The sequence below is a fragment of the Girardinichthys multiradiatus genome, chromosome 11 (assembly GCF_021462225.1).
Source record: "Girardinichthys multiradiatus isolate DD_20200921_A chromosome 11, DD_fGirMul_XY1, whole genome shotgun sequence".
Lineage (NCBI taxonomy): Eukaryota > Metazoa > Chordata > Actinopteri > Cyprinodontiformes > Goodeidae > Girardinichthys > Girardinichthys multiradiatus.
Window position 1 is genome coordinate 39732097 of NC_061804.1, and position 144179 is coordinate 39876275.

Consider the following 144179-nt stretch of genomic DNA (forward strand, 5'->3'; position numbering starts at 1 on the left):
TCCCTCCCCGCCACACTACCTGACGGTAGTTGGTGTCTCTGCCCGCCGGTGTACTTGTGGTTCTCGGTATCCGGGGCTGGGTGCTTTGATGTGTGCTGGGGAGTGATATGTCCCGGGGTCTCGGGTCTCTGGGTCCATAGCTGGATCTGCTCAGGCTTAGACAGTTGCCAGCGGGGCCTTTAGGCTCGTTGCTGCAGCTCCCTAGGGCTTCTGCACGGTGGTTACTGGGCGGTTCCCCTGGGACTCTCCCCTGCTCTTTGGGGGTATCGCGGTACTCCCGGTGGTGGTTCTCCTGGGGTTCCTGTGCTCTGGGGGGCCTTTGGATGTCTGTGGCGTGGATCTCCTCCATATCTGTCTCGGGTCCAGGGAGGCAGGTCTGTTGCTCCTCACACTCACAATTGAATTGAATTGAACTGAATTCAAATTATTTATATAGCGCCAATTCACAACACATGTCTCAAGGCACTTCACAAAAGTCAGGTACATACAGGTCCTTCTCAAAAAATTAGCATATTGTGATAAAGTTCATTATTTTCTATAATGTAATGATGAAAATTTAATATTCATATATTTTAGATTCATTGCACATTAACTGAAATATTTCAGGTCTTTTATTGTCTTAATACGGATGATTTTGGCATACAGCTCATGAAAACCCAAAATTACTATCTCACAAAATTAGCATATTTCATCCGACCAATAAAAGAAAAGTGTTTTTAATACAAAAAACGTCAACCTTCAAATAATCATGTACAGTTATGCACTCAATACTTGGTTGGGAATCCTTTTGCAGAAATGACTGCTTCAATGCAGCGTGGCATGGAGGCAATCAGCCTGTGGCACTGCTGAGGTCTTATGGAGGCCCAGGATGCTTCGATAGCGGCCTTTAGCTCATCCAGAGTGTTGGGTCTTGAGTCTCTCAACGTTCTCTTCACAATATCCCACAGATTCTCTATGGGGTTCAGGTCAGGAGAGTTGGCAGGCCAATTGAGCACAGTGATACCATGGTCAGTAAACCATTTACCAGTGGTTTTGGCACTGTGAGCAGGTGCTGAAAAATGAAATCTTCATCTCCATAAAGCTTTTCAGCAGATGGAAGCATGAAGTGCTCCAAAATCTCCTGATAGCTAGCTGCATTGACCCTGCCCTTGATAAAACACAGTGGACCAACACCAGCAGCTGACACGGCACCCCAGACCATCACTGACTGTAGGTACTTGACACTGGACTTCTGGCATTTTGGCATTTCCTTCTCCCCAGTCTTCCTCCAGACTCTGGCACCTTGATTTCCGAATGACATGCAGAATTTGCTTTCATCCGAAAAAAGTACTTAGGACCACTGAGCAACAGTCCAGTGCTGCTTCTCTGTAGCCCAGGTCTGGGGAATGCGGCACCTGTAGCCCATTTCCTGCACACGCCTGTGCACGGTGGCTCTGGATGTTTCTACTCCAGACTCAGTCCACTGCTTCCGCAGGTCCCCCAAGGTCTGGAATCGGCCCTTCTCCACAATCTTCCTCAGGGTCCGGTCACCTCTTCTCGTTGTGCAGCGTTTTCTGCCACACTTTTTCCTTCCCACAGACTTCCCACTGAGGTGCCTTGATACAGCACTCTGGGAACAGCCTATTCGTTCAGAAATTTCTTTCTGTGTCTTACCCTCTTGCTTGAGGGTGTCAATAGTGGCCTTCTGGACAGCAGTCAGGTCGGCAGTCTTACCCATGATTGGGGTTTTGAGTGATGAACCAGGCTGGGAGTTTTAAAGGCCTCAGGAATCTTTTGCAGGTGTTTAGAGTTAACTTGTTGATTCAGATGATTAGGTTCATAGCTCATTTAGAGACCCTTTTAATGATATGCTAATTTTGTGAGATAGGAATTTTGGGTTTTCGTGAGCTGTATGCCAAAATCATCCGTATTAAGACAATAAAAGACCTGAAATATTTCAGTTAGTGTGCAATGAATCTAAAATATATGAATGTTAAATTTTCATCATGACATTATGGAAAATAATGAACTTTATCACAATATGCAAATTTTTTTAGAAGGACCTGTACATTCCAATTAATCCTAATCATTGAACAGTGTAGTCAGATTCAGTTATTGCATATTTTTATGGAGAAACCTTGTATACACAAGCGTGCTCACACTCAGACCCACAGGTGTTCAGATTCAGGTGTAAACAGATACACAAATGTTCTATATTGAGCCGCATTTACCACTAAATACATCTTGCATTGATAGGTATCGTGCACTTTTCGGTAAAAAAGCTGGTAATATGAATGTTTCTGGAGGTGTAGAAGCAAGCAGGGTGTTATCGTGTATTCTCTTCATTCTTCTTTATTTCCTTCATTCTATTCTCCTTCTTTCCCCTTTTCCTTTTTGCCCCCATTTGGCTCTTTCGTGCTTCTTTTTTCCGTTTCATTTCTGTCTCCGTGTCTGTAACAATTGAAATAATCCCAAAGCAGTTTCTAATAAAGTTTCTTCTTCTAAGTATCAAGCAGAGCTTTAAAGCGTTAGCTGTAATGCTCCACTTGTGAAAGTAAATCTGTTGGGCTTTTTCTTGTCGCACAGGACAGGGTAAAAAAAAAAAAAAATTTACATGTTCCACGGAGGATCCAGTTTTGGTTTCATGACCGGAGCAGTCTCTGATCCTTCCCATAGAGCTTTGGTCTCCAGCTATGGTGGGTAAGCTCTGGCATAAACAAAACAGCCTAACCCTTTCATGCAAATCTGCTCTGATTTTACTTGAATGGATAAACACTGAGTCTAAAATCTGGAGGATACAGTGTTGAGGGTATAAGAGCCAGCAGGTGGCGGTAGAGGACAGTTAACGTATCCTCTGATGCGTTTCATATTATGATGCTCCATCATCTGAAGCTGTTGAATACACTGCAAATGTGACACACCTTATTGTGTCGTCACATTGTTGGTATTTTCTTTTTCTTTTCCTTTTTTTTGATAAGAGATATAGCTGAGCTATTTGGATATTTCACAAATCAGCATGGGTATACCAGTGGTGCAGTACCAATTAATGCCACTGTGAGGGAGCATCAAGCCTGTGCTCTTTGGTGTGTTTGAGAGCGTTGGTTACGTATTGTAACCCCAGATTCTATGAGTATAGGCGCAGCCCTTTAAGGCTATCGTAGTGGTTTTATCCCTTCGCGCGCAGCGCAGCACTGAAAACTTTAGTCCACGCCCACCTGCTGTGTGGGCCCCACCCCGGTCCGTATAAATTACGGTGAGACCGGACAACGGCTCCCAAATAGCTTTTTTCTTCAGCCATTCAGGGACCAGTGAGGCCCAGAGCTTAAAGGGCTGCGCCTATACTCATAGAATCTGGGGTTACAGTACAGAACCAACGTTCTGTTTCGTATAGGCGTCGCCCTTTAAGGCTATCGCTAGTGGGTTAAAGGCGAAGCAGGATGTAGTCTATGCCTCACTGGGTCCATCCAGACCACAATCTGCTTGCCTAATGACACAAAAAATCAGCCTTCTGAATGCGTAATTACGCACTCCAAGCGTCTTGCGCATCACAATGAACAGAGAAGAATATCTGGTCAGGGAAAGGCTGAGATAACAGATCTGCTGCTGTAATAGGAAAATGAAGGTTACGAACTGTAACAGTGTAACGATGAGCAGAGCAGGTCAAAAATCTCCATGAGGGAACGTGGAGACAGATCAGCAGCTGGATCATGCGTAATGATGCGGCAGAACAACCTCGTGTGCCACAGACAACACAACAGAGGAGAAAAACCTCTGTTCACACGGAGGCTTAATGAAATATAGCCGCAGTGACAATAACAGCAGAAGTTACGAACAGTGGCTGATAATAATATTACGGCACCCTGCGTCTGCCTGCAGGAAGGGTGACGAAATAACAGTCATTCTGTCAGAACCCTGAGAACAGAATGAGTCATGGAGAAACCTGACACATCTCGCAGGTAGAAACGAATAAATGAGCATGGAAATGACAATGAGGCTGCTGTGCAGATGTCCTCCACTGTCATTCCTCCATGCAGAGCTGTGGAGGAGGAAATCCCCCTGATTGAATGAGCACTGAGATTCTCTGGAGGATCCAATCCAGAGGAAATATAAACCTGTGAGATAGCCTCACACAGCCAATGTGAGAGGCGCTGGACAGATAGAGGACGTCCTGCAGAGTTTTCTCTGTAATGCACGAACAGACGCTGGGAGCGGCGCAGTGCAGCCGTGCGCGCCACGTAACATGAAAGCCCGCGCATGGGACAGAGGAGATGAGAGGTAGCTGCGTGAAGCTGACACCCCACCCACTTGAAAAATTCCAGCAAATAGACAGAATGGTTAGTGCTTCGTTTGTGCAGGTTTGTGCCGTTAAAATGTTTGTTTGTGCTGTTTTGGTTTCTGAGATATTAAAGATTATTTTTTAGGTCATCCAGAGGTCACCATCCCCCCATTTTACTCCGAATTCAACCAGAGTGGGCTCATTTTTTAGTGCTTCGTTTGTACAGGTTTGTGCCGTTAAAATTTTCATTTGTGCTGTTTTATTTTCTGAGATATTATAAGGTTTAATTTCGGCCGATGACGTCACCATCCCCCCATTTTACTCCGAATTCAACCGGAGTGGGCTCATTTTTTAGTGCTTCGTTTGTGCAGGTTTGTGCCGTTAAAATTTTCGTTTGTGCTGTTTTAATATCTGAGATATTATAAGTTTTAATTTCTGCCGATGACGTCACCATCCCCCCATTTTACTCCGAATTCAACCGGAGTGGGCTCATTTTTTAGTGCTTCGTTTGTGCAGGTTTGTGCCGTTAAAATTTTTGTTTGTGCTGTTTTGGTTTATGAGATATTAAAGAATATATTTTTTTAGGTCATCCAGAGGTCACCATCCCCCCATTTTGCTCCAAATTGAACCGGAGTGGTCTACCTTTTTAATGCTGTTTGTGCTGCTTTTATGTACAAGCTATATAATTTTCTTTCAGGTGATCACTGACGACTTAAATCGATGACGTCTATGGCCTGCGCTGAACATCATCACCACCAAGCAAGCAGTTATTAATTTCGTGTTTTTCTTTCATCATGCAAGTTAAATTGTGTTTTTATCCGATGTTGTAAAATGTATGCCTTGTTATAGTGTTTTGCACTTTATTCTTTAATAAAGATTATGAAACTTTTTTGGTCTCAAAGAAATTTGCTTTAAATATGTCTACTAAGTCACCAATACATTTATCTTTCTACACAGTAATTCAATATTATCCTCTCACAAATGGGGAAAAATCCACCAGCTGCAGCTACACATTCCTTGCCCAAAACCTGACATGGTCTGCGACCACTATGATGTAATGTTTATAATTTCAATAACTGTTCTGTGTTACTGTTGTGGTTTTAATAATCTAATTCAGCTCGTGTACGCTGGACAAAAGCGGAAGTGCGAGTAGGTCATTGGCTCAAAGTTCATAACCAAGTAATTTACTTTTTGTTCAAATAAAATTTTAAAATGCATCAAGCATTAATTTCTAATTTCTGACATTAAATGTAAGAATTTTTAAAAGCGCTTGGCAACTTTGATATACTAAGTTCTCACGCAATGTCATAGGGATTGGCTCCACCCACGTACTGACCCCCACCACTGACCTTGTTTTGGCCGGTAATTTAAACGTTTTACTACTTGTACAAGGTAAGTAAGCTAATAATGTTTAGGTTTTAGATAAAACACTGTTTTTTAAAAGTCCAGACTTTTAAAAAATGTTGAAACAAAGATTCGGCAAGGTTTCATTTTGCAGCTATTCCATTCATTTTTAGTCATCGATGTTTAGGCACATCAGTAGACTCCACAGAACTAAGACACATTTTTAAAGTTGAACAGATACTTCAATTGAAAATTCACAAGACAAGTAGTAGTAAAAAATTCAACATTTAAAATAAAATAAAAACATACTATAATTACAACACAGCATAAATGGCATACAGATTTGAGAGAACAATTTAAACTGAGTTTTTGAGTTGTGATAGAATGCTGAAATATCAATGTTTTGTGGCTTTGGGAGATTATATAGGCCAGAATAATATTTTGATTAATGCTAATCAAAGCCTTTTCGTTCTTTAACTAGATGCCTCGACAGCCATCAATAGACAGGGATTCCCTTATTGCAGTTCTCTGCAGTTCAAAAGAGGATATCCTTCTTAATGGCAAAATAGCCACTCCAGCTGCCACTATTTGGACAGTATTAAGTCAGCAGCTGGAAAACAAGATGTCTCCAAAAGCCCTGTACACTTTTGTAAAATCTAACAGACACAACATCTGGTCATGTTTGGAGATCAGTGAGCAGGAAAGTGATCGTGAGAGCAGTGTGGACACAGAGTTTGACTCTGGCTCCATTTCTCCTGGACAAGACGACTGCTCAGGTTTTCAGCTTGAAGTTCCTTTTGAGGAATGGATCAAATTTGTACCAGAGAAAGTGGAATATAATGACAAGTTTTCATCATCTGGCAAAAGGGAATACATGATTTTGAAGCCTGGCACTTGGAGTCATGTAATTAACCATCTGATTTGGAAAAAGATCAAAAGCACATGTACATTTGTGTTCCAGAGAGCAAAAGTTTATCCAACTGTCACAAACAAATATATAGATATCAAAGGCTTCTGTAAAGAGTGTCAAGGCCATATTAAAATGACTTGTGCTAGAGAGCCAACGGTAAACAGCCAAATGCTGCTTCAGTGCTCCATCGAAGACATTGATATCTCCCTGCACACTGGGCAATCCAAGAGGTTCATGTCTGGAAACCTTCGTGCACAGATTTCAAAAGAGCTGTGTGAGGGCAGGATGGAGCCGGCTGTATGGAGGTCAGCGAAGGCATCAGATTTGATGGATATTGGAGATGCTGAGCCAAGTCACCTTCCAAATTTGGCCACCCTACGAAAAGCTAAGCAGGAGAGAAGAGATTTGGAATTAGGTGACAAAGATCCCATTTTGTCTTTGCAGTTATTAAAATATAGCACACCTCACAGTGGTAGTATAAGAGACATTGGTCTAGACAAGTTCTTCTGCCACTATTGGAGTCAAACACAGCTACATGTGTATAAGGCATTGTCCAAAAAATGCCCCTCAGTAGTTTGCTTTGACGCAACTGGCTCAGTTGTGAGAAGACTGGTGAGACCAAATGGTACATCTGGCCACATCTTCTTATATCAAGGTGTTCTGACAGGGGACAACTGCTCAGTCCCAGTTGTGCAAATGCTGTCAGAGAGACACGACATTAATGCAATTGCAACATGGCTGACAGAATGGCTTCGTACAGGTGCTGCTATACCAAAGGAAGCCGTGAGTGACTTTTCTCTGGCTATTCTTGGTGCTCTGGTGAAGGCCTTCGCTCCTTACCCCGATCTGAAGACATACATTAACGAATGCTTCCGTTTGCTACTTGGGAACCAGTCTGCAAAACTTCCTCCTTGTTTTATCAGGGTTGATGTGGCACACTGCATAAAGATGATCTGTCAGTGGGACTGCCTGAAAAACAAGTCACACCGTGTCAAAGATTTCTTTGTCAGGGCAATAGCAAAGCTTCTTCAATCACAGTGCTTGGACCATGCAAAACAGCTAATACATGCCATCACTGTTGTGGCCCTCAGTGAGGCAGAGGGTGATGATAGTTCTGGAGTCCCTCTCGAATCAGAGATGTGCAAAAAATATCTAAAAACCCAGATCACAGAAGACTCCATCATCATTCCAGCTGAAGATCCAAATGAAATGCATCAAGTGGATTCTTTTGACGAGATCCAGACTGACCTACGCGGCTGGGTATCAAACATATGCGAGGAGAGCAGGTCACTCGCTGCAGCCAATGGGGATAGGGACAACATCCATTTCCTCCCTGATATTGTTCCACACATAATAAGACTAGCAAGTTACTTACCACTTTGGACAGGAGTAATGGTCCCCCTCTTCAAAAGCACCAACCTCACAGCAAGCTCAGCCACTGTTGAAGCAGAATTCAAAAATGTAAAGCATGGCCTTTTTAAACACGAGAACTTACCCATTCGAGTTGATCGCTTTATTTCTCGTCATCTTTCCTTTATAGAAGGGAAATCAACAATCTCTGTTCTGAACACATGTGCATTTGATGCGTTTTGTCAGTGCTTATGCTGTGCTTTCTGTGACAGCTCAGCATTTCAAAATGTTGTCAGGAACAACAGTGACAACCCCATCTTGCTGCTGGTAAAAGCCATTGCAACAGATGGTGTGACCCCAAAGATCTATTCACAGAGGGCAGAGCTGCTTAGTGCAATGTTTGAAAAAATCCAGTTGAGGTCTGGTGCCCATCAAATCGATGCCCAGTGCAATATCTCCACGGTCATTGGAAAAACAATGAGAAATATATCCAGCGTTTACATCTCAAAACACTGCTCTTCACAGTTCTGCCAGCTAAACAAAGGAACAACAAGGGAAGTACCATTTGTTTCTCCTGACATTTCTGTGCTGATGGACTGTGGCATGGCTCAGCTTGACATTTCAGTGGAAAATGGACTCTTCCTTCCGGAGTCTCCCTGCCTTCGCCCACTACCGAAGGAATCAGAATGTCCACTTGAATTCAAAACAGGAGCCAGCACCTCAGGAAAAATGTTCTGTGCTGGAACTGTTACTCACAGCTACAGCATTGGAGAACTAGCATGGATTGACACTGACCTTGCAAACACAACTCAGTTTCCTTTGAGTGAATTTCCCCCCACTGTTGCTCTCCAAGGAAAGACATTCTCTTTGAGAGGAGTCATCGCTTTCAAGGGAAGCTTGACTAAAGATGGTCTGGGACATTACATTGCATACTGCCGAAGAGCTCCATGTGTGTGGGAGCTTTATGATGACCTGGCAAATATAGTGAAGACTGTGTCTGAAAAGAAGACAATACAACCACATGCAGTGTTATACACAGCAGACTGAATGCTGTGAATCAACACATTTTGGGGGGAAATTTCTGAGAAGCCCAGATCAAAAGGCAAATACATTTTGCCATGGTTTGATATTCCTGACCAGAAATAGGTTCTATTTTAATGTTCTTTGTTACAAGTTCTTAGATGGTTAAGTATGCCATATGTTGCCTGTGGTGATTTATAACATAAAGTTAATTTTCCAAATCAGAAGTGTTTATTCTTCTTTGAAAGTATAATGTAGATTACATTTTCAAACAGTAACTTGGTTATGCGTGATCTCAGAAGTCATGGTTACCTCTCTCAATTAATTAGAATAGAAAACCTTTATTGTTCCACAATAGGAACATTTGAGTGTGTCAGCACCAAACCATAAGGCAATGAAAGTACACAGGTTCATATTTATCTAAAAAAGTAGAAAACGTACCCAAACTAAAAGCTATAAGAAACAAAGTGCAAAAAACAATCACAAAAAGGCTGAAAGGGATTTACAATAAAAGAGAGGAAAAATACAATACGCATAAGTTTTAATGGTGCTGAAAGATAAATATATGTTCATCAGCTGCTGGAGGAATGACAGCACGCAGCCTAATGGACATGAAAAAGGCTCCACGTCTTTCTCTGCGCACCAGCGCTGAAAAGCTGCCCACTTTGATGCGTATGACGCTGTGGTAGAGGGGGCTCGTGCACCCTGAATCGTGCGCACCACATCGTGCGGGAAACACAGCCTTTCTAAGGGCTCCCGTTCAGCGGTCAGACCCAGAGACGTTGACCTAACTCTGGGACGCTCCTGATCGCCCCTCCCGCCTGGAGGAGTGCATCCTCTCTCCACGGCAGCTGCCACGGGCGACTTGACACCAGCTGCTGCAGGCTCGGAAACCATGGCGCGCTTTAGCGCTCGGGGGCTACGAGAATCACTGAGAGCTGTTCCTCTCGGATTCGGTCCAGGAGCCGCGGGATCAGCGGAACTGGAGGAAAAGCATAAAGGAGCGTTTTCGGCCACAGGCTGTGAGCAAAGACATCCACTCCTAACGGTGGATCCTCCCGTGGGCTCAGTGAGAACCACAACTGGCATTGTGCGTTCTCCCATGTGGCGAAAAGATCCACTGCTGCTTTCCCAAACCTGCTCCAGATCTGAACAATCAGCTCGGGGTGGAGACTCCAGTCCCCGGGACGAGGACCACCTCTGGACATGATGTCCGCTCCTCTGTTCAGGACGCCGGGGATGTACACTGCTCTGATGGAGAGCAGGTTCATGCGCGCCCAGCGCAGCAGCCGCCTGGAAATGTTTAGCAGCTGAGCCCCCTGGCGATTTATGTACGCTGCTGCCACTCTGTTGTCTGTGTGTATCAGAACATGCTGATCCCGCAGCAGAGGAGCAAAATGCTGTGTCACCTTCCACACTGTGAGAAGCTCCAGCATGTTTATGTGGAGAGACATGTGGTCTGGCCACTGTGCTCCCACCGCCTGAGACTGACACGTTCCTCCCCATCCTGACAGGGATGCGTCTGTGAACACTGAGACGTGTGACGCCGGTCTGCTGAGGGGAACTCCCTCTGACAGGATGCGGGGATTGCCCCAGTGGGCCAGGTCGGGTCCCACTGAAGGAGGGACTGAGATCATCCGCCTCTTCTGACGCACAGGATCTATGCGCAGGCGGATGAACCATCTCTGAAGACGTCTCATATGAATCAGACCCAGCGGAACAACCACGTGAGCTGCTGACATCATTCCCAGTAATCGCATAAGTGACAGAGCTGTCACTACGCTGTGAGGTTTGACACGGAGGAGAAGCGCTGACAGCGCCTCTGTTCTTGGCTGTGAGAGCCGGGCTCTCATTGTGGCTGAGTTTAGCTCCACCCCCAGATAAACGATCATCCGGGATGGGAAAACAGAACTTTTTTGCCAGTTTATTGAAAACCCCAGAACTGTCAGATGTGCGGCCAGCTTCTTTGTCTGTACTGCTGCTTCCTCTCTGGACCGAGCCAGCAAAAGCAGGTCGTCCAGATAAAAGAGGATTCTCATCCCTGCCGAGCGCAGCGGCTGCAACGCCGTCTCCACACATCTGGAGAACGTGCGTGGGGCGAGAGAGTAACCGAACGGCAGGCGGTTGTATTGATATGAGATCCCCTGATAAGAGAAACGCAGATATTTGCAGTGTTTCGGGATGATGGGGATGTGAAAATAAGCATCCTTCAGATCTATGGAGGTGAACCAGTCGTTCTGGTGAACGTTTTCCATCATCTGTCTGACTGTCAGCATGTGGAAACGTCTCTCCATGATCGCTTTGTTGAACAGAGACAGATCGAGAATCGGTCTCATTCCTCCTGTTTTCTTGGGAACCAGAAAATATCGAGAATAAAACCCCGTGTTTTCCTCTCCGCGAGGAACCCTGGAAATGACGTTTTTTATCAGGAGTTCCTGCAGTTCTGACATGAGAATGGAGCTCTGCTCCGGGGAGGACAGGACTGTCTCCAAAATCCCTCTGAACGGTGGGGGCGGAGACAGGAACTGCAGCGTGTAACCTCTGCTGATCAGTCTGTCCATCCACCTGTCCAGGGAACATACGCGCTGCCACTCTGAGTAGTGCTCTGAGAGCGGGCGCGCATTCATCTGTGGTGCCATGGATACGAGCCAGGCTAGAGCCCCTACCGCTGTTACCCGACTCGGATTCTGATCTGAGGTAACCCATGGGGGGCTCGGATCGAAAGGGCTGTAAACCAGCCTCACCAGGGGAATATTCACCCAGGCTCGCAGCTTGGTGTTGAGCGGGGGCATCACTGGTGGGCCGCTTCGTGGGGAGCTGCTGTTGTGCATCCTCTGTGATCTCACCCACTGACAGCTGGGGAGGACAGGAGGGGGAAGGCAGCGAGCGGAGCTCTACCGGAGCAGCATAGGAAGCTCTCGTGGAGTCATGGTTTGAAACTGTGAGATCGTGGGGCCTCTTAAACGGCCGTTTAAAAGCGGCCGTCTCATTAGGAGTGGAGGATGTGTGTGAAGAAAGCACAGCAGTGGGGCCCACACAGCAGGTGGGCGTGGACTAAAGTTTTCAGTGCTGTGCTGCGCGCGAAGGGATAAACCCACTAGTGACAGCCTTAAAGGGCTGCGCCTATACGAAATAGAACTGGCTTCGTTCAGACTGGCTTGAGAGAAAGCAGGAAGAACCATTGTTGCCGATCTCATCTTTTCCTCTGTTCTTTACAGAACAAGTTTAATCTTGTAACAGGGTGGACTGTTGGGCCTGTAACACACAGTACCGTTTTATAAGAGATTTAGTTTCTCAATACAACAGTAAGTTAACCATGAGCATACAGTACAGGTACAGTGCTGTGTAAAAGTATTCACATACTTTGATCTGTTTCCCATTTTGTCACAGTACAACCACAATCTTCAGTTTATTTTATTGGGATTCTATGTAACAGACCAGAATAAAGTACAGCAAAATTGTGCAATGTAAGGAAAAATAACAAATGTGTAAAAATGATAAATCTAAACCACCTTTTATCATCATCTGCCTGTGTTTGGGGTTTTGAGTTTGTGTTCTGTTTACTTTCTCTACATCTTCATGTTTTCACTTGCTTTATTTATGTTATTTCAGGTCTATTTAGTTTCATTCTGGTGTTTAGATGTTTTATTTTGTATTTCCCGCTTGATCTGGTTCCTCCCTGTTTATGTTCTTTAGCTCCTTGTTTACTAATTATATTCCTGTATATTGAGTTATGTTTTATTTTCTGCTCATCTGTGTTAATCAGCCTCCCTCCATGAGTTGCTCTGCGTTCCTTGTCACCAGCTGCCCCATATTCCTCCTGATTAGGTCCCCTGGTTCATTGGTCCATTCTCCTACCTACCTCAATAGTTATACTCTTGGATTGTTATTGTTCTTCACTGTTTCCTCTTGTAAACTATACTGTTTTCCACCCACTCATGCCTGTTTTCCATGTCCTGCTGTTTTTGTAAGTTTTTGTTTATTATTATTATTAAAGAAGCTCAACTACTCACCATGCAGCTTCTGCACTCTGATCTACACTTTGGTCCTACCAAACTCCAGCATAGCATGACACCTTTCACTACAACTACAGTTGCAAATCTTTTGGGGATATCTCCAACAGTTTTGAATATCGGGAGACAGACATGTTTGAGCAATTTATTTTACTAAATACCTCAGGTACCATCAGATTGGACAGAAACCACCTGTTTTCAAGTTCTGTCAAATATTTTTAATTAGACTCAGGTTTACAGTTCTACTGGGCCATTGTAACTCATAAACATGCTTTGATCTAAACCCTTCTAATGTACCTCTGGCTGAACGGTTTTTCAAGGACCCCCCTTCCCTCATCCTCATTTATATACTTATAGCTACATCAATTTTCCCATCATCTCTTACCAACTCTGACCAGCTTCCCTGTCCCTACTAAGGAAAAGCATTCCCACAGCATGATGCTGCCAGCACCATGTTTTGTTGTGAGGTTTTATGCAATACATAGCATTTTGCATCTATGCCAAGTGTCTGACCAGACCACCTCCTTCCACATGTGAATGGATTGTGCCAACCTGCTTACAGAACTCCTTATAGTTTTGTGAGATGTTCAAAATTTGGGATATTGTTTTATAACTTCACCATACTTTAAAATTGTCCACAACCTTCTCCCTGACCTGTCTGTTATGTTTCTTGGTCTTCTTGATGCTGTTTGGTCTCTAGGTTTCTCTGGCAAACCTCTGTGGCCTTCACAGAACAGCTGGCTTTATACTGACATTCAATCACACATAGAAGGGACAAAATGTCTGAGAGGTCAAGAGACATAATAACATATGCAAGGTGCTATTACTGACGGACATTGTTGTTTGACCGTTTTTTTTTTGCGTTTTTCAGCAAGAGGAGACAGCCTCCCAGACATGCCAACCTCAGACTGGTCTGACACTGGAAACTCCTTGGTTGTTGTGTTACTTTTTACTTTTTAGTTGAATGATGGTCCTTACAGTCAAAAAACTGCTAAGTGAAAAACAATCTAATTGGGGCTACTTGGCTTTACCTAAATGTTGTGCCAACCACATAGTCAGGAGTCTTGTTAAAGCTTAGTTTGCTAATGAGCTCCTTTGATTAGGATTTCTTTATGTTTGCAGCAACAACTACATTATTATGATTACATCAGTGGTTTTGAAAATCGTCTGACATTGGACCGGTCTTTGATTTGGTCTCTCCCCCCTCAAAGTCTTTGTCTTGGTATGCTCGGATCTTAACTCATTTTTGGGATTGTAGGGTTTGACTACAACACAACAGATTGTTGTAACACAATGGCAGGTAATGGTTACTTGTAAAGAAAACGTTGCACAGATTACTTTGCTGCCATCTCAGAGCTTGCTCAACATTGGGAGCATGTAGATGTCTGTACATATGCATCCATGGGGAGATGAAGACTTTTGGACAAAGAACAGGTTCCTAACAACTCTGACAACACAGCAATAAAAAGAACATCCTCCAAGAGGAACATTTTCCAGTAAGTGAGCCAAAAATTGATGTTGATCTATATATTTCCTGCACAAAGAAGTAGTATATCACCAGGAAATAGAAGTTGATCATAACATTAGCACTTCAGAACCAGTGGCATGGAAACTCTCCCGAAACTGGAGTGGGAAGGTTGTTCTCTAAGCTCACAAATGAAGAAGTGACACACAGCAGGCACTGATGTCTGGAAGTTACTTTTACAAGATCAGCTAATTTGCCCTGCCTCTGGCTGTTGTTTGCAAAATAGATCATTGATTTTATTTATTTCATTTCCAAAATATCATATATTACTTTGCTCTGGATTAATTCTCTCAGTAGTTTCTTCATGGTTTTGGTTGTGATTTAACTTTTCAAGTTATCTATATTGCATGAATATCACCAAAAATGTGATGCAGTAATGAAGGGGAACCACTTTTCTTTTAAGGGAACTATAATATGTCTGTGTTTTAGAATTTAATTTAAAAAATCATATTTTTCCTGCCGGTGTTTGTAGACAGAAGATACAGGGCTTGGACAATGAAACTGAAACACCTGGTTTTAGACCACAATAATTTATTAGTATGGTGTAGGGCCTCCTTTTGCGGCCAATACAGCGTCAATTCGTCTTGGGAATGACATATACAAGTCCTGCACAGTGGTCAGAGGGATTTTAAGCCATTCTTCTTGCAGGATAGTGGCCAGGTCACTACGTGATACTGGTGGAGCAAAACGTTTCCTGACTCGCTCCTCCAAAACACCCCAAAGTGGCTCAATAATATTTAGATCTGGTGACTGTGCAGGCCATGGGAGATGTTCAACTTCACTTTCATGTTCATCAAACCAATCTTTCACCAGTCTTGCTGTGTGTATTGGTGCATTGTCATTCTGATACACGGCACCGCCTTCAGGATACAATGTTTGAACCATTGGATGCACATGGTCCTCAAGAATGGTTCGGTAGTCCTTGGCAGTGACATCTAGCACAAGTATTGGGCCAAGGGAATGCCATGATATGGCAGCCCAAACCATCACTGATCTACCCCCATGCTTCACTCTGGGCATGCAACAGTCTGGGTGGTACGCTTCTTTGGGGCTTCTCCACACCGTAACTCTCCTGGATGTGGGGAAAACAGTAAAGGTGGACTCATCAGAGAACAATACATGTTTCACATTGTCCACAGCCCAAGATTTGCGCTCCTTGCACCATTGAAACCGACGTTTGGCATTGGCATGAGGGACCAAAGGTTTGGCTATAGCAGCCCGGCCGTGTATATTGACCCTGTGGAGCTCCCGACGGACAGTTCTGGTGGAAACAGGAGAGATGAGGTGCACATTTAATTCTGCCGTGATTTGGGCAGCCGTGGTTTTATGTTTTTTGGATACAATCCGTGTTAGCACCCGAACATCCCTTTCAGACAGCTTCCTCTTGCGTCCACAGTTAATCCTGTTGGATGTGGTTCGTCCTTCTTGGTGGTATGCTGACATTACCCTGGATGTCGTGGCTCTTGATACATCACAAAGAATTGCTGTCTTGGTCACAGATGCGCCAGCAAGACGTGTCACTTTTACTGCAGTGACATAATCATACAAGTGAAAAATAAAACCATGTAACCTTTTACTGAAGTACATTTATTTAGTGGGAAAAGTATCGCAGGTTAAGAAATAAGGATATGTTTGCCACAACTAATGACACCCCTGCTACAGATAATTTGTACATCCCCTGTTGCCAACAGGACAGCATGTTTTCTTCACTCATAACATTGGCTATGGTTGGAGCAAACAGAGAGATCCTGAATCATTTAAAATCTCACAATATTTCAAAAGGTTTATGATGCCATGTAGTCTAAAACGGTTCTCAGAGCCTTTGGAAATAAAACAGGTCCACAGTATCACACATTCTCCACCGTATGCACAGTGGATATGAGATGTTTTTCCCTGTAATCATACCTATATTTCATGTAAAATTCATTTGTAGTTTTTGCTGCTGAAGAGATTAATGTTTGTGTCAGCTGACTAAAGCACACAATTCCAACAAACATCCTGTAGAAGAGCGAACATGTTGGCAGGTAGATATAATCTAAAGGTTGTTATGGAGATTTGGTGAACCCCATGATGCTACTCTATGCCACAGTTCTCTAAACATGAGCTTTCTAAACATGAACTACATTTTACCTAATCTGTTAGAGAGATAAGGTGGACTAATAAATATCGGTTCTTGGTCAGCGGTTAAAAAAAGTTACTTCTGCGTCACATAATATTTATGTCCCATGGAAACACAAAATTAATGAATTACAAATTGGAAGTTCCCAGAAACTCTGATCAATTGAAAAATGTAAAATATTAAAAAAATGGTTGCAGTTACAGTTCTTTTAACACAACTTCTACAGACATCAGCAATTGCATTGCTGTTTCCTCACTGTACTCAAATTATAGTCATTTTTATACTTGAACAGAATGCCCAAGCACAACCCAGAGGCCATGAATGTTAAGTAGCTCATCTTCTTGTCAGTGTAACTTGGAAGATTTGTAGATAATTAGAGCATAAACCATATTTAACACTTTTATTGTTACTTGGAACAAATGGTTTTAACAGCAATTCAAACCTCGATCTCATTTATTTTAGCACATACTGCTGCTCTAAAAAAAGTTTGTATGAAAGTTTGTATGATATTCTTTTTGTTGTTGTTGTTGTTCTTGTTGAAATGTGTGATATAGATAAAGCTGTCAGGTTTAGATCTTGGAAGTGGACCCCACAATGCAGACGAGCAGGAAGCAGCGTAGTGTGACGAGTAAAAGGTTTTAATTATAAAAGAAACAAACTTGCAGGCAGTTAGGTGGCTGCAGATGATTGCTTGGCATGATCAGTGGCAGAACAGGCATGGTATGAACAAAGGACTTGACAATATTTCCGCGATGAGTAGACAATAAGGCAGCGAATGAAAAGAGCATGGTGCAGGTGAAACCGGGAGACTGATTGCATGATGCAGGTGGACCGAATGAAGCTGATTGTAGGTTGACAGATGCAGGGAAAACAAAACATGACTAGGGTAAAACAGAAATCCAACTAACTAATCACGAAAACATAACATAAAGATCATGAACTAGAAAACAATAATAAGAAACTAAAGCACAGCCAGGAAAATAATAAACAGAAACAAGATCCAAAATGTAAACTGAAAATAAGAATAACTAAAAACCTAAACAAAACCCAAAAACACCCTCAAATCATGACAAAAGGAGCTGTTCATTCTTGTGTAAGTGGAAACTGTACAACCAAAGTGTTACACTGTGCACCTAAGTAGTGTTCAAATTGCTCAAACTGTCTAATCCACTAAAGTTCAATACTCAGTATAATTATTATATGCATTCTGGGTGATTTTGTTTCTTTTGGACATAAAATCATCAGATATAAATCAGAACTTATGTTTACGTGTCTCATTTTGCTCTTTAAATAAATTAGGTCATTGCATTTGAGGAGCAAAAGGGAGACTACAATGTCCACATTGAGGATTCACCTGATCTGGACATGGCAGCAGAAATCCAGTGACCATCATCAATATGTAAAAATGATGTTGTGCAAAACACCTATTTATTTATTTTATTTTTACAAAAATTGTTTTTACTGTTATTATATTCAAATAAAGGGCAACCATTGCTGTGAAAATATGCAGTTCAGTATTTGGCCACAACAGTGCTTTGCAAAAATATTAAGAGCCTTTAAACTATTTTATGCTATATTAAGTCAGGGAAGTACCCGGCCTCTCGCCCTACGATTGCTGGAGATAGACACTAGCACCCGGCAAGACCCTGCAGAGATAAACGGGTACAGTCAATGAATGGCTGGACATTAGTTGGCCGTTAGCTTTATGTATTATAATCCTGTAGTGCATAGTTGTGAAGTGGAAGGAAACTGATACACGGTTAAAATGTTTTTTTTATTATGCTAAATTTGAAAAGTGGGATGTCCCTTTTACAGGCTACGTAATTACTGAATAGATTTCAGCTGTATGTAATGTTACCTCAGTATAAATGGAGCTGTTCTGCAAAGGTTTCTGAAGTTTGTTAGAGAACATGAGCGAACAAACACCATCATGAAGACCAAGGAACACAGCATACAGGTCAGGTGGAAAATTGTGAAGAAGTTTAAAGGAGGGTTAGATTAACAAGCGGTGTCCTGAACGTCAGATATCTGATGGAGGAGTTAAAGAGTATGGCTAAAACCACAAACCTAGCAAGACAAGACCGTTGACATAACCTGATTGACCAGAAAGCGTCCAGAGGCTTCTTGTAACTTCTGGAGGAGCTGGAAAGATTCACAACTCAGGTGGGAGAAACTACAGGATAACTAGTAGTTGTGCAAGAAGAAAGCTATTGGTGAAAGAGAGCCATTTGAAGTTCTAGTTGCAGAACCTTTTTGCTTACATGCAAAATGTTATGCTTGGTGAAACAGCGCACATCAGTCTATGTACACCATCCTGATGTTGAAACATCTTGGTGGTAGCAATCATGCTATGGACTGCTTTTCTTCAGCAGGGACAGGGAAGCTATTCAGGATATGGCTGGAGCTAAATACAGGACAATCCAGGAAAAATAAACTATTAGAGGCGGCTAAACTATTATAGACGATTAGAGGAGGTTCACTTTCTAGAAGGACAACAACCCTAACCATGAAACCAGATTTACAATAAAATGATTTAGATCAGGTTATATTCACATGTTAGAATGGCCCAGTCAAAGTCCAGACCTAAATGTAATTGGGAGTGTGTGGGAAGGCTTGCTCACAGAAAACTCCCCATCCAATCTGACTTTCAGTCTGAGTTTCAACTATTTTATTCAGAGAAATAGGGTAACATTTCAGTTTCTAGTTGTACAAAGCTGGAGGAAACACACACCTTGGCAGTTGCAGCTGTAATCACAGTAAAGGACAGTTCTACAAGGTATTGATTCAAAGGACTGACTAGAAATCCATGCCACACGTTTTCAAAGTTTTTATTAAGATATGATGCTAACTATTTCTCATTGTCTTTTTATGTTTCTTCACTTCTTAAATTATGTGCTTTGAGTTGGCCTATCACATCAAATTTCAATAAAATACATCAAAGTTTGTGGTTTTATAGGGATAAAATATGAAAAGGCTAAAGGGATATAAACCTTTGAACAATGTTTTGTCATTTACAATATATTTGGATACAATGAATCTCCAGAGTAGAGTTATCACAGCCTGTCACCTGGGAGTTTCCAGTCAAATACTTACCGCCCTGTCCTTGATTGGCTGTTATAAATGTAACTATCGGGTGTGTGTTTCAGGCTGGAGAATTAAATGAAAACATGCACATTTGTGTAACAAAAATTAGTTTTATGGGACAGAAGTAAATGACTTTCTCATGAAACCCAGCCAACACTATAACATCATACATTATACTACCAGGTACACAGAGAACCCACCAAACTCTTCAAAGCCAGAACAGTACAGAGTTTTGACATGTTCAAGAGTGCTACTGCAACTCTGTCTTGGAAGAAATCACCATTTGCAAGCAGCACTGGGAATAATCAGTATGTGTAAGAAGAATATTGAATACTGTTTGGAGTCATGGCTCTGTGTTCCACAGTTTTCCATAATGTTCAAGCAGTTCCATAATCAACAAGCAGAAACTGCTTGCTGGTTTAACTAGCTAATAGCAAACCTGTGAAGTTCACAGATCATTAAAAAAACTGAATCTTCTCTTTAATAGGAGAACAGCTCAGTAGTTCTTGCAGCATATCAGGAAGTGCTGATAACACATGAATGTGAAAGGTTGCTTGTGTTTGACAATAACAAATCATTGCATTGGGTTGTGTGTGTCAGCTGATTAAGTGAATGTGTGCTGAGCAGAAATACAACTCCTATTTAGTGAAGGGTTCAGGGTGGTATCTAAATAGGCTAGTGTTGTACAGTACTAATAGAGGGGGGCTCAGATCCCGTCAGCTCTATCTGCCAGTCTGTGCTGCATTACTTCAAACAAGGATTTCTTTGATTCCTGTGTGCAACTCTGTGTCCAACAGCCCGATGGCCTCAGAACAAAGGAGCCCTATTAAATGCTTATTGGATGCTTAGCTGGTGGCGTCTGTGCTAAGAGGGATCTTTATTGGACAGTGGTCAACTCTCTGAACTTTAGGTTTGGTAACATCCATTGACTCAGCTCTCTGTGTTGACCGTACTAGGCAGGATCCATTTGGCAGCTCCTCCCACTGTCAGCCCAGTGCTCCGCAGCAGAACAGGCCACAAAGTTCCTCTGCAGTTGTGCTTTGATACGTTGAGTTCAGTACATGCACATGGCTCGGTGCTTCCATTTCTGTAGCCGAGGTTAAGTGCAGCTATTTTGCTGTTGTTATATTTTTGGCCACAGGAGCTCTTTGGTTGGTTTGAGTCCAGACAGATCCCAGTGAAGTTTTCTTTCCTGAAAGAGCAGGTATACTTAGAGAAAAAGAATGAAGAACAAGAAGAAAACCATATAGTGGGAGAATGTTGGAGGTCTACCTATTTTCTGACACACTACAGGTAAACTTGTCAGCCCACTATGTATTTTGTCCGACAGATTTTTCTGTTTAACCTTTTAAACAGAAAAATATATTAATGAATACCACGTTGTGATATCAATCTTCAAATAACATCTAAGGGTTAATTTTGCCATTAGGAGTCTTTCATTCTTACATACACAATGCCTTTTTCGCCCTACCTCCTCCTTCCATTTCATACCTATAAACAAACCATATCATAAACTTGTACTTAACCATTGCTTGTCAGTTTCTGTTTCCTTTTAAGAATATTGATGAAATATGCAGATAAGTAACCAAAATGCATAGATTTAATGTATTTTCATTTATCTGTATTTTTAAAAAGATTTTAAGCTACATCCTTTTTTTATTAGTTTTGGTTCAGTTCCCCATTTGGGCCAGTCTACTTTAATCCAATATGACAGATTACTACCCCTGATCAAACAAAAAAATTCTGAACGAACCCTTCTAGTTTTTATTGGAGTTACACAGCCATATTTCCCTACCCTTTAAGCCTGGTTATTAAAGTGGGTATTGGTGCCCAAAAGCAGGTCCAAACTGTCTCCAAAGTAGTAACTAAAAAATACCCAAAGTGAATATGAACTGTCCTCAAAGCAGATACTAATTATCCTCAAAGTTTGTTAACATGCCACATGGTTGGTACAAAACCTTCTTTGAAAAACTTTGTCTTGTCACTGAAAGAATCAGAGAAAAAACCAAAACTGCGCTGGTACTAAAGGTGAGAAGGTGAAATGACCAGTATCTCTTAAAAACACCACAAGAACTTAGTTGTTCTAGATTAACAACATTTCATTGTTTATCAATATTTCCTCAAAACCCTGTCCTGTCTGACCATTTTTTAATAAACTATGAATTTAATTTAACTGAGTTTTCCACACCTGACAGAAAATTTCATTATGGTAGATCATTATCAGACAATGCTGTAACAACCTTTAAAGAATGTGTTCCATTTTTTATTTCCCCATTATCATAGAGAAACACAGTGGAGGGCAATAGTTTTGTTTCTTTTCTTCCCCTCACCAATTGATTATCTTGTTCATAGTGTTACTTCATCATTGCGTGATGCATTAGACAATGCAGCCCCTTTGAAAAAGAAGGTAATCATTCATAGGAGGCAGGCTCCCCGGTTTAATTCAGAGCTGCGTACTTTAAAGCACAATGTCAAGAAATTGGAAAGAAAATGGCGCTCTACATACATAGAGGATTCCTACTTAATCTGGAAAAATAGTCTACTGTTCTATAAAAAGTAACTTCGCCAAGCTAGAACAGCTTATTTCTCATCATTAATAGAACAAGAATAATCCTAGGTTTTACTTTAGTACAGTTGCTAAACTTACAGTCATAGCTCTGTTGAGCCCTCCATTCCCTTAGCTCTCAGCAGTAATGACTTTATGGGATTCTTTTTAAATAAAATTGATTCTATTAAAAATAAAATCACTGGCATACTCATGTATGTACAGTATGTTAGGCCCATTCCCAACCAAATTATTTAAGGTAGTGTTCCTCTGATTACCAGTGGCTTTAGATATGATTAATCTATCCTTAGTAAATGGATATGTACCACAGGCTTTTAAGGTAGCTGTAATTAAACCTTTACTTAAGAAGCTTTCGCTTGATCAAGATGATTAAAAAAATAACAGAACTATATCCAATCTTCTGGTTTTATCTAAAATTCTAGAGAAAATTGTTAATCAAGCCAAAATAGCTAATCAAGTGTGTGAGCATTTACACAGTAATATCTCTTTGAAGAGAGCTCATCATAGCACAGAAACAGCCTTTAGGGAAAGTCACTAATTATGTTATCTTGGTTTTAGATATTGGACTTGTGTCTGTACTGGTTCTGTGAAACCTCAATGCTGCATTTGATACAGTCGATGACAATATTCACTTAGAAAGGCTGGAACAAGCTGTAGGGATCAGGGAAACAGCACTAGGCTGGTTTAAATCTTATTTGTCTGACAGATTCCTGTTTATTCATGTAAATGATAAATCATCTTCAAACTCCAGGGTTAATAGTGGAGTACCACAGGGTTCAGTACCTGGGCCAATTATCTTTATTATATATACGCTTCCAATAGGTAAAATTATCAGGCAGCATGGGATAAGTTTTCACTGTTATGCTGATGATACTGAGCTTTACGTATCCATCTATCCTGATGAGCCCAACCAGTTAGATAAACTACAAGCATGTCTTGAAGGCATAAAAACTTGGATGACTTTAAATTTTCTGCTTCTTAGACAAGATAGAAGTTGTCTAAACTGGAGTCTTTGAAAAATAAACTGCTTAGTCAATCACTTAACCTGTATGGCATTAAATTTACCTCTGGTAATAAAGTAAAAAACCTTGGTGTTATTTTTGACCTGGACATGTCATTTAAATCCTTTAGTTATCAGGCTCCTCTCCTGTGGAACCAGCTCCCAGTTTTAGTTCGTGAGGCAGACACCCTGTCTACTATTACGGCTAGGCTCAAAACTTTCCTTTTCGATAAAGCTTATAGTTAGAGTGGCTTAGGTTATCCTGAGCTATCTCTGTAGTTAGGCTGCTATAGGCTTAGGCTGCTGGAGAACATAATGACCACTTTCACTTTGTGCTACATTCTCATATTACTCTCCACTTTTGCGTTATTTGCTGTTATTTCAGCTTTTAACTCAATGTTCTCTGTCTGCCTTTTCTCTTTCTAGCAGCTACATCTGACCTGGCTCTGTGTTTAGCTGTGACACCTTCCTGGAGGGGGACATCGGCTGAGCTGTTGCTTCCAACCACTTAAAACTGGCTCAGAGTTCATCTGCTTAGTTGTCTTTCTCTCCTAGATGAAGCCACTAAAGGAGTTATAACCATTAATGTGTAACTTTTCCTTCCTATAGAAAGTACTATTGGATTAGTGCTTCTGTGTTCTTTTTCTGTCTCTGCTCTGTTCTCTCAAACTCCCTGTCGGCCGTGGCAGATGGCCGCTCACACTGGTTCTGGTTCTGCTGGAGGTTTCTTCCTGTTAAAAAGGAGTTTTTCCTCTCCACTGTCGCTACATGCATGCTCAGTATGAGGGATTGCTGCAAAGTCAATGTAAGCGACTGTCCACTATCTCTACATACTCATCTAGAAGGAGTGATGCTGCAAGTCACTGACTTGATGCAATCTGCTGTGTTTCCTTAGATAGAAAAAATTTAACCAATTTGAATAATAAATAATAATAATAAATTGAATCTGACTGCACTATTTGATAGTTAGGATTAATTGGAATGCATGTCCCCAACTTGAAATCTGGATGATTTGATTAAATTATCTTTGTGAAGTGCCTTGAGGCAACATATGCTGTGAATTGGCACTATATAAATAAAACTGAACTGAATTGAATTGAATATGTTCACCTGATATTTAAGAGTTGATTGTCCACAAACTCTGACAATGTTTCCAGGATCTTTGGAGACAAATCAGACTAACAGCATCATGGATCCTCCACCATACTTAACAGTGGGCAGGACCCAGGGGAATCCCTTCTTGATTGTTTGTCATAAAGGTGAATTAGTCTCATCTGATCAAAGGACACGGTTCAAGTTAAAACAGTAGAGTAAATAAAACTGAATTGAATTGGTCAGCTTAACAAGGTGGACCCATTGATACACTGATCCCTGATTTCATGGGATATAACAGCTGAGTAGAAAGACTGGCTCTGGATATGACAAGGTGACATATTGTAACTCTAAAAAGAAAGCACACACTTGTTCAGTAGTGTTGTTTGTTTAGGTTTAGCATCCTGGGTGCAAAACCCTCACCCCAGTCTTTTGAGAGTTCCTAAGAGAAGACCGTGTTCTTATCCTTAAACTCACAGCCGAGACTCTTGTGGCAGCGCCTTGAAATCCCAGAGAATCTGTTAGACAAGGGTATTGGCCACTTTTCTTGACATATTAGGTCATCCATTTAGGTTTAGTTTATTTCTTATTTTTGGTCTTTTGTTCCCTGTGTATTTAAGTTTATTTACCATATGTTAACTGTTTCCTTGTGTCTTATTTTAGATCATCTATGGTAATTAGTCTCCCTCCCCAAGTCTCCCTGCTTACCTTCTGCCTCAGCTCCTCCATATTGTCCGGCATCCAATGTCATTTTCCACACCTCTCTCAGCATATAAGGTCTCTGGTTTTTATTCTTCTCCGCTGGATCATATACTTCACTCCTAAACCAGTCTGCCTGTTTTTCTGCTTATGCTTAATTTCCTGTTTTCCATGGCCACACCCCCTTTAAGTTTGTTTATTTTATTTATTAAAGAGCTGTTGCCCGTATATCTGAATTGGGTCCTTCCCTAAACAAACATGACAACCTGGGATCAGAATCCTAATAAATGGAATTTGTGTCCGATATGTGTTCTGAAAATAAAATAAAAATAAAAGTGAGATTTAGGCATACTATGTTTTTCCAGTTTCCGTACATTGGTAAAATATGGAAGTGGAAAGGTGAAAATTCAATGCGTGAATACAAAATGAGGAAATGGATACTGGAGAGTTTTGTTGGGATGAGGGATGTCTGGGTTTCTCTCCTGGACCTGTTACCTCCATGACTCAATGTTAGATAAGTGGAAAACAATAGGGGGTGTGGAGGTTAAAAAAAACTTATCTTACCATGACTGTATGTAAATTGGTTGCTAAATACCCTTAAGGTAAACTGCTTTATGTTCTCAGAATAACAGTCATAAATAACAACTTCTTTTCTTAAACATTTACAGGACAGGGATGTTGTTAGTTACACCCATGGAGTGTCCTGTATGAACTACACTCTCCTAGCTTGGGCCGTTTCCCCAAAATAATTACTGTGCAGAACTGCATTAATTTGCATTTCTAAATCTCTGCTATTACCTGTGTAGAATCAAATAAGTCATATCTCCACGTTAGAGTCTGTAAATCCTTTCTTGCCCTCATTTACCAGCACAGGCCTCTCTGTTCGTGTGTGCCAAACTAATACCTGCAAGTAAGAAGACAGGCATGGATGAGCAGAAAGCCAGTCAAAATCATGAAATACTAATGCACAAAATTCACCAGGGAATAAAGTGCTGTGGCAATATGCTACATCACATCTTCCACAGAGTGCTTAGAGGGAGTACGTAAAAGTGACATCAGCTTAATGGTTTAGTAAAATCTGACAGTTTTCTGAATAATGGAAAAAAGATTCTAAAGTCAGTCACACATCCAGCTTGTTCATCATGTAATCAGTGGTGTTTTAGAGCAACAGACAGAGCCTGCAAAAGTATTCATACTGCTTAAAATTGTTCACATTTTGCCACATGTCAACCACAAACCTCACTATATTTTATTGGAACTGTGTTATAGACAAATACAAAGTAGTGAAATCTGTGATATAGAATACAAATGATACATGGTCCCTAATTTTTGTAAATAAAAATCTGAAAAGTGTGGGCTGCATTTGTATTCAAACCCCTAAGTTACTACTTTGTAGAACATCTAGACACTGAAAATGTTCTCCAGAAGTATATGTGACGAGCAATTTTCAAGTCTTGACACAGACTCTCAAACAGGACTTTGACTAGACCTTGCTAACTCAAGAACGTGCTTTGATCTTAAATATTTTATTGCTTCTCTGGCTGTTTGATTAGGGTCATTGTCTTCATTGAAGGTGAACATCCACATTCTCAAGTCCTCTGCAGCCTCTACCAGATTATTTAGCTCCATCCATCTTCCCCTTAAATTCTGAACAGCGTCTCTGTCCTGCTGAAGAAAAACCTCCCCACAGCATGGTGCTATCACCACCATGTTTTACTGTGGTTCCATGGTGATGAGCAAGTAGTCAGTTTTCCGCCACATGTTTTGCTGTTGGCCAAAACGTTCAGTATTGGACTTTTCTGACAAGAGCACCTTCTTCCACATGTTTGCCATGTCTCCTACATGATCTGGGCCAAACAACATACATTACAGGGCTATTTTGTTTGAGCTAACTTTAACAATTTAAAACATATTAATATTCATGTAAGTGGTATATAACTCTGTGTTAGCAGTTATTAACAACCTACAATTGAACAAGAGACTGGAGCTAACTTTGGTGTTGTTTAATTCATCAGTCTTCCTATGTGGATCTGCTTTGGTTGATCCTGCTGTCTGTATGAATCCTCTAGATCAGACTCGTCAGTCTGTTCCACATTCCTGATCAAAATAAGACTAGTTAAAAACTGCAACAATTTGCTTTTTGATCTGTTGGATCTTAAAAAGGTTCTAAGAAGAGTTTCATAATGTTAAAAGAAGTAATTGGAGCAAGAGCCAAAGAATTTTGAGCAGGCACTTTATTGAAAACAATAATGAATTTAAATAGATTGTTCATCAGCTGATCAAAAGCTCAACCCCCTCCAGCCTTAAAATAGAAATCAAAGTGACAACGAAGGACCCGTTAATGAGTAAGTCCACCATTCCTGTGTATCATTCTAAACGGTTGTTTAATCATGAAGCATTTCCAAGAGACTAGTGGGAATGTTGCTCCTATTCCAATGGAAGACCTAGTCATTACCACACAGATGACGGCCGTCATTCTTGAAGGATGGTAGCTGCTGTTTGATGCCATTGCTCAACCTGAAACTCAATTGTTCCATTCAAGGAAAAAGCATCCCAAATCATGATGGTGTCCGACTGTGCTGCGAAGAAAACATCTCTGGTCGGATCTCCTTGTCATACAGGTAATGTTGGAAGCAATCAGGAATGTCAAGGTTGCATTTTTGTCTCTTCAGAGAATAAAATGTTCTTCCATCTTTTAATGTCCCATTATATTCCCCTTCTCTTGCAGATGCCATCTGATGGTTATTTGGCTGTAGTCAGCACCAGTAATGGCCTTTAATTGGGTCAAAGATTGTCACGTGTCTTGACGGACAGCCAATTGTGGCTTAGCTCTGGTGAAATTCCTTTAGGTCTACTACTAGAAATTGTACCTTGTGAGAGGCCTTGCTTATGCAGCTTAACAATCCTACTACGTTCAAAGACAGTGAGCTTTGGTGCCATCAGAAAGTCCTGACATTGTAAATACTTGACAGAAAATGACATGGAATCCAAATGTTTGAACAGATTTTGTCTTTTCAAGGCCTTGGTCTTAAACATTTGATCCACTGACAAAGACATGTTTGCAGTTGTCAATACATTGTCTGCTCACAATATCTTATCTCTTGCTAATATGTCTTATTTTGGCATTGTGATGCTCTACTTAGAACATTCTTAAGATCCAATACTGCAAAATGCAAATTCTTGCAGTTTTTTTAACTGGTCTTAAGATTTTGTTGAGGAGTGTATATAGGTGTTATTTTCAGGTCTTGAGTTGTACGTTCTGCCACCATTTGGTGGTTACTTTCAGCAGAGAGAAACTTCTAAACATCAGACAGTCCTCTCTTGGCATTTTTTCACCATCATTAATTGACACCAGCTTCACAGAGATCCTGGCCAACAGAGCGGTGGCTCTCTATGGACTATACTGTCGGGAAGAGAGCAGGCGTGCTCGTAAACTCTGACAGCGGGGACTACGTCCACCTGACAAATGTGCATTCCCTGGCCAACAAGATGGACAAACTGATCCTCCTCATCTGTAAAAACTCGAACCTCTGAACTCTGGACCACTGCTACACAACGATGCATATTGTGCTGTCACCAGGGCTGCTTTGGGGTTTTCTGACCACTATCTTGTCCATCTCATCCCAACCTACAGGCAGAATTTAAAAGCTTACAACCCTGTGGTTTGGACAATAAAGAAGTTGACTGATGACTCAAAGCAGATGTTACAGACCTGCTTTGACTGCACAGATTGGACTGTTTTTGAAACTTCAGCCACTGATTCAAACCAACTTACTTAGGTGGTGACATCATACATCAGTTTCTGTGAGGACCTGTGTGTACAGACCAAGATGTTTTGCACACACAATAACAATAAACCTTCGTTCATTTCTCATCTGAGGCACATGTGCAGGGATAAGGAAGAGGCTCACAGCAGTGGGGACCAGGCCCTGTATAAGCAGGACAAGAACAAACTGACCAAAGAGATCAAAGCAGCAAAGAGAAGCTACAGTGAGAAGTTAAAGAAACGGTTCTCACTTGGAGACGCTTCTGCTGTTTGGAATGGTTTGAAAACCTCACTCCCTACAGGAGACCTTCCCCTTACCCTGAGGAGAATCCTCGCCTGGCAAATCAGTTGAATGGCTTCTACTGCAGCAGTTCACACCTCAACCCAACTCTTCTACCTCCCATTAAGACACAAGTTCTTTCCATACACCAACCACGTCACTACCTTCAGATCTCCTGCCTACACTAAGGATCTCAGAGGAAGATGTAAATAAGTTCTTTCAGCGCCTGAAAACAAGGAAGGCCTCAGGACCTGATACTGTCTCTCCATCATGCCTGAGAGTCTGCATCTACCAACTGGCACACATCTTCCCAGAGATCTTCAACAAGTCACTGGAGCTGTGTGAGGTTCCCTCCTGCTTCAAACGCTCCACCATCATCCCAGTACCCAAGAAACCCACCATCACAGGATTAAATGACTACAGGCCTGTCGCCCTGACGTCTGTGGTCATGAAATCCTTTGAGTGACTGGTGTTGAAGCACCTGAAGGACATCACAGGCCCCCTGCTGGACCCCCTGCAGTTTGCCTACCAGGCAAACAGGTCAGCAGATGGTGCAGTCAACTTGGAACTTCACTTCATCCTGCAACACCTCGACCACCCAGGGATGTATGCCAGGACCCTGTTTGTGGACTTCAACTCAGTCTTCCACACCATCAATCCAGACATCTTCCACCAGAAGCTAATCCAGCTCAAAGTCCCAGCCTCCAGCTGTCAGTGGATCACCAGCTTCCTGAAGGACCGGCAGTAGCAGGTGAGGCTGGGGAGCATTTTCTCCTGCACAAGAACCATCAGCACCGGAGCACCCCAGGGGGGTGTTCTCTCCCCACTCCTCTTCTCCCTCTACACAAATGACTACCTCAGCGGACCCATCTGTGAAACTCCTGAAGTTTGCAGATGACACCACTGTTATTGGTCTGATCCAGGACAGTGATGAATCTGTATACAGACAGGAGGTGGATCGGCTGGTACACTGGTGTGGTCAGAACCACCGAGAATTTAACCCACTCAAGACTGTGGACTTCACGACCTTCGGAGAACATCACCCCCACACCATCCTCAACAACACTGTATCTACTGTGGACCACTTCCAGTTCCTATGAACCACCATTTCTCGAAACCTTAGGTGGTCCTCACGCATAGACAATGTGCGGAAGAAGGCCCAGCAGAGACTGTACTTCTTGAGGCAACTCAAGAAGTTCAACCTTCCAGAGGATCTGCTTGTCATCTTCTACACTGCCATAATTCAGTCTGTGCTGTTTTCGTCCATCTCAGTGTGGTTAAGCTCCTCCACAAAACAGGACATGTCCAGACTGCAATGAACAATCAGGTCTGCAGAGAGAATCATCAGGGCTCACCTTCCATCTATCCAGGACTTCTACAGGTCCAGTGTCAGGAAAAGGGTGGCTAAAATCTCTGCAGACACCACACATCCTGCACACAAACTGTTTAGGCTTTTACCTACAGAGCGCTGTCTGCTAAAACTTGCTGCCACAAAGACAGTTTCTTCAAGCCACTCCAGTGTGCACTGGAGTGTCTCGATGCTGAGTGTGAAGCAGCCGGGATGAGAGTCAGCTCCTGTAAGTCTGAGGCAATGGTTCTTGACCAGAAAAAAGGTTGAATGCCCACTCTGGGTTGGGGGTCAGTCTCTGTTTCAAGTAAAGGAGGTTAAGTATCTTGGTGTCTTATTCACGAGTGATAGTAGGATGGAACAGGAGATGGACAGATGGATTGGGGCTTCATCTGCGGTAATGTGGTGCCACTCTGGTCTGTTGCGATGAAGAATGAGCTGAGCCACAAAGCCAGCTCTCAATTTACTGGTCTGTCTACGTTCTGACCCCCAACAATGGCCACGAAGTACCAATCATGACCAAAAGAACAAGATCAAGGATAGAGATAGAGATAGATTTAGAGCAGTTGCGGATGCTGGTCTTTCAAGGAGGGGAAGCTCAATTTCAAGATCGCTGATTCGCTCATTTCGCTGTCAATCAAAAAGGGATTCAGCCTCAGACAGATCATCCAATCATCATGCAGAAGCTGAGAGTTGGGCCGGCCGAGGCCAGCCCACTGCCCCATAGACCCCCAGAGACGCTGAGCGTCCGATGGGCAGGACAAAGTCCAGCATTAATCCAATGACTCGTCTTGTTTCGCTGCAGCCGAGGCTGCCCCATAAACCCTCAGAGACGCTGAGCGTCCGATGGGCGGGACAAAGCCCAGCATTTTTGCTTCGCTATTGAACTCACTGTTTAAAGCACTGTGAAGCTGCGGGAATGAGTGAGAGGAAAGCCGTGTCGTTACCAGTGATAAGAAGCTGATTCTGAACAAAAGTTGAGTGCGTTGTAGTGCATATTTAGTCAATGACATGTACACACAACAGTATATATTTGATCACTTATTTTTTTGAAATTTTAGGGGAAGCTCAGCTTCCCTTGCAGTCTTAAAGCAATCGCCACTGATTTAGAGGTAGGGGGGGAGCTCAATGTAGAGCCACTGCCACTGGGGAGAGGGATGTCTGGGGTTCCCTCCTAGACCTGTTGTCCCCGTGACCCGATCTCAGATAAGAGGAAGACAATGGATTGATGGAAAGCACCAAGAACTTTTTTCCGTGCCAAAATTATGTTCTACTTTGGTTAATCAGTCACCTGAAATCCCAATAAAATACATTGTAGTTTGTAGTTGGAACATTACAAAATGTGAAAAAGTCTTAGAAATATGTTCACAGGGCAGTGTAAGCGTTCAGGGAACATTTCTTACCTTAGTGCAGTTTGAAGCTTTAGGTTCCAACTCGCTCAGAGTCACCAATTCCCTCAGTAAACTACTCTCCTGGTATCCTCCCTTCACCCCTCGCAGCTTGAAATAAGCCTGAGGTTTGGACAGAATTAGGCTTAGGTTCACTGCAAACCCAGCCATGTCTATAGCAAAGGGCCGATGTGGGTCAAAGACAGTTTTCCAGCCATGCACCTTGCCTCTGGTATTTATTTTGGGTGACTCGTATCGTAGCCCACCCACAAATGCCACTGGCCACACAGACACCTTTTTAGTGGACCTCATCTGTTAGACGAAAGCACAGAGATGCAACTTACTCATGGGAGTTTACAGAAATCCTTACGTCTCTTTTCATGAACAAGCATTTAGCAAAGACATGTAATAGGAAGGTGAGAGAGCAAAAAGAGATCAGTTTTACTTTTAAAATGCATCACCTAACCTCTTCAAACAGTTGCAGACTGTATGTGTTGTCATCATCTGCAAAGTAAACAACTCCAGGCTGGCTGTAGTTCACGGTGAAGGTCTCTCGTAGCCATCGTAGGGCCAGGTTCCTCTGCAAGGTGCCACGGGGTACTCTGGGGTTCCTACCATCCCCTCTAGTTTTATAGTTCAAAGGTGTCTCCACATTGAGATGGGTGTAGTTAAGGTCTGTTTCCTGAAGGAAGCGACTGACCAGAGCGGTCCTCCTCTGGGAGTCCTCCACCACGATCCAGTGCAGGTTTGATATGTGAAGCAGCGTGTTGGCCAGTCGGGTCAGCTCAGCCTTCTGAACTGGGCGGCTGTAAGTAGGAGTGATGATGTGGAGAGTAGGAAGGATTTTGGACCAGGGCGGGGGCCGGCTGTATACATACTCAGTTCGGACCACGTGCACAATGTCATTGTTCTGAAGTGAGAAGGATTCCTTTAAGGCTCTTGAGTCCGAGCGACCTCTTAATTTGTCAGCTAGTGAGGAACAAAAAGAGAATAAGTCGTAGCTTCTGTATTTGCTCATTTATGGCTATATAAATGGTGAGTCATGGCACAATGTGCTTATTTTTTGGTTAGATGCAAACCATACAAGTGAGAAATAGAGATGCACCAAAAAATCCGCTTATTACTAAAATTAGGTGATTTTCAGCTTTTCTGTCCCTTACATATAACAAGCCAGTTGAAGCTTAAAAATGCTAACATTTTCCTCCCAGATATACACATCATACCTAAGAGCTAACAGGTTATGCTAGCAACAAACTCTTCAGTCTGGAGGTTGTTGTTGAGAGACTCAAAGTCAATTATTTCTAGCATCAGTGAGATACATTAAAGAGAATATAGAAAAAACACAAATGTTGAAAGAAGCTGTTGAAAAGGCAACAATTTTTTAGGGAAGCATGTTGGCTTTTTAGGCTGCTACTTCTAAACTGGGAGTGGGATATAAGCAGCTAACAAGAAGACTGATGGGATTACAGCACAGTTGCTCCTTTAGAGGTGTTTACTTCTGTCAACATGCTGAATTTGTAAATCTCACAGACTTCCAATTAAGGTACACATAAACTGCTGTTTACTATGGTTATGTCATGAAGTGTGGTTGTGGAATACGGCCCATGCGCAGAGTGCAGATTGAACATCATAATGAGTTATTAAAAAGAACAGGAAACCTACAAGGAGAAAAGTGGATCAGCTGAGACAGAAGGTAAACTGGAAAGGGAAACTAATTAAGGGTGGGGCGGAGCAGGAGGGACGCTGTGTAAATCCGGGGTAAGGATCATGACAGGTTATTGCTCACCACACTAATTGTTAATATAAGATGCTAAAGAGAATCTAAAATATCAACTGCAAAGTCCCTGTGTCTTTGTTTCAAAGTTTAATTGTTTTAAGTGATTCTCACACACATGGTGTGACATCGCCTCTGCTCCTTCTGTAAATATTTAATAACTACACGTAGTGTGAAGGCTGGAAAAAAAAACAACATAAAATTGCATTTTATCAAAGCACTTTCCTTTTTATCAGTTATCAGCAAGTCCGAGCTGTGCAAAACAGCTCAGACTTGCTGATTGGACATTGGTCTCTAATGGGTGCAACTCAATCAAAAAAAGCTAATATTTTCAAACTTATGTTAGATCTTACTGGTGCAAATATACCAGCATCTTGTAACATAGGACTGAAAATAATTAATTATTTCTGAAAGCACCAACCCAGCCTTGGATTTTTTACCTTTTTGAGCAGCTAGGACAGAGGCCTGTCTTTGGTGCCAAACACTGACGAGCAGCGTCCAAGGCAACACAATCAGTACAATGGCAACAATGTCTCGTCTCTTCGGCATCTCCAGGGTGGCCGCCAAGACATCTCACTGTCTGAAATAAATACAACACACAGTTTACTTACTCTACTTTTAAGTATTATTAATTTCTTTATTACTAAGCCAAACGGTAATTGTTTTCTTTCTAAAAAAGTCTTTGTTCCATTAGAATTCCTTTGTCAGTATTTTTTCTAGGTCTTGAAAAGCCAATTAAACATCTTGAATTAAATAATCTAATTAAGTTTAGGCCTTAATATTCTTGAACACACTGAGATTTTCCATACTAAGTCTTAAATTAAATTCAGTCATCTCTTAAGTCAGTTTTTTCATTCATTTTCCGATCAAGTATTTGTCTCTTTTTCTGGATATTTGCTGTCGTTCCATGATTTTTAGTTCTGGCTGAGAAATTTAGGTAGTATTAGATCATGAGAAAACTACAAACACAATAATGCAAGGAACCAATTAGCCCCATTGAAAGGCATGTATCCACATTCATCCTTCCTGTGAAAGAATTTTGCTTCAAAAAGTGAAAGATTGAATGTTTGGGTAAAGTCCGAATGTTCTTATCATGTACCAGATACTCTATTATTATAACAAGGTGTATTATATAACAAGGCTTGTTGGAATAACAGGCTCTTAAGGGTGGAGCTGTAACCTTCTGTCCTTCTACATAATTCATCCATTCATTACTTCTTTATACAGCTGTTTAGGGGTGGGGGCTGATGCTTATCTATTGGACTAAAAAGATTTTTATGTTCCTACACAGTTTCTTTGTAGATTAATGTACTCTTAAAATGCAATAGGCAGGTCCAGTATTTATTAAGTGAGGTTCTGTTGAAAGGTTATTAGCGGTTAATATCTTACCTTCAGCACACAACTCCCAGATCAGCAGGCAAATAGGGTTCACTTAAACTGCTTTAATACTTAGTGCGTTTTACTTCAGTTTAGTTTCTCTGACCAGATGATGTGTCATGGTGCACTGCCTCCAACCTTAATATTGTGTAAATAATAATCGGCCTCTGTGTAAATAGCCATCCAATGCAAACAGGACAGTAACGTTTTTGAGACTGGAGAAGGTAGAAGTCCATTTTAGTCTTAGGTTTTCTCAGGGAACCAGTTAGCTTCACCCCCTAGAACCAGCTTATCCGAATATATATACCGATAGAGGGTGTTATCAACTGCAGGTTCAACAGTAAATATTCGTAACTTTTAAACAGAACCTCAATGCCAAAATCCTGAACTACCACTTAAAGATAAACTGCTCAGGTTTTCTCATATTTGGAGTTTAGTTTCAGACTTGAATAAAGATGACAGAGACCAGTCCCCCACACTTCCTAATAAGTCAGTAGAAACAAAAAGGAAAGTATCCAGAGCTTTTAGAATGATCTGTGGTAGAACTTGAGAATTAGATAATAACAATAAGGCTCCTTTACAAAACCTTTCTGAAATAAACATGCGAAAAAAAAAGCCACATCTGAGCTCCTTCTGGCCATTCATAAATCACAAGTGGAGATGATATCCTGCATGGTATCCTGTATAACTGGGAAAGTTTATTTACAAATCAAGACACAAAGTTGCAAAGTGCTGCACATTTAAGTTACTGTATATATTGAACAAAACAATGAAATTATTACATAAAGTCCTGGTAGATCAAAACAGCTTTCAGATGGTTTTTAAAAGCATTCACAGAATCAGCATTGCCAAGTTTAAGGGGCAAATCGTTTATCATCATAAACATAATTTAATAATTTATAAAGTGCTTTACAAACCAAAGTGTTTACCAGGTAAATGACAGATACAATGAAAATAAAAACAGATATTTAATGAAAAGCCATTAAAGCAATTAAAGGCAAAGATGAAACAAGCACTGGCCTTCTACAGTTCAGGAGCCACCGACTAAAAGGCCATTTCTAGGTTGGGATTGAAGGCTATAGGAGGAGTAGTGTGTTTAGTTAGAGGCTGACACTAATGATCAGGAAGCTTGTTATTTAGAACCCTTTAGGGGAGAACAAGGAACCCAAATTGAACTCTGAAATCTACTGGGAGTCAGTGTAAAGAGTATAAGACAATACGGGATGGCAGGAAGTGTGGTGCAGCATTGAAGACAGCACACTGCATAAAATCTGTGACAGTAGTCTCCCCATACCTTCCTTTTTTCAACAGTAATGGCAGACAAACTCAGTGCAGCAATCCTGATCTTGGTTGAGCAAATGCTTTAAATTTAAATGATATATTTTGGCCTCTTTTCTTCTCTTTGGAAATCATTTCTGGATCTTGTTTATGCTTTTACATCTACAAACCATACATCATACATTACTACCTGTGACAACCTGGCTTGGCAAGTCAGTGGCGTATGAGAGGCGGGCGGATTTCAACCCTCCTGGTCAAATGGGTCCTTTCACGAAACACATGGACATGGCAAGAAGGTACCCTAATCATGCCTTAAAGTGTTTTGTTAAAGTACTTACTGAATTTGTCCAGATAATACAGTCATTCTAAACAATAATAAGAGGGAAAACCTAGCGCAACAATAATTGGATGATTACATTTGATTCAAAATTACTCCCCAATAATTACCTGTTATTTTTCATTTGTAATGATATAATTTAACATTATACATTCTTTATGTATCACCCTATGTTATTACTGAGATGTAATGTAAAGAGTCTCCTATAGCCCCATTACTGTGGATCACATTCTGAAGACCATCAACATTCTGTAGCTGCAAGGGATAAACTACAAGAAAATAAGCATTTTGTCAAGAAGCAAAGCAGAAATCTAGGTCAGACAGAGCTCCAAGCTTCCTGTTTTATCTCAAGTAAAAACAGACTGGTTGTAACAGAGAAAAGGAAAAATAACATCCTTTTGTTGTGCTTAACAGTAGACATTGATGTATGTCAGATAAATTACAAGAAAAAGCATATTCTTCTAAAGTATGGCTAAAAAGAAATCCTGAGACTAATCCAGAAGTTTAGGTCAAGCTTATTTTAACGAAGTAAAGCAATAACTACAAGTTTCTGTTTAGTTGGAATAAACAGCCAGTAGTACAAACTAGCTTGGTATAGAATGATAAATACGTTGTCCCTTCCTCCTTAATTCCAGATGATGCTTTCAGATCTCTTATTAGCATAATCCTCCACTTTGGCCAGCCACAGAATTTGGAACTCAGCTTTTACTCGCTGTGTTTTCAGATGTGAACTTAACTTAAACGCTAGAAGACTTTGAGTCCGGATACCATCAAGACTTTATTACCAACAAAATATTTTATAATACTACCTTTATTTTTGTGTTAAGCAAAGCAATTCCTACATACAGTTCATACAGGGAGCAGGAGCAAGTAAAACTAATTTGGTGATTATTAACCTTGTGTGTTTAAATATTTTTTGCCACACACAGATGTTTGTTCTGGCTCTATAACAATTTTACAACATTAAACATTGGGTAAACATAATAATAACTTCTGAAATCTGATGGTTTGGCTGATGTATTGCAGCTTTGAATGTGTGCAGATAACACAACAAGAATGTTGTGTTATCTGCATGTAGACCTTTGGCTACAGGAGCCACAGCCACACATTTAATACAGTAGAAAAATACAATTCCAGTAAGGTGTTCACATGCAGTGCCATGAAAACTATTTGTTTTTGCTCAACCTGACTCATGTGAAAATGTAATTTCCCCATTAACCTTATTATTGACTGTGCCACCCTTGGCCTCAACACCCCACCAAGCGTATGCAGTAATGAAAACATTTACATCGCTGTGGAGGAATTTTGGCCCTCCCTTCTTTGAAGGATGGTGTTAATTCAGCCACTCTGGAGGGTTTGAGCCTGTTTAAAGTGATGCCACAGCATCTCAGTTGGTTAGGTCAGACATTTACTAGGCCACTTCAAAAACCTTTATTTAGTTTATTTTGACTATTTAGATGTAGACTTGTTGGTTTGCTTTGTATGATTGTCCTCCTGCATAACCCAAATATGCTTGAGTTAAGGTCAGGAACTGATGTTCTCCTTCAGGATTCTCTGGTAGGAGCAGAATTCCCTTTTCCAACAATTACAGCAAGACATTGTCCATGTCTTGAGGCACCAAAGCAGCCTCAGACCATCACACTCATGTCATGTCTGACTGTTGGTATGATTTATTTTTCTCAAATCCTGTGTTAGTTTTATACCATGTGTACAACATGTAAGTCATGAAAAATAAGCAATTTCATACAAAACAAATATCGCTATTTAGTGTGAGTTACCACATGTTAAACTCTGTTTTTAGTCTACACCATAGGAGTTCTAAGAAATCCACCCAACTCCTCTTTTCAAGCTTGTACTACCTTTATCTTCAGGCTTCCCTGCATGAAATAGATTATTTGTTGATTAATAACAACTCAGTGAAATTACAGTAATTAATCCTTGATTAAAAACAATCCACCCCTAGTCTTAGTTCAGAGGTGGTGCCATCAAATTAAATCAGGTTATGTTTAACGAGGCCGTATATGACCAGCATGTCATTGACACAAATGAACAGAAGAGATGACTCCACCTCTTGACTACTGTTTATCCACTGAAATTACATTAGACTAAACTGCAGACATGGAATAATTTTACTTGAGGCTGAAAAAAGACAATTTCTCAATGTAAAATCCATCCATCCATCCATCCATCCATCCATCCATCCATCCATCCATCCATCCATCCATCCATTCATCCATCCATCCATCCATCCATCCATCCATCCATCCATCCATCCATCCATCCATCATCCATCCATCCATCCATCCATCCATCCATCCATCCATCCATCCATCCATCCATCTATCTATCCATCCATCCATCCATCCATCCATCCATCCATCCATCCATCCATCCATCCATCCATCCATCCATCCATCCATCCATCCATCCATCCATCCATGCATGCCTTCTGAAGGCAGTTACTTGCACTGGTTTGTGTTGGCCTGTCACATTAAATCATGCCAAGAAAGTACTGAAGGTCTTTGTTGTAATGTGACAAAATGTAAAAATGGGGTGTGAACATTATTCAGCCCACTTCATGTTGATTGCCCTGATGGCCCTGGAAGGAAGGTAATATTTCTAGGTTCTTATTGTTATTCTTTCTGTTATAGTCATCTCTGTTTAATATCCTCCATCATTCTAAAATCTGTTTAGGTATCAGGTGGACCGTTGTTACTGATGCAAAACATAACCTTTAGAGTCCACCACATCCTCCACCCACACAACCATTTGAATCATCTGTGAATGTAAAGTGCATACAGTGAATGGAGAGGTTAGTTCTGCTGGAGGAGGAATGTTTTAACCCACTTCATATCCCAAGGCAGAAGGGCACATGGTTGCAAACTGCTGCTCAGCTGCACACTTGTGCATATGCAGATACCTATATATGTACAGGGATTGGACAATGAAACTGAAACACCTGTCATTTTAGTGTGGGAGGTTTCATGGCTAAATTGGACCAGCCTGGTAGCCAGTCTTCATTGATTGCACATTGCACCAGTAAGAGCAGAGTGTGAAGGTTCAATTAGCAGGGTAAGAGCACAGTTTTGCCCAAAATATTGAAATGCACACAACATTATGGGTGACATACCAGAGTTCAAAAGAGGACAAATTGTTGGTGCACGTCTTGCTGGCGCATCTGTGACCAAGACAGCAAGTCTTTGTGATGTATCAAGAGCCACGGTATCCAGGGTAATGTCAGCATACCACCAAGAAGGATGAACCACATCCAACAGGATTAACTGTGGACGCAAGAGGAAGCTGTCTGAAAGGGATGTTTGGGTGCTAACCCGGATTGTATCCAAAAAACATAAAACCACGGCTGCCCAAATCACGGCAGAATTAAATGTGCACCTCAACTCTCCTGTTTCCAGCAGAACTGTCCGTCGGGATCTCCACAGGGTCAATATACATGGCCGGGCTGCTATAGCCAAACCTTTGGTCACTCGTGCCAATGCAAAACGTCGGTTTCAATGCTGCAAGGAGCACAAATCTTGGGCTGTGGACAATGTGAAACATGTATTGTTCTCTGATGAGTCCACCTTTACTGTTTTCCCCACATCCGGGAGAGTTACGGTGTGGAGAAGCCCCAAAGAAGCGTACCACCCAGACTGTTGCATGTCCAGAGTGAAGCATGGGGGTGGATCAGTGATGGTTTGGGCTGCCATATCATGGCATTCCCTTGGCCCAATACTTGTGCTAGATGGGCGCATCACTGCCAAGGACTACCGAACCATTCTTGAGGACCATGTGCATCCAATGGTTCAAACATTGTATCCTGAAGGCGGTGCCTTGTATCAGGATGACAATGCACCAATACACACAGCAAGACTGGTGAAAGATTGGTTTGATGGACATGAAAGTGAAGTTGAACATCTCCCATGGCCTGCACAGTCACCAGATCTAAATATTATTGAGCCACTTTGGGGTGTTTTGGAGGAGCGAGTCAGGAAACGTTTTCCTCCACCAGTATCACGTAGTGACCTGGCCACTATCCTGCAATAAGAATGGCTTAAAATCCCTCTGACCACTGTGCAGGACTTGTATATGTCATTCCCAAGACGAATTGATGCTGAATTGGCCGCAAAAGGAGGCCCTACACCATACTAATAAATTATTGTGGTCTAAAACCAGGTGTTTCAGTTTCATTGTCCAACCCCTGTATGTTAGCATTCATGCTTGCACATAAAACGAAGAAAAAACAAATCACCAATGAGAAAACGTTTGCTAACTAATGGGTAATATAACACCTTCCGTTCTTAAAAAAACTAACCACTTCCATAATGGTTTGTAAAGATCAGATTTCAGAATTTAGTAGGTCATACAGACTTGATCTTATTCTTGTTGTCTATGTGCTTCTGGGTATAATGGATTGTTTTCTCTGACTGAATCTGTCATGACCCACACCTGATTTGTGTTTCTGTTAATTGCTTCCACCTGTTTTCCATGTAGTTCTGTCCATCTCTGTTGTATTTAAGTCAGTGTGTTCTGTTCCCTCATTGTCGGGTATTCTGTTGTATCTTCATTGCAGTTGCTGTTGTCATTTGTGGTTCCTGAGTTTTCCTTCATGTCCTTTAAGTTCATTTTTGTTCAATAAACGTCTACCATGTCTACATGCACCTGCCGATGTCCTGCTGCCGCTTTGGTCCTTCAACACCGCAAACCGTGACAGTATGACCCGACCACTGTCACACGGAGCACACAGACGTAAATACAACAGAGATGAATAGAACTACATGGAAAACAGGTGGGTGCAATTACTGGAAACACAAAACAGCTGCGGATTATGACACAATCAGCCTGGAAGCTCCCAGTAGATGGGTCTTATATCTTTAGTACCATACTTCATTTTAGAAGCAGTCACTGTTTAAATTCAGCTACAAGACTTAATGTCCCTCCAAATCACACAGCATATTTGTTCTGAAAGATGCACTCAGGACATACAGGTCCTTCTCAAAATATTAGCATATTGTGATAAAGTTAATTATTTTCCATAATGTCATGATGAAAATTTAACATTCATATATTTTAGATTTATTGCACACTAACTGAAATATTTCAGGTCTTTTATTGTCTTAATACGGATGATTTTGGCATACAGCTCATGAAAACCCAAAATTCCTGTCTCACAAAATTAGCATATCATTAAAAGGGTCTCTAAACGAGCTATGAACCTAATCATCTGAATCAACGAGTTAACTCTAAACACCTGCAAAAGATTCCTGAGGCCTTTAAAACTCTCAGCCTGGTTCATCACTCAAAACCCCAATCATGGGTAAGACTGCCGACCTGACTGCTGTCCAGAAGGCCACTATTGACACCCTCAAGCAAGAGGGTAAGACACAGAAATAAATTTCAGAACGAATAGGCTGTTCCCAGAGTGCTGTATCAAGGCACCTCAGTGGGAAGTCTGTGGGAAGGAAAACGTGTGGCAGAAAACGCTGCACAACGAGAAGAGGTGACCGGACCCTGAGGAAGATTTTGGAGAAGGGCCGATTCCAGACCTTGGGGGACCTGCGGAAGCAGTGGACTGAGTCTGGAGTAGAAACATCCAGAGCCACCGTGCACAGGCGTGTGCAGGAAATGGGCTACAGGTGCCGCATTCCCCAGACCTGGGCTACAGAGAAGCAGCACTGGACTGTTGCTCAGTGGTCCAAAGTACTTTTTTCGGATGAAAGCAAATTCTGCATGTCATTCAGAAATCAAGGTGCCAGAGTCTGGAGGAAGACTGGGGAGAAGGAAATGCCAAAATGCCAGACGTCCAGTGTCAAGTACCCACAGTCAGTGATGGTCTGGGGTGCCGTGTCAGCTGCTGGTGTTGGTCCACTGTGTTTTATCAAGGGCAGGGTCAATGCAGCTAGCTATCAGGAGATTTTGGAGCACTTCATGCTTTCATCTGCTGAAAAGCTTTATGGAGATGAAGATTTCATTTTTCAGCACGACCTGGCACCTGCTCACAGTGCCAAAACCACTGGTAAATGGTTTACTGACCATGGTATCACTGTGCTCAATTGGCCTGCCAACTCTCCTGACCTGAACCCCATAGAGAATCTGTGGGATATTGTGAAGAGAACGTTGAGAGACTCAAGACCCAACACTCTGGATGAGCTAAAGGCCGCTATCGAAGCATCCTGGGCCTCCATAAGACCTCAGCAGTGCCACAGGCTGATTGTCTCCATGCCACACCGCATTGAAGCAGTAATTTCTGCCAAAGGATTCCCGACCAAGTATTGAGTGCATAACTGTACATGATTATTTGAAGGTTGACGTTTTTTGTATTAAAAACACTTTTCTTTTATTGGTCGGATGAAATATGCTAATTTTGTGAGATAGGAATTTTGGGTTTTCATGAGCTGTATGCCAAAATCATCTGTATTAAGACAATAAAAGACCTGAAATATTTCAGTTAGTGTGCAATGAATCTAAAATATATGAATGTTAAATTTTCATCATGACATTATGGAAAATAATTAACTTTATCACAATATGCTAATATTTTGAGAAGGACCTGTATTTTTCTAACTTTTAAATCCTGTTGGTCGGCATTGTTCGACTGAAAAGAATCCATTACACTGAGAATACTACAGTTAAAGCAGCTAGAAGTAAAAGATAGACACTTACATACATGAATAAGGATCCTGCACGTCTAATCCTGTTGGGCTGTGAGGAGTTTTTCTAGTATAGAGTCAGCATCTGATAAACACAGCGATCTGTTAATTCCTCTTTCAGGAAGAAAAGTAGAAAACGGTGAGCAGTAAGGTTGATCAGGTTGACAACTTGTGCACTTTGCTCACACCATCCAGTGGTGGCAATCTAAGCCTCAGGTCCCAGGGTTGCGTCCTCAGTGCCAGCCACTGTAGAAACAGAGGAGGTCATCCCAATGAAAGAATGCTGCTTCTCATGGCTAAAACAAAGGCAGGTATTGTCAAAGCTGGGCAAGGGGTTGGGTTGGTATGGGCAGTCATGGCAAGAGAACTCAGGACAATAGAATTAATCACATACAAAAACAGCAACACCAGTGCATTTTGTTTTAGGATGAAAACAGCTTTGAAAAAAATGAGAGAGAAAGAAAATCTTTAGTCATGGACCAATTGGTGAGACAGTAAGGATATTTCTAATGTATATATTTTAAAAGAGCAGAATGCTAGCTAAACCTTTTCTCTGAATATTTAGGAGTGTGATAAAAGGATTGTTATGATTTAAGGCATGAAAGGCAGTAAATATTTTCTGCTAAAACAATGACAATAAAAGAAAATTGACATGTCCTTCAAAATGATCCAGTTTTCATTATGCATTTTAATGAGTGATCATACTTTTTCCATGTAAGGTTAGGCTGTTTGGAAAAATCGCCTACTACATTACAAACAGGCATTTTTACTAGCAGTTTGAAATAGAACTCTAAAAGATGTTTCTTTAGGCTGAAACATGTCCTGAATACGGCTGTGTCTCTTCTGACACACATAAGTTTTTGCCATTAACAAAGATGGGTGGGATCATGTTGAAGAGTAGTGAGACAAAACAGCTAATTGGAATTCAATCAGGAATTGTTTGTTTCACAAGTGGGGACACTTGAAAATAGAACAGTAACAAAAATAAGTGCTCTCTCCATGTAGTGGGCATTGCAAACAAATGTGTATTTCCCATATGTGAATTTCTAACTCTTCTTTCAGTCAGCTGAAATAATCAGATCAAGAGCTTTGGGACAAATGGGTGGAAGAATGGAAAATTTAATTGTTTGTTAAGTCATTCGTTAAGGGGGATCTATGCATGTATTACAATATTATCATATTATTATTGTTATCAGTAGCCGTAGTAGTAGTAAGAGTAGTATTAACATACGTTATGCCTTAGTACACTGATCCCATCTGCATTTTTAATTTGTTGGTATCGGCATGCCTGATTTAATTGTACTCCTGATTTGTAATAGCGTAAGTTTTATTCAGGATCATTCAGCATGGACAGGCTGTATATCTGGCATATCCAGGCTCGTGAACCTCACCCAAATGCTGAATTGCACTCCAATCGTTTCTATTTAATTAAAATCAGGGTTTTAAGGTTTATGCAAATGTCATAAATTTTTTTATGTGTATTTATTTCTAAATCAGGGCATTGGTGAAATTAAATTCAGACTCAGAAGATTACCAGTGATTATACAATTTAACCCAGAGAGCCATCGTTTGCACAAATTTTAATCCATACATAATCATCACAACACTGTTTTGGCTAAAATATGCGGTCGTGCAAATATGGTGAAGTTCTGCCTCCCCACATGTTGTGGATTTTTAGGTTGAGAGGTTAAAGTAATGTTTGTCTCATTGTGTTGCTGAGAATCACACTAAACATTACAACATCAACCAGTTGGCAAACTTCAAGTGAAACTTTGTTGGACGGTTGGACTGCCCGTGTGGGAACAATAAAGTTATGGGAGCACAGTTTAGAAACATTTACATCATGTATCTTTAGCAAATGTTTGTAATGTTTGTTTTCAGTCAGATTGATGAATTAGCCTTGTTCATGTAAGTTGATCTCCTTCACATGAACAAACCCTGCACACATGCTGGACAAGATTTCCCTGCATTCACAACATGCATCAATTGACATAAGAAGAAATTCACCAGAAATTTGTTTCAGCTCTAAGTGGGTCATTTGCACAAACATGTAAACAATTACTAGTGATTAGGTTTCAATTCATGTGTATACAATGAAAATGAATGACAGAGAAACTAATCATTTTTGTAAGAACTCTCTCCATCAGATGTCTTTTTTGAAGAATAGCTGCTCTTAAGTAAGTTGTAAACACATTATTTTATTGTAATATTCAGCGAGAGTTTAAGAATTCAATGTGGGTGTCTGTGCTACAGTTACAGCTTTTTATAGGTAAGATTTTAAGAGATAGCCACAAAGCATGTGAAATCTTACATTTCAGGCAAAGTGTTAATTAGTTCCAGAGAGCCTTGTGCTAGCAGCACATTTCACAGACACAAATGGCAAAATGTTCCATTTACAGTAGTCTGTATCACAAAAGCATCTTTTCAATTAATTTAACAGTACTCCTTAGATTTGGATTTTGGGAGACTGCTAAAACTCATTAAGAAGCAACAAAATCTGAGAAAAGAATCAACACATTTCATTTAACGTTTTACAGAATTTCACAGAAGGCTAAGAATTTTCTCTAAATTAATTTTTGTTAAAACTAAAACCTTGGAGAAAAACTGGACTTTTGTATTTTTTGGAAATTTAACATATGCAGGGTCATAATTAAAAATGAAGTACACCCATCTTCAGAATGACAATCTTACATATGAAGACATAAAAAACAAACATCTGGTGGTTAGCAGGGCCTGATATTATAAAGCAGGTTCAGCTCCTCCAGGGGAAGCCCGAGGCATCCCTGGCCAGCCAAGAAACATAGTCCCTCCAGCGTGTCCTGGGCCTCCGCCCGGTGGGACGTGCCTGGCACCTCCCGAGGGAGGTGTCCATGAGGCATCCGGTATAGATGTCCCAGCCACCTCAACTGGCTTCTCTCGATGAGGAGGAGCAGCGGCTCTACTCCGAGCTCTCCCTGGATGGCCGAGCTCCTCACCCTATCTCCAAGGGAATGCCCGGCCATCCTATGGAGGAAGCTCATTTCAGTCGCTTGTATCAGGGATCTCGTCCTTTCGGTCATGACCCAAAGTTCATGGCAATAGGTGAGGGTAGGAACGTAGACAAACAGGTAAATCGGGAGCTTCGCTTTCTGTCCCCATTACTGCAGCAGCCACACCGATCCGTCTGTCGATCTCCCGCTCCATTCTCCCCTTACTCGTGAACAAGACCCCTAGATACTTGAACTCCTCGACTTGAGGACCAAGTCATCTGCAAAAAGAAGAGATGAAATCCACTGATCTCCAAACCAGACACCCTCCGGCCCTTGGCACCTAGAAATCCTGTACATAAAAGTTATGAACAGGACCGGTGACAAAGGACAGCCCTGCCGGAGTCCAACATGCACCGGGAACAGGTCAGACTTAGTGCCAGCAATGCGTACCAAACTCCTGCTCCACTTGAGACCGGATGGCCCCTAATAAAGGGCCCCCGACTCCGTACTCCTGGAGCACCCCCCACAGGGCACCACAAGGGACACAGTATAATGCCTTCTCCAGGTACACAAAATACATGTGGACTGGTTGGGCAAACTCCCATGAACCCTCGAGTACCCTGCAGAGGGTGTAGACATGGTTCAGTGTTCCACGGCTGGGACGAAAACCACACTGCTCCTCCTGAAGCCGAGGTTCGACTATCGGCTGGACTCTCCAATACCCTGGCATAGGCCTTACCAGGTAGACTGAGGAGTGTAACCCCCCAGTAGTTGGAACTCACCCTCCGGTCACCCTTCTTATGAAGGGGGACCACCACCCGGTCTGCCAATGTTGAAGAGGGGCGTGCCCCACAACATCCAGAGACTTGAGGTACTCAGGGTGGATCTCATCCACCCCTGAAGCCCGCCACCATGGAACTTTTTAACCACCTCGGTGACTTCAACCTGGGTGATGAAAGAGTCCAACCGTGTGTCCCCAGCCTCTACTTCCACTAGGGAATGCGTGACAGCAAGATTGAGGAGATCCTCAAAGTACTCCTTCCACCGCCCAATAATGTCCCCAGTTGAGGTCAGCAGCTCCCCACCCCCACTGTAAACAGTGTTGGCACAGAACTGCTTCCCACTCCTGAGGTCACCGGATGGTTTGCCAGAATGGCTTTGAGGCCAACTGGTAGTCCTTCTCCATGGCCTCACCAAACTCCTTCCAGGCCAGAGTTTTTGCCTCTGCCTCTGCCACAGCCCGGGCCGGGGCACGCTTGGCCTCACGATACCCGCCTCAGGAGTCCCACAAGCCAACCACAGTCGATAGGACTCCTTCTTCAGTTTGACAGCCTCCCTTACTACTGGTGTCCACCACTAGGTCCAGGGATTGCCGTCGCAACAGGAACCGCAGACCTTACGTCCACAGCTACGGGAGGCAGCATCGACTATAGATGTGGAGAACATGGCCCACTCTGACTGTATGTCTCCAACCTCCCCCAGAATCTGGTCAAAGCTCTCCTGGAGGTAGGAGTTGAATACATCCCTGCCCAAGGGATCCGCTAGATGTTCCCAGCAGACCCTCACCATATGCTTGGGCCTGCCAAGTCTGTCCGGCTTTCTTCTCTCTTCACCCGGGTGAACATGTGCCCGAAGGTCTGAAGACACAACAAAGTCGATCATCGACCTCTTGCCTGGTTCCAAGTGCACTGATGAACACCCTTGTGCTTGAACATGGTGTTCATTTTGGACAATCCGTGACTAGCACAGAAGTCCAATAATGAAACACCACTCGGATTTAGATCGGGGAGGCCATTCCTCCCAATCACACCTCTCCAGGTGTCACTGTCGTATCCCAAGTGGGCTTTGAAGTCTCCCAGCAGAATAACAGAGTCCCTGGGAAGGGCACTATGCAGCACCCCAGACAGGGACGCCAAGAAGGCCGGGTACTCCCCACTACCGCTCGGCCAGTAGGCCAAAACGACAGTCAGAGACCTGTCCCCGACCCAAAGGCGCAAGGACGCGACCCTCTCATCCACTGGGATACCCCTCAACATGGGATGGCTGAGATGGGGGGCAACAAGCAAGCCCACCCCAGCTCGCCGCCTCTCCCCGCAGACCACTCCAGAGTAGAAGAGAGCCCAGCCTCTCTTGAGGAACTGGGTTCCAGAGCCCACGCTGTGCATGGAGGTGAGCCCAGCTATTTTTAGTCAATATCTCTCGACCTCCCACACAAGCTCAGGCTCCTTCCCCCCCAGTGAGGTGACATTCAACGTCCCTAGAGCCAGCCTAAGCATCCGGAGATCATGCCGTCGAGGTCTCCACCTCCGTCTGCTGCCCGATCCTCTGTGCACCGGTCCCTCATGGTTCCCCCTTCAGGTGGTGGGCCCACTGGTGTATGGCCTTGTGTCTCTCATTTGGGCTTGGCCTGGCTGGGTCCCGCGAGGAGCAACCCGGCCACCAGGCGCTATCCAATGAGACCCGACCTCAGTCTCCAGGGTAGGACCCTGGCTCCGCTGTACCGGGTCATCATGTGCCTTGATTTTCTGGTCCTCATGAAGGTGTTTTTGAACCGCTCTTTGTGTGACCTGTCACCCAGAGCCTGTTTGCCATGGGAGAGCCTACCAAGGCCCATTTAAGCCCCAGACAACGTAGCCTCTAGGATCATTTGAGCACTCAAACCACTCCACCATGTTAAGGTGGCGGTTCCAGGCGGGGTCTTTCAAGGTGTAGAATTTAAAAAAATGCATACTTCTTACATTCAACACATCATAAGATCTACATCAGGGTTAGGGTTAGGGATGTGGTCTTGTTTTTTCAACTTATTATTTAGTTTGGGTTTTTGCAGTCTGTTTATTTCCTTTTGCCCCTTGTTAGTTTTGTTCCCTCTACCACCTCCTAGTGTGTGTTGTGTTTCTCTCCTCTCGTTTTCAGCTTCTTGCTAGTTGCTTTCTTTTTACTTTGTGATATTATTATTATTATTATTATAGTTGTCTTCCTTGGATTCTTTAGTTTAGTTCCTCATTTAGTATCTCTGTATTTAATTATGGTTAGGTATTTGTTGTCCTTCCGGCTCTTCCTTATAGGTTTTTATTTATTGTTGGTTTGTACATATTCTGGTTGTCTGTTTCCTTTCCAGTTTTGTTCTATCAATGTTGGTTTAGGTTCGTTTACTTTTGTAGTCAGGTTTCCCTTATGGTTTCTATTTTACTAATTGCTTAGGTTGTTGTGTCCCCTCCAGTTTCTCAGTTTCCTTCAGTTCATGTTTATTCTTGATTCTATGTTTTATTTTATCTTGGTTTATAGTTTCTTTTAGGTCTGCTCACTGTCTTGTCATTTAGTTATTTTCCCCATGCTTTAGTTTTATTAGGTTCACCTGCTCCCTCTGCCTCCCTGCCTCCTTGTCACACCTGTTCCCTGTTTCTTTGATTACCTGCCCTTTTGTTATTCCCTCAGTATATTAGTTGGTTTTCAGTCATTGTGTTTTGCTGGTTCCTTCGCTCACACTCGCTACCCTCGTTCATGCCATGTTCCTGCAGTGTTTTCAGCTTTGCAAGTTTTTGGATTCCGGTTCTGTGTTGTACCTGCAGTAATTTGTGTTACGTTTTTGATCCTGCAAATAAAGTAAGGATTTATTTAAGATGCTGCTTCCGAGCTCTTGTCTGCACTTTGGTCCACCCCAAAACCCCAACGTGACACATACATGGTTGTACCTCTAACATTATGTCACTAACGTCCTCTATTTGAAAATATGTTGAAAAGGGTATTGTATAAGTCACAAACTTGGAGCCACAATAGGTTTAATTCATCTGTCCATCCATCCATTAATACATCCATCCATCCATACATGGATAGATACATACATCCGCAATTTGGCCAATTGAGAAACTGTGCAGCATCTTCATTGTTCCCAAACAATCAGAACCAGATCACAATATCATCAGAGTACATATCAGGAAGGATGTGTATGCATAAGATTGACTAAATTACAACCACAGAGCAACAGCAGATTTCATCCAAATTACAAAGGCTCCTCTAACCTGCATACAACTTATTTACTGGTCTTGTTTGACCCTGGGAATGAGGGTGAATCTTTAAAAGTAGACCAGTAAGTTCCAAGTAGTCCAACCTTTTTCAGAATGGCTCATTTCATTGAAAGTAGAGAATCTGCTGATATTTCTGTTTCTTTTCCCCCAGGTCCGTAGGCTCTTATACAACAAACTGACGTCAGGAACCTCCTCACGTCACGAGCATCAGTGCAGAAACAGCATGTGTACACTCTAAAAATACAACAATAGACTTACAAACTATACAGGCGGAGAGAGAGAGATAGAGAGATAAGATTTGGGATTTTGGGATTTGGGAAAATTAGATGTTCTTCTTATTGATGGTATTAAATGCTTATTTGAATTTTAGAAAACATTTAAATTAACAATTCAACGTCGCCCATAAATTTAACTGGAGCTGTATATTATCCTTGAGGGGATACATGTTGAAAAATTGTGTAATTAGTTTCTCTAAATCTTCTAGAAAAGATGTTAACTTGCCTGTGTGCTGGATGCTTAAAGTAAATATAAAATGAAACATTCATTATGAACTGAGCTTTACTGACATAAACTGTGGAATCTCGAAAGCTTTTGAGAACACAGCCACCCAAATGGCCCCTTCCTCCTCCCGTAGCGACTAAACAACAAAGCCACAGACCACTGGCTTGAAAAGCTTAAAAAAGAAGACATGTATAAGCGAGCATTAATACTGCAGCACAGTTTGCTGCTGCAAGACGTTTGCAAAGTAGCAATAGCATCAGCAAGTCCACCTCTGACTGGCTCGAGAACAAAATAAAGTTGTCGGAGTGGCCCCCTCCTCTTTGTAGAATAGCAAAGAGGAGGGGGCTAAAATTCCTCCACAGCAATGAAAAGGACTCATTACCAGTTGTCGCAAATATTTGACTTTGACTATTACGCTTAGTATTGGAATTACTTTTTAAAAAAGAGCCGAAAACTGCATTTGGTATTTACTCTGGTTTTCTTTGTCTGTATACTTGTTTGTTTGATTATTTAAAACATTTAGGAGTGAAAAAAAGCAAGAGGAAAACTGTGAGAGACCCAACACTTTTTCACTGGACTGTGTAAGTCAGAACAGGTTAAATGGATTTTGGTGAGAATGGACTCAGTTTTCCTGCTGATCTAGTTGGTTCATGTCTGTTTCTTTTACATTGCAGTCACCAGGCCAGTTTGTCACCACAATGGAAACGTTCACTGTTGAATTTCTCATCATGTTAATTGGATTTGTTTGTTAGGAATAACCTTTCTTATTATTACTTATAGATTAGCTTTCACACACCGTAATGATAAAGAATAAATTCTAATGTTTTCGCTTGTGTTAGGAGATGAATAAGAATCCTCACTGATGTACATTGCAAGGACAAATGACCTATGCTTTGACATAAAGTTTAGCACATTGGGTTTGATTGTGGAACAGTCTGTAACCAGGTTGATTAGAAAACTGCAGCAACACTTAGATTAAAGATTGGACATTACATTACATACTATTACATACTGTATCAGATAGACACCAAAATGGTGACACATTGTCTTCTAATAAACACTGAGGGAGTGTACATCGTTTGCATGGCAGTACCAGATACAAAACTACATGTGACCTTCTTTCAGGACTGCTTCATTACTTTGATCTCCGAGACAATCCAGGAGAGGAGCCTCAGTGCTGATCTTTGTAACCATTCCTCTGCCTTATTTAATATAAAAGTGTTAAAAGTTTAGTTCGGTTTGAGAGTCGTTCCTTTAAGAGAAAGTGTTTTAGACAGTGGGATTGCTTCTGGGGAAAGATCCGAATGAACTCTGAGGCGTCTGATCGCCAACAGGGTGTGGTAGCTCGGACATGTTCAAATAAATTCTTGTGGTTAAACAATTTATTTTCTAATAGAGAATGCTTGAGTAAGTTTGGGTTTCTGTATACTTTGTACATTTATTTACAACAGTGAGTTTATACCAGTTAGAAAATGACAGCAAGGAATGTCAGCACTTATGTGGCCACGTTAGTGAAAAATATTTTAGTAAGATTTTAAAAATGCAGTTTTCTCCCACTGTCAGATCCACAGAGGATCTGTGCAGGTGTTTTGTGCTTGTGCTGTGTCTCTCGCTCTCTACAGGGCGTGACTGGCAGGTGCAGCTCTGCAGGTGTTTCTTGTTGAGCCCAATCAAGAGGGCTTCTTAAAGAGCAGGAACCAGGAGTGAGGCGTCAGATTGTTATCTCTGCCAGTTTGGTAACCTAACCGTGTTCTGCAGTTCTCCTGTGTTTCAAGAGCCTGCGCTTACTCGAGTCTCTGTTCCTACCTTTACACCTACACCTCCCGGAAACACCAAACTATTGCTCAACTGCCTGTCCACCCTCCAACACTGCTCGCTCAGCTGAAGTGCTGCCACTCCGAGGATCACACAAGAAGAGAGTCAGTACTGAGAACCTCCGTGCCGCTCCTCCTAACTCAGCCTTGGTGGGAAAACGTACCTCCTCCAGAAAGCCATCATCCACCCCTACAGCAAACAGACCTAACTCCTGCACAACTACCTATACCTTCATCAAAGGAAACAATAACATCTCTCCTCCTCAGTGCCTACACAGATCTCTCCGGTACTTCTAGTCTGGGTTCTGTAAAGCCTACTGAAACACTGGTGTTGTTGAGAACTCAGGGAACTTTTTATGACTATACTGCATCTATCTAATGATGAACTTGGTTTTTCTCAGCTTCAGAAAAAATATTTTCACCTTCGAGGACTGCTTACACACTTTGTTCTTCTGAAAGAAGTGTTGGGACCCACAACCATGGATACAACATGAAAACTCCAGTATGGACTTTTCTGGAACTTTCAAAATAAATTGCATTAACCTAACTCCGGCACAGTCAGGAAATGGGGTAACTGCGGACTTCCTGTGACGTCACTGTCCAAATTAAAGCACCGCTCTTGCTACATCCTGCCTCTTCCATCTGGACTCCGCTGCGAGGCTGGCCGGAGAGACAGCGTGCTAATGTCTTTTTGCTGGCAAACAGATATAACTCTTCAACTGGATCTAAGGGTGTCATAAGATCATGCGATCATATGCACAAGTTAAGTACGATTGAATCACTGTATGTGTATCTGGTATTCACTCTGTTGGGACCCAGCCATGTTGGGAAACAACATTAAAACTCCGGTACAAACTTTTCTGGAGCTTTCAAAATAAATTGCATTTAACTGACTTCCAGCAACTGAGGAAAGGGGGTAGCAGCAGACTTCCCATGATGCCACTGTCTGAATAAGAGCACCCTCTCTCCAACAAGCCGACCTCTTCCACTGTTCCTCTTTGGACCAGGATCGGAGAGGCAGCGCGCTAATGTCTCTTTGCTGGCAAACAAACATAAACTCTTCAACTGGGTCCAAGGATGCCATACGATCATCGATCATATGCAACGTTAAGTACGAATGAAATACTGTCTGTGTATCCGGTATTTTCATTCATGAACGGGGAAATTAAGGTGTAAGAATTGCTTACTTTCTCTCTGAGGCCTGCAGAAGCAAACTGTCCCAGAGAAGTTCCCTACAGAGAAGCGGTCTCTACGAAGCTGAGCGGAGCGGTCTCGCAGTCTGGAAGGAAGACAGCAGAGACCGCATCATCGTGGTTACGGTAACGTGCAGTGTGGTTGGCGGACAGAACAGGCCGTCTTTCATCCACAGCCACGGAGGTTAGCTAGAAGCTAACCGTTTGTTCACAGACCGGCCGACAGAACAGCTGCCACTCCCTGCAGCTAAGGAGGTTAGCTGTGGCTAACCGTTAAAAGACTGTGGACGTTTCTTCAAACTTCTCCGCCTTGGACAACGTTCCTCACCACAGTTCATGAGGTTAAGTGTTTGGGCAGAATAATATAGAAAGATTTAGATTGAAATGATCTAAAAATGTTTCATTTTATGAAGTTTGGTTTTGAACTCAGCTATCTCGGTGCCAGCAGAATATCTGCAGCACACATGTTCAGTTTGTGTTCTGTGTTCGCGTGTTTTTAAAGTTAAGACACATTTATTAAAGGGTGATTTTAAACAGAAGATTGATCATAACGCGATGTCCGCACTTATGCATTTTAACCCTTTCAACAACGGTAATTTTAAAGGTGTGTGTTTGATTCTGGTGCTAAGCTATTAGCCTCCTTTGTTAGCTTAACTGCTAACCGCTAAGGACACATGCTTGCTGCTAAATAATATTTACCCAGAAAGGTTTAGTTTTCAATCCAGTAAATAATGTGTCCCTAACATAATTTTACTAAATTTGATAACTAAGTAAACAACATTAAGCCCCATTTCTCCAGAAAGAATTGGCTCTTTCCAAAATATTCCCTTATATATATATATAATAATATTTCTTCAAATATTATTTCAATGAATAAAGGCAGCTAATGAGACACCGTTGAGAATTCATTGAGAAGGTTGGTTTTATTCAGCAAATCATTCTTAAAACATTATTTTATTAAAATAATATTTTACCTGATCTTGTATTGTGAAGGGTTGTCTAAACGTTTGCTGATTATTGCCTAAGTTAGTCCCAAGACTAACTTAACTTCACTTCCAGATTCTTCAAGATAATCCTTGGTTCTCAAACATAAATAACATTGCATGGTAATGTTGCATCACTCTTTCGGTCATGGTTTCAATCATCTTTAATCAACTTGTTTATATTGTACATAGCCCATTAGTCTTCGTTATTCTTTAATTCTGCTTAGTACTTTAGTTAGATTGTTTTAGCATAGTAAAGAGTTTGTTGATTGAAATAAGTTTGACTTTGAGTTGACTTATTTTGTTAATTCTTGTATTTTAAGAAATGGTGTGAATTCATTCCATGTGTGTGGAGAGTTTTGCTGTTCAATAATGTCAGAGCTTGGCTCACCCTTTTGATTTTGTCCTATTACCACTGCCTTACTGGGCTGGTATTCACAGGACAACCCTTAACAGACCAAAATATTATTTGATAAAATATTAAAATATTAATATTACATATTAAATAATATTTTCAGATTCATAGTAACAACAGAAGCACACCTTGAACATTATTGTGAATGTTCAGCTGAGAGTTTTGTACAATTAGCTCAGACTTTACAGAGCATTGTCATGAGAATAATTAAATAACATATTGTTATTACAATGCCAATGTGCAAAATAGCAGGACTTAGACTGATGAAAAACTAGGCTATAAATGAAGTGCCATGCATACATTTGGTCTTTAGACGTAGTATATTTGATTAATCTGATTAACCGTACTCCTCTAGCTGTCCATTTGTTTATGATACTGGTTAAAATGCAAAAATACAATGTGTGATTAATCTTTTTTGTATATTAAATTAAGAAGCAATACTGTTCAGTCAGGGATGGGTAATCACTTTCATGAATTTGAAGTTACAATACTCAAATTCGAACAGTACAAATGCTGCTTTGCTTGGTTGTAATGTCTTGCTGCTACCACAAGGTAACATTAAAGCGCCAAGTCGTTTTTCTGAATGCCATTAAGCAGTAATTAAGACTGCCCGTTCTGCAAAACAAAGATCCTGACCTGATTACACCTGTTGCATTATGATGGAGCTCACACCCATGTTTCACTTAGGCACTGTTCACACTGCAGGTCTTAAGTCTCATTTGTGATATTTTGCTAAGATGCTTTTTTATTGCATTGTTGTTCACATTATAATTTTTATGTGGCCACCATCAGACACAAGTTTAAATACTCTACCTCATGAACAGACCCGAATGCACTTAGTTTAATGTTGTTCTCTCTGTGTCCAAATATTAAAAAGAGCAACAGTCACAACATCTGCAATGCTTGTTTGTCCATTGTTTACATTTTCTCAGCTCCATCAATGGAAATTGTCCATCACACGCAATCATATAATGATTAAATGAAATTACCATTTTCAAAAACATTAGCTTTCCAATATCCAACATTCCTATCCTATTTAGGACTACATAGCTTGAGTCAAATCAGATTTGTGCCATTCAGAATGTCATAAAAAAATCTAACATGATTAACATAAAGGCAGAAAACATAAAGGCCACTTATGTCTGCATGGTGGGAATGTAGACTAGCTCAAATAAGAGATCCTTCTTAGTTCCAAGAATTAGCTATTTCAAACTCTATGTTTCTCCCGGTATTACAATGTTTCTCAGTATTAGATTGAATCGATGTTCCAGAACCTCTAAACCAAAAGGGGAACTCTGGAACTGTTAGTTTTTCATATTTTTTAATGCCAGAAGCCTTAGGGGTGCTACTCACTATGGATTTATACTTGGTTAGTCTGGTTATTTCTGTGGTTAATCACAGTTAGTTGATGATTTAACAAAGTTGTCAATTATGTTTTAACAGAGGACCAGGTTGTTTTGGATAGCTTTTTCACTTAATAAATATAATATTCATTTGAAAACAGATTTTTTTTATTGACTTAGGTTACTTAGGTTGATGATCTGAAACATTTAGATATGACAAAAAACAAACAGATTAAATCTGCAAGAGGGAGGCTGGGGTACCTTTTCATGGACCTGCAGAGGTCTTGGCATTCTTCCCCCTCACTGATACAGCACTGTAGGAACTTTACAGGAGTCAGCATCCTGGCTCATATGGGACAATAATGCTGATCCGGCAGTGACCGGTCTGTCTATTGATCTGCTTATGAAGCATTCCCTCTGATTCAAGTCAGCGTTTGCCTAGAACCTAAACCAGCTTTAAAGGTTTCTAAATTTTCCACAAACAATCTGACTTAAAGGCACTTTTTATACTGTCACATAGGTGGCAGGGCACACGCATATAAAGAAGACAGACCAGCATTAGTAGTTCAAAGGGTAATGATTTACTAATCTGAGCTAGTGTTAATTCTGCTGAGAGGCATTTCATATAGATTAAACACAAACTAAAGTAGAATGAAAAATATAAGGGATTTTCAAAGGCCCGTTGAACAAAGCTTTTAGCTGAATGCTGATCTAACTTCTAGATCTAACGTTGCATTAAGGAATTTTTGTGGTTTATCAGTTAAAGGATAGATAAATAAAAAGAGCATAAATCAGACTTTAGACTTCACAACAAATGTAATAATGACACAATACCACATGATGACACTTAATAATCTGCTCAAAATACAAACACATAGACACAGTAATTCAGAATCACAGATAAGCAAACAACAAAACCCGTTTTAGAATAATAAAAGTCACCAATACTGGTCAGATTGGTTCAGAGGTCATTTTGGATGCTCCTTGTGCTCTGATGCTTCAGACTGGAGATGCTTTACACTGGGTTTAGTCCTACAGACCAGTTATTCAGTTATAGTGTTTTGTGAAAGTATTCATACCTCTCAAAGCCCTTAAAATGTATTGTATTTGAGTTGTGACAGTGCAACACACAGTTGTGCAAAATTATGAAGATGAAGGACAAAAATATAAATAAAACCCCAAAAATGTGATATGCATTTGTGTTTAATGCCCTAAGTCAATAGCTTGTGGAAACATTTCACTGCTATTACAGCTGCAAGCCTTCTAGGGTGTGTCTCTACTAGCTTTGCACATCTACAGACTGTAATTATTAACACCTAAATTCTTTATTGGATTTAGGTCTGGACTTTGACTCTTCACGTCTCATTCATGCTTAGTTTGCCTTTTAGTAAGACTTCTGAATCAAAATGCCATCACCAGATCTTTTTATATGCATGAAAGTAAACATGGACAGAATACATTTTAGGTTTTTTTTTTATTTGTAAAATAATTTGAAAAACATTTCCCTGCAGAATTATTATGCACTAGTGTTATGCACTAATAATCCCAATGAAATTCATTAAAGTTTGCAGTTGTATAATGGCAAAATACTTGCAAGGCAAAAAGACAAAAAGAAAGCTAAATTCATTTTGTTGTTGAAGTCTGTATGAATCTGATGGTGTGGAATTCCATTTTGTAAGCCTGCAAAATGGGACAAATCTCAAATGTAAAAGACCCTGATTTACAGTTTGTATCACTGAAAAATCCTAGAAATATCATACAGTTGGAAATCAGTAAATCTGGCATATTTATTACTATACTGAATAATTTTGTATGAACAGCTTAATTCTTTCTATTTGATTCTAACGATTCACTGAAACATCATTGGTTCTGCGTACACCACTGTAAGGGTTTGTATACAAGGTAGAATTCTTAAGGCTTTAAATGACACCTACCTCAGATGCATCCTAAGTAGTGTAAGTATTTTGAGGAAATACTTTGCACCTGACAAAATTACAGCAAAATCCTGCAAATTGCAATTAAAAAACTGAGATTGCACACCCAGTGCTTATGACTATAATGTTCTACAATAGTCAAAAGCATGGGAAAATGACTACTTTATATAATAGGAAAAAAAGGTATCTCAACTACATGCATATTTTAATCCTCTGCTCGATTCTCAGGGCTTCTGTTGTAATGATTTTAAAGGTTCTCTATAGATAAATTTGTTGGCGAAATATTCTTACTTATAGCTTTTGTTTTCATTTTAATCAAACCCTTTCTAATATTAGATAGAACACATACAAACAGTTGGAAAGCAGCCTACTTTTGCAGCGCTGCAGAGTTAAAGAAAGACTCAAAGGAGGAAAAATATAAAGGATGCCGACCTTAATTGCACACTGAAGCCGCAGAAAAATAACATCCCTGCATGCTGCTTCCTCTTCTGCTGTCTCTGCCACCAAATGATCGTAGTAAGGAAGATTTCACACACATTGTGCTGCGGTTGGTGCCATTCACCAGAGACGCTGTATCTCTGAATGAATGGATGACTGAATAGCTGGTGGGAATGGGAAGCTCACTCTGTGCTTCAGTGCTCTCAGACTGAGATGTTTGAGAAGGAAGCTTATTTGGCATCAGTCACTCTCTCCCTCTCTCTGTTTTACCCTCCTCCCATCCCTCCTCTCTGTCTTCTTCCCTCTTGTTATTTGTTGCCATCAGCTCCCCTTAAAACCAATGAGTGCCAATAGTTATGAGTGCCAGTGCCTATTAATCCAGCAAAATTGCTTGTGTAACAGAGAGAGATGTACACTATTTGAAGACATATATGTTAATGTATCAAAAGGGTCTGGCAGGGCATCTGCCCTGAGGAAATGTAGAAGAGGCAGACTTACAATCAGAAGAACACAAGAACAGAGAGAGAGAGAGCTCAGTCTGTCGTGCAAATTGGTTGCATGTTCTCAGTAGAAGATTCCACTGATAAACACAGAATCACCTTTTTAAACGTGTGGGACACAATTACATTTTTGACAGTGAAGGATCACCTCTTTTTAGTCATTAACTGTTACATTTTGTCTTTTAAAGAGGTGTGACATTTAGAGAAAATGCTAAGCCACTGAAGATGATCAACCAACTTGACTTAACCTTTACTGGATAATGGATTGTGGCTGTGCATCATGTGTCATCTAAGTGCTTGAAGGCAGTTTAACAATTTAGGTTTCTCACTGTAAAAGCAACAGGTTAACATATCTTGTATTGTCTTGCAAATTTTAATTAGTCATAGTCAGAAATTTGGGAAATTATGAATTTCCCTTTGACTGTTTTTCCCTTTGACAAGAAACACATATATTTCACATGTCAAAATCACATTTGAGATATTTGAAACATATATGAAAAGTATGTTTTTGAAGATGGTTTTGGAAGATTTTAACTGTATATAAAGCATGAAACATGTTAATTTCCACGTTCTCCAGGGCCAACCCATACAATATATGTGATACACATGTGAAACCTACTAATAATATCTGGCATTGATGTGAAATCTTAAACATACTGCTGTAAGGTGTATGATTATTGATTATAAATATTTATCAAAGATTATATTTAAAAATTATAATTTAGAAGAAATAAATTCTAACCAAAAATCACTTCTTACGAATAAAGATCAGAAATACACTCTGGTGGTGTGACTATTGGGCTCACAGCACTTAATAATTACAATTAGTTAATTAATAATTGATAATTATTATCCAAAACCACACCAAATGTCATGGTGTTGTCAACCGTTTCACCGAATGGTGGGATTCTAACCTTATCTTGACACATTATCACTCTTGCAAAAAACAAACACAAACAGTCTCTTTATCTATGTGAAAATGTATTAAACCAATAGTCCCTCTTACAATCAAATTATTCTGGTCCAACAATGTTCACCTAACTAAGCATGCACTATTCTACAAAAAGGTGCACACTAATAATCAAAAATAAGGATATGTGTTAAAGGGTAGATGGAGATCAAATTAGAATAACACAACAATTTGGATTACCGTTGTTAGGTATTATTTAGTCAACTCAGAGGCAAGGAACGACACAGAGTCAGATGTACTTGCAGCAAGGGTAGCTCACACTTTGCAGTGCAAATCTACAAAGCATTAGCACCCCTCTCTCTTTATTTACAACATGCTGGTTCACACATAGTTCAACAAACATTCAGGGTGTGTGTGGGAGTGTGTGTGTGTGAAAGGTTAGGGTTCATGTGTCTTGATTTTAAGCAGAGAGAAAGGTGTGAGGATTGGTGCCAGTCCCTAGATGTTGCTGATAATAGCATAATGGTGCGTTCACACCAAACGCGATTTCTGCGAATATTTCGTCTCATTTGTGTGCTTTTGCCCGCTTGACATTCCGCGGCGTGAACTCCGCGTTGGCATTTGGCAACAAGCGGCAACGCTTCACCGCGTCATCAAATAGGAGGAGCTTCCATCTGCTGCTTGCTGGTTTCAACTGAACATGCTGGACATGGATTTCACGGATAATCACGGTGTTTTACTTGTGGAGAGCCGAAAACGCCGCCGACATCAATGTCCCTGGGTTCACCAGATTCTTCAGGGACGGGAACAGTTCAGAGAGTACCACCACTTACTCCAGGAGCTGCGTCTGGATGATGGTCGATTTCAGCGGTACTTCCGTCTATCCAGGACCCAGTTCGACTATCTGCTGCCCCGCGTTGGGAGACGAATCGGCCTCCTGGACGCCAACTACCGGCGACCGCAGTGAAGCCAGCCCGAAGCCGGACACCGGACACTCAAGCTCCGCGGAGCCAGCGGCATCCAGTCCCCCGCGGCCGATCCGAGTCAGGCACATAGATTTCGGCTAGCTGCTCTCTGTTGCTCCTTCTTCTGACGCGCGGTGGTTCACTAGAGACCGTCAATACGTTTCCGAACCAAACAATCGTGGAAAATCTGAGTGCCAGAATCGGATCAACCCTGAGCTAGATGCCGCTAACTCCGCGGAGCTTGAACATCCAACTTCAAACTAACTTCACCACGGTTTACCGGCGCTGTATCCCCGCTGCTGAACGCCTATCCATCTGTGAGTAAATAAATCTCAGCTCAATAAAAAAACAGCCGATTTTTAATGTCCACATCTCCTAAATATAAGATATTTGTGCCTAAACATAACCAGGCCGGGTCCTTTCTGTACTTGTCTCGGTAAAAGTAATTAGTTGAGTCATACAACTCTGGCTTGCTGCACACCGCCACTAGGATCTGGTCCTCCATCATTGACAACTGCTTCTTCTCCGCTTTGGTCCTTCACCCTACGTCACAGCCACATCCAGTCCCTGATTGGTTGACGCGACGCGAATTTAGGAAAAAGTTCAGATTTTTCAACTCGTCCATCGCGCCGCTCCGCTCCCGCTTGCCGCGCCTTCCACGCCGCGCCCTCCGCGTCCTTCGCACCGCGCCGCTCCGCTCCTGAACGCGCCTCTACATAGGGATAACATGTAAATTGGCCGCACCTTTCGCAGAAATCGCGTTTGGTGTGAACGTACCTTAACTCACCCTTCTCTCTTATCTCTTTGTCTATGGCATGTGGGGGAAGAAAGCACTTAGAACAGACACAAGTGATAAACAATATAAAAGTATTAAAAACCCTAACAGTCCCCCCTTTTATCACAAATAAGTCATGAGTAAAATACATGTAAAAGAAAACACTCTGTGTGAGCACAAACCCACAGGACGGAAAGCAGATTTAATTGTGGGAAACACTCACACTGTCCCTCCGCCCCTAGGCGACCACCAATCCTGGCAGAGTAAAACAATATAATAAAACAAAGAAAACAAAATGTAATAAAAGTAAAAGAATTAAAACAAGACTTGTTCATATCATCATTGCACTTTTTCTCATTTCACTTAACAGCAACATCTTTCGATTTTCTGCTATAAGGTCCCTTTATGAAGTACAATTATGAATACACTTGGGCATGGAAGATATATTCATTTACAACATGTCATCATAGTCATCTGTTTTTGGGTTTAATGTGGTGTCAACATTTACACACAGTATTTAAAGAGTATATGGGTGTTATCTCAACTTAAAAGAGTTTGTGCTTTATGACCCTAGACCGTCCTCGGTCAGGGGTAACAGACCATCTGCTGGTTCCTGAGACATCACCCAAAAGGAATGGTTTTTAGCCATTAAACGTCTGATACTGGTTTTACAGCTTCCTCCTCTAATACAGATGTTCTGAAGAAAGAGAGGTAACCTAAAAGTCATACACTTTGGAACACCTTAGAGCACTTAATACAAGAATTTCCATTACAACTCCTGTCTTCTGGTACTGAAAACAAATTATAACAACGGCGGAAATTAACACATTTCAAATTTGTACCATAATGATAGATATCAAGCAATAAACATGAAAGTTAGATAAAAGCATCCGAGATTTCCTTCTCAGAGTCAGTTTCACTGTCAAAGTGGGAGAAAATAATTTGGCTGACCCTTGCTGTCCAGGCAAAGGAGCCTAGTAGCCACCAAATGTTAAGAAATTAAGGAGAATAAGCATCATGGCGCATGTTTGACTGTCTCTCTGTTGCAGACGTCACCAGTCCATCATCCAGAGAAAGGTTATGTGCAAATGTGTAGAGGTCTTCCCTGTATGTTTCCTATGTGTCTCTCACTGTGGTGAGTGTGCAGTGAGGCAAATGACCTTATGATTTCTAACTTCCAGGCAATGCGATGGCCTTAAGTAGATTCTGAAATAACGTTGCACTGCCCAAGGGATTATTGTGCCCTTGTAAGAACAGTGTTCTTCAACCACCTGTTCAATCACTCGCCAGTGATCAGCTTACAGTTCTTTGTCTTGTGGTGGTCCGCTGTCCTCACACCTTTCAGTCGTGGATGATCCAGTTGGAAGATGACTTGTGTCCTGGAAGCCAGATTAAGCTGGGGAAGCTAGAGCTTTCCTGCAGCTTTCCTGGGTGTCTAGTAGGATCTGATATGGGCCTTTCCAGCACCTGTGGCTTCCAGTGTTTTCTCCTAGATTCTCTGACCAGAATCCAGTCGCCAGGAATAAAGGACTGGAGGGTGGAAGTGGCTGTTTCTGGTAATGCAGCCTTCACCATCTGTGAAACTTGAGAAAACACAGTGGACAGGTTTTGACAGTAAAACAACATCCTATCTTCACACAAAGGTGTGAACCAACCTGGTAGGTGGGCGGAGTCAGGCAGAACTAACCTCTGATTGGCAGCCTATGGGCGGAACCACATTTTCTTCATTCCAACCCATCTTAGTGATCCTTAAACTGCAAAACTGTTAACATGCACCTACCTCAGAAACAAGCTGCTTCTTAACTCTCCTGAAAACTCAAAGTTTTAATCAATCTAGGATTTAGAAACATTATTCTAAACATGGATTATTGTGTCATGCAACATATAAACAAACACTCATTCCATCAAAACAAAGATAAAACATCAAAGACAGACAAATGGCCAAATTTGAAGCTTCAAGAATTCAAAGAAATTTTTAACAATCTCTTTTCAGAATATGTTTTCTCAGCCATATCTTTTAATGCTGTAATTGATCAATTTTGTTATGACAATCTTCAGGATCCTTTTTAAAAATGAGTGCACATAGTCCAAAGAGATCTCAAAGTATTTAGAAGCACAGCAACAGTTTTCATTAACATGAATCCAAATTCACTGATGCTGAAACCTTTTGCCAATTCTTTGTACTATAACTCTGTAATAATAATAACTACAACCCTGAGAGTTATTGTTATAATTCTCTTTTTGTTTTGCTCAATTTTGATCGCAGCTGCATTCAAGAATTTCTCTGCTCAGGTTAAATGCAAAGAAGTATTTTAAGCCGGCGTTGACGTTTTTAAGGTATACCCAAACAAAACAAAAACTGCAGTGTTTGACTTAATCAGAAATTAAAATAATAAGCTTGACTCCAAACTGGACTTTTTCCACATAGTGTTTCAAAGGGAAGACACACATAATTTTCCTTAATTTGGCTATTTAAATTTTGAGAGTTGGGGAGAAACTTATTACTAGAACCCCTCTTTAATAATCCAAATGCTGATAAATGTTCCAATATTTTATCTCTTAGTAATCTTAAATTACCTTGTGTACCTTTGTATTCCTAGTTATTCTTTTAATCTTTAAACCCTAAGAAATCAAACAAGGAGACTGGAGTTTAAGCCGACCATCCTCTTTAGTATTTAGAGAGCCTTTATTTATTTTCTTTTCCTAAAATAAAGGATTTTACTTGTCTTGATTCCGTTATAAAAATCCTGACTTGGTTCCAAAACAAAACTCTTCAACCCCAATTTATGTCCCCCAGAGTAGAAATTTTGAGTATTATTGCATTTCAAAGCCACCGAATGACTGGAACCCATCATTGGCTTAGATCTATTTTAATAGGTAATCGGTCTACCTTTAATTAAATATTATAATTTTATGGACCCAAAATCTATGGCTCACGGGCTTCAGGAGTCCAGGAACCACAGGTTGAGTACTACTCAATTGAACATTGATGTTAGCTCTCTTCAGATTGAAGAGAGGATTGGCTAAATATCCCCAGACCTGTTAGTGTATTATTTCTGCTTGGACAATAATCAGATTTAAAATCACTAGTTCACAGCTCCTAATTTACCTCAGATCATATTTGCTTCTAACCCAGTTCATAATAAGCTTCAGACAAACATTATACTAAAAAGCCAAAAACAAAACAAAAATACAGATCTGTTTTAAAATAAAGAAAAAGCATGCTTTAAAAAAACTTGGTACTGTGGTGGAAAATAACTCTACGGTTCTGAAGGCCTTTTCATGCAGAGTCTTTTAGGGAACATGAGATTAGTTTAATTTTTGTGTGGTACCACTGTCCAATCAGATTATTTCTTACCTTCAAAAATAACCCAATTTTTCCCATTCTCATTTTAAAGGTTTGTTTTACCAAGGAAAATGAGTTTAACAAAACCAATTACTCTCAAAAGGTTTAAAAGTTTTAGCCAGTGATGTCTTAGAAAACAACAAGTGTTTTAATATTTCTGTGCAGCACAGAACTGATTAGGTTTCCTTTCCTTCCCCAAAGGGAAAGAAACTGCAGAACCAAGCCTTTCATAGTTTTTGTCAGGACCTGATATAAGGTACAGTGTAAATAAACACGCTGCATGAATCAGAAGAGGGAAGAAAAACCTAATATAACCTCTTCCCAGCAGCTGCTGTGAAAAACAATGAATTTGTACTTTCCATAAGCGTCAGTTAGCACTTGCGGACAAAAACTGCACCAAACTGTACTGTACTGTGCCAGCGACTGTATGAAGACCATCTGCAGGAGAACTAAGCCTGTTTTAATGAGGTCTCTAACCATTAGATTTATTGGATACAAACTCTGACAACAGAAAACAATGGCTGAAAGAAACACATCAGGTTTTACGCATGCAATGGGTTTTAAAAATGCTCTTTCATGAGATCTGTCCTGAGAATAACATAGAAACACATGGTTACTGCTGAGTTTTGGAGATGTAACTTCCTCTGCTTTTTAATGACTTTCAATAACTATAATAATTGACCCTGAATATTCCACGACGAAAGAGAACTTGCTTCTCTAAAAGAATTAACTGGAAAGTATCAAATGAGGTAAGTTATCACCTTTTTGAAGATACTTTTCTAACCCTAAAATAATATTTTAACCCACTACAGGTCCTTCTCAAAATATTAGCATATTGTGACAAAGTTCATTATTTTCCATAATGTCATGATGAAAATTTAACATTCATATATTTTAGATTCATTGCACACTAATTGAAATATTTCAGGTCTTTTATTGTCTTAATACGGATGATTTTGGCATACAGCTCATGGAAACCCAAAATTCCTATCTCACAAAATTAGCATATTTCATCCGACCAATAAAAGAAAAGTGTTTTTAATACAAAAAACGTCAACCTTCAAATAATCATGTATAGTTATGCACTCAATACTTGGTCGGGAATCCTTTTGCAGAAATGACTGCTTCAATGCGGCGTGGCATGGAGGCAATCAGCCTGTGGCACTGCTGAGGTCTTATGGAGGTCCAGGATGCTTCGATAGCGGCCTTTAGCTCATCCAGAGTGTTGGGTCTTGAGTCTCTCAACGTTCTCTTCACAATATCCCACAGATTCTCTATGGGGTTCAGGTCAGGAGAGTAGGCAGGCCAATTGAGCACAGTGATACCATGGTCAGTAAACCTGCAGCAGCATGGATCGTTGTCCATCTCAGTGGGTTTGGGGCCAGACTTCTTCTGAGTTTCGTTCTGGTGGAAACTCACACTGTGATTTGCAGCAGCAGACAGACAGGCAGGCAGGCAAATCTCTCTCTTTCAGCTGCTGAAGAAACGTCTCTGGTGGAGTAGCCATGAAGGGCAGGTTTCTAAAGTCCAGACTCAAAAACGCAGATGTTGCACTCAAATCCCATACATGTGTGTATGTATGTGTGTGTGTGAGGCAGATGAGAAGTTTAGTATTGGTTCAGATTTTGCACACAGAAACATTATCAGTCAGTCAGTCAGTTGTCCACCATAACATGCACTATACTCCTTTCTTTTCCGACTGATTGCAATATTTAAGACAAACGAAACTTCCTGCAGGAAAGTTGTCAGGTTTAACCAACCTAACAATATTTATGACAACACAAAAAGAAAAGAGAGACAAAGTATTAGTTCCTTTTACTCGCTTTGCGAGGAGAAACGGTCAAGATTTGCTCAGTTACAGATTTCGCACCGCTCTGAACAGCATCTGTCCGCCTCCTCTTTTTATTGTCTTTCGGGGGTCCCTAGTTTACAAAAACATTGTTCTCTAAAGGATGGGGGAAAACAACAGCTGCATCGTAAACAGGTCATAAACAGCTTTATACATTAACAACACATTTCCCACAGTCTCCTCCAACTGGTAGGGTCAGCTGTGACTTTTGTTGTTGAGTGTAATCAGCCTTCATCTTTATGACCTCCTTCATCTTTATGACCTCCTCAACTGGATTGCTTCCTTCTCTGCTAGTTCAGCTCCATTTATTATCCTGCAGACAAACTCATCACATCCTTTCTCACACATACATCATGAAAGGTTATATAATCAAATAGTCAAGTTAAAGAATAGGAGAAAATATAAGATAAATCTATATTCAATTATTCCAACATTTCCCCCCTGTATATCTTATATCTGCTCATATTCTCATATCACTTAACAGCCACTTCTGTCAAATTGTGTAACTGTAAGTTTATCTTCATGAGTACAAAGACAAGAGGTACTTACTGACATTTAAATCACAGAATCATATAGAAATGGATCTGCATACAGGTCAGAAAATTGGTCAATACCATCCTCGTCATCTTCATCATCCTGATGTTTAAATAACGGATAGAGTTGTGTAACTCTGCTTTCCATAGGAGAAATAGCTGTGGTGATGAGATGGTTAACAGTATAAAAGCGGGGCATTCAACAATATCCACACAATGTCAAAATTTCAGCAAACACTGCAAAGGAAATTATTACTCATGATACTAAAATTTTATACTTCCCAAACATATCCAGCCAGGAGTCCCACATCGAGGCGTCTACTCCATAATGCTCTTTCATTTTGCCATTTAGAGATCTCAAACCTTCTATGGCTTTCGTTAGGCTGCCATCAGCCAGCAGCAGTGTTGTTAGGTGTGAATGTGCAACATTTTTCTCCAAAAATAGCACAAACTTTTCCTTTTTCAGCTAACAACATGTCCAAAGCAATTTTATTCTGGAATGCCATCAGGGAAGTTGAAGCCAATTGATCATGGACAGTTCAAACCCGCTTTGTGTCCAATTTCCTAGTTTTTGTACATTGTAGTGAATATAGTTGTTCCTGTCTACGTTTTTGTTCAACGTACATCACCAACAGATACTTGATTCAAATCCTGCAGCTACTTGATCAGTTAATTTATCTTCATCTATAGCATCTATGTATGTAGAGTCTCCCTCAATCTGCCAAGCTGCTTCTCTGCACTTTCTATCACACCAATCATGTGAATTTAACACTAAATAGTCCATCTGTTACTTCATCTACTAACATAGGATATAACCATAAAGTAATTAAGCACAGAGTCCTGTTACTTTTGAAGGTAATCAATCAAACAACCACCACCAAATATCTCCTCTAGAGACTAGTTTAAAACACTTATTTACTTTTACAATTGTAATACACCATACTGCAATGAGATTTCCCAATTTATTACCTCTCTCTGTCATATTTATACATGTATAGTGTCCAGTGGTGATTCGCTTATGGAAAACTGATTTATCCTTCTCTGCTCTAGTTACAGGAAAAAACAGAATCCTTGTGCTAACACATTTCATTAGGATTAGTTTGATTCATTACTTCCATCACACAGAGTTGTGGTATCACAGCTGGAATTATTTGTAACAAAAGCCTTGAACCCAAACACACAACACAATCTCTTTTAGTCCTGTTAGCTGCTTGCTCTACCATCAATAATCAGTTATTATTTGTTCCTGATACTCCTGTAATAACCTGGAACTTAGTCATCTATGGTTAACTTTTCTAACATAATTTTCACTCTCTTCGCTCTGTTACCTGGATTGCATTATCAGCTTTATGGAACTTAAACAACTTCTTTTAATAACTAGCATAAGCAGTGGTGCACCACTCTGGTGTCCAATTGTTTCCTTCATCAGCTACCATCATGGACCATGAGGTGTCTCTTCTATCATTAGTTAAGTACCATTTATAACTTCTACAATCCTGCCCTTTCCTTCCTCATTTGGTCAAGCTAATGAGTGGGATCAGCACCACAGCTATGGTTTTAGATTTCACGCACACTTGAATACCATAAGTATAAGAAGTTTGTTTAGTGCACATAGTTAGGTTATCTTACCTACCTTGATTTAGCGCTACTTGTTTCATATGACTCATAACAGATGTTGTTACATTCTAATTCATCTTGACTGGTTTCCAGAAATACCAGAAAAATAAAAAAATCAATATAAGAAAAAAAAAATATATATATATATATAACCACCCAGCATCGGAAAGCATTGTTCATCCATCTAGAAATCATTTTGGCTGAAATTTTCACTCCTCTAAATGGTTCCAGTGTCTTAATTGTCTTCACTGACTTTCGGATCTCTCCAGACTCTAAATGTCTGGGTCCACCCTATTATCAGTCTATAAATCACTTCCCCTGACGGAGCTTTCAACTGAAATGATCTTTTTTACAATGTGTAAGGTAAATCCAGGTTGATCTCTCAGCTATTTTACTGCCCTGGCAGTGGTTAATAATAACTAATATGGATCCTCTCACTTAGGTGAAATACCAATGCTTCTTCTTTACACTCCTTATTAACACCCAGTCTCCTGGTTCCACTAGTTAGTTTTCCTGCTGGGAAATAGAACATTCCTCATTAGTTTAAATTTATTTCTGTTGCTTTCTAACATACTTCTCATATAATCAACTAGGTTAGCTTCTTCATCTAACTCCCACTTATTTTTTAACTGTGGTAATCTGTATGGTCTTCCACATAACATTTCATAGGGTGTTAACCCTGAAGTGCTTGTAATGTTTAATTGGAAATAGTTCTATCCGTTTAGAAAATGCATCTATAATGACTAAACAAAACTTTTTCCCTTCACTATGGTTTAACTCAATAAAATCCATATGAATTGTTTGAAAAGGGTATCTTAGTTTTGAAAATTGTCCCCTTCGTTGTCTTAAATTCCCTTGTGGATAATGTTTTACACATGCTAACATGTTTTACAAAATTGTTTTAATAAGAATTTTTAGAATTTAATCAATATGTTATATAATATTAATATATCTGTCCTACTATTCCCCCCTGTTGAGACATTATGAAACACGATGGCTCAAATATTGCTTCCATTTATGGGTTCTTTGGTAGGACAGGTTTATTATCTGGTCAAATATAGTTTTCATCTTTTAATTCAGCTCCATGTTTTTTCCACATTTCTATCTCCTGTAGTGAGCTGTGTTGTTGCATCTTTTCTAACACTATATCCATTGTCACCAATGCATATCCTGTTTGTGTCTTCTCCCTCTCATCTTTTAGAGAAATCATTCACATAAACTATTTCGTGATCCTGCAAATCACTTCTAATTTTTTTCTTCTTCTTTTTTTTTTCCTAATTCTGCAGTATCAATGCTGAAACTGCATGGGAAACTCTTAAGGTTAAAAGGTTAAACAACACTATTGCAGCACTGCAACTGTCATTTTAGGCAGCAATTACAGCTCTCACACAACATAGTTGCACACACGCAACACTATCTAGTTTTGAAAAGAAATAGGCTATTATTTTCATTTTATCTCCATGTTGTTGAACCAGAACTGAAGTCATAAAATGTCCCTTGCAATCTACCATCTGAACAAACGGTTTACTATAATCTGGTAATGCTAAAGCAGTACTGGAAACTAGAACTTGTTTTATGTTGGTAAATGCTTCTTCAGCTTCTACACTCCATTTCAATTTAGACGTCATTTTCAGCTCTTCCTCATACATTAATTTGTTTAATGGAGTTACTATTTCTGCATAATTTGGCACCCAGTTTCTACAATAATTAGTTAGTCCAAAAAAGGACATCATTTGCTTTTTTGTTACTGGTTTTAGAATTTGTAATATTGCAGTCTTTCTTTCTTCTACAATTGTGCGTCCCCCTGCGCTAAAATTATGACCTAAGTATTTGACCTCATTTTTACACAATTGAAGTTTGTTTTTACTGACTTTGTCCTTCTTCTGCTAAATGTTTTAATAATGCTATTGTATCATTTTTACAAGTCTCCTCATCAGGAGATGCTAATAGCACATCATCAACATATAGTAAAACCTGACTACCTCCTGGAGGGTCAAACCTGGCCATGCTTGCACACATTACCTGAAAGTATATAGTTGGACTTTCACAGTAACCTTGAGGTAGTCTGGTATAAGTATATCTTTGTCCCTCAAAGGTGAATGCAAACCAGAACTATCTATCTTTCCTGTTGATGGAGCTTGTTTTTTTAACTGGAAAAATGGGGGTGTTACATGGTGAATCCTCACATTTTATTATCACCCCTGCAGTTATTAAATCCTTTATTACTGGTTTTATTCCTTCACGAGCATCATATTTCAAAGGGTATTGTTTTACTCTGGGCCTGTATTCTGTTTTTGCTCTAATCTGAACAGATAATGCTCCTTTACTAAACCCACATCAGTAGGGTCTGTTGACCATAATTTATCAGGGACTTCATTCAAACACTGTTCCTCCTGTTCAGTAAGGAATATTTCTCATTGTTGTTTTGTATGCAAATGTATCCCTTCCTGCACTGTCACTCTCCAGAATAGTAATTTTCTAATTAATCCTGTGGTTTCACTAGGTTCTGTATTCATTATTGTTACAAACCAGTCTGTGACATCTTTTCCCCTCTGCACTATTCTCCCTATATCATGCCACTTGAGTTCTTTATCCTTGAATAAAGATATTTGTGGAGGTGACCACATGTTGCAGAGCTTCCTAGTGTCTTCCTCTAACACTACTTCAGCAACTGAGGTACTCTTCCTTTCTGTATAAACATAAGTTACCATGACTTTTATAGGGGTTACTTTATTTAATACTTCTTCATAAATTTTATCTTGTCCAGGAGTATTTTTATACCACATGGTAATATGTAGATCATCTGGTGTCATCTGATCTTATAGTTGAGTAATAACATTTCTTCCTTCTGTTAGTAAAGCTGTCCCTACGTCTAGGGGTGGCTTATTCAGAACATCCAGTTAATAGTGGTAATAAGGTGGTCCTACTCCTCTTTTAACATCAACACCCTGATGTGTATTTGTCTGTAATTTCCTCTGCTCACTCCTCTCTGACCCCTGCGGTTTTTGTCCTCTGCCTCTAAATTTTTCTCTTCCGCTGTTGTTTTAATAATAACTTCTTCTTCTTGCTGAAAAAAAAAAAAAAGTGTTGCCTATTTATTTATTTATTTTTCCTTCATAACTTTTTCTGCATGGAGGGCATGATTAACATAGTCTTCTAGATTTACTGTGGGGAACCCTATAAAATATCTCCTTACCCAGGTATTAATTGCATCTCTGGAACCAGCATGTAGTGCATTTGTTTAACTGCTGTTAATAAGCTCCTTGCTTATTGTAGACCACTATGTATTTTAAACACTTTTGTCAGTCTAATCCTATATTCTTCAAAAGGTTATTCCTCTTTTTGTTTCACTCTGGCTATTAAAAAGAGTAAAATATTTTCTAAGGTTACACAGAAAAAACCCATGTCATGCCATGAACCTCCGTGACACGCTGTATCAACAGCCTTCAGCGTCTCAAAACAATAATAATAAAAAATAAACACAAATAAAACATACATGAGGTACAGCCATGGTGGGGATGGATTTATTCACCAAAGGGACTCATTTTAGCCAATCTTATCCTGTCAAACCTCATCAGATCTTTGGTACAAAACAAAAACTTTCCACCTGCTCTTTACTCCCTTTCTTCTGTCCTGCTATTCCACTTTGCAAGTCTATCAAAAATGACTTCTTAGCCCTCTGACCTTTTCTGCTTTCCACAAAAACGTCCATTCTTGTCTCCTGCATCACATCTCTCTCTTTTTAGTTACTTTTAAGCAATAATCTACATCCTCGTCTACATTACTGCTTTGTCCATTTTTCTTAAATCACGTTTACTTTTAATGTACTTTTAATTATTGCATCCTATAGATCACCAAATTTTTTTTAGAGTTTAAACGACCATCATAATGATATGTGGTTATCCATTTATCTAAATATTTTAATTTTAATATTTTAATTTGATCATGTGCTTCCATAAATTTCCAATCTTTACATTATTATTAATTTTAGTGTATTTAAATCCACCTTTTCCCATTTCCTTTATTTAAATTTGGTCCAGCATATAAATACCTAGGGTATTCTAAATACTGGATTTTTCTCTTCAGTAGGGTGACAGAAAAATCTCCTTTTGTGGTAATTCTCACTTCAACTCTTTCGAGTGGAGAATTCTTGCCTTTGCTTCCACAAAAGTTAGTCACTAACAATCCCACTGTTTTTGGTATGAGGTAAAACCTAGTGGTTTAAATCCTCCATTTATTTCTCACATACACACATTTAAACGCAGATTTTACTTAGTATTTTTTTGTTGTTTAAAATACTTAAATGCAGATTTTACTTAGTATTTTTTTTGTTGTTGTTTAAAATACTTAAACGCAGACTCCGCCATTCTGGAAACACGGAATTGTAGTATTACTTTCTTAATACTTAAGAGGACTCTGTCGTCCCCTATAACCTCGGAATTTTCAGTATTTTTACTAATACTTTAAGCAGAACTCCGGCGCACTGCTGTTACCTGTCAGTGCCTAGGTTCACAGGGTTTGTTTACTTTACGCAATGACCCCCAGTCATTCGTCACACTTTTGTTTTAAATCCAGATTCAACTCACCACTTTGTCCTCTCCTCTCTCTCAGAGTTCCGTCAGCCGTCAGACTCCAGCGGGCGGGCCGAAATCCAGTCCCGGAAAGGGTCTGTGTGTCTTCCTGGTGAAAACAGCCGTGCGCACGGTCTTTTCCTGGAGTCTACCGACCCGCTGGAACCATCAGGCGTAGTTGGAATCCGGCTCTCGAAGGACCAAATTAATGTCAGGTTTAACCAACCTAACAATATTTATAACAACACAAAAAGAAAAGAGAGACAAAGTATTAGTTCCTTTTACTCGCTTTGCGAGGAGAAACGGTCAAGATTTGCTCAGTTACAGATCCCGCACCGCTCTGAAGCCTATCCGACCGCTTCCTCTTTTTATTGTCTTTCGGGGGTCCCTAGTTTACAAAAACATTGTTCTCTAAAGGATGGGGGAAAACAACAACTGCATCGTAAACAGGTCATAAACAGCTTTATACATTAACAACACATTTCCCACAGTCTCCTCCAACTGGTAGGGTCAGCTGTGACTTTTGTTGTTGAGTGTAATCAGCCTTCATCTTTATGACCTCCTTCATCTTTATGACCTCCTCAACTGGACTGCTTCCTTCTCTGCTAGTTCAGCTCCATTTATTATCCTGCAGACAAACTCATCACATCCTTTCTCACACATACATCATCAAAGGTTATATAATCAAATAGTCAAGTTAAAGAATAGGAGAAAATATAAGATAAATCTATATTCAATTATTCCAACAAAAGTTTTAACTCTTTAACAGCTTAATTGATGCACTCTGTGCCTTTTAATCTTTTTCTTATGTTTCTTATTTTTCTCATCTCCATCATCAACTGTTTTACTTGAAACTATTGAAACTATTTAACTTATTTACACTCAAACTTCCACTTTGTGAAAAACCAAACTTATCTTCCCAAATTAAAGCACAATTAACACAATCATCCCCACCTTGATGTTTAGGAGATGATGGTTAATGTGTAATAAAAATAGGAAGAACAATAATATAGCACTCACACAGTTAGTATTTTAACATATTTATGTCCCTTCAGCATATGTATGGTCGACCTAGCTTAGTTTATGAGCTCTCTTTATTATTTAACACTTAATTTCATTCCCTTCCGGCGGAATGTTACCAATCAAATTATCCAGTTCACATTACGGCGCCTAGTCGTCTCTGATCTCCTTGCGGCGAGATCCTACCTAAATTTATCACTATTTCTTTGCGGCGAAATAAAACCTATCCAATGCAGTGTCCTTGCGGCGACACACTACCAAATGACTTTGAAGTACTTTTCTTCTTTTATTTCTATAGCGCTTACTCTTATCTCATGTACTGTATTTTAAAGCTATCTCATCTCGGAGTTGACTTCTAGGTGACTCTGTCGGATCCCCAGGGTCACCTGGCATCGAGCAAGACAATAACCCACCGGCCAGATGCGAATGTCACACACCGGGACTTTCAACCACCAGGCCTATGTGCGGCTGTGCGGCAGCGCTTAACTCGACGTCAGGCTGACTCCGGAGATCCGCCAGTCACTGCAAGAAAAATAAGATTAGTTTAGTTCTTATAATGTCCGGCTCGAAGGACCAAATTAATGTTAGGTATTATTTAGTCAACTCAGAGGCAAGGAACGACACAGAGTCAGATGTACTTGCAGCAAGGGTAGCTCACACTTTGCAGTGCAAATCTACAAAGCATTAGCAACCCTCTCTCTTTATTTACAACAAGCTGGTTCACACATAGTTCAACAAGCATTCGGGGTGTGTGGGAGTGTGTGTGTGTGTGTGTGAAAGGTTAGGGTTCATGTGTCTTGATTTTAAGCAGAGAGAAAGGAGTGAGGATTGGTGCCAGTCCCTAGATGTTGCTGATAATAGCATAACTCACCCTTCTCTCTTATCTCTTTGTCTATGACATGTGGGGGAAGAAAGCACTTAGAGCAGACACAAGTGATAAACAATATAAAAGTATGAAAAACCCTAACAACCATGGAAAGATGAACAAAACCACTACGCTATGAAGCCTTTCTCCGTGTGTGCGTCTTGACAGCAGCTATCAGCTGGTAGAACGGTAGAGCCACGTCCCAGACGCGGAGTATCTGGGACCTGATAGACCTGATAGCCCCCAAATCTCAAACAAAGGGTTGCAAAACTCTGAGGTGGGAGTTCGGTGGAAAAACGCCAAGGGTAATAAAATGATAGAACGAACAATGGAGTGACCAGGCCATGAGGTCCAGACTGCAGTCTGTTTCAAATGAAAAACCTTCAAAGTTTAGCTTTAACTCCTGGCTGATTGACAATCAGCCGGACGGACACATCCACTCGTTGCGCTTGCACAGTATTCAGACAACAAATCAAAACAGTTGAGCAAAAAAGACTTCTATCAATATTGCATGCAACAAGTTAATACCTTGGATTAACTAATGGTAATCCTAATTCGCCTGAACTATGCCTCACCCTGCCAAGACTAAATACACCTATCCGATTTAATATAATAAGATCAAAAATACTTTGTTGTTGATTTCTTCTCTTCACAGGCTTGAGTATGGGTCGTGGGTCTGAAGAAAAATACGGGGGAACCAGAGTGTTATGCGTCTGTGATCAACATAAAAATGGTAAACTTCTCCATCCAAAACGGCGAAAATATGAGGAACCATTGCAGTCGACTGAAAAACAAGGAGGAGCCTCATCTCCTTGGAAACAAAACCTCTGTGGGTTTTACCCGTACCTAGGTTGCATCTCCACAGACATCGATCAGGATATGGATCTTTTGATCTTCTTGTATCAGACAGATTTCCAGCTTTCAAGCTCTTCCGGGAATGGCCAGTGTGGAGGAAAAGTAAACCCGTCCGCAAGCTTCTATTTCTCCAGAGATGCCCCCTTATGTCGTGATCTACGACTGGAAATGGCAGTTAAAAGTTTGTTTCCTCTGTTTTTTATAAGCTCTGATGATGTCAGAGCTTTGTCACAGCTTCCTGCTGAGCTGTGACGTCAGTTGCTGCGACGAATGCTGAGCTGCGCAGTAGTCATTTATCTGACCAAAATGACAGGTGTGACCCCCTCAGCACTGTACATAAGTAATGTCTATAATGTCTGACTAAAAGGACCTGAAAAGATAACCAAACAGGAAATATGGTTTACAGATTTGATTGAAAACCAAACAGGGGTGGCAATTTTGGAACGCTGGCAGGTTAACTCAGGAATGACTGAAACTGAGTGAAGGTCAAGTCACTTGCGAAGGTCAGCTCTCAAAGTCATCACATTGTGATATAATCACAATGATGACAGTGATGACAGGTCAGGACACATTCACTAACCCAGTAAATGATGTCAGGTGAGCTCTGATCCTGTGTTTGTGGGAGGTTCCAGCCAGCGGAAGCAATGGGGAAGCCCCAAGGAGCCCTTGTCTGGTAGGAGAAGTCTCAGCGAGTGAGGGGATTCCTTGATTGGGCCATTCTGGGTTCGATACACAGAAAATCCGCATTGCTGACAAATCCGATCCAGATATGCAGAGGCGAAGGTCTGTTTCACTGAGGCAGATAGCAGAATATTCCAGAGAAGAACAGGCAGAAGTTGAAAGTCGGTAATCTGGTCCAGAATCAAAAACCAGGAAGTAAGATCAAGCTTGGAATCCAAAAGGAGTGAGATGAGAAGTAAAAACTCCAAGGGACAAAAAATTAGATCATGAACAGGAGATCAAGATCAGGCATGGAAGGAACGCTGAATGTATTTTACTTGCTCAGGACTTTCCATAATCTGGCAGAGATTTATGGTAGCATATCAATGCCAAAATCTCGCAAGAGTAAATGAGATCAGTGCAAGTGTAAATGGAGGCTAGAGCGAGCACAAGTGAAAGCTTTGTGCTCGTGCAGAATTTTTCTACTGCTTACACGAGTGGTTAATCTTTTTAGCAGTAGGTGGGCAAATCCAGTCAGCATGATATAACCACACGATTGGTTATGGTCACTGGCCCTCAGACGAAAAAGAAGAACACCATCAAAAGCTAAGTTACGTATATGCCTTACAGTGCATAATATTCTGTTCATATTGAGTGTAAGCCAGTTTATCATTTTCATTAGTTAAAAGTAACATACCTTTGCCGCCTCTATCTGCCAGCAGTATGTAGTTGTAAACTTGAAATAAACAAACCCAAGCATGTCTTTTTTGTGCCCTGGCTAATACAGTATACTATCTTCATTAAACCAGCAAACCAGGTACTACTCATTTGGCAGGTGCCAAGTCCTGCTGGGAAAGAAAACCAACACCTACATAGAGGCATGGAGTACTGAACCAGACTATTAAAGTGGAACTAAACCCGATGTAAAAGCATAACCCTTCCCCCAGACAAATTTTGAAAACAGCCACAGAGTGGGCGGTGCCAAGAGACACTGAGGGCCACGGCCAAGTGTGGTGATAAATGCAGGGGATTCATCACCTGCGTGTGGTAATGAATGGGTGTGGTCGGGAGGACGAGGGAAAAAGGCAGCTAGCTTAATTTCACATGTTGAAACATGAAGACTGAACAGAGTGACACTGGTAGTTATGTAGAGATCTTTTTAGGTGGAAGATTTTTCAACTCCCTTGTCACCGGAGGTTGAGGCAGGCTTTGTTGAGCCCAGTGGACCTGAGCCTTATCAGTTCAAGGCGCTGACTCACCGATGCCCAAAGCTGGTGCTGCCGAGGCTGCGAAGGACAGAATAGGTCCAGTTTTTGAGTTGTAAAGTGATGTTAGCAGCATCATTGTTAACATGGGCTAACGTTCAAAGCAGTAACAAACTATCATTTATATGTTGATTGATATTATCTCAAGTAAAGCATATGATCGAATGTATAAAGCATAAAACGCTATGATCAATGCTCACAATACCACCCCCCGACTCGAGAAGAGGGCCTGTGACTGAGTGAGATGGTTTTACACCCGAACGGGGGCTATGACGTAGACATGTACCAAGCTGTACCTGAACCAATAGCAAAATACAATTGCCACCATTCAACCCAAAGAGGGCGGCACCAAACGAGTTAAACACGTTTACATGAAAATGTAAAAAATTGCACATTGACATGAAGATGGCAACCTTAAGCCCAATTTATACACTTTGTCTGCAAAAATAAGTTGATTTGGGGTTTAGTTCCACTTTAAAATATCTTCTCCAGTCCATATTTCTGTATTATATATCGTTTATTCTAATATTTTGAGATATGGAGTTTTGATTTCCAAGCTGTAATAACTGGCAAAACTAACGTACTTCAGTAAAATGTACTTCAGTAAATGTACTAAAACCACACTATAAAATGAATAAACATACAGTTAAGCATTGAGCATGAAGTAAATGTTCCCTGTCAGTGCAAATTATAACTCATGGTTTATTATTAAGAAAACTGCTGCATTAATGTATATATTGCGTTTTACTTCTGTAGATATTTGAGCTCATACTGTTGAGTAGTCTACAGCAATGCAACGTACTCAAGAAGATCATGTTTGTAGTATCACTGTCCTTTGAGAACCATGTATCTCTACAAAGCCAACTTTTCATGAGCTTGGGGGACATCTTGTTAATCCAAGAAAGTGCCTAATTTATTTTAAGTTGGACAAACAATTTTCTCAAACCATAAAGGAACACTTCATCCTTTAGTCACAAAAATTCAAAATCAACACATCTGAAGATACTTTGTGTATACATGATTATTTGAAGATGCAGTGGAGTATATAGATGTATTTGTATAAAAGGGAATTACTAAACCACAGGTACCTCAGACTAGTCAGAAAATATATTTTCTTTATGGTTTACTATTAAACATTTTAGAAAAATAAACTGACTTTGTGGACATTTTATTTCTTTTTGATTCTCACTTTGACCACCTGAGTATTCTAATATTGAAAACAGAAAAGTAGTCACATGTGATGTTGCCACCATGGTGCACTCCACAATGATGGTGAAATTTAGTTTGAAGACTAAATCTCACTCTCTCTCTCTTAATTGAGGTGATAGGCCTGTACAGTAGGCAAATGACAGTACTCTTGTGTTTCTACATGTCTCTCAAGCTCATCTGCTGTCTCCATCTCTTTCCAAGGTCCATTCTGAAGTGTTTTCCACATTTAAATAGGCCTAAGAAACTGAGAAGTTAACTGCAATGTGTAAGACAAACAAGGTATTTAAGAAGCGCTTATATAACATTTATCTCCTAAAGATCTCAGGATCCAATTCATGAAAACTCTTAAGTTAGTTGCAGAGCTTTCACAATGACCATCTAGCTCAGGATGAAAATGATCCATCACATTGATTATGAGAACACACCTTTTTTGCATAGAACAGATCTAAACCTGACTACATTGCTATTAGTTACTGTAATAGCAGGACTAAAAAGAAGCCCATCAAATATAAAAGCGTTTGAAAATGTACAAATATAAAAACTTCCATATAACCTTCTTGCAGTTACTGTTTTGTTTCACTGTTACTGTATTAATAGACTGATGTTCCATAACATTGTTCAGTATTAAGAGGACAAGACTTGAGATAAACAAATAATGATGTGGGCATTTAAGCTGCCTGGTTGTTTAATTAATTAAGGATTAAAATTTAATATTTAAAATACAGCTGTGTATTTCTAGAACAGCTACATTAAAGTATACACCAGCAAAGTCACTGTAAAAACTCTTTATAAGACATCACATTAGTAGCATTTAGAAAAAATGAAGAACTTAGACATCAGTATTGGTCCGTCCTGTTTACTGCCATTATCTGCCTGCGGGGAGGAACGGCTGGTTTGTCTCAGCCTTCAGCTGAGTTTACAATATTGAGACAAATTTAAGATTATAGACCAGTCTATGCTACAGACAGACAGCTTTAAATTTAGCTTGTCTTTAACATTTGGACAGATTAAAATATTGCTTTCTACATCTTTATGCTTGTAAATCAGGTGCATTGATATGGCATTATCTTTTTACTCACAATGGTTCTATTTAAGGTACATTACCTACAGTAACTAGTGTCAACTCAAGCAGTTTGGAGCTACGGTCAAACTACCTTCACTTGACCGTCTCCATTGCAACCTCTCTCCTGGTCGCTGTGGGTGTGGTGTGTATAAAGGCGACAGAGCAGACAGAGGCTGCAGCCTGATAATAAACACGATGGTGTTTAGCCCCAGACCCATCAACAATACCAATGTTATTGACCATGTGTAATGTCAAATCAGATTTTATTTAAATCTGATTTACACCTGATTTACACCTGCCTAGCTCACACGGCAGGATTTTTGTGCCAACGTAGCTGACATGCTAGTTGGCTTACTTCAAGTTTACAACTACATGCTGCTGGTAAATAGTGGTGGCAATGTAAGTTACTAAAATATTTTAGCTAAATGTTGTGCTAAGGAATTGATAAACTGGATTACACCCAATATACACAGAATATTATGCATTGTAAGACATATGTAACGTACCTCCTGATGGTCTCCCATGCAGCTGTTCTGGCTCTCCCACTACTACTGCTACTGCTTCTTCTTCTTTTTAAGACAGCCAGTTACAGAGGACAGCGACTGTAACCAATCATGTGTAGTGATATGATGTTTACTGGATTCGCTACCTACTGCCAAAAAGATTAACTGCAAGTGGATCTCATTTAGGCTCACTATAATTTTGGCATTAATATACCACCATAAAGTGGTGCTGCATCCTTCAAGGCTGATTACATCACAGTGAAACGATGCAGGCTGTCCAAATTTGGAGTCTCCTGTAAATCTGGCCAACAAATTAGTTCTGTATTTTGCCAGATTTGAAGGGTGGGTCTGTCCGGTGTATCATTGGTGGTCCACCCTATCCCGTGATTCATTGCGGGTCGAAGCAGATTGTTCAAACAAAAGTGGCAATAGTAGAGAAGAGCGGCAAAAATTTTGATATTTTACACTTTCTGTGAAACAAAACTTTTGCATTACTTTTAGGCAAGAAGGGAGCTGTGTAACTGTTGGAGTTGCTTCAAGCTTGACTAATATATTAAACAAATGGTATTTTTTATTAATGCATTTTATTTACAGGTTTTATTTTCTATATCTATGAACAGAAAAATTGTTTTTAACATTTTAAAGGGATGATTATTGAAGTACAATAAAAAATAAATAAAATAAAACAAGAACCTTAAACAAAAGAAGATTTTAAGACGGTACAACTGCTCGAGTTCCCCAATGATTAAATAAAACAAAAACAGAGCAAAGGTTTGGGCTGGGAGGATATGCTGAGGTAAGGGCCGGAACAGCTGGTGAAGGCTAGACTGTCCAATTTCACAGCCACTCACCTCCGGCCTTCACGATCTTTGTGAAAAGAACTTTTTTGGGTGCAGGTGGTTGTGGCTGAGTGGTAACACAGGGAGGCAGTCTGAACAACCACCAGCATAGTAACGGGCTTACTATGCTTCCCTGTGGTGTCCCATTTTCTATATTCAAACTCTCAGAATACTCCTTCCCTATCCTCACTTGTATTTGTCATCAAAAAAATTCTTCATCCATCTAAACATACGACCATTTATACCCATTCTTCTAATTTTCATCATATACGCTCTTTCAATATCAAAACATACTGCCACAACACTCTCTTTATTCACTTGAGCCTTTCTAATCTCATTCTCTAAACATAACACTAGATCCATTGTGCTTCTCCCTAGTCTGAAACAACTCTGATACATTGATATAAGACCTTTATTTTCCATATAATATAAAAATCTTTCATTTATCATTCTCTCCATTATTTTACATATGTTGGATGTTAAAGCCATAGGTCAATAATTTTCTGGTTTTGACTCATCTTTCCCTGGTTTTTGAATTGGTATAATCATTGTTTCTTTCCAAGTTTTTGACAATTCTCCATCCTCCTATATTCGATTATACAATTCTAATGAAATATTTTTAAATATTTCACTTAAATTACTTACCATCACATAACAAACCTGATCTTTTCCTGGAGCTGATAATTTATATTTTTTAAGCGCCCTATTCAGCGATTTGTCTTGGGCCAGTTCTACTCTACACAGTTTGGTTCATTTTCCATTACAATTGAGTATCATTTCAGTGTGGGCAGGTTTGTCAATTGCAAGGCAACCCCACAGTCTGTGTAATTTGTATGTGACACATACACAGCAACAATAGAGGACCTGCTGCTTAGTCTATAGCTTTTTAAAAAAAGATTTAGAGTGAAAAAAGAGCCAGAGAAGGCATTAGAGAGGAAAGCCAGGGAGCGGTACAAGCTTTCCAAGATATTTATTATTTATTATATATATAATAAATAATAAATATAATACATATGCTGTGACTAGTGATGCTGCCCCCTACCCAATCAGTGACGGTCTGGTTGGAACCGCAAGCAAGCCGGTACTAAGAATAGTAATGGTTCTATGTAACCATTACTAATAGAAAAGCCTAAAAAGCCAAACTCTGTTGAGTAGGGAAGAATGGAAAATTGGTATGTGTATGCACAAGAAGAACATTAAGAGTCCACACAAAAGGCCCCAGCTTGGGTTTTAACCTTTTTTACTGCAAGGCAACAAACAACCGCAACATAGCACTGTCCACAAACAGCACAGTATAATTAGGTCAAGTGCTTATTTTTATTATATTGCAAACAAAAATGTTCTTTTAGATTGTTTATTCTTCCTAATGTAGTATTCTCATTAGCCAGCTTGTAATGTGTCAACAGCTTCATCTAATGGCAGTAGGAAATGGATAAAACGCAGACCATGCCTCTGTTACGTCAGACATTATTGCTTTCAAAGCAGTGTTTTTCAGCTGAAAGCTTTGTCCGTGTATCCAGGACATTTTGTCTTTCACAGACTGCGAAATGGCAGTGGGGCCCTGTCCTTGGACAAGACACTGCATCAACCTTTTGTTGCCTAGAAATTATCAACTTGAGTGTGGCAGAGACGAAAAATGTGTTTTATGTTGCGGGGAAAGCAAATATTTTACAATAAAGCATGTGTTTGTTTTTATGGTAATAGGAATGTAGAAGTGCTTTGTTGAACCAGGCAGAAGCTAAAATGAGGTGGGAAACATATTTTTCTAAGCTGGTAAATTTTCATGGCTAACCTAAACCAAACAGTTTATAATTACACCAAGGCACATGTAGTAGCTTTTCAGTCAAACCCAAACCAAGTATTTAAAAATGTAAAAAGCAAAACTGAAAACAGGGGGCGGATGAACTGAGTGAAAAAGAACTGTGCCAGTTGGTTTTATCAAAATTAACTTTCATGTCTGGATTTTCTCCTTTGAAGATATTACTGTATAATATGATTTTTCATTTAGACTGGGTGTCAATAGTTCTTCTAATTTACCTGATGCTGCACCAACGTTTGGTGCTCTTCAGGGTGCTGTTGTTTTTGAAATTGTGCCAGCATAATTATGGTCACCTAATCCGGCAGATTGTTTCAACCGGCAGCTTCAACCAATGTTTAGCACATAAAATGGAAGTTGTTTGACAGAAAAAACAGTAATAAACTTAACAATGATCTCTTGGGAAAGTATGTTTAAAAGCTGCTAATAAAGCATTGCATCCCACAAATGTCAGCATTTTTGTCCCAGTCCAGGCCTGCTAGCATATTGTCCTCACAAAAGGATCAACACATTCAACCACTTTTTTCTGTGTAAATAATATGTAGTAGTCCAGGATATTTCACGTGTTATAGTCATGGTTTTAGAAAATAATGTCTGTATTTTTCCAATTGACTCAATTCCTTCTCTGTCTCTGAGATATTCTTCCAGCCTGTGTCATTTCTGTGTTACGAGCAACTTAATCACAGAGGTGTTGGTGCTGTACAAGTAGCTCAGGCTGGAAATTAGAGGGAATGTTGTCTCTGGCGATACCACGAAAGTATATTGTTGTCAGAGCACTGCCTGTACAGTAAAAATGTATTGTTTCAAACCCACAGTAGAGCAAAACATGTAAATATATCATCACCTCCCTTTATCAATTTAAGCTAAATAAAATAAACAAAAAAAACAGTCTTTTTTTTGCAATTTGATATTATTACCGCAATATCACAAATAAAAAAGATGAAATTCTTTCATACTAAAACAAATAAAGCTGCTTTTGTCATAGTGGCAAACCAGGTGACTCTAGAGTGACCAGGGTTTAGAGCAGGAAGCAGGGTCATAGTTTAACACCCCTGTGTGCAGCTTCTTACTGCTACCCACCCATTACCCTATTAAGACAGTGTCTCGCCCACAACCAAAATTTAATAGATTAAACAATAATCTTAAAAGAAGGAAATCATAAAAACTCATAAAAATAAACACAACGCAGACTGAAAAGAAATATAAAACAATTAAATGTGAACTTAAGATCTCTCTCTTTAAAGACTTAGTTAGTTAATGACTTGATTTGTGACAATCAGATTGATTATTTTGTCTCACAGAAACCTGGCTGCAGCAAGAGGATTATGTTACTATAAATGAGTCAACTCATACTAATTATTTAAATTTTCACATACCTAGCAACCATCTTTCAGTCCAATTTATTGACTAGTCCCAGACCAGTTAATAGCTACAACGCTTTTGAATACTTAATCCTTAGTTTTCCTCATCCAAATTGCAAAGCACTAAAAAGACTTCTGTTTTATTTATTGCGCCGCTCAAGGTGGCAGCAGGTTGGAGTAACTCTGTTACTTTTGATTCTGATTTATTATTTTTTGGGAACTATTCCTCTTGTGGTGGATACAGTTGATTTTTTTTGTATGACTGTCCACTCCAGTGTCGGATGCTGTGCAGCTTGGAGGATTTTTCTTAATACTTTCTATTTTTGGACATTTGTTATGATGCATTGCCATGGCAACGGGGTTGTTTCTTACAACCGGGAGCAGCTGATTAATATCTCAAAAGCTCAAATAATACTTCAACTACAACCCCAAATCCCTGATGAGTTGAAAAGGAGATGCCGTGGATGCAGAGCAGGAGCTAAGAGAAGAGAGAGAAGGAGGAAGTTCAAACCATCTCTTCCGTCGATTTTGATGGGCAATGTGAGATTGTTGGGAAACAAGTTGGATGACCTCCAAGCCCTACAAAGGACCCAGCCAGAGTACCGGGCATGCAGTATCATGTGTTTTACTGAGACATGGCTGCAGGATCATATCCCCGACTCCAGCGTCTCTCTGCCGGGCTTTTTAACCATACGAGCAGACAGAGATTTAAAGAGGAGCGGCAAATGTAAAGGAGGTGGACTGGCTGTACTTGTGAAGAACAGATGGTGTAATCCAGGACATGTTACTGTGAAGTGTCATCTCTGCAGTCCAGATATTGAACTGTTGGCAGTAAGTTTTCGTCCATATTATTTACCCAGAGAGTTCACCAGTGTTATTTTGGTAACAGTTTACGTTCCACCTTCCGCTGTTGCTGACACTGCGTGTGATGCCATCAGCTCAGTTGTTGCTAAGCTACAGACACAAAACCCCAATGCTTTTGTGGCAATTTCTGGTGATTTTAACCATGCTTCACTCTCTGCTACACTTCCAACGTTTCAACAATTTGTCACCTGCTCTACCAGAGAAAACAAAACATTGGATTTGTTTTATGCAAATGTCAAGGACTCATACATCTCTACAGCACAACCTCCTCTAGGCAAATCAGATCACAATCTTGCTCCAGCAAAACAATATCGGAGATGTGTGGACAGGGATGAAGAAGATCACAGGCTTCAAGCAGAAAGAAGATCAGACCTGAACACATTCTTCAATAGGTTCAGTTCAGAAACCAGCTTCGCATCCTCCTCTCCTGCTCACAGCCAAACAGACATTCCATCTTCCTTTGACCCACAGGACCCACAGCTGTCCAGTAACACCTCACATTTTTTATCTTCCACCTCAGCCCTAGTCCCTTCTGCTTCTACATATTTGCCTTCAACCATATCAGAAGATGCTGATGCTTCCTTTGCTTCCCCCTTCCACCTGTGTGTCTCAAGAAGTCAGATGAAGAGACAACTGGAGAGACTGAATAGGAATAAGGCTGCAGGTCCAGATCATGTCAGCCTTAGAGTCCTGAAGGCCTGTGCAGAGCAGATCTGTGGGATTCTGCAGCACCTCTTCAACCTTAGCCTGGCCCAGAAGAAGGTTCTGGTGTTGTGGAAGACCTCCTGTCTTGTTCCGGTACCAAAGAAAACTCACCCATCAGTCCTCAATGACTATAGACCTGTTGCCCTGACATCTCACATCATGAAGGTCCTAGAGAGACTCCTGTTGGCCCACCTGAGTAAGCAAACAATAAACTATCAGGACCCCCTTCAGTTTGCTTATTGCTGTGGAGTTGGAGTTGAAGATGCCATCATACACCTGCTTCAACAAACCCACTGTCATCTGGACAAAGCCAGCAGCACTGTGAGGATTATGTTCTTTGATTTCTCCAGTGCATTTAATACAATCCAACCTGATTTGCTTTGTCAGAAACTCCAGAAGACTCAGGTGGAGGCATCAACAATCTCCTGGATCAAAGACTACCTGACAAACAGACCACAGTTTGTGAGACTGAAGGGTTGTGAGTCTAACCAAGTAGTCAGCAGCACAGGAGCACCACAGGGGACTGTACTCTCACCATTCCTTTTCACTCTGTACACCTCAGACTTCCAGTACAAGACAGACTCCTGTCATCTGCAGAAATACTCGGATGATTCTGCAGTCGTGGGGTGGATCAGAGATGGACAAGAAGATGAGTACAGGAAGGTGGTGGACCGCTTTGTGGCATGGTGTGGAAACAATCATCTCATTTTGAACGTGACTAAAACAAAGGAGATGATTTTAGATTTTAAGAGAAACAGGAATAAGTCAAAAACGATTTCTATCATGGGAGAAGTAGTGGAGGTGGTGGAGGAGTATAAATACCTCGGTGTTCACCTGGACAACAGACTAGAGTGGAGATGCAACTGTGAAGCCATCTACAAGAAGGGACAGAGCAGACTGTACTTCTTGAGGAAGCTTAGGTCCTTTGGTGTTTGCAGCAAGATGCTGCATATCTTCTATAAGTCTGTTGTGGAAAGTGTGATCTCTTCTTCCATCATCTGCTGGGGAAGCAGCATCAGAGCCAGGGACTTAAAAACACTCAACAAGCTGATAAAAAAGGCTGGCTCTGTTCTGGGGACTCCTCTGGAACCTCTGGAGATCATTGTGGAAAGAAGGATTCTTCATAAAATGAAGAACATTATGGAGAACCCTGAGCATCCTCTTCATGAGACTGTCCTACAACAACAGAGTGTCTTCAGTCAGAGGATTCTTCAGATCGGAGCGCTACAGGAGATCCTTCCTGCCCGCAGCCATCAGCATCTACAACGGCTCTTTGAGGAAACCTTCATAATATGAGCTATAACAACATTTAATTTCCCTTTGGGATTAATAAAGTATTTTTGAATTGAATTTAATTGAATTGTTTGTTATTTTGTACCGTCCACCAGGACCTTACTCTCAATTTTTAGATCAGTTTCAGACCTTTTATCTGATTTAGTGTTAAATACAGATAAGGTTATTATAGTGGGGGATTTTAACATTCATGTTGACACTGAAATGATAGCCTAAATATAGCCTTTAATGCTATCTTAGACTGAATTGGCTTTGCTCAAAACATTAACAAACCTACCCACATTTGTCTTCATTCTCTGGACCTTGTGCTGACATATGGCATTGAGTGTGAAGACATAACAATATTTCCTCATAACCCTATCCTGTCTGACCATTTTTTAATAACCTTTGAGTTTAATTTAACCGAGTACTCCACACCTGAAAGAAAATTTCATTATAGTAGGTCATTATCAGACAATGCTGTAACAACCTTTAAAGAATCTGTTCCACTTTTAATTTCTTCATTATCACAGAAAAACACAGTGAAGGGCAATAATTTTGTTTCTTCCCCTTCACAAATTGATTCTCTTGTTCATAGTGTTACTTCATCATTGCGTGGTGCATTAGACAATGCAGCCCCTTTGAAAAATAAGGTAATTATTTATAGGAGGCTGGCTCCTTGGTTTAATTCAGAGCTGCGTACTTTACAGAATATTAGAAAATTGGAGAGAAAATGGCGCTCTACACACCTAGAGGATTCCTACTTAATCTGGAAAAATAGCCTACTGTTGTATAAAAAGACACTTTGCCCAGCTTAAACAGCTTATTTATCCTCAATAATAGAAGGTAATAAGAATAATCCTAGGTTTCTCTTAAGTACCGTTGCTAAACTTATACAGTCATAGCTCTGTTGAGCCATCCATTCCCATAGCTCTCAGCAGTCATTACTTTATGGGATTCTTTTTCAATAAAATTCAGTCAGTCATTTCCTATACCACTTCTTCCATAGTGGGTCACGGGGGAGCTGGTGCCTATCTCCAGCAGTCTGTGGGCGGGAGGCAGGGTACTGTCAAATTCTGAGTTTGGATCGGACCAAAGTGCAGATAAGAGCTTGGCAGCCGTATCATTAAAGGAATCTCCATCTTTAATTAGCAATCTCGAGGAAGTAGCAAAACACAAAGAACTGATCAGGGAAATGAAACATGGCAGAACAGTGAGTAAATAAACAGAGGAACCAGCAGGGAACAAAGAACACAGACCAACTAATATACAGGGAGAAAACACAGGCAAGTAATCACAGGAACTAAGAACAGGTGTGACAAGCTGGCAGGGAGGCAGAGGGGACAGATGGAACTGATTAACAACACAGGGAAACAGAACTAAACAAAAGTTAACACAAACCAAGTCCAAGGATGCCATATCATGACAGGTACACCCTGGACAGGTCGCCAGTCCATTGCAGGGAGGCGGGGTACACCCTGGACAGGTCGCCAGTTCATCGCAGGGCAACACACAAATAACCATGCACACACCTAAGGGCAATTTAGAGAGACCAATTAACCTAACAGGCATGTCTTTGGACTGTGGGAGGAAGCCAGAGTACCTGGAGAGATTCCACACATGCACAGGGAGAACAGCAAGACCCTGGGTGTCAAACCCAGGACCTTTTTGCTGCAAGGCAACAGTGCTACCAACTGTGCCACCATGCAGCCCTTAAATAAAATTGATTCTATTACATATAGAATCACTGGCATACGCCTAAAGATGATTACTTCATCCTCAGCAAGCGAGACAACATTGGAAGTAACTGTAGAACCTGATCTGTGTATGGACTGTTTTGATCCTGTGAAGCTTCCTGAGTTATCAAAAATATTAGCATCATCTAAACATTCAACTTGTATGTTAGACCCAATCCCAACCAAATAATTTAAGGAAGTGTTACCTCTGATTACCAGCCCCATTTTAGATATGATTAATCTATCCTTAGTAAATGGATATGTACCACAGACTTTTAAGGTAGCTGTAATCAAACCTTTACTTAAGAAACCTTTGCTTGATTGAGATGACTTGCAAAATTACAGACCTACAGGTCCTTCTCAAAATATTAGCATATTGTGATAAAGTTCATTATTTTCCATAATGTAATGATGAAAATTTAACATTCATATATTTTAGATTCATTGCACACTAACTGAAATATTTCAGGTCTTTTATTGTCTTAATACGGATAATTTTGGCATACAGCTCATGAAAACCCAAAATTCCTATCTCACAAAATTAGCATATCATTAAAAGGGTCTCTAAACGAGCTATGAACCTAATCATCTGAATCAACGAGTTAACTCTAAACACCTGCAAAAGATTCCTGAGGCCTTTAAAACTCCCAGCCTGGTTCATCACTCAAAACCCCAATCATGGGTAAGACTGCTGACCTGACTGCTGTCCAGAAGGCCACTATTGACACCCTCAAGCAAGAGGGTAAGACACAGAAAGAAATTTCTGAACTAATAGGTTGTTCCCAGAGTGCTGTATCAAGGCACCTCAGTGGGAAGTCTGTGGGAAGGAAAAAGTGTGGCAGAAAACGCTGCACAACGAGAAGAGGTGACCGGACCCTGAGGAAGATTGTGGAGAAGGGCTGATTCCAGACCTTGGGGGACCTGCGGAAGCAGTGGACTGAGTCTGGAGTAGAAACATCCAGAGCCACCGTGCACAGGCGTGTGCAGGAAATGGGCTACAGGTGCCGCATTCCCCAGGTCAAGCCACTTTTGAACCAGAAACAGCGGCAGAAGCGCCTGACCTGGGCTACAGAGAAGCAGCACTGGACTGTTGCTCAGTGGTCCAAAGTACTTTTTTCGGATGAAAGCAAATTCTGCATGTCATTCGGAAATCAAGGTGCCAGAGTCTGGAGGAAGACTGGGGAGAAGGAAATGCCAAAATGCCAGAAGTCCAGTGTCAAGTACCCACAGTCAGTGATGGTCTGGGGTGCCGTGTCAGCTGCTGGTGTTGGTCCACTGTGTTTTATCAAGGGCAGGGTCAATGCAGCTAGCTATCAGGAGATTTTGGAGCACTTCATGCTTCCATCTGCTGAAAAGCTTTATGGAGATGAAGATTTCATTTTTCAGCACGACCTGGCAGGTGCTCACAGTGCCAAAACCACTGGTAAATGGTTTACTGACCATGGTATCACTGTGCTCAATTGGCCTGCCAACTCTCCTGACCTGAACCCCATAGAGAATCTGTGGGATATTGTGAAGAGAACGTTGAGAGACTCAAGATCCAACACTCTGGATGAGCTAAAGGCCGCTATCGAAGCATCCTGGGCCTCCATAAGACCTCAGCAGTGCCACAGGCTGATTGCCTCCATGCCACGCCGCAATGAAGCAGTCATTTCTGCAAAAGGATTCCCGACCAAGTATTGAGTGCATAACTGTACATGATTATTTGAAGGTTGATGTTTTTTGTATTAAAAACAGTTTTCTTTTATTGGTCGGATGAAATGTGCAAATTTTGTGAGATAGGAATTTTGGGTTTTCATGAGCTGTATGCCAAAATCATCCGTATTAAGACAATAAAAGACCTGAAATATTTCAGTTAGTGTGCAATGAATCTAAAATATATGAATGTTAAATTTTCATCATTACATTATGGAAAATAATGAACTTTATCACAATATGCTAATATTTTGAGAAGGACCTGTATATCCAATCTTCCGTTCTTATCTAAAATTCTTGAGAAAATAGTTGCTAATTAAATGTGTGAGCATTTGCACAGCATTGATCTGCTGGAAGAGTTTCAGTCAGGTTTTAGAGCTCATCATAGCACTGAAACAGCTCTGCTGAAAGTCACTAATGATATTTTCCTGCAGTGTTTCATGGTTGTGTCTGTACTTGTTCTGTTAGATCTCAGTGCTGCATTTGACACAGTTAATCACAATATTCTCTTAGAAAGGCTTGAACATACTGTAGGGATCAGAGAAACAGCACTAGGATGGTTTAAATCATGTTTGTCTGACAGATTCCAGTTTGATCATGTAAATGATAAATCATCTTCAAACTCCAGGGTTAATTGTGGTGCACCACAGGGTTCAGTACTTGGGCCAATTATTACAGCACTATAAATTCCAATAGGTAAAATTATCACGGAGCATGGGATACGTTGTCACTGATACGCTGATGTTACTCAGCTTTAATTATCCATAAATCCTGATGAACCCAACCAGTTAGATAGACTACAAGCATGTCTTGAAGATATAAAAACTTGGATGACTTTACATTTTTTGCTTCTAAATTCAGACAAGACAGAAGTTGTCATCTTTGGACCGGAGTCTTTGAAAAAGTAACTGCTTAGTCAATCATTTAACCTGGATGACATAAAATTGACCTCCAGTAATAAAGTAAACAAAACCTTGGTGTTATTTTTGACCACGGCATGTCATTTAAATCCCATATTAAACAGGTTTCTAGGATTTCTTTCTTTCACCTCCGCAACATTACCAAAATTTAAAAAATGTCCTATTCAGGAGTGACGCTGAAAAACTAGTCCCTGCATTTGTTACTTCAAGGGTGGACTATTGTTATCACTTATTATCAGGATGCCCAGAAGCCTTCAGCTGATCCAAAATGCAGCAGCAAGAGTTCTGGTGAAAATTAAAAAGAGACGTATTTCTCCTATTTTACCTTCTCTTCATTGGCTCCATGTTAAATACAGAATAGAATTTAAAATTATCCTCACATATAAAGCCCTTAATGATTTAGCTCCATCATACATCAGAGATCTGATTGGTCCATACGTTCCTAACAGAGCACTTCGTTCTTAGACTCCCGGTTTACTGGTGGTTCCTAGAGTCTCTAGAAGTAGAATGGGAGGCAGATCCTTTAGTTATCAGACTCCTCTCCTATGGAACCAGCTCACAGTTTTAGTCCATGAGGCAGACACCCCGTCTACTTTTAAGGCTAGGCTTAAAACTTTCCTTTTCGATAAAGCTTATAGTTAGAGTGGCTTAGGTTATCCTGAGCTATCTCTGTAGTTATGCTGCTATAGGCTTAGGCTGCTGGAGGACATAACGAACACTTTCACTCTCTTCGCCACATTCTCACACTATTCTCCAATTTTGCATTATTTGCTGTTATGTCAGCTTTTAACTTCATGTTCTGTCTCTGTTCTCTTCCTAGAAGCTACACCTGGCCTGGCTCTGTGTCTACCTGTGACACCTTCCTGGAGGGGGGCATCGTCCGAGCTTCTGCTGCCAACAACTTCATGCTCACCCTCTACAGATGATACACTTGGCCCTGTCTTTCAGTGTTTAACCCTATTTTGCTCCTAAACATAGCTACTGACTGAGTTTTTACTGTGACTAACTGTATGTGCTCTCTTTCACACTCTAAACTTGAAAACTGGCTCAGAGTTTCTGTTTTTTCTACCTAGATGAAGCCACTAAAGGAGCTACATCCATTAACATTTACTTTTCCTTCCCATAGAAAGTACTTCTGGATCAGTGCTTCTGTGTTCTTTTTGTGTCTCTGCTCTGTTCTCTCAAACCCCCAGTCGGTCATGGCTGATGGCCGCTCACACTGAGCCTGGTTCTGCTCATCCAGGAGGAGTGAATGCTACAAGTCACTGACTCGATGCAATCTGCTGGGTTTCCTTAGATAGGAAAACGTTTTTAACCAATTTGAATAATAAACTGAATCTGTCTGCACTGTTTGATAGTTAGGATTAATTGGAATGTATGTACCAGACTTGAAATCTGTATATTTCAATTTGAATTCTCTTTGTGAAGTGCCTTGAGATGACATGTGTTGTGAATTGGCGCTGTATAAATAAACTTAATTGAATTGAATTGAGCAGGCAACAATTACAGGAGGCTGGATTTAGGTTAAACAGGTTTATTGAAACACAAGATAACTCAGCGGAGTAGTCCGGAGGTTGGGTTTTTTCAGATCGGTACACTGAAGAAGAGAGATGGGTAAGTGTAGATGACAGGAGTGAACGAGAAGCTTGAATTGATGGTACATGTGTCTTGCTTTTGTGGGTGAGATTGTTGTGTTTTATGGCTGGTTCCTTTTGTCCCTTTCTCCAAGTTGTGGTGTGAGAAGTTGGAGGGTGGACAGACAGGGAGGCAGGCAAAAGGTAGGAGGTCTGGGGAAGCAGTAAGTACTTTCCTTGAACATGCTGGTTCCAAGAAACTGGAGGAAGCACTGGTAGGAAAAGCATAGTTAAATGCTTTAGCAAACAGCTGAGTTGGGCACGAGACATCAGACAGGACAAATCCACGTCAGGGTCTTCAAAATCAAAAACTCTAAAAACAAGGCGCAGAAAGCTCAGGTGAGCAAACATGGTCAAGAAAACAGTTTGATTACACGCTCTGACTACCACTCTGGAGAGTTAACCATCTGAAGCCTCCTTCAGGGTTTCAGCTGCTTAAGAGCGCTCCCTGATGAGTCTTGATGAACCGCAGCTGTGTGGCTGCACCTGGCTGTTGCACCCTGCAGAAGGAAGGTGAGAGAAAGAGAGGGAAAACACACCAGCACACAATACAAACCTGTGCTCAGCTCCGTGACATGACAGCTTTGTGCTTCACAGAAGTTTGCAAGATTTGCATATTTTTTGTGGATGAAATATACAGGTCTCAAGCACAGCAGTGTATGGACTTAACATTAAATTATATCTAAATGGGGTCGATGTGTAACTTCTACATTGAAATCAGATTTATTGCTTAATTGGAAACTGCTAATATCAGCTCAAATGTGGTGTCTGAGTCAAACAGTGTGTTTTTTTGGAGTAGGACCCAGGTGTAGACAGGAACAGGAAAGAAACAGGTATGGTAACAGAAGCACCCAGCGAAGAACAAAGAACCACTGAGTTTATATATTTAGGGAAGTGTGGAGAATAATGCCATATTGTGTGTAATCAGGGGATAATGTGGAGCAGCTGTAACAGAGAGAGTTAGACTAATAAACATAAATGGATCTGAACTGAGACAAAAATCATAAATGGAGCTGACCTGAGACACAAATAACTATCAACCCAAGAAGAAAATCTAACTGATGTAACAGAAATAAATTCAAAAGTACAAAGAACAGAAACACAAGAATAAACCAAGAAACTAAACTCAAAGGACTGAACTAATAAAGCTAAAACATCTTAATGGCAATATTAAGCACAGGGAAATTATCTTAATAAGGCAAGACAATAAGAACCCAATAAACAACATGGAAATGATATAAACACAAAAACAAAAGAAAACCAAAGATCAAACATCAGTGGATCGTGGCACTGTCTGTATTACTGCTGACATTTTACTAAGGATTTCTTTACATTTCTACAAACTCACACAAATATGACATTTGTCTACCACTGACAAGAGGTCTACTAGTGATTATAAATTCACAGAACCTCAATTAAAAACAAAATCCAGTCCATCACTTTAAATTATCCTGAAGAGCTAAAGGACTGAGAGATCCTGTGTAATAACACTGCAGCATATTTTTGAATTTGCATTTTGCTTTACAGTATAGGTTTACATGCCAATACTCTTCACTAAAATCAAGAAAGAGTGAGAAAAGCACATCAACCTAATTTCTATTTCCCAGCAAGAGGTCATTACAGTCTTGTTGGACATTTATTTTATTTTTTTATAAACATATTGCACTTTATGTAATGTTATTCTCAGATACAAAAACTGTTTCAGTAGTTAATAAACAGACAATCTTAAGAAAGTCTGACTTCTTGTAGCATGACAACAGCTGTGTTTTAAAATGTTCACACACCAATGCGCTACTTTTGAAAACTGTTAATGGCTGAACATCATCATCTTGTTCTTTTTCATGTAAATATTCTTAATATCACATCTCTGAAATGTTTTCTGTTTTTGTCATTCTGTAAGCAGTTAAGTAGGCCAAAGCGCCAGAGGACCCTGTGAGTGCTTTGACAACTTTCAAATCCCAGAGTAGCTGCTCCGCAGAGGGCTGAAGTCAATATTTAGAGCAAAGCAACCTACATTGATCTTTTAGCTGAAAGAGGTACATCTGAAATCTGCAAACATGAAATTTAGGGATAAATAATGAAGATGATGAAAACATTGGGACTTGTAAAATGAAAAACAGATACGTCCATGATTGTGCCAGTGAACTGCTGTATTTATTTCAGCAGGTTTCTAGTACAGTAAAGATAATGCCTGAAGAAATTGCTGCCCTCCTATTATTTTGGTTGCTACCCATGTTACCAGCCAACAGTTTATACAAGCTGTAGCTATGATTCTAAAAGGCAGAGGAAGAAAGAACAAGGAAAGGGAAATCGGACAGTCACAAAGAAATGTCTGAGCCAAGCTGAATTTTGTTCTTGTGCGTCTCAATGGGCAAAGTGTGTTAATTCGGGCTCCTCAAAGAGTTGGTTTCCCAGCTTTCCCAAACTGACAAACAAATCACTTCCCCAGCTTAATTGATATTCTGTGCACAATTCCCTGCTATTTGTGTTGTAGAATGAACAGCAGACTAAAAACAAAACCAGGTTAAAGGTGCATATGTTAAGTTCTTTGGTTTTCTCATTGTTGGTCTAAGTTCTGTGTTCTGGTTATTGTTTTGAGTCATTCCTTTATTCATTCATTGAGCATTTAAGCTCTCTGCTTTTCTTTATTGCTCACTTATGTCTAGTTTTGTTTTGTTTAAATACAGCTTTTTTTTCTTCCTCTTTGTGGTTGACTGTGGCTCAGTGGGTAGAGTGGTTGTCTTGTAATTAGAAGGTTGTCGGTTTGATTCCAGCTTTCAAATGTTGATGTATCTTTTGGCAAGGCACCTAACCCCAAGTTGCCTATTGATCTGCGTAATGGTCTACAAATGTATGTGCATTTGTGAGTGTGACTGAGTGAATGTGGCTGTAGTGTAAAACTGCTTTGAGTGGTGTTGGAGTTGTTCCCCAGAAACACCTGCGTGCTCGTTTGTTTTGGTAAAGCTGAATAACACAGAGTCTGCACAGTTTCTTTTGCCCCGGCCGGAGGAGAGGTGTTCCAGCTAAGTCACCAGAGCACTTCTGACTTTTCCTCCCCAAAGACAGGGTTTTTATTCAAAAGCAAGGCGTGTACAATTACAAAGAAAAAACACATATTTTTAGCTGAGTGTCTGGTTGAACTCTTACACCTGGCATTCAGCTGTCTGTCCAGACCTTCACAACATTCCTGTTATTCTACTTTTGGCTGTTATCTGAGACATGTACAGAAATATCTTCACTGGTGCCAGGCTGACCACAGCCAAGTCAGACACACACACACACACACCTGTTTTGAGCAATCCACTAAGTTACACAGTACATTTCATTTCACACATTATTAAACCTAACTTGAGCTTAGCAATGCAGCCCTATTAAGTATCTTAAATATTTTCCAACATTTCCCCCTTTTGAAGCCTCAATTAAGACTTCACCCTAAAATGCCCACAGATTATATTGGAAGCAACTTTAAATCTTCAGCATGCCTTCGTGCTCCTCATCATCATCATCCACCTCTAACAGTGGCATCATGGTGGGATGCTGAGAAGCCTTCCCTTATTGGTTACGCGTTTGAACATTTGCTCAGTTTGGCGGCTGTCAGAGCATGTCTGGAATGGAAGTTCACAAAACAAACCCAAAATCACTGTAATAATGCAAAAAGATATGACACACAAAGATCCCATGACCCAACCCTTAGAGGGTTTTGGTCCTACCTTTTGGCTCCCCATGATTATTCCTGGTAATACTCGTGAGTAATATAATCTTTGATACCTGTAAAAAAGAAATTAATAGAGATACAAACGTTTTAGTTCAGTTTTTTTCAGTATTTTACAAGTGGGAGGGAAAACTCTACCACTTTCAGTGAGAGGGAAACTCAATCACTGCCGCCTCTTCTCCTGATGTTCTTTCTTCTCTTCAGCTCCCAGGTGTAGACTGACCAGGAACCTTGCGTTCTCACACCTGGGGATTATTCTGCCCCTTTAGTGGGGTGAGAAATTTGATCTTCCTTCCTGGTGTTTTCTCTTAAGTTTTCCTGAACCTCAGCGAGGGATCTCTGCGGAGCGTTTGTCGCTGTACACTGACTCCAGTGGTACCAGGTGTCGCCTTTACCCTTGAGTCTCACCGCATGTGAGGTTCTTTCTGTGACCTGGAATGGACCGGTCCACCTGGGTTCTGACCACTTCCTTTTGATCACCTTCAGCAAGACCCACTGAGCTTCCGAGGTGGTGGTGCCGTTTCTGGTCTCTGGTTCTGCTGGGACCTGTTTGGAGTTGCCAAACTCAGGACACACACGGGCCTCGAACCTTTATTCAGAGGGACTCTAACCCTTTGGGCCTCAAACCCTTATTCAGAGGGACTCTAACCCTTTAGTTCAAAAAACACTTCTCATTTTGCTTTTCGTGACCTCTTTTATAGTACCTTAATGCATTACTTTACACGTGTTAAATTTAGCAGAACATTTCACTTACTCAGACATCTGACACCAAGAATTTAGGCCTATCGACAATGCCAAAAGTTTAAACAGGTTTCTGCTTACCTTGTAAGAAGTGCAGGGGTACCCCGGTGTCAGAATCTTTTGGTGAAGTTCTGATTTAGCTGAAAGTCCTCGCTTTTCCCAAATCACGTCGGGAGTCACCAAGTTGTTGGAGTTGTTCCCCAGAAACACCTGCGTGCTCGTTTGTTTTGGTAAAGCTAAATAACACAGAGTCTGCACAGTTTCTTTTGCCCCGGCCGGAGGAGAGGTGTTCCAGCTAAGTCACCAGAACACTTCTGACTTTTCCTCCCCAAAGACAGGGTTTTTATTCAAAAGCAAGGCGTGTACAATTAAAAGGAAAAAACACATATTTTTAGCTGAGTGTCTGGTTGAACTCTTACACCTGGCATTCAGCTGTCTTTTCAGACCTTCACAACATTCCTGTTATTCTACTTTTGGCTGTTATCTGAGACATGTACAGAAATATCTTCACTGGTGCCGGGCTGACCACAGCCAAGTCAGACACACACACACACACCTATTTTGAGCAATCCACTAAGTTACACAGTACATTTCATTTCACACATTATTAAACCTAACTTGAGCTTAGCAATGCAGACCTTATTAAGTATTTTAAATATTTTCCAACAGTGGTCAGAAATGCGCTATTAGCTTTGAGCTCCATGGGGCTCAGTGGTGCTGCTGTCATTAGCCCTAAGGTGGAAGTGCCTCCCTCCATTGATCGTTATTGGCAAACCGGGGTGCTTATTTGGGTCAGCCGGGGAGCTGGCTCCCTGGTATAGCATTTTGCCCCCCAGTCCTTTCCTCTCCATCCCATGACAGGTGTCACCTCCCTACACCTACTCCATCACACTACCACTAATGTACAGCCATGGTGTGCGGGTGCGTCATTGGGTATGAAGGAGGTTTAGCCGAAAGGGGTTAGTTCCTTCTTTTTTTTTTTTTTTTTTTACTGTGTCATGTCTGGTAGAGTAGCGCTCAGAATTGTTGTCTGAGTGCCAAGAAAAAGCCCAACAGATTTACTTTCACAAGTGGAGCATTACAGCTAACGCTTTAAAGCTCTGCTTGATATTTATAAAAAGAAACTTTATTAGAAACTGCTATGGGATTATTTTAGTTGTTACGGACATGGAGACAAATGAAAAGGAAAAACAAAGGTGCACGAAAGAGAGAAAGGTTGGGCAAAAAGGAAAAGGGGAGAGAAGGAGAATAGAATGGAGGAAAGAAAGAAGAATGAAGAGAATACACGATAACACCCTGCTTGCCTCTACACCTGCAGAAACGTTCATATTACCAACTTTTTAACCGAAACGTGCATGGTACTTATCAATGCATTTAGTGCTAAATGCAGCTCAATATATAACATTTGTGTTATAGAATCTGAATGTCTGAGTGTGAGCGCACTTGTGTATACAAGGTTTCTCCATAAAAATATGAAATAGTGAGTGTGAGGAGCCACAGACCTGCCCCCTTGGACCCGGGACAGATACGGAGGAGATCCGAGCCACACACATCCAAAGGCCCCCCAGAGCACAGGACCCCCGGAAGAACCACCAAAAAAAAGCAGGGGAGAGTCCCAGGGGAACCACTCAGCAGCCACAGTGCAGAAGCCCCAGGGAGCTGCAGCAACAAGCCCACAGGCCCCGCCGGCAGCCATCTACTCCCAAGCAGATCCAGCCATGGACCAAGAGACCCGAGACCCCGGGACATATTACTCCCCAAGCAGAGGCCTGACATAGCCCAGGGTTCCCGGCAAGCAGCCACCGGGAGTGAGCCAGCTCCACACATAGGCCTGCTCCAAGCAACCCCGCCATGTCCCGCCCCCATGACATAGCGCACCACGGCAGCAAGGCAAGGGCCCTGCACAACGCTACCCCAGCCCCAGCCCCCGCCCACAGGCGCAACAGGGCAGACACCATCAAGCACCAAGCTCACAAAGGAACCCCTGACCACACACCAAGATGGGACAAACTCACCCGGCAAGAGGTCCCCAGCAAGCGGCAAGCACTCAGGGCCAGCATCCACCACCATGCCGCCACAACCACACAGACATACCACATCACTGCCACTGCAACGATAGCCCAGGTAGAAACATTATTCAGCTCATCTCTACCATCGCCGCTCAGCCGATCCAGATGCCAGTGACCCCACATCCAAGAAGAGGACACAACCCCCCACCCCACACGCTGCAGCCCCCCACGCTACCCTCTAGCCCACTGCCTCGATCCCCCCCAGACACAACAGCCAGCAGAGCAGCACACCGCCGAGCCCGCCATTCGGCCACCACCAGCAGCCCCAGCCCATCAGTTCGTGAGAGGGAAACATGCACCAGCCGGGTAAATAGGCCGGGCAGCCCAACCCCTCCAGGCCTAGCACATCCCGCCAGCCGACCCAGTGCTGGCACAAGACATGCTCCACCACTCCACCCACCCAACCGCCACCCATAGCCGGCCCGGGGCAAGAGCCACAGAAGGAAGCATTGGAGGAAGGCCACTACAGCACGCCAAGAAATGGGCACACCTCACCAACCCCAAACCCAAGCCCCGGAGGTGCCCTGGCATGGCCAGCCCCTCCACCAAAGCGAAGCCACATCTCAATCAACAGTGCACACTGCTTGGCCAAGACCCCCTCGTCGGAGCCCCCCCCACCAGAACCCTCAATGTCTACATGCAACTTAACCCTTAGAGGTGAGCGCAGGCACCAGAGGTTAGGGTAATAAAATACCCTCCCTCCTGATGCCATTGCCTGCACCCACACCCAAGGCCCTACATGTGAATGCCATGAAAATGTCATAAATAGGTGTCTAAGTTGTACAATGAAATTTAGTTCCTTCTGTCTATGTAAGCGACGGACAGAGCAAAGAAGTAAGCTGCAGATAACAGTAAAATGACAGCAAGCTAGATTGTTGAGGTGTTGATATAACTTACTGGCTGTTGTTTTGATAGGACAGCTTTGTACCTCCTGCCAATGTTAGCGCTGTGCACCCGCTTTTAGCTCCTTAAGGACATCACTTTATTGTGTGTTTTACAACATACAGCTTTGCTGTCAGTTTGGTTGCCCTTTTTGCTTTAGGAAACACATGATCCAAATGCATTCAGTGAGGTTCTTGATGCTAGCGTTAGCTAACTCGTTAACTATGTTAGGGTTTTGTTTAAAAGTTGCGTTCATTCAATTTGTGGTAGCATTAACATTTTAAAAGGTATCTTACATGTAGTTTGTGTAAGAATATTGTCAGTAACATTAGTAATGAGATTACAGCTTTTGTTGCTACTGTGAATTCCTTAACTTTCCTCTGCTATTGTTTAAGAATTTACATTTTTCATGCAGCCTACTAGGGCAGGGGTGTTCAAAGTCAGTCCTAGCAAGGTCCTGACGTTTCCCTGCTTTAACACACCTGATTTAGTTGATTGTAGCTCAGCACAAGCCTGTTAATAAACCATTGCTGTTGTTTGTTGGATTTGGTAGCTTACAGCTACAATATTCATTTTAGTGCTGTTGTTCTCATGCATTAGTAAACAGCACATTGTTGGTGCAATGATTTTGTATATACTTCTTGTTTTTTTTTACATTTGTTGATATTTATTGAGGGCAAGTAAAGTAATGGAATCTTGTATGGCTCGGCAGCCTGCAGGGGGGCATGGTGTGAAGTGCCTCGTTTGCATTTAAAGAGACCGCGGCAAAACGGTCAAAAAGGAAGCTTAAAAAATGTGTAAACTAAATGCCTGAGGAGCTACAATAATGACAAATTCAAACCAAAGCATTGCACTTCCACTTTATACAGACCGCATTTGAATGATTTAAATAGGAAAAGGAAGGATTTAAAAGCATGATATGTCCCCTATAATGCTCCACTCGAAACTAAACCTGTTGGGCTTCTTTTTGGCACTCAACAACAATTTTGAGTGCTACTCTGCTGGACAGGACCCATAAAAAAAAGAAAATGAAATGCGTTATAAAAAATTTCAAACCATTTTACCATAGCTGAAACTAGACATTTAACATTTTTCATAAATGTAAATTTTTCTTCTTTTAGGTCAGTTACGAATGCCAAAATTATTTCTATTTGCTAAATGCCAAAATACTCAGCCTTTCTTCAAAGTCAGAAGTTTACACTTCCTAAGATCATGATGCCTCTGAACAAGTTGGGGAAGCCCATGATGTCCTGGCTTTGTAAGCTCTTGTTTAGTTAATTAACCAACTTGATTTACATGGAGGCATAGCTGTGGAGGTGTTTTAAGACAAAACCTCAAAGTTGTTTGAAGGTGCCATGTCCATCAGTGCAAACATTTTTTTTTGTAAGTAAGGAAATCCAAAATGTTTGATCCAAATAATACAGTTTAAAGAGCAATTCTATCAAATATTGAGGAGATGCATGCAAATAAATAAATATAGTCTCTCTTACTGATTTTGCATTTGAACTAGAAGTCTTTATTATTGAGTAATTAGATTGATGACATAATTGGAATTCCCCACTAAAGTCAAACTTCTGACTTGCATAATCTGAGGTCTCTCACCAACCCAAGCTTTAAAATCCAAAATGGCTCCTTCAAGTATAATGAAGCAGAAGTATTACTTTGTTTATTTGCACTTCAGTTTGTATCACAACTGGTCCCAAATATGGTGTTGCACAATACTTATATTTGTGAACATGTGGATTTGGTGCTTGAATGGGAGATAATTAAAAATAAGGCTTAGTTTATTTGATTCAAGCACGTTGATGTGAAATTGAATTTCTTGAAGGCTTTTCAAATTTACTGCCACAGATTTGGGGCTTCATTTGATAAAATCCCGACTTATAATTTTTGTTAGACAATCTGCAAAGTTACCTGCTATTGAGATGTCCATTTTGACAATCTTATTGCACATTCGGTCTATCATTTACCTTGCAATGCTGGATGGAGTCTGTTCTTGTGGGCTTTGCTAAATGACAGGCTTTGCAAAGCCTTTATCATGGGCATCCTAAGCTTGCTAATGCTACCTGTGCCAACAGCTTGGGGTTCATAAACACAAATCTCGCTAAACACAGAGTACATCTTCGTCATCAGAACTACTTGTGGCTCAAGAGTTACCCACAAAAATATTTTTCATAAACTCAGAATTTCCTTTCTGGCTGTGTAATAGAGAGTGATAAAACTAGACTAGACAGGTGAGTATATTAACAAAAGGCAGAAGTAGAGTTGGGCAAGAATAGTATGGGGACCTAAACAAAATTTCATTTTGGGACTTCCATCACTCTACCAAAGCTCCACTAATAGCTTATAGCATCCATGTAGAATTATTTGTGCATTACATATGTCATTACAAATGACTTGCAGCAAAACAAAATCTCAAAACATCAGAAAGCAAGTGTTTTGTTTGCAGACTACATGCATATGGTGAATTGCTGCTAAACCAGAAAGTTAAAGCTTGAGCACACTGATCTTCCAAATGGGAATGACTCTAATCATATCGCCAAATTAATAACAAAGTGGCTTAAAAACAACCAAGTAAATGAGTCACTATCACAAATCTCTGATCTCAGTCCTATAGAAGCTATTGTTCGAAGCTAATGGAATGATACCCAAAAAGCTGGACTTCATCAAATTAGACTCTTATTTCTTCAACATTCCTCAGAGGCTGTTTTTTCACTAATGTAGATAAACAGCCAAGTTCTTAATAATGAGAACTGAAAGAAGAAGACCTTTGTCTTGGCAAACAACTGGATATATAATAGTGGTAATTAACTGAGAGTCACTCCTTAGTTATCCCTTCTAAGAAGTTGCACTCACTCAACCCTCACAGCATTACTTCCTCTCCTGCCTAACTTGGCACTGCTGCCAAGTTCAACATGTTTTCTCACAACAAAGCAGTAAAAGGAAACTGTTTAATGCAAAAGTATTTATATCCTTTCAACCTTTCCACTGTTTGCCACGTTGCAACCACTTCAACTGATTTTATTCAGATTTTTTGTGACAGACCAACACAAGTAGTGCATAATTGTGAGGCAAAAGAGACACTTTTCAACAATTGTTTTACAGAAAATATTTTAAGTGCAGTTAAAACTGAATGTCTCATTTAGCAGCTCATTTAGAGAAGAACATTTTTGTCCATTCTTATTTCCAAATATCTAAACCAGGTTGGATTGGGACAGTTTCAAGTCTTTCTACAGATTCTGAATTTGATTTAGGTCTGGACTTTGACTGGGCCATTCTAACATAAATATGCATTGCTCTAAGCCAGAGATTTCTAACTCCAGCTTTCGAGAGCCACTGTCCAGCAACCTTAGATTCATTCTTTGTCCAACATACTTTATTACATACATATTTATATGTATGTAAGCATGCAGACATGCTGAGGAGGTCCCATTTGATTAAAGTCTGTTGAAACATCTCCATCTAAAAGTTGCAGGGGAATAGCTCTTGAGGACTGGAGTTAGAGACCCAGTCTCTACAATTGCGCCGCTCAAAATTTTAATTCCACCTTTTATGGCAGAAACCTTACTTTTTTGGACAATTATTGTCTCTGGTTTTGGATTCTGTGCAGCTGTGGAGCTGGTCCTTGTAGCAGCTCACTGACATCTCAAAAACTCAAATAATACCTCAACTTCTGCCCCAAATTCCAGATGAGTTAAAAAGGAGGCATCATGGATGCAGAGGAAGAGCAAAGAGAAAGAGAAGAGATAAAAGAAGAAGTTTAAACCATCTCTTCCTTTGACCATAATGGGCAATGTAACATTGTTGGCAAACAAGTAGGATGAACCCCAAGCCCTAACAAAGACCCACCTAGCATATTGGGAAACCAGCATTATGTGTTTCACTCAGACATGGCTGCAGGATCAAATCCCCAACTCCAACATCTCTTTGTTGGTCTTTCTGACCATACAAGTGGGCAGAGATTTAAAGAGGAGCAGCAAAAGGAAAGGAGGTGAATTTGCAGTGCTTGTGAACAACAGATGTTGTAATGTGGGACATGTTAATGTGAATCGTCATATCTGCAGCCCGGATATTGAACTGTTAACAGTAAATGTTTGTCCAGATTATTTTACCAAAAGAGTTCACCAGTGTTATTTTGACAACTGCTTACATCCCACCATCAGCCGACAATCCATATAATGGCACTGTTATTCTTATGAAGAGAGCTCCAGTAGAACAATATTAGAAATACTATATGCATACTGTATTCTATATACTTCTGTACACACAATTCAGCCTGATTTGCTTTGTCACCAACTCCAGAGTATTTAGGTGGAGGCCTGAAGGATTGCCTGGATCAATGACTACCTGACAAACAAACCATAGTTTGTGAGACTAAAGGGCTGTGTGTCTTGCCAGGTGATCAGCAGTACAGGAACACCACAGGGACTGTACTCTCACCATTCCTCTTCACTCTGTACACCTCAGATTTCCAGTACAAGACAGAGTCTGTCATCTGCAGAGATACTCAGATGACTCTGCAGTCGTGGGATGGATCATAGATGGTCAAGAAGCTGAGTTCAGGGAGCTGGTGGACCGCTTTGTGGAAAAATGTGGAAACAATCATCTTATCTTATAATGTGAATAAAACAAAGGAGATGGAGAATTGTAGATTTCAAGACAAACAGGAAAAGATCAAACACTATTTCCATCATTGAAGAACGGGTGAAGGTGGTGAAGGGAATAAGCAGATTTTACTTCTTGAGAAAGCTTAGGTGCCTCAGTGTTTGCAACAAGATTGTTCATCTCTTCTATAATTTTGTTGTGGAGAGTGTGAGTTCCTCTGTTATCATCTGTTGGGGTAGCAACACCACAAGCATTAACTCAAAAAAGCTAAACAAGTGGATAATGAAGACTGGCTCTGTTCTATGGACTGCTCTGGAAGCTCTGGAGATGATTATGCAAAGAGGGATTCTTCATAAAAGGAAAAACATTATAGACAACCTGAGCATCCTCTTCATCAGACAACAACAGTGTCTTCAGCCCCGTTTAGTCTAAAATAAGATTTACACCACACTGTGCAGGGTTCAAAGTCTGTAGGGGGTATTAGCGTAAAGGGGGTTGAATCCATCTGAACACTACACTTTCTAAATGTTTTTGTTGTATACAATTTTGAAAACCATGTCTTCCTTTCAATTCACAATTCCGCACTAGTTTATGATAACCTATTGCATAAAATCCAAATAAAATACACAGACGTTTGTGGCTTTATCATGACAAATGTCAAGGTTTATGTAGCGGAGGACCCCGGAATGCAGACAAGCAGGCAGCATGACGGTAAGTGAAACGATTTAATTAACAAAAACTTACTACAGAAGGTGACAGCAAAAACAGACATGGGCAGGCTGGCAAAACAGGCTTGGCATGATCAAAAAGGCAAGACATGAACAGAGACGGTGATCCAAAATGTTTCTGCGAGTAACGAACAGAACAGATGTCTATATATAGAACAAGAACAAGGTGAAACGAGGAGACTGATTTGCTTAGTGCAGGTGAACCGAATAAAGTTAATTGACAGACAGGAGAGCAAACTGGAGCAAAACAAAAATTCAAGGATACAAACTAATAGAAACATAACTAGAAAAACATGAAACTAAAGCATAACCACATCCAAAAACCTAACTTGACAAAACATGAGCTAGAAGACAAAAACTAAAGCATGACCAGGAAAATAATAAACAGAGACATGATTCAAAACCTTAACTGTGAGAAACATAAGAGGAAAAACCCGCAAACAAAAACCAAACAACCCCAAATCATAACAACAAAATGTGGAAATGTTGTTCAAGCGGTGGGTTTTCTAAATATGCAGGTTTAAAAAAGTAATCTTTCATCTCTGGTGGAATCCCTACATCACAGGTCCTTTAATTTTTCATTTAGAGCCATAACTCCAGGTAATAAGAGTATCTGCTTTGGTGGACACCATAGAAAACTTTGTATTGCTGTGTCTACCAACAATTAATAAACATGCTGCAGCTGATGAAAAAGAACAAAAAGGGAGGAGCAATCATTATGCTTTGACAGCTCCGGCAGCAGCCATCCGTAGCACACATCAGATGAGGGAGCTCAACATGTTCAATGTGGATATTCTGGTGGAACAAACTGCACTGCTCAGCTGCGGTGATGGATGAGAAGATATGATTTGCACTTTTACTTGTTTACGGTAGTACAGCATCACAAATTAATATTCACTGACTTCCCAAATTGTGAATTGAGGATTGAACAAATTCAGTTTGTAATTCATGAAGGATGAACCTCATAGGATCTATGCAAATGTGAGTGAATATCTGATTTTAAATGAGGTATTTCTGAGACGGGTTATTTATGTCACAGCGAGCAGCCCCTGCGGTTTTTTCCCAATGACTCAACAATTGACGATGAGTGCAGGTCCAGAAATCAACCTGACATTTTCCTCCCACTGCATGTGTCTTTTTGCTGGAAAACATGTCATCCATTGTTTTGCATTATCATCATGCCACCACAGTTTTACTGGGCTTCCTGGAACCTGCTGATGGCATTGAGCCTCACAGCTTGCACGGTTATTTTCTCCTGAGTTGCATAATTTGACTCAAATGATTTGCATGATTCTTCCAACAACCTTGCTTTATAATCTTTCCTGCTGTAGCATTAAGGTTCCTTTAACTCAGCCCTCATATTGTCCAACATCAGCAAATAATACCTCTTCAAAAAGTAAATATTAAAAAAGGTATTGCAAATGTATATAGCATACATGTATGTAAAAAGCCTAACTAATAAAATTGTGTTTCTTTCATCAAGAGGATATTGATGATTATCTTTGGAAGTGAGCAGCACCTGTCATATCTCTTGGGCCCAAGCAGCAGCGGGACTTGTGTCCACAAAAACCAAATGCTGTTCTGGCGATGTATGATGGCAGTCTCTACAACTTCCATTACTGTTTCAGGTTTTAAAACAGATATTCACCACAGCATCAAGAAACCCACAACGGTGTCATCTGGATGGAGGGATGCCAGCAGCGGCAGGACATTCAGCTGGATTTAAAGGCATTACTACGGAGTTGGTCAAAATCAAAAGCATAGCAGTCTCTTACCTGCACGTATGCACGCTGTGTGTACTTCTGCCTGTAAATAATCCATCCTTTTATGCATTTGACAAATCTTGGGAGAAAGCAGTAGTGTAGTTGTTCTATTCCAGTCATTTCTGAGGTCTGCTGCCTAGCCTCTATTATCATGCACACTGTATTCTGTGCTTTCTCATTCAGTCAGCTTGGTCAGCTGCTACACCTCCCTCAGCAGTTGAGCATGTAAGAAACGTGTAATTGTGATACTTTTGCTGAATATTGGAGTTCCTTATTTTTTTCTTTAAAAATATAATATACATTTTGGTTTTGATCATCAAAGGCAGCCAAATAAGCTGCTGCTGCCAACAACTTAATGCACACTTTCTACAGATCATACACTTTGCCCTGTCTTTCAGTCTTTGTCCCTATTTTTCTCCTACACATAGCTACTGGCTGAGCTTCTACTGTGACTACCTGTATGTGCTCTCTTTCATACTCTAGACTTAAAAACTGGCTCAGAGTTAATCTGTTTACCTGTCTTTCTCTCCTAGATGTACCCACTAAAGGAGCTACAACCATTAATGTTTCGCTTTTCTTTCCTATAGAAAATACTACTGGATTAATGCTTCGGTGTTCTTTTTGTGTCTCTGCTCTGTTCTCTCAAATCCCCAGTCGGTCGTGGCAGATGGCTGCTCACACTGAGCCTGGTTCTGCTGGAGGTTTCTTCCTGTTAAAATGGAGGTTTTTTTTCAACTGTCGCTACATGCATGCTCAGTATGAGGGATTGCAGTAAAGTCAATGCAAGTGACTGTCAACTGTCTCTCCATGCTCATCCAAGAGAAGTAAATCCTGCACTGACTGGATGAAATCTGCTGGGTTTCCTTAGATAGAAAAACTTTTAACCAATTTGAATAATAAACTGAATCTGACTGCACTGTTTGATAGTTAAGATTAATTGGAATGCATGTACCTGATTTGAAATCTGTATGATTCGATTGAATTGACTTTGTAAAGTGCCTTGAGACGACATGTGTTCTGAATTGACACTGTATAAATAAAACTGAATTGATATTAAACTATATGTTATAACTATGCAGACAATGAATGCATGATCTTTGATTCTATAATATCTGTTGTATGACTGTTTGTCTTGTTAATTTGTGTCTTCACCAAGATGTGTCATGGTCTGTGTAGCGGAGGACGAGCAGGCAGCATGACGGTAAGTGAAATGATTTAATGAACAGAAACTTACTGAAGAAGACGGTGGCATAAAACAAACATGGACAGGCTGGCAAGACAGGCTTGGCATGAGCGAAGGGCAGTACATTGAGGTCGGCCGAGCAGAGTAGAGGACCCTCAGGACGGCAGATCAGGAGGTCGACCATGGAGCGTAGAGGACCCTCCAGAAACTCCGGAGGCTTGGAGTCAGGCTTGGATTTCACGGTGCCTTGCGGACCTTTGGAGACAGAAACAGAGCCGACGGGACCCTCGGAAGCAGATGCAGAGTCTGGGGGACCCTCGGAGATAGGAACAGGATCAAGTGGTGGTTCGTCCTCGAACCCTTCATCACAGGGTTCATGAACCAGGACGAGGACCAGTCTCTCACTGAGCCCTGGAAGGCCTTCAGACCAGGAGCAGAAGCATCGCTGAGACTCTCAGTGGCGTGCGCAGGAGCAGAAGCGTTGCCGAGACTCTCAGTGGCGTGCGCAGGAGCTGAGGCGTAGCCAAGACCCTCAGTGGCGTGCGCGGGGGCCGAGGCGTCGCCGGGACCCTCAGTGGCTTGAGCTGGGGCCGAGGCGTCGCCGGGACCCTCAGTGGCTTGAGCTGGGGCCGAGGCATCGCCGGGACCCTCAGTGGCTTGAGCAGGGGCCAAGGCATCGCCGGGGACCCTCAGTAGCTTGAGCAGGGGCCGAGGTATCGCCGGGACCCCGACGACTTGAGCCGAGGCGTCCCTCTTCCGACATCATCTGCGGCGTGTGGAGGAGGTTAAGGCAGACTTGGGCTGTACAATGGTGGCGCTCTGGAGACATGATGTGGGCTGAACTGCTGCTTTGTTCTGCTGACATGGCAACGGCTGAGCTGCAGCGGCTCTCTGGAGCCTTGGCGACGGCTGAGCTGCTGCGACGCTCTGGAGCCTTGGCGTGGACTGCTCTGCGGCAGCACTCTGAAGACCTGGCGTGGACTGCTCAGTAGCAGCTCCCTGGAGACCTAGCGTGGGCTGCCCGGCAGCAACTCTCTGGAGACCTGGCGTGGCTGAGCTGCAGCACCGCTCTGGAGACCTGGCTTGGACTAAGTTGCAGGACCGCTCTGGAGACCTGACGAGGATGGAGGTGGGCGGCAGTAAAACTGCCTTACTGCTGTCTCGTAATCCTCATCCACCTGAAGCTCTTAATCTGGCGAGCATAAAACCTTAAACACTCCTCCAGCTCATCAGACTTTGCCACAGAATCTTGGGCTGGGGAGTGTGAAGACGGCTTGGGCAGAAGTGCAGGAAGCCTGGCAGACAGTGCTGTGGCAGACAAAGACTCAGGAAAACTTGCTGCAGCCTTCACGTCAGCGGGCATGGAAACCACCTCCTCACCAGCCGAACCACAGGAAGATGCTCCGCGCCGGTGTTTCTTGCGGCGGGAAGAGGACATGGGCTTCACTGCCATATGAAGGGGAGGAGAAGATGAACGGCAACTAAGGGGACCTATCCCCGGACATGGAATTACCAACCTGGATCCGTCATAAGCCGACTGCGGCAAAGGTAGGTCCGCAGAGCGCCCCGATGTCTTCTCCGCCTCCCAAGACAGGTACGAAAATAAGTCTATTTCCTTCTTACAAGATTCCGGTTTGGCTGATGAAGGCTCCATTGCTTGGCCGGAACGAGGAGGCGTGGAAATTACCAGAAACAGGAGCTGATACAGCCTTACAATGGCTGCGTCCCTGGTGAGCAGCGAGGGGAGCAGGCGGAGAAAGCGGGAGCAGAGGCAGAAGAAGCGGGGCGCCCTCTCAGCTCTCACAATGCTCCATCTGCTCCAGCAGCAGAGGAGAGGGCAGAACCTCCACATCAATCGGCAGATGTCTCTTAGCCACCTTCATCTGCTGCTGAACCCAGTGATCCCTGGCGCTCTCCTGCCTTCTGTCTGCGAAGTCCAAGTTAGGCGGAAACATTCTGTCGGGGTTTGTGTAGCGGAGGACCCCGGCATGCAGACGAGCAGGCAGCATGACGGTAAGTGAAACTATTTCATGAACAGAAACTTACTGAAGAAGACGGTGGCAACAAACAAACATGGACAGGCTGGCAAGACAGGCTTGGGTTGAGCGAAGGGCAGTACATGAATAGAGATCCAAAAACCTAACTTGACAAAACATGAACTAGAAGACAAAAACTAATGCATGACCAGGAAAATAATAAACAGAAGCATAATTTAAAATCTTAACTGTGAGAAACCTAAGAGGAAAAACCCGCAAACAAAAACCAAACAACCCCAAATCATAACAAGATGGACTCAAACGTCCAGTTTTCGAGTCAAACATACTGAAGAATGCAACAGTTGTAGCCCATGTCCTTGATATGGGTTTGTGGGTGTGTTTGTGTGTGTGTGTGTGTGTGTGTGTGTGTGTTCCTGTTTGTGCGACTGAGTGAGGCCTATTTTTTGCATTTCACCAGCAAAGTGAGGACTATTTGTCCCCTATACAATTACAACCCTCAATTTTATTATCTCATAAGTGTGATATGAATTTGTAGTTAGTCCCTATTAATTTGAACACCCAAATGAAATCCAGAGCAACACATTGCCTTAAAGAGTCACTTAATTACAGAGTTCAGCTGTGTGTCTCTATCACTATAAATCCAGGTGTTCTATGCAGGGTTTATAGGTTTGTTAGAGAACATTAGTAAATAAACAGCATCGCCAAGACCAAGGAATTCAGCAGAGATAAAGTTATGGAGAAGTTTAAAGCAGAGTTGTGTTTTAAAACAACAAACCGAGCTTTGAACATTTCACAGAGCCTTGTGCAATCCATCATGAAAACATTGGAAAGAGTATGAATACTCATGAGGAGCTGCAGAGATCTACTGCTCAGATGAAATAATATGTTTATGGGATAACTGTTAGTTGAGCACTCACACCTTTATAGAAAAGTGACATTAAGAATGACATTATTCAAAGACTAAGAAGCTCAATTTACAGGTTACCATAAGTCTTAAAGAGACATTTGTAGTGTTAACGCTTGCATGACTGTTTGTCTTATTAATTTGTGTCTTCACCATGATGGACTCAATCGTCTAGTTCTCGAGTCAAGCATACTCTGATTCAGGAGTGGATCAACTGAAGGAATGCAACAGTTGTAGCCCATGTCCTTGATATGCGTATGTGGATATGTGTGTGTGTGTGCTCCTGTTTATGTGGCTGAGTGAGGACCATTTTTTGTATTTCACCAACAAAGTAAGAACTGTTTGTTATAAAATGAGGGCATTTTCATGGTCCTCACTTGGTATTCTGCTAGGGGTTAGGGTTAGGACTAAGGTGTGAATTTAGTTAAGGTTAGGCTAAGGGTTAGGCACGTACTGGTAATGATGAGGTTTAGGGGTAGGATCAGGGTTAGGCCATATAAAGGGTTAAAAATGAATGGAAATCAGTGGAAGTCAATGAGTCAATGCAAGGTCCTCACAACATACAGGTCCTTCTCAAAATATTAGCATATTGTGATAAAGTTCATTATTTTCCGTAATGTAATGATGAAAATTTAACATTCATATATTTTAGATTCATTGCACACTAACTGAAATATTTCAGGTCTTTTATTATCTTAATACGGATTATTTTGGCATACAGCTCATGAAAACCCAAAATTCCTATCTCACAAAATTAGCATATCATTAAAAGGGTCTCTAAACGAGCTATGAACCTAATCATCTGAATCAACGAGTTAACTCTAAACACCTGCAAAAGATTCCTGAGGCCTTTAAAACTACCAGCCTGGTTCATCACTCAAAATCCCAATCATGGGTAAGACTGCCGACCTGACTGCTGTCCAGAAGGCCACTATTGACACCCTCAAGCAAGAGGGTAAGACACAGAAAGAAATTTCTGAACGAATAGGCTGTTCCCAGAGTGCTGTATCAAGGCACCTCAGTGGGAAGTCTGTGGGATGGAAAAGGTGTGGCAGAAAACGCTGTACATCGAGAAGAGGTGACCGGACCCTAAGGAAGATTGTGGAGAAGGGCCGATTCCAGACCTCGGGGGACCTGCGGAAGCAGTGGACTGAGTCTGGAGTAGAAACATCCAGAGCCACCGTGCACAGGCGTGTGCAGGAAATGGGCTACAGGTGCCGCGTTCCCCAGGTCAAGCCACTTTTGAACCAGAAACAGCGGCAGAAGCGCCTGACCTGGGCTACAGAGAAGCAGCACTGGACTGTTGCTCAGTGGTCCAAAGTACTTTTTTCGGATGAAAGCAAATTCTGCATGTCATTCGGAAATCAAGGTGCCAGAGTCTGGAGGAAGACTGGGGAGAAGGAAATGCCAAAATGCCAGAAGTCCAGTGTCAAGTACCCACAGTCAGTGATGGTCTGGGGTGCCATGTCAGCTGCTGGTGATGGTCCACTGTGTTTTATCAAGGGCAGGGTCAATGCAGCTAGCTATCAGGAGATTTTGGAGCACTTCATGCTTCCATCTGCTGAAAAGCTTTATGGAGATGAAGATTTCATTTTTCAGCACGACCTGGCACCTGCTCACAGTGCCAAAACCACTGGTAGATGGTTTACTGACCATGGTATCACTGTGCTCAATTGGCCTGCCAACTCTCCTGACCTGAACCCCATAGAGAATCTGTGGGATATTGTGAAGAGAACGTTGAGAGACTCAAGACCCAACACTCTGGATGAGCTAAAGGCCGCTATCGAAGCATCCTGGGCCTCCATAAGACCTCAGCAGTGCCACAGGCTGATTGCCTCCATGCCACGCCGCATTGAAGCAGTCATTTCTGCCAAAGGATTCCCGACCAAGTATTGAGTGCATAACTGTACATGATTATTTGAAGGTTGACGTTTTTTGTATTAAAAACACTTTTCTTTTATTGGTCGGATGAAATATGCTAATTTTGTGAGATAGGAATTTTGGGTTTTCATGAGCTGTATGCCAAAATCATCCGTATTAAGACAATAAAAGACCTGAAATATTTCAGTTAGTGTGCAATGAATCTAAAATATATGAATGTTAAATTTTCATCATGACATTATGGAAAATAATGAACTTTATCACAATATGCTAATATTTTGAGAAGGACCTGTATAGTAAGACAAATGTGTGTGTGTGTGTGTGTGTGTGTGTGCGTGTGTGTGTGTGTGTGTGTGTGTGTTTGTTTGGTTGTTTGTTTGTTTGTTTGTGTGTGTCTCTGATGCTGAAAAATAAAATAATTAATTAGTAATAAAAATAATTTTGTGTGAAACTGAATTTGAGGTTTTCATCAACGGTAAGCCTAGCTGTAATCTAAATTAATGGAAACAAACGGTTGAAGTATCACTCTCTGGGTAATAAATCTATGTAATATGTTAGTTTCACTTTTTTTATTTATTGAATTACTAAATTAAATATACTATATTAATGAGATGAGTCTGTATTTGATTGTTGTTGCTTGGCTTTTGGATTATTTTGATCTGTATTGAGGAATAAAACAGCCAAAGCTTTTCTAACAGTTATTCCCATTGGCTGGCTTGTTCAACATAAAGTGAAAATAAAACCCATAGGTTAGTTAAGCTAAAAAGTCTTGTGTTTCACTGAGTGACACCCCTGAGAACCTTTTTTGCTTCTTGCTCCCCAAAGTGTTTTCTTGCTGCTTCTAAAACTTGACAGGTTTAATTTGACAGTTTAACGAGTAGTGAAGTTCATGTGATCACCCTCACATGTTCTTGTCAACAATGACAATGTCTGTGCAACACCACAAGGCTCAGCAGGTCAGCCTGTTCCCTGGCACTGACATTTAAACTAACCTCCTGGTTTGCTAAGTGTTATGGGCATTCACGCTGACTGCGCATGCTAATTATGTGACAATGTAATTTCTGTCTGCACACAGAGATTTGGTTCTTGTTGTGTCTCTTTGTGCATTGTAGTGGGACTGCTTGCAGCATAAATACTTAACTCCAGAGGCCATTTTGGCGGCTGAAAGTCATCTGAGAGATGATGTGTCGGCTTGCATCTACAACAGTGTTGTATTTGTGTGACAGCAGTCACAAAAATATAGCTAGGATCCAGCCAGTGATTTCCACGGTATGCATTTACACTTTACACCAACCCATCAGTGTTTATTATCTCAGGAATCTAACACTATAACAGGAATCTAACACTATGACATGTCTTGCTGCTGTCTCTGTATAATAAAAAGTGAGCACAATCCCATAGGACATTCTGCAAATACATAATGCCTTCTTGTAGCAGCTGAGAAACATTTGCATTTTTATTAAATTTCATCTTTACCTTCTTTCTTTGCTTTTACAGCTATGATCCACATACTCTGTTTTTTGGGTGTGTTGATCTCCGTTTTTGGTCAGTTTTTGGGGCTTAGTGCCTGTCCCTAGCCATGGGCTTGGTGGATGTGCTGGTGCCTCCCTCCTTTGGTGGAACTCAGAAAATAGGGGTGCATTTTGGGGTCAGCTGGAGAGCTGGCTCCCTGGGAGAGCATTTGCCCCCAGACACCTCTCTCCACCCACTCCATCACACTGCTACTCATGTTGGGCTGTGGGGTGTGGGTGCATCATTGTAGTGCGGGGAAGGCTGCAGTCCCATGGCGGCCTGGGCCCCAATTTTATTGTGCAACTTAGATACTCTCACTTATGTAACTTTCTCATGACACGCACATGTAGGGCCTTGGGGATGGGCATACTTAATGGCATCCAGAAGGGGGTTCTATTTCATTAACCTCACTTCTGGTGCCTGGGCCCACCTCTAAATGTTAAATTGCATGTGGACATGAAGGGTTCTGGCATGTTGGTTTTCCGGCAGGTGTCTGGCGAGGGGGTGGCGGCCCTGGCAGCCCCCTTTCCCCACCTGTTTTAAATGCACTCTATAACAACACACATCAACACCACATTTAAGCGGGAGGTTGGGGTTTTTCCACACTCCCAGCCTGCTCGGTGCAGCGGGAGTTTCCATGCGGGTGTGTGTGTGGCATATTGAGGTGCCTCAGTGGGGTCGTTAGGGTGCCCAGTCTTTGGCATGCTGTGGTGGCCTTCCTCCGCCGGGCCCTTCGCTTTGCTGTCGCAGTGGAGGTTGCACTGTATGGATGTGTGTTCATTGGCTTTCGGTGGTGGAGCTCTCCTGTGGGGGTGTGCCCATGTGGTGAGGAGATTCATGGCATGTGGGTTCATGGGCATGTGTTCGATATCTGTGTCCTAGTTGGGGGTGGCCCTGTAGATAAATTCATGTTGGGGGAAGAGAGGTTCATGAGGTTGAGATCAAAATTTATTGGGGGGTTGAGACTGTTTTGTCCTGGTACACCTCTTTTGTCCGTGGCCCCTCTTTCATCCAGAGAGCGGGCCAGGGTTGGGGTGGGGGTTTGGGGTTGTCCGGGTTTGGATGGTGCCAGCACTAGTCTGGACTGGTGGCTCAGGCAGTCTGCCTGTCTCCACCCTGGAATGAAGAGGACCACCACTAGGTGTTTGGATTCAGGTGTTAGATGCCCAGATATACTCTATATTGGGCTGCGGCTGCGGTTGCTACTAAATACATCTTGCATTCATTACTAATGTGTACGTTTTGGTCACATTGCTGTTGTTATATATGTGTTTCTGCAGGTGTAGAAGTAGTTTTCTAGGGTGTTATCTTATATTCTCTTTATCCTTCTTTCTCTCCTCTATTCTTTTCTACTTTTCTCCCTTTTACCTATTTGCCACACCTCTCTTCCTTGCTTCTTTTTTTTCCTTCCATTTCCGTATCCGTTGCATTTGAAATAATCCCAAATCAGTTTCTAATAAAATTTATTTTATATATATCAAGCAGTGCATTATAACGATGGCCGTAACGCTCCACTTGTGAAAGTTAATCTGTTGAGCTTCTTCTTGGCACTCAGACAACAATTCTGAGTGCTATTCTGCCAGAGAGGACACGTAAAAAAAGAAGAAAACAAATTCAGCCCGCAAAGCAAAGAACCAAAGGTAATTTCAGGTTTGACCCTGGTTTATAATGGTTTGTTTCATTGCCAGAATGCATTATAAAATGACAAAGCACATTTTATTTCACACATAGTTATAGTTATCAACTAATAACTCATTAAATCTTGTAAATAAAAAACGGATAATGGGAGGGCTTTCCTTTGTTGTCTCTCTCAAGACTTAAAAATACTTTCCAAAGAGAAACACATAATAATGTCCAATGTAGGAATCTACTAAGAAAATACATAAATTAGTCTGCTGCAGTTTGATTTCTATCAGCTCACCAAATATGGAAACTATTTTATTTTGCTTGAAATAGCTGGGCTGTAGGGTACACCTATTGCCCAGCTACCCTACATTTCTGGCACTCCTGATAACAATAATATAATAAATTAATTCAATTCAATTCAGTTTTATTTACAGTACTGTGCAAAAGTTTTAGACAGGTGTGAAAAAATGCTGTAAACAAAGGATGTTTTCGAAAAAGGAAGTGTTAATCATTTATTTTCAAAACAAAATGCAATGAATGAACAAAAGAAAAATCAAATCAATATTTGGTGTGACCACCCTTTGCCTTCAAACGGGTCTCAATTCTTATAGGTACACTTGCACACAGTTTTTGAATGAACTCGGCTGGTGGGTGGTTCAAACATCTTGGACAACTAAACACAGATCTTCTGTGGATGTAGGCTTTCTCACATCCTTCTTATGTAGTCCCAGACACACTCCATGATGTTGAAGTCAGGGCTCTGTGGGGACCAAACCATCACTCCCAGTAAGTCTTGTTCTTCTTTACGGCGAAGATAGTTCTTAATGACTTTAGCTGTATGTTTGGGTTCTGCTTACTTAGCATTTTGTACACTGATAAAAATAAACAATCAATTATATTTCTGAAAGCATTTTTTGTTCACAGCATTTTTTCACACCTGCCTAAAACTTTTCCACAGTACTGTATATAGCGTCAATTCACAATACATGTCATCTCAAGGAACTTTACAAAGTCAATTCAATCGAATCATACAGATTTTAAGTCAGGTCCATACATTCCAATTAATCCTAACTATCAAACAGTGCAGTCAGATTCAGTTTATTATTCAAATTTGTTAAAAGTCTTTCTGTCTATGTCACGATGTGGTTTTGGATCGGACCAAAGTGCAGACAAGAGCTCGGCAGGATCATCTTTGTAATTCAAGGATTTATTTACAAGGTCAAAAAATGTAGCAAACTCACTGCAGGTTTCCCAAGGCAAGGCGTGGCAAAAAAAAAGCATAATCATGGACGAGAACGAGGTGTGACGAACACAAGGAACCATCCGCGACCAAAGACACAAAACCAACTTATATACTGTGAGATAACAAAGACAGATAATCAATGGAACAGGGAACAGGTGTGACAAGGAGGCAGGGAAGCAGAAGGAACAGGTGAAACAAATACAAAGGCTGAGGATGGGCAAAGTAACTAACAAACAATAAACAGAAACACAGACCAAGCAAACCTATAGACAAACATAAATAATCAAATGGGGAATAAGAAAACTAGAATAATCATGAACTAAAGTAAACAGAGAAACTAGAGGGAACATAGGAACAACAACAACCTATGAACAAACAAAGAACCCATAAATAAAACCTGAATACAAAAGTAAACAAACCTAACCACACTGACTGAATTAACTGGGAAGGAAACAGAAAACAAACTAGTAAACAAGAAGAGTGCAAAGGAGCAAATAATAAAACACAATAAAACACAAAGAAACTAAAGAGAAATAAAACTAGAGAATCCAGGGAAGACCAAGAACTATAATAATTACAATAATAATAATAATAATAATAATAATAAACCATACAAAGTAATAAGAAAACAACCATAAAAGAACTTAAGTAGTAAACACTAGGAGGCGGAAGAGGGAGAAAAGAAAAACATGATACAAAAACCAAAATAGAAAAATCTAAGCAATAGGTAAACAAACACAAAGCCACAAACAAAGTCCAAAAATGTCACTCCGTGACAGTCTAAGGAAACCCAGCAGATTGCATCCAGTCAGTGACTTGCATGACTTGGATGAGCATGTAGAGACAGTGGACAGTCACTGACGTTGACTTTGCCCTCATACTGAGCATACTGAGCATGCATGTAGCGACAGTGGAGAGGAAAAACTCCCTTTTAACAGGAACATATCTCCAGCAGAACCAGGCTCAGTGTGAGCGGCCATCTGCCATGACCGACTGGGGCTTACATTATGTCAACAAAAGATTTTGGTACTGCTTTAATTTGAATGTATTAATTCAGTTGTTAAAAAAAACATTTTAAGAAATAATTGTTTTTATCAACATCATTGGTGGCACAATTATTTGATCTCCAAACAAACTACCTAAAGTAAATGTAATTGAAGCTTATTTTAACTTTGATCAGCTAGACTTACATGTAGTCATGTTTCTGTTCAGCAGTAATTAAGGTGGTCTTAGAAATAACTGTAGAACTTGTAGGTTGGATCCAATCCCAAATATATCACTTAAGGAAATGTTCCCTTTGATTACTGCCCTATTTGGGATCCTTAGTAAATGGATTTGTATCATAGGGATTTTAGGCTGCTGTAATTCAACCTCTACTAAAGAGACCTGCTTTCTGTCAAGATGCCTTTATAAATTACAGACATATGTCTAATTCACCTTTCTTTAAAAATATTTTATAATCAAGTGTGTGAGCATTTCCACAGTAATCTCCTGCATGAAAAGTTTCAGTCAAGTTTCAGAGCTCATCTTAGCACTAAAACAGCACTGGTGAAAGTCACCAATGATATTCTCATGCCCTCAGAAAATGGACTTGTGTCTGTACTTGTTCTGTTAGATCTCAGTGCTGCATTTGATCCAGTTGATCACAATATTCTCTTAGAAATGTGGAACGTGCTGTAGGGATCAGGAGAACCGCACTAGGCTGGTTTAAACCTAATTTGTTTGACAGATTCCACGTTGTTCATGCAAATAAGAAATCTTCTTTTAATTCCAGGGTTACTTTTGGAGTACCACAGGGTTCAATGCTTGGGCCAATTATCTCTACTATGCTTCCAATTGGAAAAATTATCAGGCAGCATGGGATACATTTCCACAGTTATGCTTATGATTCTTAGCTTTATTTATATATAAATTCTGATTAACCCAACCAGTCAGAAAGACTACAAGCATGTCTTGAAGACATAAAAACCTGGATGACTCTAAATTTTCTGCTTTTCAGTTCAGACAATTCAGAAGTTGTTGTCTTTGGATTGGAGCCTTTGAAAAAGAAACAGTTTAGTCAATCACTTAATCTGAATGGCATTAAAATGGCCTCCAGTAATAAAGTAAAAAACCTTGGTGTAATTTTTAACCAAGACATGTAATTTGACTTCCATTTTAAACAGGTTTCTAGGATTTCCTTGTTTCACCCCCAGAATATTGCCAAAATTAGAAATATGCTGTCCAGGAGTGATGCTGAAAACTAGTTCTGTTTTAACCTCTGAGCTGGGAGCTGTTGGTTTGAGTTGGTGTTGCTCTCTTCTCTCTCCTTCAGAGCATGACCGGCAGGTGCTGCTCCACAGCAGCAGCGTCCTCTAGGCTGATGTCAGATTGTTTTTCTCACCAGCTTAGTAATCCTCTCTAGCACATTCCTCAAGACTATTTTCTAATGGTTTTCTCTTTTGTAGACATCGCCTCTTGTCCTGACTCAAGTGCCAACACTGATCTTCTTGTACCTTCTCCTCTGGACTCCAGAAGTGACTCCTTATATGCCTCGGTGTACCGGCTAGGTGCTTCTCTGGTTGCTCTCCTGTTGCCTACTGCTGGATCTTAGTCCTTAGTCCTTTCCCCAGAGGCCTGTGTGGGACCCACCTTGAAACTCTGCTTGTGCACCTGTTTAATAAACCTAATTCAGCTATCCACATTGTCCATACTTGTTGCTTCCACCACAGTTGTAAATGACCAATATGCATTTGGTACTTCAATAGACTGAAGCTCTTAACTGCAAAATATGATTTATTTTGACTCTAATCAGTGCATTTTTCACTACAGATCAAGCAGTTAAAGTAATAAATTACTGCACTCATTAATTAATCAGTCACCCACTAATTGGCACATAGGATAAAATGGAATTAAAATATGGACAGATTTACTTAATTATTTGATACAGATTTATTTAAGTACACAATCTCATGCATTCATGAAGGTATCTTTGTTTCTATGTCTATCTTTGTTTATTATAGCCAGTGTTTAAGCCAGATTCAGTATAATAGTGATAATAAAGGGCAGACGAGTTGTGGGGGTTTTGTTCCAGTATGATATTATGTCTAGCAACAACCCTGGTCCCAGCTTGTTAAAAAGTATTTTACCAGATCATTGTTGAAGTCCAATATCCTAAACTCCCAATGGTCATTTTCAAAAGAACAATAGGGCAGTAAGAGTTGATCTAAATAAGAATCGATCAGAGTAGAAATCTGAAAAATGTGTTGTTCTGTAGCCCGAAACTTGGATGTCCAGAAATACAATACTTCAACTCCATTTGTTGTCAGGAAGACTGTGATGCATCACTACTAAAATGAAAGTTTGAGTTACATACAGTAGGTGTTTAGGTTGTACAGCTGATTAGATTAGTGTTAAGGAAATGAGCTGAATGAGGCATATACAGTACAGACCAAAGGTTTGGACACACCTCATTCAAAGAGTTGTCTTTATTTTCATGACTATGGATATTGTAGCTTCACACTGATGGCATCAAAACTATGAATTAACACATGTGGAATTATATACTGAACAAAAAAGTGTGAAACAACTGAAAATATGTCTTATATTCTAGGTTCTTCAAAGTAGCCACCTTTTGCTTTGATTACTGCTCCGCACACTCTTGGCATTCTGTTGATGAGCTTCAAGAGGTGACCTGAAATGGTTTTCACTTCACAGGTGTGCCCTATCAGGTTTAATAAGTGGGATTTCAAGCCTTATAAATGGAGTTGGGACCATCAGTTTTGTTGTGCAGGAGGTGGATACAGTATACAGCTGATAGTCCTACTGAATAGATTGTTAGAATTTGTATCATGGCAAGAAAAAAGCAGCTAAGTAAAGAAAAACGAGTGGCCATCATTACTTTAAGAAATGAAGGTCAGTCAGTCTGAGCAATTGGGAAAACTTTGAAAGTGTCCCCAAGTGCAGTCGCAAAAACCATCAAGCGCTACAAAGAAACTGGCTCACATGAGGACCGCCCCAGGAAAGGAAGACCAAGGGTCACCTCTGGTGCGGACAATAAGTTCATTCTGAGTCACCAGCCTCAGAAATCGCAGGTTAACAGCAGCTCAGATTAGAGAACAGGTCAATGCCACACAGAGTTCTAGTAGCAGACACATCTCTAGAACAACTGTTAAGAGGAGACTGTGTGAATCAGGCCTTCATGGTAAAATAGCTGCTAGGAAACCACTGCTGAGGACAGGCAACAAGCAGAAGAGACTTGTTTGGGCTAAAGAACACAAGAAATGGACATTAGACCAGTGGAAATCTGTGCTTTGGTCTGATGAGTCCAAGTTTGAGATCTTTGGTCCCAACCACCGTGTCTTTGTGCGCCGCAGAAGAGGTGAACGGATGGACTCTACATGCCTGGTTCCCACCGTGAAGCATGGAGGAGGAGGTGTGATGGTGTGGGGGTGCTTTGCTGGTGACACTGTTGGGGATTTATTCAAAATTGAAGGCATACTGAACCAGCATGGCTACCACAGCATCTTGCAGCGGCATGCTATTCCATCCGGTTTGCATTTAGTTGGACCATCATTTATTTTTCAACAGGACAATGACCCCAAACACACCTCCAGGTTGTGTAAGGGCTATTTGACCAAGAAGGAGAGTGATGGGGTGCTGCGCCAGATGACTTGGCCTCCACAGTCACCGGACTTGAACCCAATCGAGATGGTTTGGGGTGAGCTGGACCGCAGAGTGAAGGCAAAAGGGCTAAGTACTAAGCATCTCTGGGAACTCCTTCAAGACTGTTGGAAAACCATTTCAGGTGACTACCTCTTGAAGCTCATCAACAGAATGCCAACAGTGTGCAGAGCAGTAATCAAAGCAAAAGGTGGCTACTTTGAAGAACCTAGAATATAAGACATATTTTCAGTTATTTCACACTTTTTTGTTCAGTATATAATCCCACATGTGTTAATTCATAGTTTTGATGCCTTCAGTGTGAAGCTACAATATTCATAGTCATGAAAATAAAGAAAACTCTTTGAATGAGAAGGTGTGTCCAAACCTTTGGTCTGTACTAAATGTGATTTCCTTTTCCTTAACACTGAGGCCTGTGTCGAGCTGTAATAAGCTACAGAAACTGGAAACATTTGTAATAACCAGCAGATGTCAACAAATGACATGGCTTCCCATATCACCACTACCTTTGGACCCTTAAGCAGCTTGGATTCTGTGCCTCCCCCACTGTCCTCAGCTGTAGCTGGTTTAAACATTGTTGGACCTTCAGTTTCCCTGTTGAATAAAACTATTTTGTTTTCCAAGAATGTATTTTTTTAATTAGGCTTAAATCATCTGCCTATATCTTGGATGTAGTTTATTCTTCACAATATTCGTTTTGTTAGTAAAGTATAATAAAGGGTATTGAGCATCTATGGTCTAATCTCTCCATATCCCTGTCATTGCCAGAAATAACCTCTAGTTACCCTTAACATTATTAAAACAGAGCCAGGAATGGAGTATATTCATGTGTTATTTACAAAGACACAAATCTGACATGTTTTTGCCAGTTAAAGCTGAAGTTATGTACAGCACTCCTTTTCATGTTATGTCAAATTAGAGTAGTTTGATATAATTTATTGTTCTGATCTGATAAAATGTGCACTGATCTTATTATAAAGTGTATGACTAAAACAAAAAAGCTGATTTAATAAAGCAGCTTTTTAACTCTTTTAATTTCAACTAGTAGAGGAGTGACCAAGTCATTGTTTTGCAAGTCACAGGTAAGTTAGAGGTTGTTCCATGGGTATCTAAAGTCCCAAGTAATGACCTGAAGGTGGCAAGTTGACTCAAAACACAAGGCATGCAAGTTCCAAATAGAGTCCAGATCCTAAACTTTAAATTTAGAGTCTTTAACTAGTGATATTACCAAATATGTAATTTAATCACAGTAATAATTAATAATTTGAGATTTTTAAAATATTTTACAACCAGGAAGAAGAACTGAGAGTGGAAATCAGTGCTGCTGTGACTTGTTACTGTGAACCTAAACAAACAATAAAGCCTGTAAGTTGAGAAAATATGATTTGGTGTTAGATATAAAATCAAACAAGCTCAAGTCTAATTTAAGTCATGAGTCATTAGTATGAACGTCCAAGTCAGATCCAAGTCAGATCCAAGTCAGATCCAAGTCAGATCCAAGTCAGATCCAAGTCAGAGAGTATTTTGTGATTTCATCAACTCGAGTCTAAATTTGTTAATCGAGACTCACATAACTCAAGTCCACACCTCTGGGGTTTAGTATAGTATATTACAAAATTATTTGTTAATCTGCCTTCATACATATATGAACCTGACTAAACTTTAATTTAATGGATTGTTAATCCATTTAGTTTTGTCCGATGAAACCTCCCAAGAAACTCTCTACTCACTTTTCTTGAGCTAATCCGAAGGCCACATGAAATTTTAAGGTGTGTAGCTGTTGGCTCTGCGGAAAGTTAAATACCACAGTGCACTACGTGCATTAGCATGACCCGACTATGGGATTTTACATGTCCTACCACATTGTGGCTGAGCTGCCATCTTTCCAAGTCTCTTTCACTTTGGCATGCTACCACTGAAACTTGATGTGGAATATTTGGTAGCAAGAACATTTCTGGACTTATTGCACAGTGTCAAAATAAGGTGAGATCTTTCCATGTAATCCATGCAACATTTATTAAATGCTCACAGTTGATTGAATCAATAAAAAGTAAAGTAAGTATATTTTCACATTCTGGGACTAAAAGACTGAAGAGGCCATTCTACAATGGTATCATGCTGGAATTCATCTGGCTCCTGAGAGCGTCTCATTTTTCAACAAATGTATAGAAGTCCACATGCCTAGTTGCTGGATTTTATACGGAAGTAATGGGAACACCTTAATTTAATAATTTGGATGGGTTAGTGAATAGCTTTAACAATTTGACGTATGCATGCTGGAGAACAAGGGATAACTCATGTGGGGGACTTTAATGATAAAATAATTAACTTTTGTGAAGTTTGGAGAATTTTCTCTGATGTCTGAGGGAAAATATCTTTGAAGATAAATACGAAATTCTATTCTTCCTCCTCCTTTAGAAGGATAGCTTCCTGGAAAGGAACTTTTCATCTTTCTGATTGATTTTGCTAAGTTAATAGGCTAATTCATTTCTGCCTATTAATATAACCTCACATCACTTTACTTCACTACAGATGTGATGGAAATATCACAAGAATTGTTCCTATCCTACTGAATGTTATGTTCAGAAAATGTGATGTAAATGGGTTAGGTGTAACAATGTCACATCGCCTCAGGAGAAGGTTGAATAAATACAACTTTGGATTATTACTGTGTGTGTGTTATAATTTCTCTTAAAGCTGAATGAGAATTTAAATGGTTTGTTTCATGTGTGTCACCAACAGTGTAAAATATATTTAAAGCAAATCATAACTTCACAGATTTTACATTATGCACAACAAAGACCCAGAAGACACAGTTCAAGTCAATTCAGTTTATTTATCTAAAGAAACCAGCTGATTGCATCAATTCTTTGATACAATCCCCCATCATGAGCAAGCACTAGGCGACGGTGGAGAGGAAAAAAACTCCCTTTTAACAAGAAGACAAAAAACCTCCAGCAGAACCAGGCTCATGATAGGCAGCCATCTGCCTCGACCGGCTGGGGGGTGGAGGTGCAAGCCAGGCATTCTGTGGGGAAGAAGAACGAAGAGGAAACACAAAGTTAATGACAATGTAAAGGTGTTGTACACGAAACTGTGAGAGAAGACATTCTACCTGCACTCCAAACCCAAATTGTCTTCTGTCCACTTCCTGTGTGCCTCGTCTGTCCTCTCCCACGTCCTCAGCAGGGTGCGACTGGTAGGCTCCACACCTGCAGCTTGTTGAGCTAATCAGGAAGTGCTTAAGAGGAGCAGGGAACCCTAAGAGAGACGCCAGATTGTTTGCTTACAAAGCGCAGTAATCAGGCCAGGTCTTGCTGACTTCTTCATGACGTATTTCGATCACTGATCATACCTTTGTCTCCTTGCTTCCGGTGGATGGTGTTCCAAAGTCTCAGAATTTCCTCCTTAGGCCACTGCTCCTAGTCTCCTCGCTGCTCCTCCGCCCTCCTGGATCTTCATTTAGCTGCAGCTTGGTAATCCATCACTCTCCTGCTTGTCCTCCCTCAGTCTGCTGTGGCTCTTCCATCAGCCTTACTCAGAAGAAGGATTCTCTACTATCGCAAAACCTCTCAAACACAACCAAGCAGCCAATCTCAGACTCGGAGAGTTACTCACCCTCCCTGGACCTCCATCTTCATCACCAAACAGTAAGCGGTTTCTTCACCCTGTCATAAAGTCCCACATTCAACATAACCTTACCTCCAACTAATACTCACCTTCTCCTTCTGTAATTGTTGCTTGCACTCTAGCTGAGCCGAGCCAACATAACTATGATTGTGAGTAATAGTTGACAGAGGCTTTGATTTAGGATTATTATAATTATTGAATCAACTTTTATTACAGGAAAATCCTCTGATTTCTATATGAAAACCCTTCATGTCTGCATTAACTGATAAAAGTTTAGTTTGAACTCAGAACATAAGAAAATCAGAACGTCTCAGACAAAACAGAACAAAACATCCTCCATGACTGCTCTATGTGTCTCTAAAGAACGACGTCAATTAAAACCACGAGGATTCACTGACATATAATCATATATTTACAAAAGTGTGAGGGGTGTACTCACTTTGTGAGATACTGTAATTTAGCAGCGCCACGTGAACCTCTCTTTTAAGAAAATAGCTTTTCCTAAACACAAATTTAATATCTGCTATTTGTTCGCATTTGAAACATCAGTAACAAAAATCGTTTATGCACTGGAAGCATGAAATATTTTCTATTTGTTTTTGAGGGGGGAAACCAGAGCACCTGGTGAAAACCCATGCAGTCACCTTGAGAACATGGGCACCCTGCACATAAAACAGACAGGAGGATGAAGAGCCTATGAAACTATGGCAGTAGTTCAAAGACTGATTTCCACTGATAAACCAAACTGTTAGATTTGAATCAATATAACTGCTGTAAGATTTTACAGCATGCTTTATTTGAGTAGATTAAATGACTCTCTTTGGAGTAGTTATGTGCGTTTAACAGCTAAAAGACGTGTAAATTAATGAAATTTAGACCATTTGTTTTTATTCTTAAAATTACTTAAAATTTATTATTAGGATAATTCTGCTCATCTGATCTCTCCACCATGTTATAAAATAAATATTTGTTTGTGTTTAAGGGTATAAAGTGATATTGAAATAGATAATAAGAATTTTGTAGTGTTCTTATTTAAAGCGAATGTGTGGAAGCAGCTTACCCTTTAAGTGCTCCTGTTCCTAAACCCTGGTAGAGAGAAGCTTCGCTCTGAACCTTTGCACCATACTCACCTTCCAGCCTGCAACACTCTCTCTGAAGGTGACCCACCCACTTTCTAGAAGCTGATGGGATCCACCCCCTGGTGCCCAGATATACTGAACAACATCAAATGACTCTGCTGGTATTTTCTAAACTACATATTTCAAATGACAAGTTTAAATGTTTTCTGTTTTATTCAAACACATGTACATATCCTTACCTCCATACCTACCAGCCTAAACGTACCCCATCTTCCCAGACACCCTGAAGCTGTGCACACATGTGCGCCACTGATGACCCCCAGTTACTGTTGTCCTCCAGCTTCACAAGGCTGAAGATTCCTTTTTAATCTTTCTGTGGGATTCAACAAAAAAAAAACATTAATATAAAAGCTTTCTGTAGAAGGGATACATTGATTATGCAGTGCTATATTTATTGTTTTATCTTAATTTGCTTTATTTTATTGTGCTTAGTGGTGAATCTTACTCAATGCAATGTCCTGCCATGTGATGCCAATGCAAACTTTGCCTGGGAGAGAGTCGTTAACTGTTGTGATTGAGCCTATCAGCGCCTCCATCAGCTCTGCTGGATACAGTTTCTTGTCTTCACAGTATCTGTTGAAGGCCTGAAAATGAGATGAGAGTGAGATCAGATTCCATGTAGAAAGCTGGTTTGACTTTTGTTTTTACAATAAGAATCAGTCAGTCAGACATTTTCTACCACTTATTCCATAGTCTGTCACAGGGAGCTGGTGCCTATCTCCAGCAGTTTATGGGCAAGAGGCAGCGTACACCCTGGACAGGTCGCCAGTCCATCACAGGACAACACACAAACAACCATGCACACACTCATTCATACACCTAAGGGCAATTTAGAGTGACCCATTAACCTAACAGGCTTGTCTTTGGACTGTGGGAGGAAGCCGGAGTACCCGGTGAGAACCCACACATGCACGGGAGAACATGCAAACTCCATCCAGAAAGACCCCCGGCCGGGAATCAAACCCAGGACCTTCTTGCTGCAAGGCAACAGTGCTACCAACTGCTCCACTGTGCAATTGGTAAGATGTAATATAGAAAACATACCAGATCTACTGCAAAGGAGGAAGCTGGAGATTCTGCAGGTTTGGAGCTAGAAATGTTAAAGTTCGGCGCATAGATCGGGATTGCCAGAACTGATCAAAGGGCAGAAACATAGAAGAAGATGATCAGGTTGATGACATTTAATTCAAAACACAGAATCTCTAAATCTCCAAATGTTTGTGGAATGAGAGTTACCAAAAAACAGGAGGCATGTCACATAGAACCAGCCAAAGTTGTTCTTGCAGAGGTTTTTGCGGTATTGTCTACTTCTGGTGGTCCTTCTGTTTTCAAAGTGGAATTCTTCTTCTGCTGTCATCTCTGTGTCTGTTTTAGTGTTCATGTATGAGTCTGCGTATGGGATCGTGTCTGTGTACAAGTCTGTGTAAGGGATGGTGTCTGTGTCCATCTTCAAGTCCATCTCTATGTAAGGGATGGTGTCTGTGTCCATCTTCAAGTCCGTCTCTATGTAAGGGATGGTGTCTGTGTCCATCTTCAAGTCCGTCTCTATGTAAGGGATGGTGTCTGTGTCCATCTTCAAGTCCGTCTCTGTGTAAGGGATGGCGTCTGCCTTCGAGTATGTGTCTAAGGTGACACATCTTTGATTCCTTCGCTTGCTGAAAACTCTGAATAAGTCAAATAAAAAAGTGAAATTAGTTACATTGAAGATACAAAAGACCGTGTTTAAACATGCATAAAGGTGGACATATTGCTAGTTCAGCATACTTATAAAGAGTCTCTTTGTAGGAGATGGTGGGATTTCCCTCTGAGTTGTAGTACCCTAATAATTGTAGTCGAGTGTTTCTTCTCAGCATGACTGTAAACTGAAAGGAAGACATGGAAAGGAGGTCAGTGATTAACTGACACACACAGTATGTTTCTATACTTTATAATAGCTCACAAGTTTGTTTCACAGAGAAACTATAAAACAAAAACTGGTCTGAAAACTTGTAGATAAACCCAGCCTGCACATATGACTTTTTTTTTTTTACATAAACATGAACTCTAAGGAGAAAAGGAATCATTCTTTCAAATTTGAATTGCATGAAAAGAGATAATATAAACTTAGATGTTTTACTTCTTTCTTTCACAGATAGCCTCTACTTCTTGTAACGCACCTAGAAAATGTTTAACCAAACGTTCACACTCAGTTTTATTTGGAAATAAATACATCTCCTCCTTTTTGGGCTACCTAATATTATATATCCTAATATTTATATGATCCCCCCTAGCTCAGGTGATCAGCATATTACATCTCTTACTATACCAGTACTAATTACCAATAACTTTATATATTTTTTGCCACATGACTACAGTCCCTTACAGTCACAGAGTTGGTATGTTAACAATATCAGTGAATATTTGTACCTGAATTTGTTTTTAGCTCAGTAGTGAAAAGGAAAAAAGAAGAAGAACAAAAAGCGGAAGAGAGGAAGTCAGTTTTGGTGGTAAAAATGCAGTTAGAGGACTCAGCCAATGGATGCTGAACACACCATGCCAGAAACACTGGTGTAGAATCGGACCTAAATTTTATTCTTATTTCATAAAGTCTATTTCCAAATCAGCCTACTGCCATGTCAAAAACATTGCCAGATTTAAGAGATTCATGTCAAAAGAAGACAGAAAATGATACAAGCTTTTATTTTCAGTAGGTTAGATTGGGTTTATACAGGAGTCAATGAAAAAACAAACCAACTGTGCAACTGGAGATATTGTTGATTTATCTTGTTAACATCAATGTAAAAAAGTTATTAGCATTTAGTTTAAATTTAGCCACATATGAAACTTTTTCTTTAAAACCAAAAAACTTATATTAACCTTAAACACAACATACCAAACTCATAAAGGCTAATATTAGAGTCACTCATTTTCACCATAAATATCTTGTTTTATTAGTTTTACTGTTTATAGGAGGAGCCTAAAACAACTCTTTGAAATAAAACTGAAACTTGTTGCATTTATAAGACCTTAGCTAGAGCTAGAAAATATATAATTGTTTTTCTGTTTTTACTGATTTGACTTTTTTCCCATTTCATTTCTTTTCTGTTTTCTTATCCAACTATTCCAGCTTTTTCTGCACACATTCTGTTCAATAGATGTATTGTAATCCGACACCAGTGTAGATGTGACATTACTTACTTTGTCTCAATCTTGACAGAAGCTGCAGAGTAAATCTAATCTTGTCTGAATTCTCCAAAGGCTTGACTGCTTCTGCCTGCTCAGACGGAGCTATGACCAAACTGGAAACCTACCTGTTACGTGAGGTTCTCAGTCGCGTCACAATAAAGTCAAATGTTCCACAAAGTTCCACATTCACGTGCGCAAAAACGCGCTTGAACGTGTTTTTCACCAGAGGGAGAATTAGAACCACACAGCTGGTCTATGTGCTTTTTCTTGACATTCTTTAAGAGTTCATCACCTGTTCAACTTATAATGGTAGAGTTGGTCTTGTAGCACAGAGGAACTCCAGTTAAATATCCCTCCTTCTTCTAAAGTCTCAGACTGCCCTCACGTCAGTTTTTATCTGTTTAAGAGGAAAAGGACGATGCTGAAGTTAGCTTCTGATTCGACAGTTTGATCAAATCTGCAGCCTTTCACTTTTTTATCACTAGGGACTAGCTCAGATGGGCTTCAGTTATTACAATAAAATTATACTATAATAATAATAAATAATAATGATAATTAAATAATCTTAGAATGTTATGCCGAAGTTTGCTCTTCAATAACAATGTTAAGTAAGTGAATTCTCTTTTGAATTTATTTATTTTAATAGGAGCGACTTTAGTGCTGTGCCCATTTACATCACTTGTTGAAACATTTTTTAATCATTGCACTGAGGATTGATGCAATACTTCTAAATGTTTGTTACCTATATTGTAAAAGAGGCCTGTAAAATAATCCATATTACCAGAGAACAAAAACAAGCGCATTGTTCAAACATGATAAAAGCCACATTTTGACACTACACACTTCCGGACAATTTTCTAAAACTGTTCCTTAAAAGAGAAGTGGGGGATGTAATTTAGGGGGGAAATAAGGTTAAACATCCTGTTCATATAACAATATAAGCTTTTTTAATTTTTGTTTGCTGATTGAAGCTGTGAAACAAATTGTGTGATGAACTGAATCAATGTTCAAGTAACGCACTACAAAAACTACTTTTTGCAATCTGCAGAGAGTAAGAAGGGTGTTGACTGGGAGCTCTCATTCACTAATACATTTAAGTGATTGAACTTTTACACTGGACTATACATCACTTTTCTAGTCATACTGACTTCTCAGATAAGTTGTACACAAGAGCCACAGGGTTTGCCAACTCATCCACACACAGATCAGTATGCAACTTGGGGATGAGTGCTTGCTCAAGGACACATCAGCAGGAGACAGAGGATGAAGCTGGATTTGAACCCACTACTTTCTACTTTCAAACTTGCAAAATAGCTAGTTTTCCTTGTGAGCCCCAATTTAATTCCAAGTCAGGCTGGGGAACTTTTTAATTTAATGTGGTGAATTCAGCCACATGGCAGCGCTGGAGGAACAAAATGTTGCAGATACCGAGTAATGATTTGATAACGATTTATTCCTCGCATAATGGTGTATTAATGGCTTTTAGTGTCTGAAGAACATTATATATTTTATGTTTTAAGTGAGAGGGCCAGGATTTCGAAGGTTTTCCACGTGTAATTATACTCGCATTACGATCATAAAAACACAGTCACCTTCAAGTCAACATTTAGGAAGAAAGTCACTTGATCTGAATTTAATCCAAGAGTTTGTTTCTTCTTTTTTAATTTGTTTTGTCAGAGAAAACTTCCAGAGCAGCATTCAAGCCACAGGGGAACTCTGTGGCTTGTTTTACAATTAGCTCTAAGGAAATAGGCCACTCTTAATTTCTCCATTAATTTAAAAACAAGGTAAGACATAAAAATAATAAACATAAGTATGCTATAGTAAAATATAGAAGAAATGCCAAAAAAAAAAAAAAAAAGGTTTTTGTAAATGTATGGAATTCTAATAATAATCTGGGGCCTTAATGGTTTTTGGTCGATATGTAGTTTTAAATGGGGCTGCACAGTGGAGCAGTGTTAGTACTGTTATCTTGTAGCGAGATGGTCCTGGGTTCGACTCCCGGCCGGCGGTTCGTTCTTCATGGAGTTTGCATGTTCTCCCCATGCATGGGTTCTCTCCAGGTTCATGGATGGAGTTTTAAATGTTTGCTACTTAAAATATCTGCGGTTCCGTCCCTTTTCCTGTGTTTGCCTGTTTAAAACAGTCTGAACTGCCACATCCAATACGGCGGACGCGCTGACGTATCACAGCAACGGACCAAACGCGCTCGTGCATTGTGTGTGTGTGTTTGCCACGTGCCTTCGCTCGCGGACGCGCTCGTTGAGCCGCAGATTCATGAGCGCGCAGCGTCCGTGTAGCGTGTATGGTACGAGCCAGAGACGTTGATGAAGGTAAGGACGGAGAGAGCAGTGTGTGTGTGTGTGTGTGTGTGTGTCGGCATCTCGAGGGCAGCGGCTCTATGAGGGGAGGTCCATGTCCGCCGAGCTGCTCGGGATTTGTACGCTAAACATTTAGGCCTAGAGACATGGAGAGGAGCAGTTGTTTCCCGCACGACCACAGTAGCCTGCTAAATATGTACCGGTTCGAAATGACACGTTTTAGCAATGTAAGGCTCTTAGTGCTTTTAATGTTTCTATGACAAAATTGGCTCCTATGCAGACAGTTTTGAAAGTTAATGTCCACTGATGCGATGTGATATTTCCAGGCTTGCTGTTTGGACCGCTCCAACCCGGTTAAAGGAGCAGTTCTGATATTTTATCCGACCGCCCCCTTGTCAGCTTCAGGTCCTTTTTATCCATAACCACATGTGCACATAAAAAAGATCTGCTTGCTTCATCATATTATCAGAACAAACATGTATAATAATTTACAGTCTGCATGTTTTATTACACTCAGCATTTCTTTTCAACATAAACATGTTTAAATATTCTTAATTTAATCACTCACAGCTGTTTTTTTGCTGGTTTGAACCCCAGCTCAGTGTAACTACTTCTTGCGTAAGTCATGTTTGGTATGCTCTCGTTTTCAGGCCGGTGTGAGGTTTCCCTTCTTGGTCCCTGTTTCCTCTGTACAAGCAACACTCTCCCAGACATACAGAGCTTCAATGCTGCAAGGAGTTCTGCTTATGGAAAACCTTTCGCCTCAACTGCCTGACTGATGCTACAGCTTGCTCCTCTGTCTGTTGCTGGCTGTGATCTGAAGGCCAGAGGACCCAAATACAGGACTACACTGAAGAAAAGGCTTTAAATATATTACTGTTTGATCAGTTGACTGTAATCATGTGTGCCACAGGCTATAGTTACTACCGTCTAGTCATCTTCCTCTGCATGTTCACTGGCTACTCACTGTATTTCTTTAACAGGAAGACATTCTCTTTTGTCATGCCCTCTGTGATGGAGGAGATAGAACTGGACAAAGATGACCTGGGTAAGGACTGAATATTGCTTTGTTTCAGTTTTGTTTCAGTTTTTTTGTTAACAGCATCATAGAACAACAGCGACCATTGCTCTTATCTGGCCATTGCTTCAGTTTGCTGCTACGCTGAACATTTTCAGGACTCGTCAGACTTTTTCTGGCTGATACGGGTTTCTGGTTTCCTATAAGGTCTGACCTCCCGATTCAGATTTTTATTTTTTTCTAAAAACTATACCACATAAAAACGAGTAAATAAAATGCTTCAGGTGCTTTGATGGTTGAAACATAAAATAAAGGAATTACAAGATTATCATCATTAATGCATTCAATTCAGTTTATTTATATAGCACCAATTCCCAAAACATGCCGTTTCAAGGCACTTTACAAAAAAAGTCAATGCACTCAAATCATAAGTACATACATTCCAACAGTCCACAGTTGCTTGCATTGTGTTGTTGTGTCTTTGCAGCAATCCCTCATACTGAGCATGCATGTTGCTACGGTGGAGAGTAAAACTCCCCTTTAACTGGAAGAAACCTCCAGCAGAACCCAGACCGTGCTTAGTATGAGTGGCAATCTGCCACGACAGACTCAGGAGTCATGTCAGATGGCCGCTCAAAGCAAATGTCTTTTAACCGTTGAGTTTTGCTAAACAAAAAAAGTAGATGCTGTTAATTAAAGTGTTTATGGACCAAAAGTGTGAGTTTTTGTTTTTGATGCACTAAAACAATAGGCAAACAACTTGATTCCCATCTTGGGCTGATTACTTGGCACTTCTGTTTTTTAGTGAAGTTTCTCGGATCTGATCATTCAAACAGCCTCACAAAGACTGTTAACAGTAGGCTACAACATTTCTGATAACGTATATTAAAAATCTGCTGGCAAATAATAAAGTGGCCACTTGGATGGACTTTAATTATCCTTTATGCTCACAGCGGAAACGCATTACATTTAAGTGACCAAGATCATTAACATCAGGCAAAAGAAAAGTCGGGCAAATATATGTTAATTGCTATCAATATTATTATTTCTAATTTTGCAGTTACATGTTTGCCTAAGATTGTGCAGTCCTGTCTGGATTGTAGTGACTATAAACTCCAAAATATTGATCTAAAGCTAAAGAAAGAGACTATTCCTTATGTTTCTTAGAAAGCATCTGGTCTAGCAACAAAGGTTGCTAGAAGATGTTAAAGTAAAGTTCAAAGAAGGTCGCTAGGGTCACTTTGAATCATCCAGGAAGGCTGAACAAAGTTTCATGACATTCAGTTGAATTCTTGGTAACGGTGAATGGATCACAAAACGTAATGGCTGCCACTTTAGGGACAATAATCATCTGAACGAAGGTTCATGGCAGTCAAAGCAGACAGTTATTTAAAAAAGCTATTGAAGAAGTTCACATAGCTAATTGCAAATGTTCCTTAAAGAGCCTGTTTGTTGCTTTAACAGTAGCTTTCACGTTTTTCCTATGCAGGTATGATCACCAGCAGTCAGACCATGGCCTATGCCATCAGTAAGTTCATCAGCGGCGTGATGTCGGATCAAATCAGTGCCCGCTGGCTTTTCTCCATCGGCCTCTTCTTGGTAGGAGGCATCAACGTAGCCTTCTCTTGGTCTTCGACAGTATCCATGTTCTCACTGCTCTGGTTCATCAACGGTCTGGGACAGGGCTGTGGGTGGCCCCCATGTGGGAAGGTGCTTCGAAAGGTAATACCATCCTACCTGTCACATCATAAATCTGAAAGCCATTAGCATTAAGAGAATGCTTATAGTTACACATATTGTAAAGCATCAACTTAAGAAGCAAGAAGGAATAGTCTGATTTGGGTGTAGCTTTGTCGGCACATGATGGGTATGTACATGTTTTGATTTGCAAGGAGCTGGGATTTCTTTATGTCGAACATCCAAGGGAATAAGTCCAGACGCACAAATCTATTGACATGAGACTGGAATTTAACCATTTTCTCCTGATCAGCCCTGTTAGGTGTTGGCACTGTTTTTTTCTATTCGTTTAATGGAAAACTGCAACCTGTCCACCACGGTCTCACCCAACCAACCGCATGCATTTAGGTGTGTCGCAAAAAAATTGGAAAACCTTGAGATATAAAGTGCCATGACTTGCCTTTTAATCACACAAATCTTTTAGATCATCAAACAAACGTTTGTATCAAATTAAGTTAACCTGAGTGAATACGAAATAGTTTTAAATGATAATTTAATTAAGTGAAAAAAGCAAGCAATTTAAAACAACCTGACAATATGTGAAAATAGTAATTCCCTCTAAACCTAATATGTTCTGGCAACCCTTGGCATCAAGCATTTGTAGTTCACACATAAATGGCCTGGTTAAGGTCGTCCACATCGTCTCAATTGGATTCAGACTTTGTCCAGGCTTTTACTAGGCCACTTTGACCACATCATTTGTTCTTTTCTGAGCCATTGCCATTAGTGGACTTGACAGTCTGCTTCTCCTGCTGCACAATCCAAGTTCGCTTTAGTTCACAAACTGTTGGCCGGACATTCTCCTTCAGGGTTTATTAGTAGAAAGTAGAATTTATTCTTTCAGTCGTTTCAAGCCTTTCTGGCCCTGAAGAAGCAAAGCATCCCCTCATCATCACAGTACTACCAGCATGTTTGACTGTTTGACATTTTGCAAATGTGGCACAGGGCTTTATGCTCTTTTTGGTCAAACACTGGTTCTCTCCCATTGACAACATTTTTGTCCAGCCACTTTGACCTTAATTGAGGCAGTGAGGCCTGCAGAGATTTTGATGTTGTTCTGGGTTCTTTTGTAACCTCCTGGATGACCCGTTGATCTACTGTCGAAGTAATTTTGGTAGGCCGACCACTGGGAATGTTCACCACTGCTGCAGGTTTTCTCCATGGGTAATGGCGCTCACTGGGGTTCACTTGAGTCCCAACGCCTTAGAGATGGCTTTGTAATCCTTTCCAGACAGATAAAAAAGCAATGACTTGATCATAGTTAATTCACGATTCTACATGGGGGGACAAGTATATTTTCACATAGGGCTGTAAATGACATGATCATTTTAAAAACAGCCTTTGTGTTTGTTCAATTTATCTTTGTCTGATTTATAAAATTACTTTGATTTGAAATGTGTAAGTAGGAGAAAAACATCACAAACAGAAGAAGACTCTAAGTGAGCAAATACTTTTCTACAGCACTGTATGCTTTGATGCATCAATAGGGATCATCTCATGTCTTCATTTTCTGTTGGATTAAAAGCCGCTACCTCTGTCAAAGAAGTTGTGGGACATTTATTTTATGTAATATCGAAAATTAGAGTTGAATTTCCGTTTTGTCCAGCCTGGTGTTTGTATTTCTAGGCATAAGGTGGTGACAACAGGAATAAATCAGTTGCCACAGTTTTAGTTTAAACAGTGAGTAAAGGAAACTAGACACAGAGCTTAAATCATAGATACAGGTCCTTCTCAAAATATTAGCATATTGTGATAAAGTTCATTATTTTCCATAATGTCATGATGAAAATTTAACATTCATATATTTTAGATTCATTGCACACTAACTGAAATATTTCAGGTCTTTTATTGTCTTAATACGGATGATTTTGGCATACAGCTCATGAAAACCCAAAATTCCTATCTCACAAAATTAGCATATCATTAAAAGGGTCTCTAAACGAGCTATGAACCTAATCATCTGAATCAACGAGTTAACTCTAAACACCTGCAAAAGATTCCTGAGGCCTTTAAAACTCCCAGCCTGGTTCATCACTCAAAACCCCGATCATGGGTAAGACTGCCGACCTGACTGCTGTCCAGAAGGCCACTATTGACACCCTCAAGCAAGAGGGTAAGACACAGAAAGACATTTCTGAACAAATAGGCTGTTCCCAGAGTGCTGAATCAAGGCACCTCAGTGGGAAGTCTGTGGGAAGGAAAAAGTGTGGCAGAAAACGCTGCACAACGAGAAGAGGTGACCGGACCCTGAGGAAGATTGTGGAGAAGGGCCGATTCCAGACCTTGGGGGACCTGCGGAAGCAGTGGAGTGAGTCTGGAGTAGAAACATCCAGAGCCACCGTGCACAGGCGTGTGCAGGAAATGGGCTACAGGTGCCGCATTCCCCAGACCTGGGCTACAGAGAAGCAGCACTGGACTGTTGCTCAGTGGTCCAAAGTACTTTTTTCGGATGAAAGCAAATTCTGCATGTCATTCAGAAATCAAGGTGCCAGAGTCTGGTAAATGGTTTACTGACCATGGTATCACTGTGCTCAATTGGCCTGCCAACTCTCCTGACCTGAACCCCATAGAGAATCTTTGGGATATTGTGAAGAGAACGTTGAGAGACTCAAGACCCAACACTCTGGATGAGCTAAAGGCCGCTATCGAAGCATCCTGGGCCTCCATAAGACCTCAGCAGTGCCACAGGCTGATTGCCTCCATGCCACGCCGCATTGAAGCAGTCATTTCTGCCAAAGGATTCCCGACCAAGTATTGAGTGCATAACTGTACATGATTATTTGAAGTTTTGATGTTTTTTGTATTAAAAACACTTTTCTTTTATTGGTCGGATGAAATATGCTAATTTTGTGAGATAGGAATTTTGGGTTTTCATGAGCTGTATGCCAAAATCATCCGTATTAAGACAATAAAAGACCTGAAATATTTCAGTTAGTGTGCAATGAATCTAAAATATATGAATGTTAAATTTTCATCATGACATTATGGAAAATAATGAACTTTATCACAATATGCTAATATTTTGAGAAGGACCTGTACATTAGATGCATCACCCACACTTGATGGAGTTTGATAGGGGTCATTTTGTGTTGGGATAAGGCTGACTGGTTGTATTATCCCAAATGCAGAGCAACTGTATGAGGACACTCTAAATCCTAACCCTCATTGTAACAGAACGTCTGGTAATATTATTTAAAGCTTCTTCTATGACCTTCATTTACTGTTTTTACCGACTGTTGGGCATTCTGGCTACTGCATGTTACACTCTCCCCCTTTATGTCCTCTGATGCCCATATAAACCTAATCATTTTCATATCCATCTATAGTCTGGGATTGGACCAGATTATGTTCTTTCCTTTTGGGTGTTTAACGTTTTTGTTATCTTATCAGTAAACATAAATAAATAAAACGGTCTTCTAGCCCTTAAAAAAATGTCAAATATGCTTGTCAGGGTTGTTTATTCAAATAAAAGCTGATGTACATTGAGCCACATCTGACATTTCACCCACTTTCCTCATTTGATTCAACTCACAGTTACCTCACAGGACTTCCTGGTATCATTTCAGATTTCCAATCATTTCCTGGGTTTTCTGCCATTAGTATGCCGCCTGGTTTATTACTGGTTATTACCTGGTTTACTACTGAAAAGGAGGGTCTCTTGATTATGTGTCTTTTGCAGCTTTTTGTTAATATCTCTTCAGCTTCACCTTACAATTAAATGTAAACTTGACAAGTACAATATTGTGAAGCTTGCAGGCCGCTCATAATGCCCGTCCATCCAGAGTCGCCACCTGCTGACAAATACATGTTTGGTGTCTTAACTGTAGGATACGGCAACCACCTGACTGTTGATGGTGGGATTATATTTGGAGGGACCGTGCCTTCTAATCACGAACCAGCGCTGACATTTAGGACTGAGGCAGCTGTGTTTGGTTTTAGCTGATCTCAGCCATCTGTATGAAGTGTTGATTGTCCAGAACAAGAGCAGGAAAGCCAGCAGCACTTTGAGAAATTAAAGGATTACCTAATAATCTTTTAAAGTCTCTTCTATAAATAGCGGTGGAATTTGTTCCAAGTATATTTGAACTCTTGGTAGGTCTGACTAATATTTAGACATTTCTGAGTCGTTTTTAAAGAAAACTAATGGATCATACTGTTTGAAACAGCTTCTGGATTCAAAGAAGCTGCCTCAACTGAAGCAGTGTTTCAAAGGTCGATAGAAAAGGTGTTGGCATGTGTTCAGTGGGTGGCGGAGGTCAGATTACAGGACAGTGTATTTATAGATAATTCTAAGTATATCTCCACAAAAGAAAAGCAAATTTGCTAAAGGGAGTCTTCCCCCTTCATTGAGAGCAAATACATTTAACAGCTCTAAATGTGCAGCACAGGTGAGTTGAAGTCGACACTATTGATCAACATGGTGTTAAAGAAGTCTGTGGCTACCTTGGGTGTATGCTTAGCGGATTCTCAAGTTACTGGGGCTCTACTGGCTGAGTATGTTGTGCAGGGGGCTTTCATGGCTGCCTTTAACTTAGTTACAGCCTGAGGGCCTGTAGCTCTTATTTCATTCTGCTTGTTCTTTGGGAGCAATAAACTAAAACTGACAAAGTTTTTAAAGAGTGAATCTGTTCATGGAACGAGGATTATAACCACAGAGCATCTTTTAACAGCAGCAGCTTTTCTTTACTTTGCGAGAACACATTTGTCCATAAGCAGAAGGACATGGCTTCATTGTAATAGCCTGAAGGAGACTGGTCCCTAAACCTGCAGTTCAAAGGTCAGCTGTATGGAGTGGGATTAATGGCTTAGCAAGGTAATTTTAGCTTCAATCCTGGGTTTTCAGTGTCAAGAACAAGGTCCAGTTTATTCCATGGTTTACACTCTTGGCAAATTACACCGGAAATCTAACTTAAACATGAACATATTATGTCTGACATCAACCATGTAAATGTTCGCTGATGAAACGGGGCAGCTGGAAAAAGGTTCAGTCACTATGTTCAGTCTGAGATTCTACAAACAAAATGTTCAATATGCTGTAATTACTTTTATTAAAAGCAGAAAACAAGCTGCTGAAATAATAAAGCATATTGATTTTTTTTCAGTTATAATAATCTCATCTCTACCATGTGCATGTTTGTAGATTTTAGACTTAAATAAAAAATTTAGAATAAGCACTGCCAGTTGTATTAGTAGTTTCCAGCTGCTTATTGTGCAGAATAGCACCTAATGGCCAGTCTGTCACTTATAGATTAAAACTGGTACAACAAGGTAATTTTAGCTAGTCAGGCTATCTACTCAGCTAGAGCCTGCAGTCAGCTGGTAAGATGATATGTAGCTGGCCAACTAGTTTTAACACAACATTTTTAGGAAGAGTTATTGATTTTTTTCCTTCAATTAGCATGATTGGAATGTCCTTCTTTTTCATGACCAGAAATATTTCCAAAGAGCCACATTTCTCTTATTGTCAGTGAGGGTAAAGTGCATCATTGGTCTTTCAGCCAGCTGATTGCCAATGTGCAGCAACAGGCAGGAAAAGGGCAGCGATAAATTACTCTATACTGCATGCAGCTGGGAAAACGCTGGTAACTCTGACACTTTCTTTGGCGTTTTCGGAAAAAGTTAGCGATTTTAAAATAAGAATCTAGATAAAGGTAACTGCCATCGCTTTCTCAAGTCCTGATGTAAGCCTTCTGGTGTAGATGTTTGTTTTTTTAAATAAACGAGACTAAATCATGTTCATTGTTGCAACATCCTGTATGGTATCTTTGTTTCCTTCTTATGTTGCCACTAAAGGTTACCTGTCTGAATTAACCTCATGTTGTAGATCTTCACCAACCCCTGTAATGATGCCGATTATATACTTAATAAGTCAGCCATGTTTTGTAACTTTAGATATGAGGATATTGATGTCAAATGAATAGTGTCTAATTAATCAGCTGTCCAGTTAACATCATGAACAAGTATAAAAATAATTACCCATAACAATTTTTTATTTCATTTAATAATTAAAATATGAAGTTTATACTGAAAACAACTAAACCTTTTTGGGTGTTCTTTGAAATGAAGCTTAAGTGAAATTCGCTGGCATTTCCTGGTGTACAGCCCTTCTTATGTCTCCACATTGGATTTTAGTCTGGTTGGGATCTGGATCTTCAATGAGCGAAGTCTTGCTGATGGTCAGTTAATCAGTGTATTTGATCATCAAAGCCTAGCTGACTTGCATTTTCATTTTCATGGGAGCTGTACAGTACCTTGCAAGTATTATTGTTATTTATATTCTGTAAGTGTTCATATTTTCCACATTCTGTTTCATTATAGCCACAAATTTCAATTTATTTCCTTGGAATTTTATGTGACAGACCAAAACTAAGTTGTGAATATTAAGTGAAAATGAAGAAAAATGATTCATTTTATGTATTTATTTTTTTTTTTGAAGAAGTTGGTCTGAATTTGTGTTAGGTCCACTGAAACACTTTATAAATTTGCTGCAATTGGAGTGTAGACAAAATCTATTACCAATTGTTCATTTAGAAATAGCTCATGCTCAGTCAGATAGGATAGAGAACATCTTTGAACAGAAGTTATCAAGTCTTTCCACAGATTCTCAGTTGGATTAAAGTCTGGACTTTAACTAGGCCATTCTAACACATGAATGGCATTTGATCAAAACCATTGTTGCTCGGGTTGTATCTTTAGGGTTGTTGAAAGGTCAGCCTCCACCCTAGATTCAAGTCTTTGCTGCTTCTAAAAGCTTTTCTTCCTTTATTCGCATAAAGTCTGACCAGTTTCCTTGTCTCCACTGAAGAAAACAGCCCACAGTAATATTCTGCCATGACCATGCTTCACTGAGGAGATGGTGGTTTCAGGGTGGTGTGTAGTTAGTTTGCCTCCACACTAAGTATTATACATGTAGCTAAACACCTTCCTCATGTTTACTGTCTCCTCTACATAGATTGGGGCAAACTACCAACAGAATTTTTTATGGTTCTGTTTTTGTGGTTGTAATACATGTGAAAATGTGTGTGAATATTTAAGCAAGGTACTTTAAGGGCAAACAAAGTTTTTTACAAACCTTCTCCACTGTTCTCATGAAGTGGATTACCTGATTTAATATATTGAACAAATAATATTTGCCTAACTTCAAGAATTGCCTTGAAAATAGATTTTCTGTTTTCTGGGACAGGTGTACTGGCTCTGATATAAAGGACCTTAAATGACTCTATGTGTCTCTCCACAGTGGTATGAGCCATCCCAGTTTGGAACATGGTGGTCTGTGCTCTCCTGCAGCATGAACCTGGCTGGTAGTCTGGGTCCTCTCCTGGTCACGGTGCTCCTGCAGTACTACGACTGGAGGACAATTCTGGCCATGTCTGGCATATTCTGTGCTGCTTTCTCATTCGTTTGTCTGGTATTTGTAAAGAATGAGCCAAAGGACGTGGGGCTTCCCAGCATCGAAGCTACAGCTAAGAAGGGTGCGAAAGGAGGTAAGCAAAATACAGAGCTTCTCTAAGGAAATACATTGCCAT

At 40.7% G+C, this 144179-nt stretch overlaps 3 protein-coding genes across 17 annotated transcripts in view; 1 reads left to right on the plus strand and 2 right to left on the minus strand.

Moving 5' to 3' along the window:
* Window positions 1–15907: 15907 nt before the first annotated feature.
* Window positions 15908–58982, minus strand: b3gat1b (beta-1,3-glucuronyltransferase 1 (glucuronosyltransferase P) b). Of its 10 annotated transcripts, none has more exons than XR_007040399.1 (8): window positions 58782–58982; window positions 43186–43418; window positions 33974–34113; window positions 32226–32728; window positions 31775–32071; window positions 25776–25881; window positions 20893–20965; window positions 19182–20812 (listed from the first exon to the last, which is right to left on the minus strand). XR_007040399.1 is itself a non-coding variant. In XM_047379904.1 (7 exons), the coding sequence occupies exons 3-6, from the start codon at window positions 34080–34082 to the stop codon at window positions 25795–25797; spliced, it is 996 nt and encodes a 331-aa protein (XP_047235860.1). In that variant the 5' UTR covers window positions 34083–34113; window positions 43186–43418; window positions 58782–58982; the 3' UTR covers window positions 15908–15943; window positions 25776–25794. The 10 variants fall into 10 exon arrangements, 2 of the variants coding, with proteins under 2 accessions (XP_047235860.1, XP_047235859.1); XR_007040398.1 differs by lacking the exon at window positions 20893–20965 and adding an exon at window positions 24987–25289; XM_047379904.1 differs by lacking the exons at window positions 19182–20812; window positions 20893–20965 and adding an exon at window positions 15908–15943.
* Window positions 58983–126459: 67477 nt separating this feature from the next.
* LOC124876427 lies at window positions 126460–133692 on the minus strand. Of its 5 annotated transcripts, none has more exons than XM_047379178.1 (9): window positions 133543–133692; window positions 131870–131974; window positions 130177–130274; window positions 129649–130076; window positions 129457–129545; window positions 128858–128996; window positions 126999–128725; window positions 126759–126904; window positions 126460–126671 (listed from the first exon to the last, which is right to left on the minus strand). In XM_047379178.1, exons 3-7 carry the CDS (start codon window positions 130263–130265, stop codon window positions 128676–128678), a joined length of 795 nt encoding a protein of 264 aa, XP_047235134.1. In that variant the 5' UTR covers window positions 130266–130274; window positions 131870–131974; window positions 133543–133692; the 3' UTR covers window positions 126460–126671; window positions 126759–126904; window positions 126999–128675. The 5 variants fall into 5 exon arrangements, with proteins under 5 accessions (XP_047235134.1, XP_047235135.1, XP_047235137.1 ...); XM_047379179.1 differs by lacking the exons at window positions 131870–131974; window positions 133543–133692 and adding an exon at window positions 131590–131828 and having other exon boundaries at window positions 129649–129943; window positions 129986–130076; XM_047379181.1 differs by lacking the exons at window positions 131870–131974; window positions 133543–133692 and adding an exon at window positions 131590–131826 and having other exon boundaries at window positions 129649–129835; window positions 129878–130076.
* A 91-nt stretch (window positions 133693–133783) lies between these two features.
* Window positions 133784–144179, plus strand: part of LOC124876426 (glucose-6-phosphate exchanger SLC37A4-like) — an 18911-nt gene continuing 8515 nt past the window's right edge. Inside the window, exons 1-5 of one of the 2 annotated variants that reach the window (XM_047379176.1) lie at window positions 133941–134125; window positions 134225–134303; window positions 134549–134946; window positions 136406–136638; window positions 143891–144137. In XM_047379176.1, coding sequence (XP_047235132.1) covers window positions 134799–134946; window positions 136406–136638; window positions 143891–144137 — 628 coding nt within the window. In that variant the 5' untranslated portion in view covers window positions 133941–134125; window positions 134225–134303; window positions 134549–134798. Of the gene's footprint in view, window positions 133911–133940; window positions 134126–134224; window positions 134304–134548; window positions 134947–136405; window positions 136639–143890; window positions 144138–144179 lie in introns of those variants that run through there. The other variant, XM_047379175.1, reaches the window with a different exon arrangement.

Bases quoted from the DNA above. Each gene is read 5' to 3' on its own strand.
- b3gat1b (XM_047379904.1), bottom strand. From the start codon at position 34,082: ATGCCGAAGAGACGAGACATTGTTGCCATTGTACTGATTGTGTTGCCT. The intron at 32,729-33,973 runs GTAAAAAATCCA...GTTCCTCACTAG, and splicing joins TGTCCTAGCTGCTCAAAAAG to CTGACAAATTAAGAGGTCGC. The intron at 25,882-31,774 runs GTAAGAAATGTT...TCTTACTTGCAG, and splicing joins AAGCTTCAAACTGCACTAAG to GTATTAGTTTGGCACACACG.
- LOC124876427 (XM_047379178.1), bottom strand. From the start codon at position 130,265: ATGCTGAGAAGAAACACTCGACTACAATTATTAGGGTACTACAACTCA. The intron at 130,077-130,176 runs GTATGCTGAACT...TGACTTATTCAG, and splicing joins TACAAAGAGACTCTTTATAA to AGTTTTCAGCAAGCGAAGGA. The intron at 128,997-129,456 runs GTATGTTTTCTA...TCTCATTTTCAG, and splicing joins CCTCCTTTGCAGTAGATCTG to GCCTTCAACAGATACTGTGA.